The sequence below is a fragment of the Vipera berus genome, assembly GCF_964194415.1.
Source record: "Vipera berus genome assembly, chromosome: 2".
Taxonomy (NCBI): Eukaryota; Metazoa; Chordata; class Lepidosauria; order Squamata; family Viperidae; genus Vipera; species Vipera berus.
In genome coordinates, this window is record NC_138203.1 from 21,408,197 (window position 1) to 21,552,375 (window position 144,179).

The following is a 144,179-nucleotide window of genomic DNA, read 5'->3' on the forward strand; positions in this document are numbered from 1 at the left end:
CTGACCCATAATAACTAATAATAATTCAGTTTAATAACTAAATCAAATATATTTAAATATAATTCAAAAGGGTAAATATGCAGTAAAAGGGAAAAATAGGCCCCTGTCTAATGCTAATGCCATTCTATAGTGTCACTCTAAAGCCACTATCCAATGCTTTCTAATCCTTTTTAGAAATAATCAGTGGCAGACTGTCCACCAAGTGCAAGAAGACAAAGTTAGATTAACAATGTAATGTTCCTTTTTTAAAAATGAAAAAAAATATTCAAAGTGTTCTGAATTTCCAGAAAATGTACCCACAGTAAACAGTGGAACTAAAACAAACTTGTTAAATTGGGATTAGTCTTTAATGTTGATGGCCTATCCTTTCCACTTGAGTTGAAGCAAGCTGATGCCACCAATTAATTCAACATTAATTAATGGAGTGCACTGGCAGATGCTACACCTTGACATGATAGTACACAGTTCTCATCCATTAGCAAAATTCCTAGCAGCAATGGGAACTTATTGCAAATAGGACAGTAAATGGCTGCCAGTTATGAATTAAGCTTAGCAGTGATCATACATATGGCCAAAAGCACATTGGTTGCTGGCAGAATATATATTAATGGCTTTCTGAATTATGATAACTTAAATAATCAATCCTGACTGGGTTTCAAGAAATACAGTTGCATCAATGTCAGGAAATTATTACAACTTATAAAAATGTCTCCTTTTTGCCTATTCTGTCCAATTGCTCGACACTTTCAAAAGAAAATGATAATGTTCAGCACGTGCTTGCAAAATCTGTGGTTACAAGATTACAACCTAACCTAACACAACTGGGGGAAAAAAGTTCAACTGTGGCGCATGTTGGACATATTACGTTACTATCAGGTTGTATCAGCTTCACCTTCATCCAAGCTGTAGTTGAGTTTTATGACTGTGCTGATAAAGTCTCCAAGTTCTACAAAGTCTGCGGTGACAATGTTGATACCACTTTCCCCTGGTGTTTGAGCCTGGACCCACTGCATCATGGCGGGGAGAGCTCTGTAAAGAAAACAAGTAATCATTTTTTATTAAGCAAAGCAAAGTCCTGGATTCTGTAACAAACAAACAAAAACATTAGCTGCTAACCATTTTTATCGCTTCAATCTCATTTTTTAATTCTGGTAAATCATGAATTGGGTATGTCTAGTCTAATGAAAAGAAGGACTAGGGGTGACATGATAGCAGTGTTCCAATATCTCAGGAGTTGCCACAAAGAAGAGGGAGTCAAGCTATTCTCCAAAGCAGCAGAAGGCAAGACAAGAAACAATGGATGGAAACTAATCAAAGAGAGAAACAACCTAGAACAGGGGTGTCAAACTCGCAACGTCACATGGCATGTCACAACATATTGTGACTTTTTTTGCCATTCTGTCAATGGGGTGGGCGTCGTTTCACTATGATGCATCCGGCCCGTGGTCCGGCAGTTTGACACTCCTGACTAAGGAGAAATTTCCTAACAGTGAGAACAACTAAACAGTGGGTTAGTTGCCTTCAAAAGTTGTGGGTGCTCCATCATTGGATGCTTTTAAGACGAGACTGGACAGGCACTTGTCTGGAATGTTGTAGGGTCCCTTGTCTGAGCAGGGGGTATAGTAGAAAAGTTAAAGCAGAAAATCCATCTTTCACTGCATAAAAACGAATTACATCACATGCCTAATATCTTCTTCATTTAACACTGCCCTCAAGAGAAAGTTCACAGAAAAGAATATAATGTAATAAAAAAAATCAGGCTAAAAGCAAGAGTCCATAAATTCTGCTCTTGCCTTAACCAGGAAAGCCAGCTGACCTTGGGCCAATCACTCTCAGTTCAACCTACCTCAGTCCAACCCCACCTCACAGGATTGTTGTTGTGGGGAAAATAGCAGAAGGAAGGTATGTCGGATATGTTCCCAGACTTGAGTTACAGTATTTGTAAAAACAATAAAGATGGGATACAAGCGATAAATAAATATCTTTCTTGAATAGCAGATCATAAGGAAATACTCCCTGTAATGATCTCAGTGATCCTTACAGTCAGATTTGGTATTTTCCCCCCAGGGAGAAGGTGCCTTTTCAGTGGCAAAAGAGCAATTGTTTATCCTTCCTTACAATTTCCAGTCTCTTCATGCCTCAATCCTTGTAATTTATTTAATTTAATTTAATTTAATTTAATTTGTATACCGCCCTTCTTCCAACGGAATCAGGGCAGTGTACAGGGCAATAAATACCAAAAATACAAAATACAAAAGTTAAAAACAAATTAAACAATTGTGCCCGAATACAATAAATTAATTAAAACAGTAATTAAAACCCCGAACCCATCAGGCCAGGCTGGCTTGTTCAAATAAATAAGTTTTTAGATCACGTCGGAAGGAGCGAAGGTCGGGAGCCATCCGGAGCTCAACCGGTAAACGGTTCCAAAGGTCTGGCGCGCCCACAGAGAACGCCCTCCCCCTGGGGGCCATCAATCGGCATTCTCTGACTGGTGGCACCCTGAGGAGGCCCTCTCTGTGGGAGCGCACTGGGCGGAGGGAAGTTGACGCCGGCCGCAGGTGCTCCCTTAGGTACTCCGGACCCATGCCATGTAGGGCTTTATAGGTCATTACCAGCACCTTGAATCTCACCCGGAAGGCAACTAGAAGCCAATGCAGCTCACGGAGCAAAGGTGTAACATGGGAGTATCGGGAGACCCCCAACACAACTCGCGCAGCTGCATTCTGTACCAGTTGGAGCCTCCGAGTGGTCCTCAAGGGCAGCCCCATGTAGAGAGTGTTGCAGTAGTCTAACTGAGAGGTCACGAGCGCATGAGTGACTGTACGCAAGGCATCCTGGTCTAGATAGGGCCGCAATGGCGCACCAGGCGAACCAGTAATGGCCCTTATTAAGTATTTCAATCAGGACAACGGAGACCACGCTTTGTAGCAGCTACCCAGATGGTTGAATGCTCTTGGAAACTTAGAACAGCTATATTCTAAACCCTAAAATTCACAAATATCTTCCGGTTTCCAGATATAAATTAAATAAAGGGGGTGTGAGAAGTTGTTGATATTCTTTTTTTTTTATTGAAAAGTTTTAACACACAGTTTATCTTTAACAGTCCCCCCTCCCCTCCCTTCTCCCTCCCCCCCTACCTCTCCCCCCTCCCCCCCTCCCCCCCCGACTTCCCAGAGCTAAATACAAGGTATATATATAAAAAAGAATCATAAACAACCATATACTAACAACCATAACCTCTAAAATCCATCACTCTCTAGCTTATATAGGATAAGGTAATCCTTAATAATATTAAATATATATAGAAAAACTAAAACAGAAAAAGAAGAAAAAAGAAGGAAGACTTATTCAAATGCTACATGAAACTTCTTAACCTTATACTTATTCTGGATAAACTCAATCCATTTTCTCCATTCCATAATGTAACGTTCTTGCGAGTGATCTTTCAGATAAGCCGAAATCTTCACCATTTCTGCCAGGTCGGAGACCTTTAAAGTCCACTCTTCTATAGTCGGCAGTTCCTCTTTCTTCCAATACTGACCTATCAAAAGTCTTGCTGCCGTAATTAAATTTAACATCAACTTAGTGTCCACAACCGTAGCGTCCATGATTATTCCCAACAAGAAAAGTTGCGGACAAAACTTTATCCTTTGCTTAAAAATCTTCTGCATATTCCACCAAATTTTTATCCAAAAAGCCTTGATTTTTACAAGTCCACCATACATGAAAATATGTTGCATCTTCATCTCCACATCTCCAGCATTTTGGCTGATAGTTCGGATACATACTTGCAAGCTTTTTAGGATCTAGATGCCATCTATAAAACATTTTATAAAAATTCTCTCTTAGGTTTTGAGCTTGTGTAAATTTTACGTTCCTCACCCAAATCTTTTCCCACGTGTCCATTGTAATAACTTCCTGGATATTTTGGGCCCATTTTATCATACAATCCTTAACAAGCTCTGTTTCTGAGTCAATCTCTATCAATGCAAGATATATCCTTTTAATGTGTGCTGGACCCTGATTTCTAATTTGCTTTATCAGATTTTCATCAGTCATTGTAAAACCATTTTTCTGATCTTCTTTCCACCTGGCCCGTAGCTGAGTATATTGAAACCAATTTTGAACAATCTTCTCGTCTCGCAAGAGACTATATGGCTTCAAACACCAAACATTTCTTTCCAAGCTTAGAATCTCCTTGTACGTAGTCACATCATGTTTGAAACCAGCATGTATATTTTCTATTGCGTGTTTTGGAATTGCCCACAATGGTATCTTACAATCTAACTTATGTCTGTACTTCTTCCAAACTCTCAACAATGCCTGTCTTAAAATATGCACTCTAAACACATTATCTACCTTCTTATCATACAACAAATATGCATGCCAGCCAAACAGCAAGTCGTGGCCCTCAAGATTTAATAATCTCTCTTGTGTCAAATTAATCCAATCACTTATACCTGTTAACGCAGCAGCTTCATAATATAATTTAAGATTAGGCATTTTAAGACCACCTCTTTCACGAGTATCCTGCATAATCTTAAGTTTAACTCGTGGCCTTTTCCCTGCCCAGACAAATTTATTGATACCTCTCTGCCATTCCTCCAAATTAGAGTCTTTCTTAAGAACCGGTATCATTTGAAATAAAAATAAAAATTTAGGCAGGACATTCATTTTTACTGCTGCGATTCGCCCCAACAGAGACAATTGCAGTTTTTCCCAACTCTCCATTTCTTTTTGGATTTTTCCCCATAATTTTTCATAGTTATTTTTATATAATTTTGTATTAGAGGGCGACAAAAACACCCCCAAATATTTAACCCTTTTGACAATCTCAAATCCCGTTAATCCTTCTAAAAGGGCCTTTTGGAATACTGTCATGTTTTTAGCCAAAATTTTAGTTTTTTGCACATTAACTTTAAATCCAGAAACCTTCCCATATTGCGTTATTATCTCCATCAGGTCCACAACAGAACTCTCCGGCTGGGTCACTGTAACAACCAGATCGTCTGCGAACGCCCTCAATCTATAATCCTGATCTCTAATCTGTATACCCTTAATTCTTTCCGAATTTCGTATTTTTACCAATAATATCTCCAATGTTAACACAAATAACAAGGGCGATAACGGACACCCTTGCCTTGTGCCCTTCTCAATATTACATACTTCTGTCAGGCTATTGTTAACTATTATTCGGGCCGTTTGTTTTTGATATAATGCCCTAATTGGTTGCAAAAATTTATCCCCAAAATTCATTTTATCTAAAACTTTCATCAAAAATTGCCAATTCAATTGATCAAAAGCTTTTTCAGCGTCTAAAAAAATTAGCGCCGCAGGGATCTGGTTGTTCCTTTCCAAAAATTCCAAAATTATATGCCTCACATTATTTTTCATTTGCCTACCACTAATAAACCCAGTTTGATCCCCATGAATCACCCGTTGCAGAACCCTCATCAATCTGTTAGCCAACACCTTGGCAAATATCTTATAGTCTGTATTTAATAATGATATCGGTCTATAATTTTTTACTTGAGTAGCATCTTGGTCTTCCTTCGGAATCAAAGAGATAAAGGCAGTTCTCCAAGATGGAGGCACCTTTCCCCCTCTCTGGATTGTCTGGAACAATTCCTTTAGCGGTTTAACCATCTCTAATTGTAAATTTTTGTAGTAGGCCACAGTCAATCCATCTGTACCTGGCGCTTTGTCAGCCTTCAACTCCTTAATTACTGTAAATATTTCTTCTTCTGTAATCAGTTGATTAATCTCCTCTTTTTGTAGTTGTGTAAGCACTGGGATGCTAGCATTCTCCAAATATTCATCAATGTCTTTTTCATTAATCTTCTCCTTGGCATATAATTTAGAATAAAAATCCACAAAGGCTTCCTTAATAAAATCCTGTTGAAACACTATTTTTCCCTTGTGTTCAATTTTATCTATATTAGAGGCCCTCTGCTTTTTCTTTAGTCTATAAGCTAGCCATCTACCTGGCTTATTAGCATTGCAAAAAGTATTATGCCTGGCAAACCTCAAATTGGTTGCCACTTGATCAGCCATTAATTTATCAAATTGTCCTCTTAATAGATTAATAGCCTCCTTAGTCTTCACATCCAATGGATTCAGAATCAAAGCATTCTCTTTTTCCTTAATTTCATTCTCCAATTCTTTCCTTCTAGCTTCCAAGGTACGTCTATGTTTATTGTTCATATATATCAACACTCCTCTCATATAGGCCTTGCTAGCATCCCAGACCATATCCATAGAAGTATCCTTATTCATATTAAGTTCAAAAAAATCCTTCATTCGCTGTTTACACTCTTCAACATTTTTCTGGTTTCTAAACAAATTCTCATTTACGCGCCACGAGCGCCTATCTCTGTTGTCCTTATTAATCTCTAACCATACTGGGCTATGGTCAGAAATAGCTCTTGCACAGATCTTCACCTTTTTAATCCTAGAAAAAAATCATTAGTCAGCAAAATAAAATCAATCCTAGAAAAAGATTGATGTCTATCAGAAAAAAAGGTATAATCCTTTTCATGCGGGTGTATGTCACGCCAAATATCTCGCAATTCCAAATCATCCTTCATTTCAAAAAAGACTTAGGCAATCTGGCATGACACGGAATACGCTTAAAAAAACCAGCCTTGTCCATCTGTACGTCCACTACACCATTCCAATCCCCCATAAAAATAAACGATTTGTAATCCAACTGGGTAAGCTTTGTATGAAGTAAACTAAAAAAGTCAGCCTGTTGTTGTTGTTGATTAGGGGCATACAGTCCAACTAAAAGCGTTTTTTTGCCTTCTAGCAACAAGTCTATCATTACGTATCTTCCATGCTTATCTGCTTCAATTAAGTCCGCTGTTATGGCACTTTTAATATAAACAACCACTCCATTTTTCTTATTCATTGCAGAGGCAACAAAGTGCGTACCCAGTCTTGAGTTCAATAAAAGCTTTTGGTCCATAGCCCTAATATGCGTTTCTTGCAAACATATAACATCAGTCTTAAATTGTTTTAAGAAGTTGTTGATATTCTTGGCTAATCATGTTTTTCTGAACAAAGAGACCAGATCATAAAGGTTAGATATTTAGTTACTTAGATACTACTTACTTACAGGTAGTCTTTCACTTGCAACAGGTTGTTTAGTGACCATTCAAAGTTACGACGACACTGAAAAAAATTACTTATCACAGTTTTTCACATTTACAACCACTGCAGCATCGCCATGGTCACATGATCAAAATTTCAGATACTTCGCAACTGACCCACGTTTATGACCTTTGGAGTGTCCCAGAGTCATGTGATTCCCCTTTTGTGAACTTCTGACAAGCAAAGTCAGTGGGGAAGCCAGATTCATTTACCAATCGTGTTGCTAATTTAACAACTGGAGTGATTCACTTTAACAACTATGGCAAGGAACATCATAAAATGGGGCAAAATTTACTTAACAACAGTTTCACTTAGCAACAGAAATGTTGGGCTCAGTTGTGGTCGTAAGTTGAGGACTACCTGTATTACCCCAAAAGTAGAAAGAGTTGTGATAAAGAAGTGGGGATAAAAATCCAAGAGGTTGGACTTGAGTTCGAGTCGCTCTTAATAGTCTGACTGGATCACAGAGAGGGAAGAAGAAGTATAAACATTTGAAAACAGTTGAGAGCTGAAAGGTTTTCTATATCAGATATGATACAAGTCCTAACTCCTAATTCCTAATCAGCTTCTCTGTACTCAATCCTATAGTGGACTTCCAGTTTTAGTTATAATTAAAACATTTATTCCCTCTCAAGAAATTAAACTGCACCATCTGATTGCACGTGCTTCCAAATTTTATCCGGCAATTGTAAACTGTTTTATTATAGATAAGCCCTTCTGGACAATAAATCTCTTAGTTGCAGGGTGCTAATCTGGGGAAAGTGGATTTGCCAACAAGTCCATCCGTTTGTTTATTTCCAATTATGTATGTTGTTCCTAAAAAAAGGTTTCCCTGCTGCCAATGCCAAAACAGGATTTTGTAACCAAGGAGCTGTAGAAAAGTGGAAAGAGGAGAGCCATTCTAGCTGCTCTAGTGTAAGGACAGCTCCTTCTTGCTTCATTAAAGAGTTTCTATTCCACTTGGTACTGGTGAGAACTCCATCCTGTCTCATCCCATCCCATTTACAGCTGAAAGGTCCCAAAGCCTGGAGTAAATTATTCAGCTTGAAGAACTAGTGCCTAAAACAGCCTTTCCCTTCCCTTCCCTTCCCTTCCCTTCCCTTCCCTTCCCTTCCCTTCCCTTCCCTTCCCTTCCCTCTTCATTCATTTTCTTGTCTGATACCTTTTAGTCGGAAGCTAGCAGGCAGGGACTGGCCAGTTTTAATCACTGTATGAAAGCTATTTTGGAACACCTCTAAGACTGAGAAGTAGAGTGAGGTCCATTCCCTCAACACAACCTCGTGGACATTAGCTCTTTTGGTCATAGAAATGATTCATCGCAGCTTTCTTCTGGGACATCTTTTTAACTTCCCAGTGGAGTATATAGCCCTAGATATTCTTGACTTGGTGGTCTCCCATCCTAAAAATGTCTAACCTTGCTTCAATTTTTGAGATTTGTTGGGTCATTTTAAGTGTCACTATGTAGTTAAACAAAAGCCTGAGATTAAAAAGTGCCATTTAGGAAGTATTTATTGGAGTTATATCATGCCTTTTCTTCCCAAGCTTAAGACAGCTTATATGGGCAGGTCAGTTTCGTTTGTTTTAGCCCCATAATAATAGCACAGGGACTAGACTGGGCCAGGCACTCTTCTTTGACCAAAGTCACCACATAACTTTCTGAGCTCATCTGGCAGGACCTAGAAAGTGTGTGTTTTCTGTTGTAGTATCTGCCCTCTGGAGCACCAGGCCCCCTGAGAACTACCTGACCCTGAGCTGCCCTCTTCAATACCAGGCCTCTGGGATCCAGCTCGCAGCTGATTTTGCTTTCTCAAAAAGCCTTAAAAACACACTTCTTTTCCTGGGGTGAGGAGGCTAAAGGGGGCCCTGAGATGGAGATTATGTGTAATAATTGTTGTCCTTGACTGTGTATGTCTGAGTGTGTGTGTGTGTGTGTGTGTGTAGGCTAAGTTTCAATTTTCTGTTAGGCACCCAGAGTTGCTGTTGTGAGATGAATAGCCATATAAACCAGCGTTTCTGAACTTCAGCAACTGAAAAACCTGTCAACTTCAACTCCCAAAAGTTCACAGAACAGAATAACAGAGCTGGGAGGGACCTTGGGGTTCAGAAATGCTGATGGAAACTGATAGAAATAAATAAATAATTATATCTGGCTGCCTCTCTGAATTTTATATTACTTTCGGTGTACAGCTAAGTACAAGTCTAGGAAAATCAAGAAGAAAAATATGATCTTCCTCCTTCCCCAAAAGATAGGCCAATATTGCATGGCTTTTAATGATAACACAAGATTTATAAAAAGTATGCATTTTAAATTTCCTTTTCTACATACAACATACTGAGTTCTTATTATAACATCTTCTCTTGCACCACGATGTAAAAAAGATGTTGAGACTCTAGAAAGAGTACAGAGAAGAGCAACAAAGATGATTAGGGGACTAGAGGCTAAAACATATAAGGAACAGTTGCTGGAATTGGGTATGTGTAGTTTAATGAAGAGAAGGTCGAGGGGTGACATGATAGCAGTGTTCCAATATCTCAGGGGCAGCCCCCAAAGAAGAGGGAGCCAAGCTATTCTCCAAAGTGCCTGAAGGCAGGACAAGAAGCAAAGGATGGAACTAATCAAGGAGAGAACTAAGGAGAAACTTCCTGACAGTTAGAACAATTAACCAGTGGAAAAGCTTGCCCCCAGAAGCGGTGAATGCTCCAACACTGGAAGTTTTTAACAAGAGACTGGACAGCCATTTGTCTGAAATGGTATAGGGTTTCTTCCCTGAGCAGGGGGTTGGACTAGATGACCTCCAAGGTCCCTTCCAACTTTATTATTGTTGTTGTTGTTATGACTCAAGGCCATAAAATGTAATTTAATCAAAAGTTTACCATTGTCTTCTGTACAATGTTACAGCTTGCAATAGTGGCGAAGATCTGTAGTTCAGGTGTAGGATGAGGGTAAGGGTTTATTGTCCGAGCTCGTGGGTTGGTTCCTGAACATTTTGTTAGCAGGCTAGGTAACATCTTCAGTAAAGCTTAGGGGATGTCAGTGTCAGTGTTCTGTTTATAAGGGCTTCAGGTGCAAGTTTGTAAGTGAGGGTCTTGTGATGGGTCAGGTGTGAGTCATCAGTGAGAGGCTTGTGATGGGTCTTATGATGGGGAAGTTACATCCAGTCAGGGTCATTGGGAGGTGAACTGCTGTTGGGGGGAGGGGAAGCTTGTGTGGGTTGGTTGAGGGTCAGTGCTGTCTCTAGTTGGCTGTGTGGTTGATTTGGATTCTAAGTGGTTCATAGGCTGGTTGTAGGTCAATGTGTCTGTTAATGGTAATGAAACATTCGGAAACCAACCCACAAGCTTGGAGAACGAACCTTCACCGTCAATGTTACAGCTCTGTACCCTTTTTTTACACCATGTCATCAGTGCAGAACTATATGGAACTTGGATTTTGGTCCCTTCTTATGTCTGTTTGCATTCATTTTGCCAGTATCTCTCTTTATCTCTCTTTTAAAAAAAACCTGGAATATTTTTTGCTTTTAAAGCAACTTGTTTCATAGAAATTAATTTTCTCTCTTCCTTTATTTCTGAAGCAAACCTTCCCACCTGCTTTTATTTCAGCCCTCCAGAGAGAGATGTGGCAATTATATTCACTGTCAGATCTTTTTTGACTTTTCTTTTAAAAAGCTTGTAGGAAGCTGCCTTTGCACTGCTTAGACAACTGCTGCATCTTGCTCAACACAAGCCACGACGACTGCCAGGAGATCTTTAGAAATTGCAAAGCATTTATTTAGAGCAGAAATTAATCCAAGGGACTTCTACAAAGGTTCTCTGCCACTGCACCACTGTAATTGATAGCTTTACTCCAGATCTATCTTTACTTCCACACCTTTATTCATTTATTCGCAGGTGTGCCTGTAGAGACTGCTTGCTGAGTGTCCCTCCTCCAAGTGAAGTGCTATGAAAAGAGATTCAAAGGCAAGCGTTTTTTTTCTGTAGGAGCTCCCATCCTGAGCAATGCCTTTCAACCAGACCTAAGTTCTACACCCTCCCTCCAAGTATAGGTAGTCCTCAATTAACATGGCAACTGGAACTGGAATTAGCACTGCTAAGCAACACAGTCATAAAGCACAACATCACATGACTCTGCAGCTTAGCAATGGCAATTTCCAGCAGTATGCAAGGACCTGACATGACCTGACATGACTTCCTGCCAGCTTCCCCACTGACTTTGCTTTCACATTGGAAATTGTGATCAAGTGACTACAGGGACACTGCAACAACTGGAATTCTAAAGACTAATTGTAACTACTACTTGTTCAGCACCATCATAAGTCTGAAAGATTGCTGAATAAGTGATTATTAACCTGTATTCAGGAAACTTTTAAAAACATGCATTTGGGGACTAGGAGTGAAAATGGGAGATGTCCCTGAATTCAGATGACTGACTGCTGAGTTTCTCTCACAGTGTGACTGGAGGTTCTTTAATAGTTGGGTGGGATAACCTGTCTTTAAAGACAACAGTTATTTCCCAGAAACATTGATAGTGGAGGCTTTTTCACCTCTTTTACAACGTACAGATGTACAGTTTTACAGGAATTAATAGAGAAAAACCAAAACTATTTAGCAGTGTTTCCAAACTTTCCAATTTGTTTCTTTCTCTACTTATTTCCTAGGGCAGGGGTGTCAAACTGCCGCCCACGGGCTGGTTGCATCGTGCAGAGGCCACGCCCATACCAGCTCCAACAATGCAAAAAAAAGTCACGATACATTGCAACACATCACGTTATGTGGCAAGCTTGACACCCATGCCCTAGGACTATTTACTAGCCACTCCATGCTCCATTACTTAGTCACCAAGTTCCCCTTCTCCTCCTCCTTCCCTTGCAGTGTTTCACTAGTAGAGAAGGCTAGGAAGCGAATTGGCTGGGCTACTTTGAAGTCTCCTCAAAGCTTGTCATCCTAGGATTTTGGACTTTGTCAGCTATGCCTCTATATTGACATTGCCGAGAACTGGATCTTCTTCCGGGTCTTCCAGTATGGGGCTCCTCCAAGATCTTCAGGCAGTGCTTGGCAGGCAGCAACCTCCCTCTGTCTTTGGTTTGCAATTAGATTCAAGAAGATGTTTTCAGAATGGACACTTCAAATGTAGGTTGGTATGCAGCTGCCTTTTTCTCCCAGCCAGGTGACCTTGAAGCAGCATCTTGTGACTGAGTCTTCACTCCTCTTCTTCCAGAGAAGTCTCCAATGAACATCTTCACACTCTTCTCTCTCTGGGGCCAGGAAATGGTAACTGCCCAGGCCAGTGGTCAGATGTCTGTCCCTAAACATCAACTTCCCCTACAGTCTTTTCAAAGGCTCTCCATCTGTTTTGATATCTCAAGCAATGTAGATGTAGGAGATGACCAGGCTGAGCCTGAGGGAGGGATCAAATGCATCATCAGTCACATCATGCCCACAAGAGATCTAAGTCCAGCCCACTTTGTATTCTGTTGACTCTTATTTACTGCCAATTTGCTTTGACCATTAGTAATTCTGATTCTTGTAGAGAGCATTAGCATACAATAAACCTATATTCATTTGAACTGCCTGGACTTCTGCTTTACGGTGCTTGGCTCAAACATGGTAATATGTTTCCCCCCCCCAATATGCTGTCAGACTTAAATCTCTAAATAGAAACAATCCTTGATATAATTTTATTAGAAGGCAAGTGTATTGCAGTAATGTATAGCCAGATCTGACAATTGTGTGCCAAAATCTCTCCCTTAACTGCCTCCCATCGCTGAACCCCCTGCCCTGCCCATGACCAATCAGATGTTTTGAAAATGGACACTTCAAACATAGGTTAGTATGCAGCTGCCTTTTTCTCCCAACCAGGGGACCTTGAGGCAGCATCTTGGGGAGATACAGATATTACTTTTGCTTTCCCACAAGTATTCCCCCTCTCATCCACCCTCTCCAGAGTTCATGGCAGACTGACACTGCATGGTAATGAAGCACACAAGCAAGCATAAGCTGATGGCAGCTATCTCTCTGTCCCTCTCTCTCCCCCTGCAGTATTATCTCCAGCAACCAATAAGTTCCCTCCTCAGGCTCAAGATCCCCAACTAGGTTGGCCAATGAAAGTATTGCCCATCTGTCCCACAAGAGTCCTGGCTAGCAGCCAGGACAGCTTATCTGCCACCAAGAGAGTAGAGGTTGCATCTCAAGGCCATACCTGAGCTTCCCCTCCCCATTTTCTTTTCTCACCTTCTGCTGACACACACCAGTACAACAGCCAGCCTGGCAATAAAATACATACACCATAAGATGTCATATAGGATATTATGAATTCTGACATTATGATGATATTTAAGTTACTTGCATTAATAATTAATGCTGGTTTTGCAATCTTTTTGTTCATTTTGATTATTTGAATTTTTCTAATGTAAAATCAATCTGTGTGGTTGCCAGGAGTCAACAATGACTTGATGGTACACAATCTTCAATCAATGTTTTCTTGCACACTTTCTCAAGTTGCACCATCTAATGGACACAGAAACATTTGTAATAAAATAAAAATATTGAGAAGCTCATAAAGTTCAAAGACTTCTTTGAAAAAAAATATGTAAGAGGGAAAATAATTGAATTGCATCCTTTTTTAAAATTACATTTTCTCAGAGAAATACATATTTGTCTGTTCTCGCTATTCTTGGTTACATTCTCATTTAATGGGACACATCATTTTTCCTCAGTGCCCTCCACAACTGAGCTCCAGCCTTCAAATGAGCTAGAATACAAATCAGTATAATATCTAACATTCAAGCCAACAGCTCTGCTGTTTAGTGATGACGGGAACTGGAGCTTAGCACCCTACTGAAGACAGCTATTCTGCATTTTTGGTATTGGCTTTCTTCCTCTCTTGGAAGGCATGATGATGAATAGCTGAAGGTGCTTGCTTTTGACATTTTTTAAAATTGATTTGATTAACGTTCTGTCACTCCAGCAGACCAGGATGAGTCAAACACAAAGCCTGCTGCTGCTTCAATAATATTCAATATCCCTTCAATGAAAGAAATGCTCATCATTTGCTTTGCTTTGGGTTCTTTTTTTAAAATGTTAATGAGGTTAGTATTCCAATTACTTTAGTCCCAAGAATTGAACGGTACTGGATTCTCTAGAGCCTTTGAACTTGAAATTGCTCAGTATTATTGTTTCAAAAAGGTTCCCCAAGGATGTTGAGACACAGAGTATGTCAGTATTTTTTTTTAATCCCATTTATATCCCGCCCTTCACCGAAGACTCAGGGCGGCTTACAATCTAAGAAGCACAAATCAATGTGGTTAGCAATAGCCTTCATTCTATGTATATGCCTGCTTATTAGGGCTTTCGCCCCCCCCAAGCGGCATTTTTACAAAGTCAGCTTATTGCCCCCAACAATCTGGGTCCTCATTTTACCTACCTCGGAAGGATGGAAGGCTGAGTCAACCTTGAAAGCAATTTTGAAAGGTTGCAGCATAACACTTGGCCTTTAACAGTGCTAACACAGTCTTGATCCTTGACTTTTTCTTATCTATGTCTCACACAGAGATAAGAACTGACAGATGAACTCCTGTCTTATTTAAATATGGCATCTTAACATTTAGTTGACCAATGGGCTGTGGATCAAACTTTCTACAAAAGCAAGAAAGCTTTCCAACTATGGTATCTCTAAGAGCTGAGTCTCATAACCATCTGCTGGGCTTCAAAGTGCCTTATCTAGTTTTCTTCTCCCAGCAGGACTTAACCATGAGAGGATTTTCACTGCTATGTGGGCACTGCACTGCACATCTGGACTTGGCTCCATCTCTAATCTCCGTAGGAACCTTGGATTATTTTGAATTGACATTGTGCATGGAGGTAACTTCCTGGTATCTGAGGAAGAGAAATATTCCATAACGTATATGGGTAAGTATTCCATAACTTATCCAATGGTCAAATTGATCATTGCTGGGTGATAGACAAATTGCACACTACGCCAACAATTTGGAAGAGAACTCTGGATATTTTTTTATGAATGACAATGAAAATCATAGGTAACATTTCACTTTCAAATTTAATGTTAAACAGTATGAGAATTTATTTATTTATGAGTGTTCTATTTGTTTCCTTTTTCAGATCAATTTTAGAAAAAACCTTTGATTACCTTGGAATTCATTGTCCACAGAACTAGGGAAAAGAGTAAGTTTATTTCTTCCAAATAAACAGGATGCCAGTCACCTGCTTTATTTTTCTGTTAAGTAAAGGAGGTAGACAGATGGATACCGGAATGGATGAAAGCTAAATATTCTGAAAAGAAAATTTTTTGAAGGAGTCCGAGCTGTAGATCTTCCCCTTTGGGGTACAGATCTTACAATACTCTGTGTTACACATTAGCACAGAAAAAACATTAGTTTCTGCATGAGGCCCAAAATGTACCAACGATTGAACGAAACATGAAAGCGGCCTAGTCACCAAGAGCTGTTGTATTTCCTGAATATTTGGCTGCAAAGACCTTCCTTATGTGCTGTCAGGCAGCCTCAAAGGACATCAAGTAAGGGTGAGCTTATTGAAATCTTTTCCTCTCTTTGAGACTCATAACCTTCTTAACTGACCAGAAAAATCCTCTGTTCCACCTTTCAAGGATAGAGAAGTAAAGCACTAAAGGCCTTGAAGGACCATTCTGAATTCTGCCAAGTGTGAAAAAACCTATCAGTGGCAGGACCACCAGGCAATCACACACTTGTCAGTGAGGAGTGTAGGTGTCCTAGCACTTGCTCTAATTGGCTGGTTTGAATGAATTAGTCTCTGCTCCAGTAGAAATACCATAAGAAAAGCCTCTTTCCTGCTTCTTTGTATTTAACCTCATAAGAGGAGAGGATTTCATAAGGACCAGCTGGGATCATTTGCTGCTAGAGCCCATCAGGATTGGAAGATGATTTGGAGATGCATTTTTTTTTTTGGATCTTACTCAAGAGGCAACATGGCAGCCATTTTTGAAAACAGATGCAGTTGCTTAAAGGAGCTAAGTTATTAAATTTATTGCAACTGTTAAAGTTGCTGCTCTTTTTTCAGATTTGAGCAGAAGCTTGAAAAAAGATGGGCTGCTTTAAAAAACAGCAGGGAAAAGTTGTACTTAATTTGGACGCGAGATTTTTTTTTTGAAATTATTTTTGAACCTTGCGTAGCCTTACTGATTCCATGAATAAGGCACAGTAATGAGTGGCAAGGATTCTGTTTCTTGTACTTATTTTGACCAAGATTGGTATCGTAGATGGCAATCATCTTGCTGGGATGATGATGATGATGATGATGATGATGGTGATGGTGATGGTGATGGTGATGGTGATGATGATGATGATGAGGAGGAGGAGGAGGAGGAGGATCATTCTGTTGCTTTGCATGTACACTGAGAGCTTCCACACTGGAGACAAATTCCTTGTGTGTCTAATCATACTTGACCAAATAAAGTATTCAATTCTATTCAATCAGACCCTTGGAATAGGACTGTGTTTGCAATGGAATAGTGATTTAGTACCATCTGATCTGTGTTGGGTTCTCTACAGTTGCCTATGGAGACAACTATGGTTATATTAGCAATATTACAAACTTGAACTGCAATCCTAAGGAATTATAGTTGTAGAACATATGCCGTGAAAACTTTTATTATCTCAGGTTATTCCTTAAGGCTCCACATGAGGTGTAGCCACCCATTCTGTTTCTATCACCTCCTTTGTTTTTTGTTACCTTTTTAACACTTTCTTCCCTCTCTCCAAACCTGTTGTGGGAGGGAGGGAGGAACTATTACTGAACTTGAACAGATGACTTGGAAAATATTTTTAAATTGGATGGTGACTGCAAGTTTCTCAGTTTCAGGCTGGAGAAAATGGGGTAATACAAAATATCAGTCCTTAATCAGCGCTGTCCAGGAAGGTTGACTCAGCCTTCCATCCTTCCAAGGTAGGTAAAATGAGGACCCAGATTGTTGGGGGCAATAAGCTGACTTTGTAATAATGCCGCTTGGGGTGTGTGTGAAAGCCCTAATAAGCAGGCATATACATAGAATGAAGGCTACTGCTAAGCTTGTAAGCCTCCCTGAGTCTTCGGAAAAGGGCAGGATATAAATGGAATTAAAAAAAATGTTCTTGCATTTTTTTCCTACTGGTTCATTTCTTTTTTAATTTGTTGAATTAAATTATTTCAAAGGCAAAGAGAATTTTGGACCCGTATGTTGTAGATTGTTGTTGTGCTACTTCAGTGGCAAATTGAACAAGGAGCATGTGTGACTGATTCATCCTTCATTGGCCAATACTCTCTAATTTCCTCTGCTTCCATTAAATCCAAAAAAGTAGATTTTATGAGTGAATGCCTTCCATTAGGTCCTTGAGTCTAAATTCCCATCATTAAATCCTATCATAGTTGCACAATAAAGTATAGGCTTTTAAATCAAGAGCTAAGATCATGGCTGGAGGTAATTCAGCTCTGATCTACCTTTCTATATATAGCATTCATTTTACATATGCTTTACTTACACAATGCCATAATACAAGCATTTTACATATGCTTTACTTACACAATGCTATAATACAAGTAGAGCACTTTCTATACTCTGAGAATTATAATGCATTGAAATATCCCTGTGTGGTTGAATGCATTCCATTTGACAGAATATTTAATGAATAACTGAGCCTAGGAGATAAAGTTAACCATGCGGCAGTGAAATGAAGTGCTCTTGTGAAAATTCAGGAAACCAAAATTCGATAGTTAGCTCAGGGACCAATGCAACATGTGTCACTGAGCAATGGAAAGATTCATAAAAGAGCACTAGAGGAAAAATGAGGAATCATATTTTGCACAATTACATTAGCCTCAGATGGAGTTTTCGTTCCATCACCATTGCAGTAACTGATTCTTAACTATACTTGAACTTGTTGCTACTTCTCTCTCTCTCTCTCTCTCTCTCTCTCTCTCTCTCTCTCTCTCTCTCTCTCTCTCTCTCTCTCTGTGTGTGTGTGTCTATTTCTCATTCTCTCTCTCTTTAGTCTATACAGGGATTATGGTTACTGATGTCTAGCATATTTTTATGAAGAAAAACTAATCCACTTATTCTTGTTATAGAGCTACACATGGACAGGCCACTCTTCCAACCGTATTAATAGGACAAGCAGAAAATAATTCAACCAAACTCTTATAAACATGCACGCATAAGATGAATGCATGCCTCTAGTTTCGCTGACCTGGTTAATTTTCAGGAAGATCTACAATACATTTCAGGTCTTTAATGTCTTGCAGTATACATATTTTTTAATCTATGTCACAATTCAGATTTTACTATGAGTCATGATTTCGCTTATTTATGTTAGGTATCCTATATCACTGCACTTTCATGAAAATTGCCTTTAGAGACACCCTCCATTCATAGCATTTTTTATTTAATATGTTCTCATTCTAAGTTTTCTTTTCCATTAAAATATGAGTAATCTTACATATCAAATCACATGGACTCGGAAACAGATACATTAGCATGACATGCTTCTGACGCCACACAACTAAGTCACATCAAATTAGACAATTGACTTAAACTCTGATAAATTCCAAGCTAATGCCCAACCAAAGAGGTGATGGATCTCAAGCTTGTTGAGACCATCCTCTGATTTCAAGTTGCTCCTTGCAAACCAAGAGGTTTTTGGCCTCTCATATGCCTGCAACATCACAATAAGGGAACTTATTAGACACTTTCAGGTGTTTCACTTGCCACAATGTAAGATCTAGTGTGACTGCTAAATCTTCCATCATATATTGTAGGAATGCTATTGAGAGACTTTGCAATGCAAAACTGCAGACGTTCTCTCTTACTGCCAACCGTCATGTAGTCCTTAAAGGTAGTCTTCAACTTACAACCACAACTGGGACAGAATTTCCATTGCTAAGCAAGGTGGTTGTGAAGTGAGTCACACCAGATTTCCAATCTCTCGTTGATTGGAAATATTTAAGCACCACTGGACAACATATCTCAGCTGCAGACTGCATTGCATCTCCTGTACAGAACCAGGAGTTAGTTTGACCTCCAGTCTCAAATAATTCTATAATTTTATATAATTAAGAAGTGCCCTTTTCTCTAATGCTTGCTCCCTTATTCTGAAGGTATATCCACTCTGAATCTGGACACAAGCAATCATACAACTGGAAATACAGCATTTCCTTGCTGTTCAGAGCAAGTCTGAAAGGTGCACTTGTCTTGATGACTAACTAGCTAGACATGGAAATATTTCCTGGTTCTCAGAACTGGGCCTTGTGCTTCGTATCTTAGTTATCTGTTTGTTTGTTTATGACAGGGACTCTGGCCACCATACAAGGACTAAAATAGGAACCACAAGAAAAGTTGTCTCTTTCATTTAACCCTGCTCTGAGTAAAAAACAATAACAGAGCACTATATGGTCTTTTTAAAAAAGCTGCCTTTGATTTTCAATAAGACAATTGAGTTTCCCACAAAACTATGAAAAAATGAGTCTAGGTACCTGAATAAACAGGATTCTGCAGTTTCCCTATTTAGGGTTTAAAGCTATCAATTATGCAGCTACAACCTGACTTAAAATCTAGAAACTTTCCTTCCTCCCCTCTAAAAAAAAAAATCACGGACAACTGGCAAGCAATGAGGGTATCAACAATCCCTTACTTATTGAACTCCCAAACTGATTTGATCATGCTGAGAACCTCACTGAACTGTGTAACATCCTTTATATTATTCTTAAATACACTTTACAGTTAATAGAAGTTTGTTACATAATTCTTACTTTAATATACAGTGGGGCGCAGGAAAAATTCATTTTTATTTAGTGAAATAATTAAATTGTTATGTTTTATTTTTTAAAATAATCTGTGATCCCAAATAACATATGGGGTTATCATCCAAGAGGAAGCATTCCAATAAGACCATTACGTCTTAGGATCTAAAATTACCTAGCTTCATGGTGGCCATTTCAACTTGTGTTATCGTTTCCGAATGGCAAAAATGAGCTATTTTAAATGTCTCGTGCTTGACAATATGAGGGATTAAAACAGATTTGGGATGCCTTTGTATATGAACCCTGTACACTACAGCTGTCTGCTCAGAACTGCAAAACATCAAATGACCATTAGATGGCAGTAAAAACTAGTTTGACTGTGTCTTTTCTGCTATCTTCTACAAGGGTGGTAACTGTGAAAAATGGTCATAAGTCACTTTTCAGTGCTATTGTAACTTTGAACAGTCACTAAATGAACTGTTGTAAGTCAAGGACTACCTGTATTAAGGTTACACTGTGAACTTATGTTGGTGATTCCCAGTTTATGTTGCTTTGGATAGTTAATGCTTTATACTATACATTACTGAAATTCCTTTGAGGCATGGAAGGCAAGGCTCTGTCTTGGATTAAGCTCTGAGGCTTCATAAACAAAAGAACTGACCTGGCAGGCCTCCAAGGCTCTAAATTGCTCTTCCCAATCAGTTTTGTTTCACTCTTTTAAACCCACTTTATCAAGCAACAGTATATTCTGCATGACAGTTGCTTAGCTACCAGAACTCTTGCTTGGACAACTCTACAATTTTTGAATCTCACCAAGGGTCAAAGTCTATTGAATAACCCTTCCATCATTTTAAACTCATCCATTGGTGTACATATTCATTATTCTACCAGGTCAATCAAGAAGACTGGAAAAGAGCATGTTACAATAGAGGGTCTGTATATTTCAGCCCTTGCAATGTATGGCTGTGAAAGTTGGACCATAAGAAAGGCTGAGCGCCAAAGAATTGAAGCCTTTGAACTATGGTGCTGGAGAAGACTCCTGGGAGTCCCTTGGACTGCAAGGCGATCAAACCGGTCAGTCCTAGAGGAGATCAACCCTGACTGCTCTTTAGAAGGCCAGATCCAGAAATTGAAACTCAAATACTTTGGCCACCTAATGAGAAGGAAGGACTCACTGGAGAAGAGCCTAATGCTTGGAAAGATTGAGGGCAATAGAAGAAGGGGATGACAGAGAATGAGGTGGCTGGATGGAGTTACTGAAGCAGTAGGCGTGAGCTTAAATGGACTCCAGAAGATGGTAGAGGACAGGAAGGCCTGGAGGAACATTGTCCATAGGGTTGCGATGGGTCGGACACGACTTCGCAACTAACAACAACAAATATTTCAGCCCAAGCATCAAGATGTCTGCCTGTCTGTCTGTATTGACAAGATTATCACTGTCATTGTCTGGTCCAATACAATAAAGACAATAAAACACAGGTAGCCCACAACTTACAACAGTTTGTTTAGTGACCGTTCAAAGTTATAATGACACAGAAAAAGTGACTTATGACCATTGTTCACACTTATGACCGTTGCAGCATCCCTGTGGTCACTTAACCAAAATTCAGACGCTTGGCAACTGACTCATATTTATGACTGCTGCAGTCTCCCAGAGTCATGTGGTCACTCTTTCAGATTTTCTGACAATCAAAATCAATGGGGAAGCCAGGTTCACTTGACTTAACAACTGCAGTGATTCACTTAACACTGTGGCAAGAAAAGTCGTAACATGGGACAAAACTCACTTAACCACTTTCTCACTTAGCAACAGAATCTTTGGGCTTAACTGTGGGTTGTAACTAGAGGACTACCTCTAACAAAATTGTCACCTCTTGACAAAAAAACCACAATCAGAACAATAAGGACGTTATTGGATTGCGTGCTGCTGCTTGAAATAAAAAAAGTTTACAGTTTCCTTCCATGAGAAAAAAAAATTAAACAGTGCTCTGGTTTCATTTGAATGGGTTTAGCCTCTCAAAACCTCAATGAGACCTTATCATTTGTTTTCCATTGGAAGAAAAAAAATGAGACCAGAACAGCCAGTTCTGGAGATATCATATCAGCCACTCTGTATGTGAGACACGAATGCAATGAAGCAAAGCTGAAAGATTATTTTAATACTGTAATATGCCTGCTGTATATTTGTGGTTGATATTCTCTCTGCAGTAGCATCGAATCTAGAGTGTGTGTTTGTGTGTGTGTGTGTGTGTAATGGAAAGTCTGCACAGATAAGAGACTTATGATAAATACATGCCTACTGTGCTAGCTTTCTGGCTTTATAAGAATTGGCATTAATTGGCCTGCCTATCCTTTACTATTATTAAAGCAGTATGTAAAATTAAGATGCCCTAAATATATGCAAGTCATTTCCTGAGTATAATATAATTATAGCCAACCAATTCATGAGATATCTTTAAATTAGTCAATTTCTGGCCGTAACCAGAAGCCTGGCTCAAACTGAAGTCCACACACTCTTAAGTGGGCAATGGGTTACAGCACCACCTGGCTACATATCACTATTCTTTTGAATTCCATTCTTCTGCTTATCAATCTCATAGAAATGTGGATTTTTCAAGGTTTTCTTGTAATGTACAGTGCCAGAAATCCCACTGCTGTGATAAACACTCTACATAAGCCAGCAAGATAATGATAAGATTCATATATTTATTTATTTATTTATTTATTGTAGATAGTGTGTGCTCTTTATAGTTTATAGCATCAAAGAATCACGGGACTGAAAGGGACTCTCGAGGTCTTCTAATCCAACCCTACTGCCCATGACAGGATCCCTTGTACCATCCTGGACAAATAGTTGTCCTCCAACAATGGAATGCCCACAATTCTAAGAGGCATTTATTAATCATTCTCACTGTCAAGAAATTCCTCATTTCCAGGTTGAATCTCTGACCAGCTTTTGCCTGTTGGTTCTTGTCCTGCCTTCAGCACCTGTGACAGGACAGCCCTTCAAGTATTGGAATACTGCTATGAATTCTGCCAACTGCATCCTATGCAACAAATTATTCTTAAGCAAGCCATGGTTTAATGCATTGCATTGTTTCAATACAGTTATCTCAAAAGAGACTTAAAGGTCTCTTTTTTTCTTCAAAAGGCAAGTGGACTGTTTTTTTCTTTGAGGAACAAGAAGAAAACGTTTCACTTCTCATTTAAGAAACTTCATCAGTTCTTGATGGCCGGAGGTATGGAAGGATTGATACTGGCAGTTGATTCTACTACATGCTGGGGAGATGGAAGGATAAGTGGGGAGATGGAAAGATAGGATAGGAAGAATAGGAAGCGGGGGGGGGGGAAGCACCTTTGAGACAAGTATGACTTGGATTACTGAGAATCTCCACAGAGTTTCAATACAGTTATTTTTAACACTTTAGATTAAGATCTTTATACAGGCAACTCTCAAGTATTCTGTCTTTGGGTAAGATCATCAATAATGCCCTTGTCTTAGGGCTTCAGTTGCACCTGAATGAAATTGACTATCCAGTTCAAAGTATAAGGATCATATGATGCCTCTACAGAAACTTTTGCACTGGCTAACAACTTTCCAGACACAATTCAGGATGCTAGTGTTGTTCTTTTAAGCCCCAAATGGCCTGACTATGTAAGATAATGTATCTCCCATTGTGAATTTCTTTGGTGATGCAGATCATCATCATCATCAGCATTTAAAACAGGGGTGTCAAACTGCTGGCCCATGGGCTGGATGCGTCACGCCAAAACCACGCCCACCCCATTGCTGGCAATGGGGAAAAAAGTCACACTACATGTCACGTGACGTCACAAGTTTCACACCCGTGATTTAGAAGGTGAGCATCCAGCCAGAAGATTGGGAAAGGATTTTGTCCTGGGTGGCTGTCAGGCCATGAAATGCTTTGCCCAGAAAATTATGCTTGGCTACCATTCTCCAACAATTACAAAAATGGCAAAAGAAAAAAAGAACCTTCAAATGCTTATATTTATTTTTATAAATACTTATATTTATACTTCAGATCATTACTGGATGTTTTTAAGAAGACACTGGACAGCCACTTGTCTGAGATGGTATAGTGCAGACATGTCAAACACAAGGCCCGGGGGCCAGATCTGGCCCGTGAAGTGGTTTCATGCGGCCCGCGAAGCCATCCTGGAAACAGTGAGGGAACGGCCCCCACTGCCTTGGCCCTAGCCCAGAGACCCTCCTTCTGCCAGAGACCCTCAGATCTGTCCCACTCCTGCCCAGGCCCCCATAGGCACCCTTGATGCGAACGATGTAGAGCTGGCCACGCCCACCCAGTAGGCCATACTCACTCTAGCCACGCCCACCCAGTAGGCCACGCCCACCCTGGCCACACCCACCCGGCCCCCTGAGGGCAACTGCAATACTGATGCGGCCCTCAGTGAAATAGAGTTTGACACCTCTGGTATAGTGTCTCCTACTTGAGGAGGGGGTTTGACTAGAAGACCTCCAAGGTCCCTTCTAGCTCTATTCTGATTGACTTAATCCCTCTCGACTTTGCCAAGCGTTTGACTGTTAATTGATTTGAAGTACACTTGGTTTAATTCTGATTTACCTTGCATTGATTTTACTGTTATGCTTTATGTTCTGCATTAATTGTTATAGGTCACCTTGATAGCTTCATAAGCTGAAAGGCAGAGTACACTTTAATGAAATTCCATTCATTTCAGGCAATTAACAGAAGCCTTCCTTAGACCTTCGTTTGTGTCAAATAATTAGTAGATGCCTTTCTTATTATTTTTTCCCTGCTCCACAAATAATTTATTATTTCTTGAAATAATTCTGTACTAGGCTTTTATATAACACTATACAATTCATAATTAGTTCAAGGATTGAAAATCTGCATGTATCAGAACCTCCTAACCAATGGTTTTAGAAATGAATTTTCTTGCCTGAAATGTTTATGTATTTGCTCATATTTAAAAAAAATATTGGACAAGAACACTGAGGTCTTGTGAAATTCTACATGTTGTGAGATTTGGCCTATTCTTTAAGAATTGTATTCTTATTTTTGAATCCTGTCTTCCCCATTGGGAGAGATAGTTTCATGGAAGGCAAAGCACCTTAGAGTATTGTATTACCAAATCAGTTAAGACTCTGATTTCTCCATATTTGTTATGGAAATTAAGAAAGGGAAGGTAAAATGCAGGTATCTGACTCAAACCAGCCAGTCACTTTTTGTCAATTGTGAGGTATATAATACAGGTAGTCCTCAAGGGTCCATGACAATTTGCCACAGCCAATTTGTCACGGCCAGCTTGCCACAGCCAACTTGCTGCAGGACCACTCGCCATGGCCAAGTTGTCACAGGACAGTTTGTTGCAGGACAAAAGTTACACTAATATCAAAGAAATTGTGGAATAGAACCATTAATAAAGGATGCAGAAGGAGGGACAGAATGAAATGTGAAAGACAAAATGTAAAATAATTTTTTATTTATTTTAGATAGTTAAATAGAATTACTAAATTGTCCCTCCATGAGTTGCCCCACGGTCAGTTGGCCGCGGCAAGTTGGCTATGGCGAGTTGTCCCATTCCCGCTCCTTGACTTACAACCATTCATTTAGTAACCATTCAAAGATATATAAATGATTTACGACCAGTTTGCATGTTTACAATTGTTGCAGCATCCCTATGTCACGTGATCAATGTTCGGGCACTTGGCAACGGGCATGCATTTAGAATGGCTGCACTGACCCGGGGGTCATGTGATCACCATTTGCAATCTTCCTTGTTGCGTTCTGACGAGCAAAGTCAATGGGGGAAGCCAAATTCGCTTAACAACCACACAACTACAGTGATTCGCTTAACAACCATCGCAAAAAAGATAACAAATGGGGTGTGACTCCTTAACAATTGCCTTGCTTAGAAACAGAAAGGTTGGTCTCAGTTTTGGTCAAAAGTTGAGGAGTATCTGTATTAATCCAGGTTACCTTTGGGGACTCGGAGAAAGGAAGATTTGGAGGAAACTCCTTCTATTTGTGCATGACAACTGATATTTTTTGATATCACTCTTCCTTCAAATTAGGAGATCCTTGAGATTGGTACCAATAACAGAACCATGAAGTGAACATTATCGGTCCAAAGGACCTACAGTGTATTAGCCATTGAGCTGTATTATAGCTGTATTATGTACGCTAAAAATTCACTACCTTTTATCTTGATTACAGTGATGTTCCTGCATTGTACATTTGCCGTGGTACTCAAAGGGGTGAGGTGGGAGAAGAGCACACCCATTTTTCTTCCAGCAAGAAAAGATGAACTGTGCCCTTCTAATTCCAACTGCATTACAGAAACAGCGTTCTGGCAGGTGGGACCGTGCTTGTGCGTCAACACACAGCAGCAGCACAGGAGGCTTTGTTATGGGCTTACGCTGCCTGACTATGGAGAAAACTATCTGCAAAGATCTCAAGACTGGCTGCCTGTATTTCTGCTCTCCGGTAGAACAGCAGGTTACCTAATTCAAATTAATGCAATATTAATGCATTTACGGACAATGAAAACTACTCAAGACAAATACAGTCCCTATTAGAATAACTGCCCACTTAAAGAAATTGGTGTATTTTTATCACATCTATGGAAATTAATGATGTCCAACATTAAGACTAACCTCCTGTGCCCATTTACCTGCAAGTATCTCCAGTTATTCTATTTATTTATTTATTTGCTTTCTTAAATATATGGCTACTCATAGTAATTGTGTGGGTCTATCAATACATAAAAACATATTAACAATGCTAAAATAAAAAGAGTAACTTGTCTCTACCCAAAAAAGATCAACAATTAAATACACATAATGGAGTATGGAAGATATGGTGCACTACAATGTGATCTTAATGCAATTGTTAAATCTGCATAGATTTGCAAATACAAAAAAGCATCCTTTTAAAATGGGGAGGACATACCACTTACATGTAGTATGTTACATTTTATAAAACTTGTTAGTATTGTAGCAGCTATCAAATAAAAAAGGCATGTTTTTCAATAAGCTGAAGCAGTAAACAAAACAGCAAATAAAGAATGGAAAGAAAGAGAGTCAATTTGGTACATTGATTAAGGTTCTGTCCTAGAAACCAGGAGACTAGGAATTCTAGTTCCATTTTAGGCTTGAAAGGCAGTTGGGTGACCTTGGGCCAGTCACTCTCTCTCCCTCAGCCCAACTCATCTCACGGGGCTTTTGTTGTGGGGAAAATAGGAGGAACATTATGCATGTTCTCTGCCTGGAGTTACTTATAAGTAATAAAGGTAGAATAAAAATCTAATAAATAGACAGTCGGCATAAAACGAATGCTCTAAAAGAGTGACTTTCTTCCACTCCTGTAACTATCCTCCATCCTAATATTTTTCTGTATCTGAAGGCTTAATACAGTAGGAAGAATCTAGAAAGTAGCTACCAGAATTGGGTCCAAACCAGTCTAAAATTGCACTGAACCTTGTTCTGCAGAGACATCCAATTCTAAATTTCATTCAAGAGAAGGTTTCTAGGGAAGTCCTCTGTTGATCAGAATGGGATTTCAAATTTCAAGATTGCCTGGGGTGAGCAGACCTTTTTTCCCCCCTAGTTCATGTGTTTTAGAAACAATTTTAATGTATGAGATTTAGATATACAGGCAAGAGCCTGTTAAGTGTAGTGGTTAAGGCATTAGGTTGGAAACCAGGAGACCTAGTCGTGTCTTAGGCACTAAGCCAGCTGGGTGACCTTCAGCTAGTCATTTTCTCTCAGCAATAGGAAGGAAGCGATGGCAAATTACTTCTGAAAAACTTGCCAAGAAAACTGCAGGGACTTGTCCAGCCTGTCTCTGAGAACTGAGGACACAGTTGAACAGAAGGGGGAGAAAAAGATATAGAAGCAATCTGCCTTCATCCACTTGCATAATGGCAACTTCGGTAGATTATTATTTAGTAAAAGAAAAGAGTTTACTTTTGGACAGTTGATCAGTTTGTTTTATTACTAAGATTTCTATGCTATGAATGTAGCGAATTCTAGGTTCTGGGTTAATTTTTTGTGTTAGTGAGGACTATTAGGCAAGACTTCCAAATCTTTCCAAAGAAACGACACATTGACCTCTGTCTGATTTTAAGCACAATGGCTGTGTTTTAAGAATGAGAACGTGTTAGTTCACCTATGAGGCCAATTTACATATAATGCTAAGCCATATATAATTAATGATTGTGAACTCTTATATTACGACTTAACATTATCTGGGAACCTGACCATTATGGCTTATTCAACAAGGCATGAATAAACAATGGCTTAGTGTTATGTGCTGTCAGCAATAGTTATGAAGTTCACAGTTCCTCATTCAACTTTCCTGTCACGCATCCTTCCTCTTAGTGAACTGCTCCAAATTCCACAAAAACCTAGTATCATTTCAAAAAATAAATGTAAAAAACTAGAGTACATAAAGTAATAAGGACTGAGCGATATTATTAATTGTATTTGGTAAGCAAACATGTACTAAGAAGGCAGACACTTCATATAACAATTACTACTGAACAGATCAAAGGTTTTCTGATGATTCATGTACAACCACAGGACTGCCAAGCTCTATTAAAATGAGTATAAGAACGATTGTTTTCCTCAAGGAATTTTGAAAGCTATATTTCTCTGTCATGGACCAGCATACTAACAGAAATCTTCACTATCTTCACTATTCTAAAGTTTGCAAGACTCCGTATTTCCTCATGTAGAAAGAATCCATGACTGAGGTGATATGACCTTTGCTTCTATTGCAATTGATCCTCCTAATTCTCCTCCGTAATCTTCTTAAGCCTCTGAGAAACAGAAATTATCTACCCAGTTTCTTCTAATCCGACTCTAATCACAACTTTGTAAATGTAAATACATTTTACTCAGTTTACTAAAACTTGATATTGTCTAACTATACAGATGACAGAAAATGTAAATGGTCATAATTAATATTCTGGCAGATTGCAATGGCAAACATGTATAATATTCATACACATTCAGTGTGGTCTGGGGATACGCACACATGGTGTTGTTAGTTATGCAATATCCAATTCAGAACAGAACAGAAAAACAGAGTTGGAAGGGACCAGAGTTGGAAGAGAGGTCTTCTAATCCAACCTCCTGCTCAGGCAGGAACAACTTATACCACTTCAGAGAAACAGTTATCCAGTTTCTTCCTTTCTCTTATTTACTCTGAAGGATCATGGAACTGTTCTGTACCAGCCTGCTACCGGCCCTGCAGAAAAGGCAGGGACAACCCCTTTTACAAGAAGGCAAGAGGCTGGAATTACGCCTGCCAAATTTATTGCTACAAAAACAAACGGAACAAGACAAACCAAGAAACAGGAGCTTTAAGAAACAGGAACTATCCAAGCGGTTGCCTTCAGCAAACCAGCCCTCCCACACATTCCCCTTATATAGAGTTCAGGGCGTGGCTTCTCTCTGCCTCCTTCCGAGGAGCCCCATTGCCTTCCTCTGTTTACTCCTAATTGACTGCCTCCTGCGTCGGGCGTCCTTGAACAGGGCCAGCTGTGGGTCATCTTCATCCACGCTGTCAGGCTCACACAGCTGGGTCTCCGTGGTGACCAAATGGGAGGGGCCTGGCTGAGGGCTCTCATCAGCAAGATCTTCAACCCCCTCAGCAAGGTCTTCAACACCCCCCTCCTCCTCTGAGTCGTCCGACCCAACTGCCGAACCCACAGGCTGACCCTGAATCACAACAGGAACTTGGCTAAAGATAGAGGATCCTTCTCTCATGTTTCATTTCTAAATTTATTTTTCTGTCAAGGAAAAAGAAGGTGAGTCAATTATTTAGTGGAACCATTAAAGGCATCCTTGGAACAAATTAAAGAGGATAGGAAAGAAGAAGGAGAAAATTAAGGGAGACAGAAGGTGAGAATTCCCACCAATGGAAAGCAATTCTCCATACATTTCCAGAAGAAATGTGCAAGGTCTCTTTCCAATGTTTCCTCTGGAACAGAAGTTGAGCCACTAATTAGCTGGTTCAACTTCCCAAGTCCCATAGCATCACAGTCATGTGAGGCCAACTTTCGGTTGGTGGCAGCTTGAATAGGGCATGGTCCTAATACTTCCTTTGAGATATAACATGGGAATGATAAGAACTTGGCAATGTGTTCCTTCTTCTACCCATTGTTAATAGATTCAAAGTTGGAAGGGACTTAAGTATTGTTTTTTTGTTAAGATGAGCGCAGGATTTCTGTGTGAACATTTTAACATTTTTGCAATTATTAATAATAGTTATGGGGAAAGGGTTTTCTGCCTTTACTAATAGGAATTAACAGAAGTAAAAGACAAACTGCCATCAATCTGAGACTATTTCAGTATTTGGGAAAGTACTCACCTTTCTGTGATTGTTTCTCTAAGACCACTAGTGACCCCCTTGACCACAGTGCTAGCCTTTGGAGTCAACACCACCTGAGATATAAAAAAAGAGCCCTTCTTCCTTCGGTCAATGATTGATGCCTGTAGAAACTGGATCAATTTTTCTGGATCCGTGGTGTTTGCCCAAGGAGCTGGCATCATTTGTCCTGGCCATAGAAATGGGACCTCTAAAGCCACCGGACTGTGATAAAACACCAAAACTTGATAATCCTTCTCCCACAGGTACTGGAGACAGACTTCATGGGCAAAGATGGGTGGGCACATTTTACTCCCAAAAGTGTCTTTGAGCATTTGAACCAGTTTTTCATGGTGGCATTTCTGCATCCCGTAGAAGTGGTTGAAGTCCAACAAGACCACTTCTTTAAGATGGTCATTCAGAAAGGCACTGATCTCCTCCAGGCCCTCATTGACTTTGGCACTGAATAAACCATGAGCAAAGTAGAGTTCATTATCAGGGTCTCTAGGCTTTGTGGAAATCCGAAGGTCGAAATACCGTATCCCTGCTCCAAGCTGGCTTGTAAAATTCATTGTCTGTGTTGCAAGCCATTTCCTCATCAGCTTTTTAGCCACAGTTCCAAACACTGAGACAAAATTCTGGACAGTTTCTGGCTGCTCAGGTCCCACTGGAGAGGCCTCATCAATATAGAAGCTAAATGAATCATGAGATCCTAAAGATAATACAAAAGAATAGTTTGAAACAAAATCAGCAAGAATTAAACACCCATAAGTGATATCACGTACTGATCAAGATCGCCTAATTATTCCATGAAAATATGATGAAATTCAAATAGCAGTACAATTTACTTAACTGTTTCATATTCAGGTAGATTGGTGGGAAATTCTGTAATCCGTACAATTAGTAAAAGAAATAAAAACAACATTTGTGATTAAATGAAGATAAATATGAATATTTTAGAAGCAATTTTAATATACGTAAGAGTATTTTCTTTGATTATATCAGACATGAATGGATGTGTAATATACATATAAGATGCTAGTAGAAGAATGTAATATAATAATTTAGGTTATTAAGTTCTGACCTGATTTGGATTCAAAATTTATGTCAGCTATGACACTTACTAAGTCATATCGAACCAATCTCTCTCTCTCTCTCTCTCTCTCTCTCTCTCTCTCTCTCTCTCTCTCCCTCCCTCCCTCCCTCCCTCCCTCCCTCCCTCTCCCTCTCCCTCTCCCTCTCCCTCTCCCTCTCCCTCTCCCTCTCCGCCCCTTCTCTCTCCCTCTCCCTACTTCTAAACCATCTTGAACTCTTAGAAATGCATGCAATGAAGTAAGGAATAAAGCACAAATCATTGAGGTAGATTACTTTGCACCATATGAAAAATTTTCAGAATAAAGAATAATACTAATACAGAAAATTGACTAGATAGAAAAATGTCTGAATTGATTTCTTAACTACAATACAAGTAACGTCTGTGCAGAATTTCTCCTGAGTTCTGGCACGGAATATGACTCAGCACTGATAATTGCTTGGTTTTCATGCGTAAATCTTAGGTGAGATTGACTAGCTGTTGTTTGATCCATTAGTTATACAGGGAGTATAGGGGACTGATATTCCTCAGTGTGAATGAGGAACACAAATGATACACCAAAGTGCATAAACCCAGCACTTTTAAAAGGAATTAGTTTTAAATGTCCAAGGCAACAAGTAGTTGTTCACTGCAACATTTGAGCAGCACATGACTTTACTGAAATCCTAAATTAGTGTTGCAGGTGAACAGAAAGGATATACGGCTGTTACCTCGGTCTCACAGAATGAAATCTATGAATAGTGTATAATGTTGCTACTGTCCTGCAATTTATTATCTATGTTTCTACTCTGTTGTTCAGAATGAAGTAATGATATTGTGCCGCGCACTATATCTTAAGAGCACACAATGACTATAAAGTTGGAGAGGGACATTAACCATCAAGTATGCTGGCTGGAAACATTTAGAATTAGAGCTCAACACATTTAAACATTAGCAGCTTGGCAAAGGCAACTGTATAACTATCATATATGAAAACATGCACCCACAGTGTATTAGCAGTAGATATTTGAATATGGAAAAATAAAATATCTCAATATATTGGTAAAGTTAGATCCTCTCCTGTTTTTGAAGGAAAGTTATGCCAAAGAATGAGGGAGATGCAGAACTATACACCTACTCTGAAGAAGGTCAAAATTGCTCAAACTGAAGATTCAGCCTGTCTTTCCTGGGGACATCATCACGATCTCTTTCCTGCTTCTTTTGTTTCTTTTCCTCCTCTTTGGTTATACAAAAAGAGCATCTGTTTGCTAGTACACCACAAACCGAAGGAAATAAAAGAATGAGCAGCTTTTGGGGACTTAAATAACAAGGAAGGCATATTCTATTTAACTGCAGCATTTTTTTTTCTTGGTGGGGGGAGAGAGAGGAAGGAAGGGGAATCACTGGAACATCATTTCAAGCCTTGCACGGAGCCTGGCCGTTTGAATCTTGTTCCACAGTGGTCCTGAGCCCTTGTGAATCAGTCTTGATTCCAGCCAAGGTTTATCAGAGACCTCTGAGACACAATGATACTGGGCAAACGAAGACCTTAACATCAGGGGAAAATAAATGTGGATCACTGGCAGCAAATGAAATTTTGGTTCTCGTTTCTTCCAAGCCAAAAAAAAGAAGAAGACAGATATATTTATTATGCCAGATTTCCATTTCAGTATCTCTCATCCCTGTGCTCATGGCTCTATGCTTCATTTACTTCTATGTCAGGGAAACTTCCATCCTTACTTCAATGTAAGCGCCCTGAGAGCTGAGAATAAGATCAAGAATAGACACTGCACTTCTAACAATAAAAAAGATTATGTGTTTTCCTCCTAAAGATTGCATTAAGAATAGAGATGTGAACTTTATAACTCATTCTAGGCTGGGGGGACATTATCTAAATTAGGTAACCACTGAGCAGATAGGAAGCAAGACAAGCAGCATTCCTGAGCAGTGGGGGGCAGGATCAGTAGGACCCCCATATCTGGGTTTAGCTTCCTATAGTTTCTTGGGGGAAGGCATTTCCCTTCCTCTTGCTTAGATGTCCAGGCGGTAAGAGTCAGTATTCCAGCATGTGCTCAGCCCACACTTGTGGAGTGCATTATTAAGTGTTTTTGTGAAGCCCAGGTTGCCATTCCTTTCTGTTTCTATGTACCCATCTTGCCACATCACACTAAAGGCCAAGCATGGAGGGAATCATTCTTTACAGAATGCCGGGGTGAATGTGAAAGATCCTAAATGGCTACTCTCATCTATTTAGATCTTGGAGAACAAATAACAACTGGTTAGCAAAGACTAGACCAAACCAGACAAACATCCATGCTATGTCACCAAACCTGAACTCCCAGCACCCTTCATCACTGGGCTTACTGACTAAGGCTGCTAGGAGTTGCCTTCTTTCTCCGTGAAAGCAACCTTCCTTGGTAGAAAGGTCTAAATACCTTTCCTCTGTTGAAGGTATCTAGCAGCAAATGCTATCCTTGGACTGAAGAAAAGGTTGAATGACATTCTCTTAGAACTGGCCTTATCTGGGATTCTGAACATACACACACACACACACACACACACACACACACATGCACACACATACAAACAAACATTGCTTTCCACATCAAAAGCCTATTTTCTAATCCATGCTAGTCTGAAAACCACTTGAAATGATTTATGTCATCCAATTGTTTTCAACAAATAACAGCAAAAGAAAATAAAACAGAGAACAGGGTATCTCTTTCCAACTATTACTGTAGTTCATTTTATCCAGTTATATGCAACCCATTCAACCTGGTTATATTTTATTTTACTCCACAAGAGCAAGCATTCAAAATATTGGGTATTGACAATATTTATAGGCCATATCAATTCTAAGGGCCTTTGGGCTAGAACAACAAAGCAAACTGTACATACAAAAGTCAGTAGAAAAGAATTAAAAAACTATAATCATAGGTGACTAAATCAAGCAGAGGCTGAAAACATACTGCAATAATTGTGCTTTAACCCTGTGAAGGACAATCCATGTAATGGAGGCTATTATTGAGAAGCCTTGTTGTCTCATCTACTTCCCATGAACCACACAAGAGGGGCCACCCAGCAGACTTTTGTTAGATGACACTAGACAAGCAGATTCAATTCTGGCAAGTCATTGCCTGATTTATTCTGGTGCTGTACTGTATTCTGGTGCTGTATAGAGTAGGGGTCTTCAAACTTGGCCCTTCCTTTTATGACTTATGGACTTCAACTCCCAGAATTCCTCAGCCAGCCTGGCTGAGGAATTCTGGGAGTTGAAGTCCACAAGTCATAAAAGGGCCAAGTTTGAAGACCCCTGGTATAGAGTATTAAAAGTAATGACCAGGTCTCAGATTAAATGAGAAAAGGCACACAAAATAATACATGCAATTAATAGAAATTTGATATTCAAATTTCTTAATAATCTAGTTCAAGCAATTGGAAAATACCCATGGTGTCATTATGTGTTGGCTGTGCAATCCACAACTCCTTCACTCCCAGATCTTTCCATATGGGGGGGTCTGGATGGGGTTCTATTCATATTCTTTTGATCCTAATAAGAATATCGAGTTTGTTTCATACTCTCCATAATGCGTGAGTAGATTAACACAAATATCTATACAAAATAGAGAACTGCTACCCGAACAACAACTGATGGATAATTGTTATCACAGGACAATGGATCCATAAAGCAGAGGTTTCCAAACTTGACAACTTTAAGAGTTGTGGACTTCAACTCCCAGAATTCCTCAGTCAGTCATACTGACTAGGGAATTCTGGGAGTCAAAGGCCATAAGTCCTAAAGTTGCCAAGTTTGGTGAGCCCTGCCATAAAGAAAGTAAAAGAACTCTTAAAGTTAAAAGAAATCAGAAAGTAAGATAATAAGGAATAAAGTGGCTAGGACTAAGAAACGGAACTTCATTTCTAGAGAGGAATAAGCAATTTGTAGTATTTCAAATGTTGTTGCATTATAGCTCCCAGCATCCCTCACCACTCCCCATAATCCTTATGAGTGCTGGGAGGTATACAGTAGATCAGCAACAGCTAATGTTAAAACTCCTTAAAGAATCTGGGATATATACCACTGAGCCTAAGGAGAAAATAGTCACAGAGGATGAGAAGGAAAGGAAAGAGATAGAAAGTGCAAAGTCAAGGAAGCAAAGAATTGTAAGGACAAGGGTGTTGTGTATGGGTTTGGGGGTCAACATAGCAACAGCGCTACTTATACCACCAGGTGGCGCTGTACCGGGACTGATGCAGATTGGGCTATGTCTCGGCGTGAATACCAGGTTCAAATGGATTGGCCAGGTGGATACCTGGCCAGGTAATATATAAGGACTCAGGTAACCCCAAATCCTCAGTACAGTTTCTACCACCAATAAAGAGCTGTATGCTGTACCCCTCTGCCTGGCGTCGTTCCTGTGTTCCAGAACCCACTACACAATCAAGACCACAAATTTCTGAAGATTATTGGAGGAACCAGAGTAACAAGACAGAGGCTAGGCTGGAAACAGTCCATAATGGGAATATCCCAATATAAAGTATCAGAAGAAAAATACACTGTAAAGTATTTTTCTCTCCTAAACATCTTGCATTTAGGTAAGATTTCTCTAAATCAGTGTCCTTCAAACTTGGCAACTTTAAGATGTATGGACTTTAACTCCCAGAATTCCCCAGCTTGAAAAACACTGTTTTAAATGAATGCTCTGCTGATTCTTCCAAGCATAAACTATGGGAAGAAGATAAAAAGAAGAAACAACAATGGTGTCTAATCTTGTTTCTGTGAAAGTAATGACGTTATTCAACAAATCAAGTAGTCTAGTCTCTCTTGAAGAAAGTGATAAATATTGAATCCTATCATGTAGAACTCCTTGATCACACTGATCCAGAAGATTTCACGTTCATGTCTGACATGTAGGACCAAATGTACCTTTGCAATAAATTCATTAACAAAACAGGTAGGGCTGTTATAAATGGGGACTAATCCCATTTACTGCAACTTATTTTTATTTTATTTTTCAGTTGCTTTGTCCTCTTTTAAGTGATTCATAAGGATATATTCAAGACAAGGCTTTTAATGGTGCAAATGGCATTTAAACTGAATCAGCTATCAGTCAAATGGAAGCATTTATTTAGATGTGTCTATTTGCTCAGCATAAAATGTTTGCACTGCATCATCAAAACAAAAATAAATCAATGGTTAAAAGCTCATTATTTCTCCCAAATCACATATAAGAAAGAGCAGTGATCTACAGCTAAGCAGTTAATCTGTTTGGAGCTGCCACTGTTGAACTGTGGGGGTTTTTAAAACTCGTTCTTCAAATAAAGAATGGAAGATCTTGAAAAAATATCTTTGATGAAAGTCATCCTTCCAAGACACATTAATTTGCACTTCCAGGTAGAGATGAGAGATAAATTTATAACCATCTATTCTCCAATGTGTTGGAAAGAAGGTTAAACCAGAATTTCATTTCACTTTGGCAAAATTTGTTGTAGCCTTTGATCCATTGTTCTCACTGGAATCCTGGATGTCTCCAATAGCTAAAACTGGCTACTCCAACTTATTTTCCAAGCAATCATGTTATTTATATCTTGCATCTAAACTTGTCCAGTGTGTTCTATGGTTTGGGGTCTTCAGCTGGTGCAGAATGTCACAGTTAACATGCTGGCTAAACTCAATGATCCTAAATCTGGATTAGCAAAACATATTGTTGTTTTCCATTGGACAAGACCATGGCTAGATTCCCACAACATGTTTAAACTCTAAGTAACCAGCCCTATTTTAGCCAAGATTGAGGATTTGTACAGACACAAGTTTCTTTACTACTTTCCTAGAGTTGATAGTAAGTATAAACTATACTCAAGGTTAGGAAAAAATATCCAAATCCAGGGCTCCAAAGAGATTTGTAGCCTTTCCCTGGAACTTGTCTCATTAGACTTTGAAAATGTTGTAAGTATTCCAGTAGAAGAAATTATATGTAGGTCAAGTTCGAACTGTTGGGTTCTTGGTGTTCTCTGGACCTGGTTATTTTCTTGCAGATGTTTCAATAAAATGTTACTTAGCCTGGTAATAAAATGCTTGCAAGAAACAACCAAGCTCAGACAGCATCAAGAGGCCAGCTGTAAAATGTTATTAAGGAATGAATTTAGGAATGGATTTCTAAAAGGTTATGAGTCTGGTCCTTCAAAATAACTTTTCCATGTCCATTAATTACTCAAACATTATAATACTGATGCATCACAGACTTTTATATCAGCCTAGTTCAGTGCTTTGCCTTTGAGTACTGTTTTCATATAGCCATCAAAACGTTCCTGACTCATATATTTGTTCAACCATGTCTTTCTCCATTGCTCCTTTTATAGGAATTGTTATGCTTTACTTGTACTACCCATTCTACAAGTTAATTCAAGGAGAAAGCTAACTTCTTCATCATACTTTGACTGCTGATGGAAGATTATATGAAATGTTAAAGAGCATGGCTAGATATATTAGTTCTTAATATAAAAATGTGACTGTGTATGCACACACACATACGTTTGGCAGTATATATGTATAGATATTTTATGCTGGTCAACTAACGGTCATACATTTTTATTTGCTATATATGAAAAGTAACTGCAGAATAAATTATTCTACTAATTATTTTTAAGTTTCTCCAATAAAGCATTCTTCCTGTTTTATAATGTAGAATGATATACAAACAAAACTGAATTATGCTCGTGCTATATCAGCTTAGACAGACGTGGATGCTAATGGATATGGGAAGGTGTTTTTTTTTCTTTTTTAAAACTTGAAATCCCCTATCTTCCAATAACATGGAGTAACAGGACACTCAAAATAAGTAGAGCAAAGAAGTGTAGTGAGAAGACAAGTGTCTTCCTCAAGGAAAAAACAGTCCAGTTGCCATTTGAAAAAGCACCTTTGAGACTACAGCCAAGATTTGGGGAAAGACAAGTTGTGCACAAAACTGAACAAATATACTATTTTATATAATCCAAAATTCATTGTATAGTATGTACTATCAAGCCCAAGCTCAGAGATGACACTGCAAAATCTAATCAAGTCCAATCCTTTACTTGCTTACACCTAATAAACAGAATCTTATCCACACTTGTCCTTCCAACCTACTAGATATATCCTGAGAGAGTCTAAGATATGGCTACTGTGAACCTCTGCTTGGGACTATTCAGTCTCTTAATCTGGATTCTCTTTGGGAAAGCTCCATGTCACCAAAAGCGTCCCCCCTCTGCTCCTAAACTTGAACCTTATTCTTCAAAGAACCAATTACTTTGGCAATGGTTTGACACACTAATTTAAAAGACCAGCCCAATCATTTCGTGTCTTTTTAAAACTACTGCTGAAAGTATGATCTTTGGCTTGAGGATATTTGCTAAAGGGAATCTTGCCTGAATAAAATGACAGGCTCTTTGCTCACATTCTAGCCTGCCAGAGATTGCCCATGCCTTTCTAGACTTTTTAACACCCACCCTGAAGACACTGCTAGGCCTAGGGACATTAACAGAACTCGAGTGACCTGCAACTTGCTCTTACTAACTTTCAATTTTCTTTTTGTGATAATATTGAGTCTTTCTAGCCTCTTTGACAAAAAAAATGAAAATTCTATATAGTTCTACCAATCTTAATAGCATTTAATTAAGTTAATAAATGTTACATTTTCTAATTAAAAAATGACAAATGTATGAGGTATTATTTATCTGTAAATATAATTATATAATAATAAATTTTGGCAGTGGTGATAGAAGGAAAAAAATCTTTGCAGAACAGTGCTCATGTTACACAACTAATTTTAAAAAATGGTCTTTATGATAATTAGCAGAGCTCATCCCTAAAGGAAGCCTTCTGGTTCTCTGGCTTCTTTCTTTTTCCTTTTCCTATTTTCTTCCGTACAATCTGTACTGTTCTTCCACAAAATAAGGCAGATTTAGATGTATATTTTTAGACTGTCTGCAGAATTTAGACTGTCTGCAGAATTTGTATGTCACTTTCCTCTGACTTTTGTGTGATAGATTGTGTTAAAATTGGAAAACATTTCATAGCCAGTACGGATGTTCTAAATTGAGAAGAATCTGAATCCCTTTCCTGAGAACTTTTGTCTAAAGCATTTGTTTTGTTATAATAGTGTCTCAAGATGTTAATGCCAGTTTTGGTCTTTCTTCTGACATTCCTAGGCCAGGAAGCAAACCTGCCTTGCAAATGTGAAGGAAGGGGAGGATTTATGGAGATTAAAGAAGATGTACTTGATGGAAATATGTAGGAACCATTACCTAGGCTAGGGGTAGGCAACCTCAGCTCTTTTATGACTCATGGACTTCAACTCCCAGAATTCCTGAGTCAGCATAGCTGACTCAGGAATTCTGGGAGTTGAAGTCCATGAGTCATAAAAGAGCCGAGGTTGCCTACCCCTGACCTAGGCGAAGGTAGGTAGCAATGAGCTGTAAGGAGGAGGAGGAGGAGGAGGAGGAGGAGGAGGAGGAGGAGGAGGAGGAGGAGAGGAAAAGGAGGAGGAGTTACAGCAGGCAAGATTTATTTCAGTCCCGCTAGGTAGACCAGACCAGGAAATCAATTCCCCACGAAAGCTAAAACTACCTTTTTTATGAATGGCTATAATAACAGAATTTGATTATGTTGCATCTTCTCCCTCTTAATGTTCAGTGAGTTAGGGAAGCATCGGCCTAAGCTGCTTTCAAACATAATCTTGTTTTGTTTCAGCCCTTTTGCCTAGGCAGCAATTTCTCTATGTCTCTGTCAAGAGTATCGTCTTTTCTCTCTATGGGCATTCCTATTACAGAAATGGGTTATATGAGGTACTCAGGCTTATACAAATTTTGCTTGGCTTCAACTCAATCTTCCCCAAGAAAATAAGCATTACATGTTCTGTAATGTTTATTTGTAATGTTTTGTTCCAATATGAAACTGGAACAATAGGGAAAGTAAGCATCCCATAAGGATGTAGGGACTTTCTTTAAATTCTGAGCAGTTTTTTTTTCATTATGGAAATAAATCAGGACCTGAAACAAACATTAAGAAATAAAGACTTCCCAGCATGATCATTTGCCAGATATCTTCCATAACCTCACTCTTCCTATATAAACAGGCCTATTCTTATTTGGATAAATGGACAATGAAAACCTTGCTTCAATAAATTGGGAAGTTATACTTGATGCCCAAACTCTATACAATATATTGAAGCAATTAAAACTGTGATAACAAAAATCAGTGGCTTTACCCCACTCCCATTCCCAATTGCAAAAGGCTCTATTGTTTGTTCACCAAATGCTGCAATAATCTGTGCTTCACCTGATCTAAAAAAACTTCTCCTCCTCCTCCTCCTCCTCCTCCTCCTCCTCCTCCTCCTCCTCCTCCTCCTCCTCCTCCTCCTCCTCCTCCTGATATCTTTGAAAAATATAAATGGCTAATAGAATCCCATCTATAGCTGCAGTAGATCAACTATTCAGTGGTGTCCTGCAGGAAACCTTAACATTGATGCACAGGCATTTATAACATGCATTGTTACTAGAGAGACAAGATGCATTAATGCACTGCTCTGCGATCTATATTCCAACCCAAAGCCTACCAGATAAGATAAATGGTGAAGAATGACAATTGCCCAGGGATCTCACACCAAAATGTATCCCCACAAAATCATAAAAACGGACACACTAGGGATAGGTAAAGGTAAAGGTTCCCCCGCACATGCGTGCTAGTCGTTTCCGACTCTAGGGGCCGGTGCTCATCTCCGTTTCAAAGCCGAAGAGCCAGCGCTTGTCCGAGGACGTCTCCGTGGTCATGTGGCCGGCATGACTAGACGCCAAAGGCGCACGGAACGCTGTTACCTTCCCACCGGAGTGGTCCCTATTTTTCTACTTGCATTTTTACGTGCTTTCGAACTGCTAGGTTGGCAGAAGCTGGGATGAGTAACAGGCGCTCACTCTGTTACGCGGCACTCGGGATTCGACCCGCCAAACTGCTGACCTTCTGATCGACAAGCTCAGCGTCCTAACCTACTGAGCCACCGCGTCCCTTACACTAGGGATATAAGTACACTAATAAATGTTGATAATAACTTCAGCATGTAGAGCTAGAATGGAGAATTTTCATTCAAACACTATATTCTCTCAGGGCTGAAATATGAGAGATGGTTTGCTATAGGAGGAAAGAATATTCTTTTCCCCCGCTACTATTCAATCTCCATTCAATCTCTGTCATATTCCTTGAATATTTCCCCTTCCTTCTTAGCATTCTTTCTGAGAATTGTTGAGGGTGTGAACTTTCAGGAGTTCCAAAAAGATTCCACACCATTTGCACTACCCAGGTGACCCTGAATGCACAGATAAATTCCAATGGCCTCAATGACTCTCAGAAAGAGTACTAATGACCAGATGACTGCACCCACACCATTCAGTCAGAACTGAAGAAGCTTCTTGGATGAGAAGTGAAAAGTCTTCAAAGAAAAAACAAAGAAAGTCCAATTGTCTCTTGAAAAAATACCTTTGGGTCAACCATGACCTGGATGACTGAGATTCTCCATAGATGATACTAAGCTAGTTCAAGTACAGCTAAAATACCATCACACTATCAGATGAAGTTTTGCTGCACCGCTAGGAAAAACTAGTTGCTTTCTTCATCTCTTCATGAAGAAATGTATCTGTTCAGGAATTACATACTAAAAGTTAAATTTATGGTCTCAGTTGTTTACCTTATGTTCAAATTATCCCCTCTGGTACATTAGCAGCTTCTTTGTTCTCCCATGTACATATGATGATGAAAATCATAAATTCCTGTCACGACAAGTGCATCAGAATTTTGCTCGGCAGTTATTCTCAAGTAGTGTGAATTAGGGGTAATTAAAGCATGCCAATAACACAATGTACAAAATGGCTCCTTGCCAAGAGGGAAGGAAGAAGAAAGAAAAAGACCTTGTACAGATTTTAATTTCTTATGGCTGCACTGGGATTCTTCCCACCCCATCATCTCCCATCAAATCTCATTTTAGAGTTGAAAGATAATAAGAAAAACAAGAACTGCTTTGGGTTTGTTTGTTTGTTTTTTGTTGTTGTTTATATCCCTTTAGGTTCATTTTGAATGAAAGCTTTTGAAGCTTCAAAGAAGGAAAGTTGAATAATTATTTTTCAATATTTCCAACTAAATACTTTGTCCTAAGACTTTCCAATTAAATGCTTTGTCCTAAGATGGATAGAATATCACACACCCATTGTATCTGCTGGAATAAGCCAATATTATAGAACAACTGTGTTTAGATGTGGGGCTTTCAAAGTGGCCACAATGAGCCCTCTGAAGAACTTCTAGGCACAAAAACTCACACAAGCAACTGTTTGAGATGCCCCTAAATACCCAAAATCCTATACGAACAATTTAAAAAATGAAAAAAGCAAGTATTGAAGCTTTCCCCAGACTCTAGGCTGTAGATATGGCAACTCTGTGCTTTAATGTTCTTTCTGTGTGAATGTATATATCTGCACACAGACTGTTTTCCTGACCACAGAAGTAAAATGAGCAAAATACTTGGGTGAATCCCTTACCCTAATATCTTGACTTTCTACATTTCTAGAAAGTTACTTTCTACTCAGAAGATGAGGTGGTGTGCACAATATCTCCCATTCGCTAAACAGACAAAATTCAGGCTTTGAAAACATTTGATTGCACTGATTTTATAAAGGCAAAGAGCCAGCAGAAGTTTTATTCCCCTGTATTCAATGTAATCATCAGCAAAGACCTGCAGAAGTGAAATAGATCATCATGCTTCCATGTAAAAGGAATTACTATTTTCTCTGAAAGTATATTCATTGTCTGGAATAGCGTCATTCACTTTGCATGCAGAATTTGATTTGCTGATAAATAATCATAATTTTTTATGCTGTGACTGACTTCCATAGTCACTAAGATTACTATGCTATAATTATGTAACTGCAGTGTTCTATTTAACTCAGTTTGTATATGCTCTTTACATTTATTAGGAAAGATGGGTGAATATTTGCACAATGCAGTCTGCTTTTGTGCTATGTGAAATATGTTTATATCCCATAAATTCTTTATCTCCAGGTACCCAGTAATGAGCCCTATGTCCAAGGATGTTCTCCCAGGCATTTTCAGTATCTGAAGACAACATTAACCATTAAAATTGGCTTACAAATTATCAAACGAAAGAAGGAAACAAACAGTAAGTAAAGAAACCAATCGGTTAGAAATTCTAAAGATTTCTAAAAATTAAAGCCTCTTCTATTTGCATCACTAGATAACTGCTTGACCACTGTAGTCTTCTGTTATTATAAAAAGATGTCTCCCTGACTCAGAAGACAAACATATTAACAGTTTGGAAGAACCCTACAGCTTGCAAAAGCAAAACATGAAACCAAAAAACAAACTTGTAATATCTCAGGTGGGGCTAGTAAGAATACAAGTTCAGAAGCCATGGAATGCTGATATACCATTGAAAGTGAATAAAGGGAAAAAGAAATGGATTGTGAAGAGCTTCAGTCCATATCGTAACATTTGCAGGTTCTACATGTCTTAGTATGAGCATGTATATCCTCTGCCATATGTCTAAGCTCTTTTTCTAGGGAAAAAAGAGAAAAGGCCAAGATTCTGCACTATAAGAACAGTACAGTATTGTACAGTACGGCTCTAACTTCTATTCATCTCAAAACTATGACCTTACTCAACACAATATTTAAATTGCTTTGCTGTTCATCATAAAAATGACCATCAGAACATTGACTACACATGCTGCTAGACTGAATGCTGCACCAAGTACATGACACATGAATTGATGTGTTGGCTAGAAGATGTTATTAACTTAGCAATCTCTGTTTACTAAACCAAAGTACTAGCAGATTTGGCTGGATAAACTGGTGTCTCTCCTTCTGTTTGAAAGTGGAGCAAAAGATACAAGGATTCTTGCAGAATGTGGCCTGTTAGTATAAAATACAACATTAGTCGGGTGTTTAAATTCCCTGTTTTGGAAGCAAAGAAAGTTTTTGTTACATAATCAAAAAGCCAGGAAAATATGCTGCTTTCATGATCTACATAAGCCTGGATATTTCAGGCACAGGTATGTACAACTGGCTGAAAAATGTACACAGTAGGCCTTACTGCACAATAGTTAGTCCCATTCTCAAGAATTTTTGATTTGGCATAAAAATGTACAGTGTATTAGCCATCCTTTGTCTAATTTTAGGAGCATTTCAAGGATATCTCTTCCTTATAACTGCTAGCCTTAAGTGCTGATAGAGATACCTATTATTAGCATCCGGATATGTGCCCTAGTAATCCCAACCCCATATCTATAGCATACCATTACTTATTTCAGAACTTGAAGTTTCTATTCTGCAACTCTGGCCCATTCATCTATCAAGTCTGGATTTCTAGGAAGATCTACCATTATCCATTCATTCCTAAGTGAAGCAGAATTTAACTTTTCATACACAATAACAGAGTTGGAAGTGAGGACTTCTAGTCCAACCCCCTGCTCAGGCAGGAAACCCTACACCATTTGACACAAATGGTTGTTCAAATCTCTTCTTAAAAACTTCCAGTGTTGTTGGAGCATTGCTTCTTGTCCTGCCTTCAGGTGCTTTGGAAAATAGCTTGACTCCCTCTTCTTTGTGGCAATCCCTTCAAGTCCAGTACATGTATGGAAACTTCCAAAATGAGATTCCAACACAGAAACTTACAGCCAAAATAGGCAGAAACAATTCCACCAGAACATGATGAAATATACGGAAAGTGGATGTTGTGTACCCTTATCCTCCCCTCTAAAGTAGAGTCACCCAGACTCCATTCTTCTTAGGGATCTGAATCTTTGAACTGTGAGTATGCAGTCCGGACGAGTTAGGATGAATAGAAAAAGATAATCATATTTGCCTTGCAGATGAAGAACGGAAGCAAGAACCACTTGTAAATTACTTGATAGCTGAATTTGGCCAGGCAGAATAGAGAAAAACAATGCTCTAATCAAATCACTCTCGCCTAGCCATATAAAATGCTGAGATGCTAAGTCCAGGCAAGGGAACAGGCAGTTTCCACACTAACTGTTTGAAAACAGATAAAGCAGCAACCCAGGACTGGCATTTTTTTTAAATCATCTTTCCTCAATGCTCTTTGCCCAGCAAGAGCTTTCAACCTGCCATGATATGCAGTCTGTTCCTCCTGTGAGTCTCAGAAGTGCCTGGATGTCAGCCCTGTGCATAAATTTGCCCTTTATGATCCTAGTGATTGCCTAGTGGCTGTTGCCATTTCCCTCCTGTTGTTTTTCATGATTGCAGGACAAATCCTTAGGAGGTTATTTTGCTTTTCCAGTCTCAGTATATTTAGCACTTTGTTCTTAATTCTTTCCACATTTCAACTGAGTTCACACTTAGCACTAAACCATGATCTGCTGACCCAACAGCTAAACCAAAAGACCAGAAGAATCAGCCTTAATTTTACTGATCAACCAACCCTACAAACTCTGAAGATCTACAATAAAACAGTGACTAAAAGCATTAATAATACCCTCTCAAAGTTTAGCCCAGATAAGCCTGGGAAAATATACCTATATTCTAGGTATGGAAGTTAATTGATCTGGCACATTTCTTTCAACTGTGAGAAAAATCTTATCACATAGGCTGTTCTGCCCTCTCCACAGCAAAAGAGTTCACAGGGAAAAACCAAGGCGGCTGGGTTTTGTAGTCCTATTGCAGCATCTGACATCTGAAGGATTGTCTAACCATATTTCATGATGGGATTGACATGAAGATTTTGTAAAAAAAAAGCCAGGAATGACTGAGACAGCTTGAGACTAAGGTCTTAAACCATCCCGTTTTTACCTTGCAAAAATTCTGTCTGTAACTACTGTTTTTGTAACTACCACATAGATTTGGAGGGAAGAAGACTGAGTGACATTTTGAAATCCCAGGGGATGATGCAATTTAAAATAACATGCTGGGTCCTCATAGAATAGAATAGAATAGAATAGAATAGAATAGAATAGAATAGAATAGAATAGAATAGAATAGAATAGAATAGAATAGAATAGAATAGAATAGAATAGAATAGAATAGAATAGGGCTTTTCAACTGGTGGTACGCGTACCACTGGTGGTATGCGAGCACCTGGCTGGTGGTACGCGAGCACCTGGCTGGTGGTACGCAGCATCGCCTTTCTCCCCCCCTGCCTCCCCACGCCTCCTCCTCCCCCCCCATGCTCCGCTCCTTCCCAGCTCACTTGCTGCCAGAAAGCATGCTGTTTGGCAGTGGCCTGCAGGAACCCTACAGAGGGCGTGCCCAGGCGCAGAGCGAGGCCCTGCCTTCCCCAGGGATTCGTTGTGCAGCAACCAGATTGACTTCTGATTGGCGCTTCTTCAGGGCACACATGGCCGGGAAGGTGCATCAGAGTCCCAAGTACCGGTAAGGCGATCTGCCTGCTCCTCCCCCATCGCCTGCCAGCCCCGGGAGAGCCCCGCGCGAGCGCCTCACTGGCTGCCGAACCCTGCCTTTCGAGCAGGAGTGGCCTTCCCCTGCTTGCCCTTGGCCACCTCCACAGGTGCTGCTGTAATGCGGAGAGGGGGAGGCCGGTCCCCATTCGGCCTGCCAGCCCCAGGAGTGCCCCACGTGACTGCCTCACTGGCTGCCGAACCCTGCAGCTGTCAAGTCCTGGGCTCGACAATCAACCGACGGGGGGGATCCGCGCAGCAACCCAGCTACCTGGCCTGCCAGTTGCTCGTTGCTCCACCGATCAGCTGTGAGGCTGAGACTCCAGATTTGAGCCGCTGACCAGAGGAGAGCACTGCTGATCAGCTGTGAGGCTGGGACTCTGGATCCGATGCTGCCGGCCAGCTGGAACTCCCGGCAGGCAGCCCCGATGCCGCCAAACAGCCGGGAGTGTCAACCTTCTCTCGGGGCCGCCAGTCACCTGGGGGTGCCGGTGCTTTTGAGCAGGAGTGGCTGTCAAGCCCCAGGCTCCCAGCTGACTGGCAGCCCCAAGAGAAGGTTGCCAATGCTCCTGGCTGTTTGGCAGCATCGGGGCCACCCACCGGAACTTACAGCTGGCCAGCGGTGTCAGATCCGGCATCCCAGCCTCCCAGCTGATCAGCAGTGCTCTCTGGTTGGTGGCTCAAATTTGGAATCTCAGCCTCCTAGCTGATCGGTGGAGCAATGAACAGCTGGCAGGCCTGATAGCATAGCTGGCTCAGGAATTCTGGGAGTTGAAATCCACAAGTAATAAAGGAGCCAAGGTTGCCTGCCCCTGGCCTAGACACACACACAGGGATGCACTATAAATCCATGGTGTTGTGCAACCACCTGAATACAGCTCACCTCTCTTCTTCAGCTGCTAAAAATGACTTCCTATCGTGAAGTTCAAAGAAAGCCCATTAAAACTAATGCTTTTGGCAGGCTGGGGGGGAAGGGTGTTGCATAACACAGCATATATTTTTTGGTGACAGAATTTATTTTCAAACACATCGATGTATTTATATCCATTCCCAAAGTTTGCCTCATTTAAGTGGCTTAGCAAGTGTACTAAAATTTATGCTTCTTGGCCTCGAGCCCCAAATTAGAATAAACAGCTCGTTTTAAAAGACTGTGGGCATAAAATCAACTACCTTGGATAGAATGAGTTCCAGAGTTGGTTGCCCTTCTCTTTTCCAGGAAAAACTGTAGGTTCATCTTATGCAGCTGCCTGTATCGCCCTCCTCACCCTAATCGATTTTGCGTTGCTCTGTGATGCCAGCATGTGTCCCCTCCTTGAACTGACCCAGGCTCCCTCCAGCCAGCCATTACTGCGGGAGAAACAAAACTGGAGGCAACCTTTGGCTTCTCCCACTCTACCTTGCCATCTTAAGCTTTCATAACCAAAGAAAAAGAGAGAAAGGACAAGCCAGCCAGGGAAGAGAAAACATCTTTGTGGCAAGGAAGGTGGGAAGGTAAGTAAGCCAAGGTATCGTCACACCTGGACAACTGGAGGAAAAGAGAATTACAGAAGTGGGATGACATCAATGGAAAGTTCCTTTTGCATCAGCAAAACAAATGGTGCAATACGGTCTCTGTTTCCTCTGGAGCAGAAGACAAGCTGATCAACTTGTAAAATTGGGGCAACCAGAATTTACAGAATGTCATGCATGTGCAATGGTCAAGAGTTCTCAAACTTTGCAATATCACAACCTCCTAAAATAGGAAATCTCCTCTTGTGAATAAGACTAATTTATATAGCCCCCGTTGATAGGGCTCACAACTTGGGCGTCCTCCTGGATTAGTGGCTCAGTTTTGAAGATCATATAGGAGCCGTGACCAGGGGGGCCTTTGCCCAGGTTCGCCTGGTGCACCAGTTGCGGCCCTACCTGGACCGAGATGCCCTACGCACAGTCACTCATGCACTCGTGACCTCCCGGTTAGACTACTGCACCGCTCTCTACATGGGGCTGCCCTTGAGGACCACTCAGAGGCTTCAGCTGGTGCAGAATGCAGCCGCGTGAGTTGTGATGGGGGTTTCCCGATACTCCCATGTAACACCTGTGCTCCGCGAGCTGCATTGGCTTCTGGTTGCCCTCCGGGTGAAATTCAAGGTGCTGGTGATGACCTATAAAGCCCTAAATGGCTTGGGTCCGGGATATTTGAGGGAACACCTGCTGCCGGCATCAAGCTTCCTTCGTCCTGTGCGCTCCCACAGGGAGGGCCTTCTCAGGGTACCGCCGGCAAAAGATTGCCGGCAGGTAACACCCAGGGGGAGGGCCTTCTCTGTGGGTGCGCCTGCCCTTTGGAACCAGCTGCCCGTAGAGCTCAGGACTGCCCCTGACCTTCGTTCATTCCGCCAGGACCTGAAGACCTGGCTCTTTGAGCTTTCCAGCCAGGACTGAGAATTTTAATTGTAATTTTATTTTAATTGGGTTTTAATTGGAGTTTAACAGGGGTTTTATTTTATTCAAGGACTAAATTTAATTATTTTAATTGTTCTTAACTTTTGTAATTTATATTGTTATTTTAAATTCCTTGTGAACCGCCCTGAGTCCAATAAACATAAACATAAACTAATGGTTGTACAGGTAGTCCTCGACTTGCAATAGTTTATTTAGTGACCATTTGAAGTTAGAAAGGCACTGAAAAAGTGGCTTATGTCATTTTTCACACTTATAACCATTGCAGCAACCCCATGGTGATGTGATCAAAATTTAGATGCTTGGCAACTAGCTCATATTTATGATGGTTGCGGTGTCCCTTTTGCCACCTTGTGACAAGCAAAGTCAATGGGGAAGCCAGATTCGCTTTACAACTGAGTAACTAACTTAACAACTTCAGTAATTCACTTAACAATTGCAGCAAAAAAAGTCGTAAAAATGAGTCAAAACTCATTTAACAACTGTTTTGCTTAGCAACAGGAATTTGGGGCTCAATTCTGGTTGTGTATCGAGGACTACCTGTATTTGATGATGGTTCTTCAAGAAATACATATACCACAAATGAAGGCAAATATAACATGTTCCAGGATAATATTGCAGGATCCCATCTGGGCCAGTCACTGGGACCAGAGGCTTAGTATTCCAATCTTTTTGACTCATGCTAAAGCCCATCCTCAGGGAATTTCTCTCTATCAGAATGTGTGCTTTGGGCTATTCTATGTGTAGTTGGTTGGGTGTGGCTTTTTATTCGTTGATTGGGATGTTGATGACCGGCTATTAAGTCATTGGCTGTTTTTTCCTTGTGCTGCCAAGTCCTCAGTTCCTAAGTACCTGGTAAATCAGCATTCATGTTGACTGACAAGGAGGCAGTTTCCCAGGCTTCAGTCATTTCCCTGGCTATCTTTGTACCTGCTCAGCCAACAATCTTAGAAGTTGCAAAATTGAATATATGTCCTTTTTCATTGCAATTGCAGACTAAACCTCTGGTCCTGATGACAGACCCGGATTGGATCCTGTAATACATATACATTTTATTAAAAGATAAGTAGCTTTCAACATAACTTTCTTGAATTGATCATACTTTTATCAGTGGAAGAATACATTGGTGGGGGGGGGTTGTACCATCTAGTAAAACCATTTCTATTTGAAATATTTTAACAGATAAAAGAACTTCTTTTACACATATGCTTTATCCATTCCAAACAGTATAGACAGATTACTACATGCTATATCAAAAGTCACCAGCCACCATAATGCCACTTTAATAACTTAGCCATTTCTCAAAGCTCACTTCAGGTTTTGCTTCCCACTTTGTCAGAATAAGCCCAATGCAGGCCATAGGTTGGGCATCTTGGTAGGTTGCAAGCAAGAGAAGGGCTTGCAAATTTTTCTAAAGTTAATTAGTCTTATGGAGGGAAAGCAGGATGGGTACTAAAATTTACAACTGTACTTTTCCCAGGCAAACCTGCAGTGGGTTTGTTCTGGTTTTAACCCATTCTACAAATTTAATACACTGCAGTTCTCTAAGATGTCATATATATCTACAAAGTATTCATAATGCATTAAATGGAGATCTAATCTAAGATTGATAGACAGGCATTTATATAGTTCTGGATCAGAGTGGGGTTTTTTCCTGCTGATCTTCTTGTGGGACAAAATAGTGGCGCTATCTGGATAACCTTTCTTCTCTAGCCAGTTGAGGGGAGCAGAACAAACTTCCTTCATTTTTTTCCATTGCATCATAAGTAAACTAAACTTACAGCCCTGTGACCTACTTGTGAGCTTCGATGTCGTATCCCTCTTCACCCAAGTGCCAATCAAAGAAGCCTTGACAGCTATCCTAAATAAATACAACCCCCCAAAACACATCCTAGATCTGACCAACCACTGCCTATCTAACACATACTTCATCTACAATGGACAAAGATACAAACAAATGGAAGGAGCACCCATGGGATCACCCCTTTCACCTGTCATCGCAAACCTCTACATGGAACACTTTGAAACCCTCGCTCTAGAAAAATCCAACCACAAACCCAAGCTCTGGCTCAGATACGTAGATGACACCTTCGTAATCTGGCCACACGGCAAAGAAAAACTGGATGACTTCCTCATACACCTCAATAGCCTACACCCCAAAATACAATTCACCATGGAAACAGAAGCTAACAATCAACTTCCCTTCCTTGATGTCTTAGTCTACAAGAAATCCAACAGCTCCCTAGGACACACTATCTACCATAAAAAACACACACAAACCGCTATCTGAACGCACTCTCACACCACCACCCAGCACAGATCAACTCCGTAGCCAAGACACTCATCTCCAGAACAAAACACCTAGCTGACGAACAACACCTAAAAACCGAACTACACACTCTCACTAATGTACTAACAGCCAATGGATTCCAAAGAAACACAATTACCAACTTAATCCGAAGAGAGACACCCACAAAAACCCAAGACAGAGAACAAGAAAATGGCAAAGCCCTCCTCCCATACTTAAAAGGGACCACAGACAGAATCAGCAAGGTCCTCCAAAAACACAACATCAAAACAGCATTCTACACAGACAGAAAAATATCCACCATCCTAAGAAACCCCAAGGACATAATTGGGTTAGAAAACCAAGGAGTATACGAAATCCCATGCACCACCTGCCCCACCACATACATCGGACAGACCAACAGAAGAATAAGTGCACGCATTGAAGAGCACAAAAACTCACTCAGAAAGGGAGAACAAACTTCATCCCTGGTCCAACACTTTGAAGCCATGGGACATGAAATTGATTTTAAAAAAACCAAAACTATCGCCAAAATTGAACATTTTAACAACAGAATAATCAGAGAAGCCATTGAGATAGAAAAACGCCCCCACAGCATGAATATACGAGATGATACCTCTCGCCTACCAGCCATTTGGAAACCCGCCTTGATTGACAGACGAGGCCCAACCACCAAGAATGATACCAGACCCAAACTCATGATAGCATCACATGACATCACCACCACACAACCATTCAAAAAGCAAATCCGAACCCACAATGATAACGAGGCACAACCACAAAACAGAAACCTAACTACAGCTGCAACATCAGCCACTTTAAACCCCTCCAAACCACACAATAAGCAAACTGACACCCACTATAAAAACATGGCACCACCACAAACACGAAGCCGAACAAAAGCAGCACAACTCACCAGCTCAGGTCTGGAGCTGGCAGCTGAGACCAGCCCATCCACTCAGAACACACCCCCACCCAATCAGAACACACCCACCATTCAAAACACACTCCCACCCAATCAGAACACACTTGGTCCCCCACCCAATCAGAGCACACCTCCACCCACAGAACACACCCCCTCTGGCAGTTTAAAAAAGAGGAACAAACAGCCACATGCTTCTCCCAGAAGAAGGAAGCTAAAGCCACCAGCCTGATGATGACGGATGGGATTCCGTCGAAACGTTGCTCTTACACCTTCAACTCTACGTGGGGAAAAAACCCGAATGACTAAAGATCCATATATATATATATATATATATATATATATATATATATATATATATATATATATACACACACACATATACATAGCCAGCCATACCAACAGGCTGAAAAATAAATGGGACATAATCTTATGCAGAATTGACTTGGGAGGCCGGTGTGTGGTGTAGTTGGTTCACATGGTGTGGTGGGATGGAGGGTTTGTTGTCACTGTGTGTTGTGGGGAGAGAGCACGGGGGGAGGCTCAGCTAATCTCAATGTACACATGTTGTACTTTGACAATAAAGGTTTATTATTATACATATACATATACGTATGCATATACATATACATATACATATACGTATACATATACATATACATATACATATACATATACATATACATATACATATACATATACATATACATATACATATACATATACATATACATATATATATATACACACACATGAGAAATCAATGACCCTCACTTGAAATTATTTCCATTAATCTTTTCTCTAGTACATACCCACCTGAACACATCACTACTATCCTGCTACTTCGATAAAATATATGATTGCCTTTCAAAGCTCATGTTCCACAAAATCGTCTTCAATGAGTAAATAAAACTGTTCTCGTTTAAATACACCGTGTTATTTCTTCACCACCACCACCACCACTAAATCCATTGCTGAGACGAGGGTAACAACTTCCCTGGGCTTGAAGAAATTTCTATTTTAAGAAGTAGACTATTGACTTAAGTCATCTCTAACATTGGTCCTTTAAACTGTTCTGATTACCCCAAGCAACACAATCCATTCCCTACTCCAAGGGCTATAAAAATGGGGTGTGCAGGTTGTGTGTTGTCATAGGCTCTTCTTTCTGTACTAAGAATTTTAGAATTACTTTCAGAATATTTAGGTCTATTTGCTCTCAAAAAATCTACTGATTCATTATTTCTCAAACATGCCATTTCATGATATCTATTCCATATTCCAAAATTACCCAAGAGCATCGGCATTCTAATGCAAAGTCAGTGAAGTTTGACTTATGAGCAGACTGTGAAATAAGCAAATTAGTTTGGGGTTTGTGAATTACTAAGCGTCTTTTATCTTTGAATCATTGCACAGTATGAAGAATTTTCCTTGCCTCTAGAACTTTGCTGAATCAGCGCACAAATTACTGGGAAAGGATGTGTGAAGAGAGCCATCTCGCTAAAGTGTCACATAAGGCAAGGCTTATGATGTGGCACCTCTCCATGGAAAAAAAATAATCAACTTTGCAGAAATGCATAGCGATATTAAAATGACTCCAATTGCTCCTCTTACTAGCTTCCCATTAAAAAAAAAAACAAATTAGCATGCCAGTTATAAGCAAATACAGATTTTTAGCAAACACCTGTAGTGTGCTTCATTTCTGTCTTCCCTAAGGTTGATAAATAAAAAAGGACAGAGAACTAAAACTTTGAGGGTGGATAGGGGATCAAGAAGGGATGCGGTGGCTCAGTGGGTTAGGACGCTGAGCTTGTCGATCAGAAGGTCGGCAGTTTGGCGGGTCGAATCCCGAGTGCCACGTAACAGAGTGAGCACCTGTTACTCGTCCCAGCTTCTGCCAACCTAGCAGTTCGAAAGCACGTAAAAATGCAAGTAGAAAAATGGGGACCACTACGGTGGGAAGGTAACAGCGTTCTGTGTGCCTTTGGCATCTAGTCATGCCAGCCACATGACCACGGAGACGTCCTTGGACAAGCGCTGGCTCTTTGGCTTTGAAATGGAGATGAGCACCGGCCCCTAGAGTTGGAAACGACTAGCACACATGTGTGGGGGAACCTTTACCTTTACCTTTAGGTGGTCAAGAAAGAGACACTTAACTAATTAAAATAGGGAAACAAAACTCATTTTCCCTGCCTGCTGTGCTCTGAATAAATTAAAAGGCAAAACTGTTGCTGGATGTACAATCAAAACAGAAGTAAACTATTTTTACTGTGGAAGAAATGTCTTCTGTTTGCAAAACCTGCATAGGAACAAGAGCTACTTGTTTTGACCCATTATATGCAAGAAGACTTTCAAGCTTTTTACCCTGTAGACCAGAACTTCATAGCTGTTTAATAATTATGTCTTATTGACGAATCAATCCAAATGTTCTTATAATGAGGATTTCTCATATATTTTTCTTTGATGTAAATCCCTCTGTGCATCATATGCATAAAATATGAAAGATGGTATCTGCAGTAAGCCAAAGTTCCCAATTAAATTCCTATTAAATCCATTTTAAGCTTGATAGTGCAATTTATGCTTCAGTGCAATGTCTCTAAGGTGATGTGATGAAAATGCAACAATTAGCACCTTCTTGTCTTCACTGGTGCATCAACATCAAAATGGGATTAGATCCCAAGATCCATAAACAAAGTAGTTTTCATGAAACAACACTTTCATTTCCTATGAATGCAGAGGAAGAATAGATATCCAGGCATTCTTTACCTACTGCCTTTCTCTGGACCCTAAGTTGATAAAGAAGAAGAAAAAAAAGTGCACAAAATTTCTTCAAAGAAGGAAGCTTATATTCCACGACAAAAGGGGGATTTTTTTTTCCAGAGCAGATACATGACTATTTGTATTACTTTTTAATCTGTTCAAGAACAGATTTTTGCTGAGATTATATAAAAGGAATAAATTCAATAAAATCTTGTGGTTTTCTTTTTTCAATGCAATAAACTTCAGTAATTAGCACAGGAAACATAATGTGAAAATAGCTGCTACACAAAGATGTTAAAAGTTCTCTCTGTTCAGAGAAGAGGGACAACTTCCTTTGGCATGGGAAACATAACACTTAGGAGCACTTAAAATATTGTGGATTTGGAAATGCCCCAGTACATTGGTCATGTGGCATTTTTGTCTTTTCCAGGGTTTCTACCTGCTCCCAATGCCCATAGGACAGACCTTTAAGTTAACATATGCACACACAGAGAGTTTGAAATGGAAATTGAAACAGCACAGGACAATTTAGTCTTTAATTGCCAAAAAAACCCCTAATGGGTATATGAGGATGCATTGGTTGGGAGAAATTTGCAGGATTAATAAGAACAAATAATTAGAAGAGAACTTTAAACCTATAAATTATTATTGTACATCCCCATAAAGTCCTTTAGAACCATTGCCATTATCAGGAACAATGTATATGTGTATATATTCTGCAGTTTCTGAAAAGAAAGAAAAAGAATAATATTAAAATAACAAACGGTTTCAGACCGATGCTAAAAACAGATGCTATAAAGGTTTCTATTGCTAGATCATTTTAAACAAGTTAGCTTATTCCCAATGGGACCCTTAGCTGTTCTCTACAGGTTTTTGGAAGTCACGTGAAAAGGACTTCCCTGAATTATTATCAACTGCTTCTCATCCTTTGAATTTCAAAGGATCCATTGTAATAAAATGAGCTGTTTATCCCTTTCTCTCTCCCTTTCTTTCTTTGCAAGCAACAGAGACAATCTATTATAAGTCCTGGATATCATCCATTATCATCCATTATAGTGGAAAGAGGATAAAGAAAGGTCCCTAATGGTGGACATCTTCCTGATTGAGTTAATGCACAGACTCAGGTGACCTCCCTATGTTCACTTGAAAACTGGTACCATCAAAGATAAGATGTGGGGGCTTCACTCCATTAAAATCCCACACCACCATCACCCCCGTCCACAGGGCATGTTCACCACCTGTTGAATTAAATAGATTAATTTAACTTTAACATCCGATCAAGGCATGCAAGCATAACAAATATTAAGTTCCAGGTGTAAAGCAAGGATGAACAACTCTGGGGTGCTCAAAACTGCAAAGGCATACAGAAGTCTCCCAGTCTCGTAACCAAACTGTAAATTTTAATCTGAAAACAAAAATGGAGGTTACTAAATACACCACTGGAGATCGATGTTATTGGCCAAATTTCATTTCAATTAAATATAAATTAAATTAAATTTATTGTTGTGCCACCCATAGTTTTTAAGATATGGCCCTTGGCTGGCCCCATAGAGACCCTGGAGGTGGAATGCTGAAAGCTGCAACTTAAAAATTAAGCAGGGTCGTAACAAAATGCTAAATTTAATCGCAATGAAGTCTCTTGTCTTGCTTGTATTTGAAAAAAAAATTGCATCACTTAAAAAAGAAAAAAAAATGTTGAGTGTAGAATCCCAGGCTGTGCACATTGTGGTTGTACACATACGTATAAAAGTGCAATATCTTGGAGAAGGAGAGAAGGAAGAAAGAAAGCAGACAATAAAAAATGTTACCAAAATGGGGAAGAAGAGTACTTTAATAGCAATGCAGAAGAGCCTTGTTATTTCATAGAGTTTAGTGACATGTTTTTATTTTTCCTTCATATTAAGAAGAAGCTATAGGTTTAGAAATCATTCTGAGTTACCCTGCTTGGATTTTTTTACTCCTGTATAAAGAAGGGGGGGGAAACATCTTCACACAGTTTCAAAGCTTTTCTCGCTGTGAAATTCTCAGATTTTCAATTCCCATCTCAGAGTCATGTGCCTGCCAGTGAGTCAAAATCAGGTTTTGTGGGGTCATGAAGTCATAGTGCCAGGTTTTGATAAAAAAAAGAAAAACCTTGTGGCTGATGTTGCTTGTTGGGAGGTTCTGCATGGCACCTAGCCCTGAGTACTGTGGAAATTGGCTATCCTGGAAGTATCTCTGTTGTTATTATTAAGGAGTTCTTGAGATTTGGGTATCATCCTGCTTGGAATATATGCTTTTTATTTCATGCTTTAATTTGCTTGCTTGATCTAATAATAAAGCTTAAAATTTCCTTCATTGTCTCTGGATCCAAAAGATCCAGTTGCCTGGGCACCTGATCACTGCCCTGACATTTGGCAAAATAGGGCCAGTATGTCCCATTTTATCCTTTTAAAAAGTTGATCTGCCCATTGAGGTTCTGCTACATTATCTGGCCCATTTAATATTAATCTATTTATTGCAAATCAATGGCTGGTAAGAAGAGGAGCTGAGAGACAAACCTTTAGAAACCACATTTAGTCTCTGGGCCACAGGCTGGGCACCCTGACAGATAAGAGTTCACAAGAAAAAAGTGATGTCTATAAATCCTTGCTTTTGCTATGAGCATCCTAAATAAACTTGCCACCTTTATTCATATCATTTGAAGTCCCTAGGCATGCATTCTTTCCAAGGAAAAAGAAGAAACTCAGACAAAGAAACATGGCCAGCCAAGTCCTAATAATTGCTGGGAAACTGCCAGTCAACTAACTTAATGGGTGCCTGTAGGACAACTTTGGGATGCTTGCTCCCCCTCAAGTGTGTCTTGCATTCGTATGAATAGCAAATGGGATTAAAAATGTATGCCTGTACATTAATTTCAGCTTGATTAGCACCAGAAGGTGTGTTTCCTGAAAGCATCCTGGAACTAGGATGGTGTAGGTAAATGGAAATAATTCACATGCATTTTAGAAAAGCAGACCACAAAATGGCCTGCTCGATTAACTTGCCTCAATGCATGACTCAACTAATAAACCGAATCCTATGCTGGTACAATCCTTGTGTGTTTGTTACTATTTCACTCTACTTTATGGATATCTTGTGAAGATTATTCAGCGTGCCAGATAACACAAAGAAGAAATCCTTGCACACATAAAAATTTCAAATTCCCACTGCAATGCATAATGTGTTTTAAATTAGCAAAGAATTGAGGAGAATAGTAAGGATGATAAATCCAGGTAGGCAACCTGATGAAAGAAACCATTTATGGCATTAGTGGTTGAGATGAGTCTTTTTCATTCCCCACAAAAGCTGAAATTACCACATGGAACTGCCAAAAGCAGAGGTATGAGGTAAAATAAACCAATAAAATAATAACTCCCTACTACACAATAGTTGCTGAAGAAGACTCCTGTGACTCCCTTGGACTGCAAGGCGATCAAATCGGTCAGTCCTAGAGGAGATCAACCCTGACTGCTCTTTAGAAGGCCAGATCCTGAAGTTGAAACTCAAATACTTTGGCCACCTAATGAGAGGCAAGGACTCACTGGAGAAGAGCCTAATGCTGGGAAAGATTGAGGGCAATAGAAGAAGGGGATGACAGAGAATGAGGTGGCTGGATGGAGTCACTGAAGCAGAAGGCGTGAGCTTAAATGGACTCCAGAAGATGGTAGAGGACAGGAAGGCCTGGAGGAACGTTGTCCATGGGGTCGCGATGAGTTGGACATGACTTCGCAGCTAACAACAACACAATAGTATATTTAATACAAGAATCAGGTTTAAAAACGAAAAGAAAACTTTCAGCAATGGAGAAATTACCTCATTAATTGCTATTTAAATGAGAGCAGCACCCCATCCAACCTCTGTTTTCTACATTAAAGCACAATGCATTTGTGTTGTCACTCTCAGTTAAACAATGGTCTCTAACTAAAAAGAAAATTACACATGAAGAACTCTTGCTTTGGAAGGATTTTGGAGGAGGAAAAAAAACCCAGTCCCTGAAGAATAGTTTCTTTAAAGATTGTCTCCCTATCCCCCACTTCCTCCTTCCTCCCGAATTTCATTCAGCACTAACAAAATCGTCAGCTTCAGGACAGGGTCTGGATTTTCAGAAGTGCCTTGCTTCAAATCAGACAATGGAAGAACTGAAGCTCAGTAGTCAGGCACACGTTTTGCATGCAGAAGAGGCTGAATTCAGTCTGATTCCTCTCTTAAAATTGTCTGACAGCAGGGAACTCAAGGACTCGACTAGACATGACCAGGGAGGTAGAAGGAAAAAAAATAGTTATGATTCTCTCAGCCTCCCCAATCTCTCTCCCTCTCCCTCTTCCTCTCTCTCTCTCTCCCTCCCTCCAACACATTTCTGCAATAGTGTTGCTCAAAACAATACTTCCAAGAAGGACAAAACAACTTCATGGATGCCTATTCTTTACAATGCCTCCCCCACTGAAGGGAAAAAAATGAGACAGTATCTAATGAACTGAATACACTTTCCAACTTTTCATTAAGGGAGCTTTAAAAATTCCAGATGTCATCTTGATATTAAGAGCATAGTGCATACACATCTCCCATATTATTTCTTTCTAGCTTCATCCATTTTGTAGTCTGAACGGTTATTATGGTTTGTTGCACAATCAGCCAGATGTTTAGACTGGTTTTGGCATCTTTAATTATTATTATTGCTTCAAATCAAAGTTATGGGTGCTTTTTAACAAAATGGCAAATTTGTTCTTACACTGATGTTACTCTTTTGTCTATTAGTTGTTTGATAGTTGCAGCTGCTTGAAATGCTAGAATTGGTTTATGCAGGATAAATGTTGTTCCATATAAATATATTGATGCTAGAGACCCAATTATGATCATACTTTTTATTTATTTATTTATTTTATTTAGTTATATTTATATACCGCCCTATTCCCTGAGGACTCAGGGCGGTTTACAGGGAATTAAAAATCCAAAATACAAAAATTAAGAACCAAATTAAAAAATATTAAATTAACCCTGTAGTCAGTTAAAAAGAACCCCAAATTAAAAATTCCTCCTCAGTCTGGGCCCGAGAGCTCAAAGAGCCAGGTCTTCAGGCCCCGGCGGAATGATCGAAGGTCGGGGGCAGTTCTCAGCTCCACCGGCAGCTGGTTCCAGAGGGCAGGCGCTCCCACCGAGAAGGCCCTATCCCTGGGTGTCAGTTTTCTTCTAACAACTACTTGTATGTGTAACTAATTCAAGAGCTGATTCTGCTGCAGTTCTTAAGAAATGAACATCCTTCATCCCTGCCAGTTCGCAAAATAATTTCAGTTTTGTTATTTATTGATTTTGATTTTTTTTGTCAGCCATTTCAGATTACAGTTGTTCAGCAGAAGGAAAGAATAATGAAGTAACAGATTGGAAGGGACCAACCTCCTGCTCAAGCAGGAAACCCTATACCAATTCAGACAAATGATTGTCAAAAATGGAAGTCCTAGTGGACAATCACTTAAATAAGAGCCAGCAGTGCACTGCAGCTGCCAAAAAAGACAACACAGTTCTAGACTGCATTAACAGAGGGATAGAATCAAGATCACATGAAATGTTAATACCACTTTACAATGCCTTGGTAAGGCCACACTTGAAATACTGCATTCAGTTTTGGTCACCATGATGTAAAAAGATGTTGAGACTCTGGAAAGAGTACAGAGAAGAGCAGCAAAGATGATCATATAGGGAACGGTTGCTGGAATTGGGTATGTCTAGTTTAATGAAGAGAAGGACTAGGGGTGACATGATAGCAGTGTTCCAGTATCTCAGGGGCTGCCACAAAGAAGAGGGAGTCAAGCTATTCTCCAAAGCACCTGAAAGCAGGACAAGAAGCAACAGATGGAAACTAACCAAGGAGAGAAGCAACCTAAAACTAAGAAGAAATTTCCTGACAGTTTGAACAATTAACCAGTGGAACAACTTGCCTCCAGAAGTTGTGAATGCTCCAGCACTGGAAGTTTTAAGAACAGACTGGACAACCATTTTTCTGAAATGGTATAGGATTTCCTTGAGGAGCAGGGGGTTGGACTAGAAGACCTCCAAGGTCCCTTCCAGCTCTATTCTATTCTATTCTATTCTATTCTATTCTATTCTATTCTATTCTATTCTATTCTATTCTATTCTATTCTATTCTATTCTATTCTATTCTTAAAAACCTCCAGTATTGGAGCACCCAAAACTTTTGGAGGTAAGTCATTCCACTGATTAATTGTTCTCACTGTCAGGAAGTTTCTCCTTAGTTCTAGGTTGCTTCTCTCCTTGATTAGTTTCCATCCTTTGCTTCTTGTCCTGCCCTCAGGTGCTTTGGAGAATAGGTTGACCTCCTCTTCTTTGTGGCAGCCCCTTAGATATTTAAATACTGCTATCATATCACCCCTAGTCATTCTTTTCATTAAACTAGACATACCCAAATCCTGCAACTGTTCTTCATATGTTTTAGCCTCCCTAATCATCTTTGTTGCTCTTCTCTGCACTCTTTTTAGAATCTTCACAAGTGAACTATATTCTCCCATAGTTGAATTTATTCTTTTTATTTAGCTTTATGAAGAAATGTTTAATTGACCATCTTAAACATGGAATGAAAATACAAAAACATTTTTTCCTCAGAGGATATATTTTTGTGCTAATTTTCCCCTGATATTCATTATTTTGGCAAACACGTTTCTCTTAAATAAGCAATCTGTTGTACTTTTTTTTCCTAATTTATGCCATTTGCTATAACATGCACTTTTTATTCATTAGCAGATCCACTACAAATTCAGATAAGAGCTGAAAGAGCTCTGTGATTTAGCTTGTATATGGATGTCAGTTTGGAGCATTTTTATTTTTAAAACAGATTTTTTTATTTCTCACGAGAGAAATCATTTCAGAAAATAAGGTGTTCAAAATAAATTCCTTATGCACTTTTGATATACCTCTGAGGGAGCATCAAAGTCTTTGATACAAATGAATAACTCTACAGTGGATAGCCATGCACCAAAGAATAATATTTTCTGCTTAATAATGGACTAATAGAATGCACAGTAATTTACCAATTCTATTATTTAGTGGTCTACACTAAAGCGTACTAAAGTAGAATCTCTATTATTATGATAATAGTAAATAATTATAATGATTAAGCTTGATTCTCATAATTTGTTTTTATAATGGTTGGGTTTAGAGGACACTAGGCTCATTCTCATATACTGCATGTGATTCGCTTTTACCTACTTTTTGTATTATGGGATAATATATGGAAAGCATCAATTCTTGTTTACCTATCATGACTGCTGGACATGATAGTGCTTTATTAAAACCTAACACGTTTAAAGAAAGATTTAATTAAAAGCACATCCACCCTTCAGCATGTTGCGAACAATCCCTTATTTTTCCCCATAACTGACTTTTCTCTCCATCTGTTTCAGCAGTAATATTGATTGAGAAATGTCAAAAGCATCATGTAGCCAAGTATAATTTTAATGTCATTTTATTTATGCACTAAATTGGTGGGCAATTTACTAATTGTCTTAACTTTTGGTAGAAAAATATTACAGATAGTCCTTGACTTACTGTTTGAAGTTACAATGGTGATTGAAAAAAAGAGACATGACTGTTTTTCACACTTATGACCGCTACAGCATCCCCAGGGTCACTTGATCAAAATTCAGATGCTTGGCAACTGACTCATATTTATGACGATTGCAGTGCCCCGAGATCATGAGATCTCCATTTGTGACCTTCTGACAAGCAAAGTCAATGGGAAAGCCAGGTTCACTTAATAACCGTGGCAAGAAAGGTCGTAAAATGGGGCAAAACTCACTTAACAACTGTCTTCCTTAGCAACAGAAATTTTGGCCTCAATTGTGGTCATAAGTCAAACACTATCCCTGCTTCAGGCAGTAAAGAAACCCTTTGCACGCTAGCTTATGTCTTCCACCAATCCTTCTTCCAGCGAGTACCACTCATTAATTTGTTTTACTGCACTTGCCTTTAAAGGATACACTGTTGCATTCACATTTTAAAGTGTAGTCCCATTAAAAGCTTCAAATCTCTTGTTCATTTTTTAAGAAATAAGCACCGGATTTATATAGTGCCCAAGGCAAAAAATAAAAAATGAAAATCAGCCCTTGATTTTCATCAAGATGCCAAGAGCAGTTAATGGCAACCCAGTAATTCTCAATCATGATGTCCCATTTCTTATTCTAGCTGTACGTTGTTTCAGAAAATCATATTACGTGAATTATTCCAATGGCAGAAGAGCTCCAGTTCCTCTCTATCTCATTTTTAAGAGCAGATTTTGTAATCCAATCAACCTCTTCAAAGCCTCCCTAGCAACAGCAGCCTTTGTCATGCATCTCGGCTAATCTACAGAGGAACTGGCTCAACACTGCCACATATTCAGGGCATCTTAGTCTGAAATTGACAGAGTGGAAAGCATTTTACTCTTTCCTAAATGCCCAACATTAATGGAGGGGGAAGGGTTAGGTTAGATAAAACAGTCTTACAAAACCAAATGGATAATTTGGAAAAATGCATAGCAGGGTAGCGATCTTGAAAATATTTAAAGGATGAGTTTCCTGAAGTTAAGTCAATGTGATGCCGGGTTTTGCATGGATGAGAAGCAGGAATTATCTACAAACTCATGTCCCAAAGGTGCTTTTTCAAGAGGCAACTGAGCTTTCTTGTTTTTCTTTGAAGACATTTTGCTTCTCAATCAAGAAGCTTCTTCAGCTCTGATTGGATGTTGGGGAATGGAAAGATTTATATTCCTTGTAGACATTTATATATAAATATAAATCCTTCCATTCCCCACCATCCAGTTCCAGCTGAAGAAGCTTCTTGAATGAAAAGAGAAACATCTTCAAAGAAAAACAAGAAAGTCCAGTTGCCTCTTGAAAAAGCGTCTTTGGGACAACCATGACCTGGATGACCGAGAATCTCCATACACCTACAAACTCATGTGCAAACCTTTGACTTCGGTGAACTGCATGAAAACAATCAGTGTGTACATTTTATCACTTAATAATTTATGTGAAAATTTAGGACACTTCTGGGTTTCTCTACAGAGTAAAGAAAGACAATGGAGGCACTTTTAAAACTTGATCTCAAGCATATTATGAAAACCTTAAGAAATCCATATTTGCTTCTATGAGAAAGTTAGGATTCTAAAGGAATTATGTGGTATATAAGGAATTGAAAGACCGGCTAATCTTTAAATCTTAGATCCTTTCTGTCAGCAAAGAAAACCATCTTCTGATTGTTCATTCCCAGATTGCAGGATTTGTGTATTTAAAAAAAATTGTCTGTCAGAAATATATATTAAATTGGGGGAAAATGAATATAAAGAAATGACCATTTCAGATGGGAAAAATCTTTTACTTTACAGCAAACTTTTCAGTAACAGTGATATTTCATTATTTTTCCCTGGCAAGAAAAAACTGTTTTTGTAACTGTTTTTGTTTTCCCTCCAAAAAAAATATATATCATAATTTCAAATTCTTCTAGCACTCCAGTAATAAATGTATTTCCTGTATCTCTGTGTTTTAAGCTTCTCTGAATTTGGAACTCTGTTGCAACATTTGAAGAAGTATGCGATCAAATGGATAACCATCTAGCCTTGAACTCTCAAACATCTCAATGGAAAGGTTAGGCATGCATACACATAAAATGAACTTATCTCATGTATTTTTAAAAAATGGCAGAGCAGAACAGGATGGCCATACCATTAACTTCTTGTTCATAGAAAATAATATGGATTTACAGCACCATCAAGGAACTCCAATAAAGTTGTCAGCTATCAGTTGGGAGGAAAGACTATAAATAAAGTTTATACAGCCAACCAGCAGAGGTGTTGGCAGGCTGCATTGTAAATGTGAGAAGAATCATTATCAGTCCAAGGTTGAGTCGCCAAGGTTAAAAGGACTAAAATCAAACTGCCTTTGCAGTTGAGATCTGCTTCCTTGAAAACAGAAAGATATTGTGAACAAGACTAGAAGCAAACAACAGCTTTTAAGAGACTGTGGCACTTTCTGTGTCAGGGACAACATAACCCAAGATCTAAGCGGGAGCATTTTGAGGCCAAATTTAGTTGACCTTTGAATGGCATGCTGGGCACTGCCTTGAAGAATGTTGTCAAAGCTGTAGTTTACTTAGTTTAATTTTCACTTGCATTTATTTAGAATCACACTGAATTAACTAAATGCAGCAAACAGTAACATTTCCTTTGCTCAGTGAATCACCCAACACTCAATTTTTGAACCTCCAGAATCCTGAGACAATACATTGAAGACAATACAGGGTACCAAATATCCATATTGTAGCAATACATTTTATCAAGTGACAGCAGACCAGAGGTAACTATTGACTGCCTCCGTGAAATATAGGAACAGCAACTCCTGATGGAAGATCAATTTGGAATTGGGCTGTAAGAGTAATATCGGTGGATTTATTTCCTAATAATTGTATACTACTACCATCCAACTCAGTGATTACAAGATTTATCGCATTGTTGATAGTCTATGATTCTGTCATTTGTCAGAGTGTTCCCATGGTTTGTTCCCTGTTGATTCCTTCTTATAAGGCAATTTGTCTGGGGAAGGAAAAGTGTTGAAGAAAAAAAGATACTTGAAAAAATGTCTTGACAAATCTATTTTTTTCTGAAAGGTCAGGGAAGGAATATTAACACAGAAATTATAAGCAAAACTCATCCAACATTGATAGCCCACATTTGCTGAGATTCAGTGGCCCTGACTATCCCTCATTCTTTTATCAGATGCCAGCAAACCAGAAGCCTCTTTTTTAAAAAAGGAGAAACAATGTCATATTAAAGGTAAAGGTAAAGGTTCCCCCGCACATGCGTGCTAGTTATTTCCAACTCTAGGGGCCGGTGCTCATCTCCGTTTCAAAGCCGAAGAGCCAGCGCTTGTCCGAGGACGTCTCCGTGGTCATGTGGCCGGCATGACTAGACCCACCGTAGTGGTCCCTATTTTTCTCCTTGCATTTTTCGAACTGCTAGGTTGGCAGAGGCTGGGATGAGTAACAGGCGCTCACACTGTTATGTGGCACTTGGGATTCGACCTGCCAAACTGCCGACCTGATTGATTGACAAGCTCAGCATCCTAACCCACTGAGCCACCACGTCCCTTCAATCTCATATTACTTGGTCATAATAAGGGCCAATGAAAAAGTCTGTAGTCTTTAAGTTTCCGATTAATTCCCAAGCCTTCCATTCATTGGAAATTCTCAGAAAGCTCTGGGTCCAACTGAAGCAATTGCTAGCCAAGAAAAATGCCACCCATACATTTCCAAAGCCCTGGACAATCCTAGCCTGAGTCTAGCCAGCTCTCATTTACTGTGCCCAATTTTGTCACTTCATGCATCGGCCTTGATTAATGTAATTCCAGTGTATTGCTGCTACCTCTTCAAGCTACAAAGTACCACAACAGCTCCCTTTTCTGAAATCTCAGGGCTTATTTTGAGAAAAGCAAAAAAATGCATACAGAAGTTCTACCTAAGGGTGTTTTTTCACCTAGATTTCACCTCACTGTTCCTCTTTTACAGCTGAATATAAGAAAAGACAAATCAGTTCAGACCAAGCTCTATTTAATTTGACATTTTGTTCATCAGAGGGAGACCAAATGTTTTAGAAAGGCCACAATAAAAAAGGTCTAGCAGTACATTCATATATTTCAAATTCTGGATATCATTTTCATTTTTAATAATCACTTATTAGGGAGTCCTTAATGTTCTCTGAGCTTGATTGCTTTCTTGCAAATGTTTCATTAACCAACTTCAGAACTTAATCTAGTGGATTAATGAAACGTTTGCAGCCAAGCTCAGAGAGCACCAAGGATTCTACAGTTCAACCTTGTTCTACAAATAGTATCTTCTATTAATGATATTTTTGGTTTAATAATGATTGTATATATATATTTGTTGTTTTATGTGATTGTTGTACGCTGCCAGATTAAACTAATGATATATGTGGTTCCCAGCAATTGACATTTAGAGTAGGATAGTGGAGATAATATACAAAGAACAAGGAAGCAGAGATCAAGAAATACATTTTTCTTCTATGGATTTGCACAAAACCTTTTGTGATGAAATGAAATGGAGGGGGTACATTCCAGAGAAGTCAGAAGTAGCACATCTCAGAGATCATGTGGGAGAAAAAGAGGGTGACAAAAGCCTCTCTCTAATAATTCACAGAGTATGTTGCAGATGTGTATAGTAGAGTCTTCAGTCTGGCAAGATTCTGTCTATAGGTATGAAACAATAAAGAACTCAGCTCGGAAGAATTGCCACATGCTATTCTTCATTTTGGGTCTGACTGCGGTATTGTCAAATGCAAATCTGTGCATTTTCTAGTCTATGAAGATGCACATATTTTATTCATTCCAGATCTCTTACCGCATGACTGTGGGCTCTAATATTATGAGCAAAAAACAAAATGTTTGCCTCAATCTTTATATTGACTCCAGTTATTTCCTGAGCATGTTTTAAAAAAAGATTTCTAGTATTAGCTGAGGAAAAAAAGTTCACAACTTATATTTTTTTAACCTGGGAAGTATATTTCTCTGAGGAAATCAGATATCATGAATATACTGTAAGATGCATGGTATTTCCTTGAGTAAGATTTTCTAGAAAATATGGAAAGGAAGACCACTTTATTTATTTGTTGAATTTCTCAGTTATTGAACTCTAAAACAATTCTGGGCAATTCTGAGGGAAAACAGGATTTCCAAATTTATCACTCTCAACTCAAAAGAGGTCTATCCAGCCACTGAACCTAAGCCTGGGAAAGGCGGTAAAGTACAGGTTTTTAAAGGTTGATTAAAGGTAAACAAGCAAATCATGCACTTTCTGGGGCCTGCTATTGTATAGGCCAGTGCTGTGACAGAAAAGAGACATTAAATCATGTTTAGATTATGTGGTATAAGCCCATTGGTCTCTGAGGATTGATTCTGAAATGTAATGAAATCAAAGTTCTTATGAAGCTTGATAGACTAAGGTATGAGACCTGCCAAGCATGACAGGTGGAGGGTGGAAGGCATCAGAAAAAGTGTTGAGCCTACAAACAAAAGTTAGACCAATTAGGATCTTACAAGCATGACTGTACACTTACTCAGTGCAGTCTGTACTGTTACATAGTCCTTTTATCATTTTGAAGCTTATGATAAAGTGATCAGGACCAACGCCAGGCCCAATGTTTTAAAAATATTCTTGTTTAATTTGACAACAAACAAAAATTTTGCTTTTATTTTCCAAAAGGGAAAACAGTTTGCATAAAATGTCCTTTGGCTTTCTCATAGCTGTGAGGTGGGAAAGTGCCATGCCTTTTATTATGTCATTGTCTCACCTTCATGGCTTCTCTCACCTTGGTTGAATTATAATTCCATGATAAGACATCATGGAAATATTTCTTCCCCCAGGACAGCCAGGAGAACTGCAGACTGATGGAAAGAGATGCTGTGGGGTGGGGACAGCAGGAGTACAACAAAAATTCAGAAGTATCACTGAAAGAAATGTGAAAGAAATGCTAAAGCACACTGAGAAAGAGAGATCCCTTTCCAGATTTTCTGGAAATTGAAAAAGAGATTAAAGTATGTCATTTATCAAAGTCAGAAAAACAACATTGTCCAATCATATTAGAACCAGCTGAACCATACAGTAAGTATGCTGTTACAAGATGAATTCTCCATTACCCATAATATTCCTTGGAACATAATCTGGAAAAGGTGGAAAATTGCCCCATGGTGTATTTTTTTACTAGATTCATACCATGTTTATCCTAACTTGACAGAGATTGTTTCGATCATAATAATGAACTGTGCATTCACATTATGAGCGAAAACCATGAAAATACATGCATCCCATTTCCTTTTTGTTGTGCCAGGGAGGCTGAAAGTTTGGAAGTTCTTTTTTCAATTTTCAGCTAACAGCAGTTTAGACAAACTGTGTTGACACCATTAGCTATATTTTACCAAAGCAAACCATGTTTGTGAAACTGACTTTGTTTCAAAAAGCCACTGTTGAGAATAATCAGAATAAAGTTATTTTTGAATATTCCTAACCATCATTAAGAAGAATCTGTTGTAAGATGCCTAGAGTTGTCTCTAGGTGAGATGGGCAGCAAACAAATAAATAAAATCAAAATGTCAAAGTCCAGTTAAATGCTAAATTGTGGCTTGTAGGATGACTGCGCCAAAGAACTCTGGGAGAATACATAAACCTAAGAGTCATTAAGGTAACAGTAAAAACATTTATTACAATCACTTCCAAAGCAAGCAATATTGACTTGGCCAACATCACACAGCAACAAATGTCATATCTGCTTACGAATTTCAGACCAGATCTTCTTAATCCAACATTGGTTCATTTTAACAATAGCAATTACAGAAAAGACAATGGAATAATCTATGTTTAGGATGAGCTAAAATATACCCCACAAGAATCCTAGAGGAAAATCTATGTGCAAACCAGTTTTGAAATCTTCAGTTATTGAAAATGAAAACTCTTCCCTGCATGCCCTAAAATAGGAAGCAATATTTAAATAGTGAAATGATAGAATTTCCACATGCTTCACTGGCCTCTGACCCAGGAAAAAAAATTATCTTGGCCAAATATAAGCTTATATTATATCATTATATTATATCATTATATTATATCATTATGTATTATATTATATTATATCATTATGTTTGCCTACCTTACTCTGTACACCGCCCCGAGTCCCTCGGGAGAAGGGCGGTTTATAAAAACAAATAAATAAATAAAAATAAATTATAAAATAATCAGCCTAAGAAGTAATATACAACAGAAATTTGAAGATGTCAAAAGGAGTGCTAGAATTAAAATGTAACTAAAGAGAAAGAGAACAAGTAAGAACACCCCCAGTGTGATTTATAAGAAGAAGAAAAGAATCCATTGTAAATTAATTCCATAGAAGGATGAAACAATAAATAAAAGAAATCAAAATATAGAACATGGATAGTATTTACAAGACAATCCTACTGAATGCTGGACTTACTCCTGGATAAGAAGATGACCTCCTTATGGATGGATTCATTCAAAATGGAATGAATATAAAGAAGACTCTGCAGCTGTGCATTTAATAATGTTTTCCTGCCGCATTAAAAATTCCAATTTGATAATGACCTTTAGCACAGAGACATTCACAGAGGTTCACAAAAGTTAAAATGGCAGCCTCAACTCTGCCATTCCAACCCAACTTCTTTTGTATTTGTGTATAGTCATGGCCACCATTTTGACTTATGAACACCTCTGCTTTTGCTATCTCTAGGTGACCTGTGTGAGAGAGTGATCATGGGAGCCCAGGATGTTCAACTTTGAAAACCAATAGTGCCAAAATATACCTGGATGTGATGCATTGTGCTAAGCTCAAAACAAACAAGTTGAGTTACACCTTAGTACAGGGGTCTTCAAACTTGGCCCTTTTATGACCCTGTGGACTTCAACTCCCAGAATTCCTCAGCCAGGCATGCTGAGTACAAGGTGAGAAGCCATGGCCTACATGAAATTAGTCTAATTAGAAATTAGCCTAGTGAAATTACTAGTAATTGCTCTCATAGTTGCTCAACCTACTACAATGTTTTTTCTTTCTTTCTTTCTGGGCAACAGCTAGCAACTGCTTCATTTATCTGCCTCTCTCTTCTTTATTGTATTGACTTTTTCACATCCTGCCACCTGTCTCTTTTTGCCATTTTTCTTTATCCAGCTTCTTGCAGACTGTAGAATGGAAAGCTAAGCTCTGACTTTAGGAACAACTGGTTCTTGTATTGTGTTAACTTTCAGTGAGGATGTTATAATCACTGGTCTGATTAGTTCCAGATGAAAGAAGGTTATTATTCAAAGGTCTGGTGTCAGGCTGGTGTTGGGTTTATTAATTTTAATACCTAAATCTCTAGCAGATGATTAACAAGGCCCAGCCAGATTATTGTTACCACAAAAACTCCCTATTAGCAACAAAGCTGCTCTGTTCTTGCTAAGTCCTTGAAATGTGCATCAGTGGAGCAGATAATTAAGAGACTGAACATCATTGAAATGAATTAATTAGCAAACAATGGAAGCAGAAGGAAAATATTTGTTGGGGTCATCAATTGTCTTCAATGAGAAATGGACACATTTTATTTCTTATTGGGCAAACCAAGGTAATCCCACAAATGTCTTTTTGTAAACGTTAAACTCAAAATCAGTGTGGTATTTATAATAATTGTGCCTGGTTACCTAAGTTGGAGAGCTCTGGATGTGTTAAGTTACATCCATATAATTTTGAGCCATAATTCCTAGAAAACACCAGGTTTGATTAAAGGGCTACTTGTCCCTCTCAACCATATCGCTCACTCTAGTCATATTCTCTTCCCTATTCTACTTCACTGAATAATTTGATGACTGATTAGGGCTAGAGGGAAGCAACAATTTCACTAATTTTTGCTTCCTGGAAGAAAACAAGAAGAAAAACAAATCTGCTTCAAAATCTTACCCTGTATGTGTAATTCCTTGGCAGTCATTCTTCATCTTCTTAGCATTTCATCTCCCCAAATTCAAATCCATATCTGATGTAGAGTGAAGCATATACAAAATGACTTGGAAAAAAATGTGTAACATTTCATTCCAAACAAATATGTGTGGGTTTACTTCTGCTATAAATTGGGTTAAATGAATTTATTCCTAAATAAGTGAGCTTAATGTTTCAATCAAGAAGCTCAAAGCTTGTTTGTATGGATATAAATTCTGAGTTACATATCAAACTACACAATGTAGTAATGTGATGGCAACGTTCTAAGGAAGCAGGCTGGACTCAGTGTTTTCATATTATGAAAATGGGTCATATTTCTCAAGGCTTTTAAAAGTCTTTGCAATTAGATGCTAAGGATAGCAGAGAATCAGCTGGAAAGCCTCTTTTTCTTGAATAGTTAAGTGCCAATCACACTTATCTAGAAATAGATACCCCTGAACTTCTTTATCTCCTTTGTAATGAAGGACTCTTGTTGGATCAGCTGACTGCCTAGCATTACATAGAACTGCAGCTAGTGTTCTGAACTAAATGTGTCCAAACTTTGCATGGATATGATTCGTAAGCTGATCTGTGGATACCACTCAGACAAGCTTGCTATATTCCAAGTTTCTGAAACATGTTAAACTTTAACCACCCATATTAAACTGCAGAACCAGTGAGTGTAGCATGTTCAGCATAGTATTTCTTTCCTAGTCACCTCCATCCATTCTAAGAAGAGAAACAGATGGCAGCAGCTCTTGTTATTTATTTATTTCATTTATAGCCTGCTTTTTCTCTGCGGTTCATGGACTGGGTCACCTTTCCTTTCATCTCCACAGAAACAACCCTTAGAGGTAAATAGGACTGAGAGACAGAGAGAGGGACTGATACAACTCTATGAGCCCTGTGATTCGGTCAAGACTTGAATCTTGATCTCACTATTGTAGTCTCATACTTAAATCCCCTATACTGCCCTGAATGGTGAACTGGACATCCTGCAAACAATCCTCTACTCTCACTTCATATTCTTTGAATGTACAAACTTGTAAAGAATACTAACTTTGCAGGATCCTGCATCATTCTGTTTGTTTACTGTCTTGTCTATTTTGTTCAGCAATGTGGAAAGATTTGGAGCAAATTCTGAGCATGTAGGAGAGAAGTTATGTTATTGGGACAAGGTTGATTTTTGTCTTGCTTTGTTTATTTATTTACATTAAGTTTATATCTTTATATTAAGGGTGGGCATCAGAGTAGAAGGAGGATTCCTAATCATATTTCCATTCTTAACCAACATACCAAAAAAGCCCCCCCCAAATCACACACACCCCAATATATGAAGCTATCTTTGGAAGATTCGGAATGGAGTTGAAGTGCTTTTTTCTCGGAAGCTACCTCTCCCATAGACATCTAACTCTCCCATTCTTCAGGGTGATGCCTGCTTACAATGGGGTGCCATCACCTCCCGTAGAGGAAGCCCAATTTCAGCTACCTAGTCAACATGTGTCACTCATACAGGCACAGAAGTGCAACCCTGAGTTTTATGTAAGACAATTAAAGCCAGTTCTAATGAAAAATTGCCTACTCCCAATGTGTAAAATTTGATTTCCCAGACAGCACAGCCATGTAAAAAAATTCTTTAGGTCAGAATTCTCTCATCTGGAAGTCTGAAATAAATGGTCACTTATCTGACACCAAAACCAGCAAGTCCTCAACTTACGAACACAATTGAGCCCAAACTTTCTGTTGCTAATCTAGACAGTTGTTAGGTGAGTTTTGCCCCATTTTACAGCCTTTCTTGCCACAATTGTAAAGTGAACCACTGCAGTTGTTAAGTTAGAAACACGGTTGTTAAGTGAATTTGGCTTCCCTATTGACTTTGCTCATCAGAAGGTCATCAAAGTGGATCACATTACCCTGGAAAGAGTTGCCAAGTGTCCAAATTTTGATCACATGACCATGGGGATGCTGCAATGGTCATAAGTGTGGAACATGGTCATACGTCACTTGTTTCAGTCCCGTTGTAACTTTGAATGATCACTAAATGAATGGTAGTAAGTTGAGAACTATCTGTATTCAAAAACCAAATTTTAATCTTCCAGGACCTTAAGGTGGCTGCCCTTGGATCAAGTTGTCAAATGTTTCAGCTCTTTCTCTTGGGACTTGATCAAAAACTGGATTTTTCATGTAATATTTGTGTTCATCAGCTTCCTATAAGTGCAGGAATAATAACAGCACACACAACAACTGTTTGTATGCGTACATTATCAGTGGATAACAATCATTGTCCATGTTCTCAGCATTTCATTTCCCTCTATAATTTTGCCACCCCATTATTCAGTCAGGACACCATCTCAAAATATCCCTTTGTATATTCAGTGAAGCAGTTCCATTTTATAAAGCAGTTGCAATAAGTTTCATGATTACAGGGAAGGGGGGATGGTGCAAAATAAAGAAAAAATTCACTAATAATACATCTTATGTTTTAGTATTACATATATTACAATTTTGAGATATCCAGATTGCCCCTTGCTAGGCACAATCTACCTTTAGAGAGTAGATTGGATAAATATAGGCTCTGGTGCACTGTTAATCTCTGATGCTAAAAGCCATGTTCTTCTTTTTAATTCCAAAACCAAAGAACAAGCAGTATTCATAACTGCAGTGAATTATCAGGAACCAACAGTATTTTATTACCCTGAAACATCTTAAATATTGAATCAGTCAAGAGAAATCCATCAGTGCTATAAAGATAACTTGTTCTATGTACATTATTCTTGTAACAACAGATGCAGATAATGTTCAGGGTTAGAATTCAATTCTTGCTACGTAAATCTTGAGACCAACATACTTCCTGATGGAACAACAAATTTAACATCTGCCCCAGGAATATATTAATTTTGGTGAAGATGAATAAGAACATGATATAAAAGAATTTATCCACAATTGGGCTGAACCGGTCTGGCATATCTGGATTCCCATCTATTAATGCTAGATTTACCATCAGAGTTATTATTACACTGGAGCTGCATAAAATGCTGCTAAACTGCTGATAACCACAACCAAATAAAATAAAAAATGGTGTATGTGCAGCCATATACTAGGCAGAGAAGACTATCTAAAAAATACTTAATTTTGTTGGGTTTCCACTATGACTGGACTACAATTGTGCCCTTTGTAAATATAGTCTGATCGGTCTTGGTCTGATTTCATCTCTAAGATGTAGATCAGACCAAGAAATCTATTTTATTTTAAGATTAAAGCTACTTTTATTGAGATTGACTGTAGTAATAGAATCTTTTGAGCCTGATTATGTTTCACCTCTTCCCTCTCATACTTAGGTGAATTAGGGAGTGAGGAGGGTTTATACATACCTTCATTGTTTGAGCTTAAGTGATGTTTTCCTCCTCATTGCTATGGCAACAGATCTCCCTCTCTCCCTCAAGGCCATCCTCTTTGCTCTCTACACTCTATGAATGATCACTATATTAAATGTGTTAACAGAAAAAAAAGTATAACAGGAAAGAATTAGCAAGATTATATAACACAACGGATCACAGAGGTTCCCAGATGCCTCACAATATGAGCAGACTACAATTCCTATCATCCCCAGCCAAGGTGGACCCTGAAACCCATGTAACAATGAGCAATGAGACTGATGTATTGGCCATGCTAAGCAGGTATGATAAGAAATCTAAAGCAATACATGTGGAAGTTCCTAAACAAGCAGAGATCTTTCTATATATTGTAAGTGGACTGGCACAGATACACTTAACTGCAGTTATCGTCTACCTAAATACAAATATAGAAGATACAATTTAAAAATGAAGAAAATAAAATCAAAGCCTAACTCTCACAACAATCCCATGAAGTGTGTTGTGCAGAAAGAATCTAAGTGATCCAGATGAGGAATAGGGTATATTTCTCAGGTTGCACGCTGACTTACAAGGATCCATCAAACTGAGAGAGAGTGCCAGGTTGGAATAGTGTTTAAGATTCTGGGCTAGAAATCAGGACACTGTGATCAGCTAATGATCTTGGATCAGTTCATCTCTCTCAGCCCTAGAAAGCAGGCAAAGGCAGAAAATCTGAAAATCTTGTCAGGGAAACTGCAGGGACTTGTCTCAAAGGTGCTTTTTCAAAAGGCAACTGGACTGGGGGGGTTTTTTCCCTGAGGAAGAAGGAGAAGATGTGTTCGCTTCTCATTCAAGAAACTGGAACATCCAAGAAGACATTTTGCTTCTCCAAAATCAGAAGCAAAATGTCATCTTCTTCTTCATCAGGGGAAAGCAGTTCAACTGCCTTTTGAAAAAGCACCTTTAAGACAACTATGACTTGGATGATTGAGAATCTCCACAGACATGCAGGAACTTGTCTCAACAGTGTTCAGAAATCAATACCAACTCAAAGGCTCACACACAAAAAATAATAATAATCAAACAATAGGTCAGATTTTATGTCCATAAAGATGTGTACTCTTGGTCTGCAACAAGAAGTAAACCACTAAAGCAATTTTCCAGTCATTATAGAACATACCTGCCTTCCCTAATTCAACACTTTCTAGATGTTATGGGACATTAACTTCAAGAATTTTCAGCATGGCCAAAGACTGGGAATTTCAGAAGTTAGACGGTTGGCATTACAATTACAGATGAAAACTTAGTAAAACAAATTAGAGATTTAAATCGTGCACATATAAAGAGGATATATAATGTTTTAATTGAATTGGACTCGGAAACGGAATTAGTTAAAGATTGTATGATAAAGTGGGTACAAAACATACAGGAACCAATTCTGTTGGATACTTGGGAGGTAATCTGGGTCAGAAATGTTAAATTTACTCAGGCTCAAAATTTAAGAGAAAATTTTTATAAAATGTTTTATAGATGGCATTTAGATCCCAAAAAGTTGTCTAACATGTATCCTAACCTACAGTCTAAATGCTGGAGATGTGGTAGTTTAGATGCTACTTATTTTCATATGTGGTGGACTTGCAGAAATATAAAAGCTTTTTGGATTAAAATTTGGTGGAACATTCAAAAGATTTTTAAGAGAAAGATAAAGTTTTCTCCACAATTGTTTTTATTGGGTATTGTTGTAGATTGTGATACTAAAGAAATCAATTTGATGTTCAACTTGATAACAGCAGCACGGTTACTGGTGGGACAATATTGGAAGAAGGATAGTTTGCCTACTATAGAAGAATGGGTACTTAAGGTATCGAATCTTGCAGAAATGTCTAAGATTTCTGCTTATTTGAAGGATCATTCGCAAGAAAGATATATTTCAGTTTGGAGGAGATGGATAGATTATATTCAGAATAAATATGGGACTAAAAAGTCACATTTAGCTTATGAGTAGATTTTAGATTTTTATTAACTTTAGTATTAGCATTGATTGTATTTTTGTTTAAGTTATTATTATTATGTTTTTAATAATTTGAATGTATCAATGTTAAAGGGGAGTTAAAGCACATTATGAATTTGGTTAATTTTATAATGGATAATTTTAGTTAGAATATGATTATTATATTTATGACCCTGTATTCAGCTCTGGGAAGTGGGGGGGAGGGGGTGGTTTGGGGCGGGTGGGTTTTGGGGATATGTTTTGTAAAAAAAAATGTGTAAAACTCTTTAATAAAAAAATGATTTGATATACTTTCTTGTAGAGAATATTCTCTCTAAATTTAAAGTTAAAAGTGATCAGTATATTAATTGATCAATTGAAAAAACACAGGGGAAAGTTATGGTCATAAGTTGTAATGGTCATAAAAAGGATAAACCACGGGAACTGACCTGATTTTACAATCATTGTGGTAAGGTCATTAAGTGAACGCAGTGGTCATTAAGTGAACCCATGGACCATTTTTACCAGAAACCAGAAGTAAATGTTGATTTTTAGCAAAAATGTCATAAATTGCAGTCCCATGACAGCAGGATGCTGCAAAAGGCCATAAGTATGTGCCAGTTGAGTGCTCAAAATGCAATCATGTGTCTGCAGAGGGTGGCCATCAGAACTGGATCAGAATTGGATCATAAGTACCTTTGGGGAGATTGAATAATAAGTTAACTGGTATACTGTATACAGTATACTGGTTACATAATGGAGTCAGAATGGTTGAGATCCAGACTCTACTCCACCCTCAAACATGGAAGTTTACTTTCACAGGGTTATTCTTGCTGACAAAAGCAGGAAAGGGTTTTGCAAAGCAGTTGGAAAAACCATGGGATCTATTTTAATAGTCAAACATAAACATTAGTAACACAGATTTTTAAAAGATGTCCTCTGGGTGCTCTTCAAATATGTTGTGACTATAAGATGATTAGGGGACTGGAGGCTAAAACGTACAAGGAAAGGTTGCTGGAATTGGGTATGTCTAGTTTAATGAAGAGAAGGACGGGGGGGGGGCATAATAGCAGTGTTCCAATATCTCAGGGGCTGCCACAAAGAAGAGGGAGTCAAGCTATTCTCCAATGCACCTGAAGGCAGGACAAGAAGCAACAGATGGAAACTAATCAAGAAGAGAAGCAACCTAGAACTAAGGAGAAACTTATTGACAGAACAATTAACCAATGGAACAACCTGCCTCCAAAAGCTGTTAATGCTCCAACACTGGAAGTCTTTAAGAAGAGATTGGACAGCCATTTGTCTGAAATGGTATAGGGTTTCCTGCCTAAGCAGGGGATTGAACTAGATGACCTCCAGCTCCCTTCCAACATCATCATCATCATCATCATCATCATCATCATTATTATTATTATTATTATTATTATTATTATTATTATTATTATTATTATTATTTCCCAAATTCATAAATAATTAACTATGCAATCATTGTGGCAAGTCTAGTTATCATGATTCCATTCAAAAGATTTAAGATTTAAGTCAACCCAAAATTGTGTATGTTTGTCTTGGTCTGGCAGAAGAAGACACTTTCAATATAGTTCCATAAATGTTTAGTAGGAGTATTCCACTCATATTCATAAGGACCTACTCCCAGGTAAATATAGGTACAGTGCATTGATACATCAAGCTCTTTTTCTCCTGCTTATAATAACCTCAGTTATTAAGAAAAAGGGAATTAACTTTTGTTACCCTCCATGAAAGAGAACCAAAAGCTGTTACTGATATTGCCAAGGTCAATTCAGATAAGTGTTTAGGAATGAAATCCCAAGAGTGGCTTTGGAACAAAGTTGCTTTTCTCAACTCCACTTTCAGATCACTTCCACAGTCCAAGAGGCTTTCTGATAAGAAGTGTACTATGATCCAATATATTTAGAGGATAAAGTCAGAGAAAACTGAAGGAAAGAAGTAAATACACGCAACCAGTTCAGACAATGGCACAATCAGCATTGGGGAGGAGGGGGGAGGGTTTTCAAACTAACACTTCTTGTCTTGCACAGAGGACTCACCCCAAAGGCAGCAGAGTTATAAAAATATTCACCAGTATATCCAATCTCTTCCAGTTACGATACTTCCCCTGAGCATACATACACCTTATAGCTAGGAGCCCAAAGCCCAGTAGAACCATCAAAGGAAACAACATGAGTCTTTCTCAGATTTAAGGTATATTTTTCAGTTAAAAATTAAAAAATAAGAGTAATCTCATGTATTATTTCCATCTATTTCTTGTCCAGGGCTCACTCAATCTACTCTGAAAGGGCTCTCAATGGGCTCCCAATCTGATGGGTTATCTCTTGTTTACTGAAAGCTACAGATTTTCCCAGCCATACCTAGAGACATCAAGGAACAAAACTGGGATATTTAGAATGCAAAGCAGGTGCATTACAACTGAGCTATGACATGTCTGGAATGTGTTCAACAGCAAGATTAAATGTCAACCACCCGCAGACGGCTTCATCGTCCATTGTTAAATGCTGTTCATGCTTTACCATAAACCTAGTCCTCATTGTAGTCCTGGCACCTGAATTACTCAGTAATCAAGAAAGGTTATCCAACTATAGTGCTTAAGATGTTTTTTTTTCTAAAAAAAACTTATGTGATGGGAGGGGGCATAGAAGAGAGAGGAATAATTGTGTTTTGTTTTTAAATTTAAGTAGCCAAATAAACATATCTTCAATCAGCAAGCTATCCACTTTCTATGTCAGAGCAATTAACCTATTTGCATGCACTAGATTTCAATTAGCATATATTAGATTTCAATTAGCAATTAACAGATAATTCCTTTGTACTACAGAATACAAAAGGTTTCTCTGTCACCCTCCCTCTTTTTGTCAAAATGCTTTTTTGCAAACAAATTCCTTTCAAATTAGGTAATTATTAAGAGAATATATTAGAATATATCCTTCCCACAGAAGCCATCTAATTTTTACCTCTGTTTTGTCTTCTTTTTGCCTTTACTAAATACAAGTAGTTAAAATTCATGGAAATATTTGAAGTATCATCTGTTTTCATAATTCTAGCTGTTCTGTATTGTTTGATTGATTACACCAAATAAGTAAGCATTGTTTTTATCCTAAAGTCTTCTAAATTTTAAAAACACATCCTTTTTCCAGATCGTATAGAAGACAAAGCTGAAACTTACTTAAGCCCCCCTCACACACATGCATTCTTTAAATACCTTTTTCATCCTCCTGTATTGTTACAAGTGTTGTGTGCTGTGTGCATTTCGATCTAAAATGCACTTAGCGTGTAGAGATTTTCATAAAGGCAGCTTAAAAGGCATACCACAGTGATTTATTATTTATGCAGCTATAAAGCTGAAATGGTTGGGATCCAGAGCTGTATAAGTATCTATATATTAACAAAAAAAGCTCAAGGTGACATAAACCAGGAGATTTTATGAGCAATAACAATGAAACAAACTCAAAAACAACAACAAAGTCTCAATTATTCAGTTGAATAACCCCTATGTACATGTCTGTGTGTGTTAAGAAAATTCACTATTTTTGGAAGCTGACATTTTTGTGAAGAAAAATGTTCACAGCCCAATCATGGCAACAATTCTCCATGAACATGTAAAATTTATAATAATCTATCTCCATCACAATCCTTCCAGGTAAGACAAAAATTAGACAAAACGTCCTGCAAGACCTTAAAAGGAGAAATAGGATTTTGCTATTCAAAGCTCCCTGTCCCACCATGGTTATCTCTGACAGGCTTTGTGGAGGTAGGTAATTTTGAAATGACAGCAGTGCCTAGCCATCTATGTTGAATATTGTACTAGCAGATTTTCCATGTCTTATGCTATGCCAGAAGTAGCAATCTCAAAAGCTTTTGCCAACCAGTTGTATTTTGGCACCTAGTATCTATCAAATTGAACTGCTTGTCCCCCCTATGCGGTAAATACATATACATCTACCTTTTTAACATGCACTGCAGCATCAAGAAAATATGCGAACCCACCAACTTCATAAGAGAATGGTTAGATTTTCGTCTTAACTTCACGTGACAGGAGCATAGCATTAACTGTGTCCTGGTTCAAATATTGAACTTCCCCAGTGTGGTAAACAGAGGGATGGGGTAGGATGTAGTGTGTGCATAGTTATGTGTCCGGTTCAGGGCAAAAAAAAAAACCAAAAACCCAAACGGTGAGGTTTTGGATATCTAATCTGAATTACACTTGCTACTCTCACAAAACAGTAGACAAGTGTAATGAATCAGAAAGAAAACATGCAATGTGTGGACAAACCAAAGTGATTGCTTTGTGGGACCCTTCCAGAGTGTTATGGAGATATCGATCTATGCAGTCCTAAAAGTCCGGAAAAGACGGCTATAATTATTATGGTTCCATGAGCCGTAACTTTCTTCTCTTGTTCTCGGAATACAAGCTGCATCTGGGAGATCGGAGAATATTTCAGCACCACGGATAGCGATATGACTTCTATTTAGATCTCGTGGCCATCTAAACGGAAACCGAAGATCGGGGAATGTATCCCTACAGACAGGCTGTCATTATGAAACGGAGCGGTATGTCATGATCCCCAGTCCGCCATCACATTCGTTTATCAATCCCCATCAAATAGCAGGCGCTGCATGGAGAGAGCGCCCAATGTCACCTTTCCGAGAAGGCAAAGGAGCTATTTATTCCAGGCGCGAAAAAGACTCAGCCGTCTCGTAGCTTCCCACCAATGAAACCAAGCAAACATCCAACAACAAAAAAAAACAATGCCACCACCCTCCCCACCCCCCCAACGACCTCGGTTCCTACCTGGGATGGCCAGATTTGCCAGCGGCACTCTTTGGATGCTTTGGGGCAAACTTGCCATCCAGTCGGCGAATTTCAACTCAATCTTGCCTTGCGACGAAGCCATACTTGGTGCCTGCCAAGGAAACCGCTCGCTCGCTCTCTCGCCTCGCTCAGCCGGTTAGTAGCACCGCGGCAGCCCCTCCTCCTTCTGTCGGCCTCTGAAAGCTCAGCCGCTTTGCTCGTCTCCAGCCCTCTCTTTGCTAGAGAGAGTTTTACGCGCCACGCTGCGCCACGCCCACGGGTGGATGGCGCAGGCACGTGCGGAGTCGACTTAATATGCCAAATCCTCTCGGCTGGAAAAGCGCCAGTCCGGGAAGCGCAGCTGCCGCCCCGCCGCCTTCCCTGGCATTTCCCAGCGCATCTTCCGTCTACCTAAAACTCCGCCAAAGGCTGAACGCGCGCCTGGGGCGCAACGGGGGCCTGGAGACGCCGCTCCTGGATCGCCTCCTGGGGAAGGTCAGGCCAGCCGAGAATCAACAGCAGGCTCTTCTCCCCTGTGGTGCCACGGTGGTGGGGGGGAAGGTGAAACAAACAAGAAGGGGGCCTTTTTTTCTCGGGGGGAATGAAAATGTGCGCGATCTAGAGAAAACAACAGTCTCCTTTATCTTGCGCCATCTTTTTAGCGCCTTGGCTGGGAGGATTGTTAGGCTTAGGTGCAAAAAAGGAGTGTAGCCATTCTACTCACATTCTTTCCCCCACCCCAACTCAAGCCTACCCTATCGTTCAAGTGGTTTATTGGGATCGGGTTCATGCTGGGTGAACGCAGCCCTCAAGATTCAACCACACCATTGGGAGTGCCATCTTGTCACACCCTGCCTGGGAGATAGGCCATTGTAATTAATGCAAACTGCCCCTTAGGTATTTGCCTGCAACAAGTATAAAAGGTATGAAATTGCATTGTGGCCTCATTATAGACATTTTGTTATTATAGGTAGCTGCAAACAGTGGTCATTCTCTTTCTTTGTTTCACAGAGATAACTTAGCTACTGTCCTCCAAGCTTCAGTTTTGACAACTGCCATGTGTCCTATGGAGATTTGCTTTGAAGACAACTGGGAAGTTGCTGGTAATGCTCAACATGGCTGCAAATCTTATTATTATTATTGTTATTAATTTAATTTGTATACCGCCCTTCTCCCGAAGGACTCAGGGCAGTGAACAGGGCAATACATAATAAAAACAAGATAAAGAGCACTTGTCACTGTCTACAACTGTATGGGCTACCTGGAGCTTAGCAGGTGAATTTGAAAGGTCTAGTGCCGTAATAATGTTTAAACAGCTTTCATGTTTAGTTTGTCCAAGAGCATATCCACAGATCCTTCAGATTTGCAGAGATTGATCTTCACAGTGCTACACATCTAAAATAAATTTAGGGAGAAATGAGGGTCTTCTCTGTTGTGATACTCATTCTTTGAAATGGTCTTCTTTTACTTCTGAGACTTCACACTCATTATGTTTTAAGGGATGTCTAGTATGTCTTCTTCATTATTATGAAGTGTACTAGTTTGTTATTATAATTGTACTATTTACTATTAATATGCCAGTTTGGTGAACTGATTAAAGCACCAGGCTAGAAACTCCAACCTTAGACATGGCTGGGTGACTTTGAGCCAATCACTCTCTTTCAGTACAACTCACCTCACAGGATTGTTTTGGGGAAAATAGGAGGAGAAAGGGGTATTAAGTATGTTAGCTGCCTTGAGTGTTATCAAAATAATAAAGGTGGAAAAATAAATTAAAACAAGTTTTACAGTATCTTTTCTGACAAATATATTAATTACAGTATTTTATTTGGTTTTATTATTGTTTTTGTGGATTGTAATCTTACCCAAATAACAAAAATCTGTTCTATGATCTCCCAGATTCTATGCCAATCTCTTAACCACTAGACCAAACTGGCTGTTCCTGTCAATATCTCCTTAAAGACAAGTACAGTGGGGTCTCTATGCTGGACTGGATCACAATTGTGCACAACTCTAGTAGAAGGCAAAGGGATCCTTACCATCTTTACTTTCCCAGATTGCTGTTCTCAACTTTCAAAGTTCAACTTTCTTTTGTCTTTTTTGTAGACAAGTGGGATCTCTTCCAAAGTCTTGTGCCACTTCATTTTCCAAGAATTCTCTGCAAATTGGCATGTATGTGGGACCCAGAAGTATCCTTGGAATACAGATTATATCACAGCCTGGTGCTTTAATTTGCAGCCTGCTGGTCTCCCATTTTTGTTCCTTTCCTTTTTGTTTTCTAATTCAAAACAATATTTTAAAATTAAATAAGGTGGAGTCTTACAGTTTCTGAGATAAGTATCTGTAAACATATGGATGCCATGCTGGAAATGAAGGGGCAGATGAGCAGAGAAAATGACAAGCATTATTTGCCTACAGAGAAGACTGGAGCCAATGATGCCATCTCTTCTTTTTTTGAAGACAAAAATGCAAATGAAAAAGAACTGATCTTCCAACTTCTATTGCTTGCTTACCCTTCCCAGGCAATGTGGCTAAATAGATAATAATAATAATAATAATAATAATAATAATAATAATAATAATAATAATAATAATAATAATAATAATAATAATAATAATAATAATAATAATAATAATTTTATTTGTATACCGCCCTTCTCCCGAAGGACTCAGGGCGGTGAACAGGGCAAACATATAAAAGTACAGGAATACAAAAACTAAAAAAGAATTAAACAAGATGCCCAAGTTAAAACAGTAGATTAAAATACATTTAAAATAGCAATAAAACCTAAACCCATCCCCCATCAGGCCAGGCCGGCTTGTTCGAACAAATAAGTCTTCAGATCGCGTCGGAAGGAGCGAAGGTTGGGCGCCATCCGGAGCTCAACCGGCAAATGATTCCATAAATCCGGGGCGCCCACAGAGAAGGAGCTCCCCCTGGGGGCCACCAGACGACATTCTCTGACCGTATTTGATTTGTGTACTGTCCCAACATGCTTGCCAGCCTTCTCTGCAACATCTCAGCTGGCCATGGAAGAAACAGACTTCTAACTGTCTTACTCATCTGATTCTGCTTAGAGGAACATTTCTTCTATGTTAAAACGGTAAAAGAAAAGAACAATGGGTCCTATCCAACAACATTTATTTATTTTATTTTATTTATTTTTATTAGATTTATATACCGCCCTTTCCCGAAGGACTCAGGGCGGTTTACAGGGTATTTAAAATCAAGCAATACAAAATACAAAAGTTAAAGAACAATTAAAAAAGATTAAAATATCCCTTAAAATAAAAACCCCAGTTAAAAATTCTCAGCCTGGGCCAGAGAGCTCAAAGAGCCAGGTCTTCAGGTCCCGGAGGAATGAACGAAGGTCGGGGGCAGTCCTGAGCTCCACGGGAAGCTGGTTCCAGAGGGCAGGCGCACCCACAGAGAAGGCCCTCCCCCTGGGTGTTATGTGCCGGCAATCTTTTACCGGCGGCACCCTGAGAAGACCCTCACACTAACATGAAAGTTAGTGTGAAGCAATGCAAGGTTTTACACTTAGGCAGGAAAAACCAAAAGTAAAAGTACAGATTAGGCGAAACCTGGCTCAAAAACAGTAACTGTGAGGGGGAACTTGGAGTCCTAGACGATCACTTAAATGTGAGTCTGCAGTGTGCAGCAGCAGCCAAAAAAGCTAATTTAAGATTTAAGGTGCTGGTACTTACCTTTAAAGCCCTACATGGCTTAGGCCCGGGATATCTGCAGGACCGTCTGCTGCCGGGGACGACTTCCCATCGCCCTGTGCGCTCACACAGAGAGGGCCTCCTCAGGGTGCCGTCGGCCAGACAATGTCGGCTGGCGACCCCCAGGGGGAGGGCCTTCTCTGTGGGAGCGCCAGCCCTTTGGAATCAACTCCCCCTTGAGCTTCGGATGGCCCCGGACCTCCGGTCCTTTCGCCGCGACCTCAAAACGTTCCTTTTCCATCAGGCTGACCTGGATTGAAGATGGGTTTTTAAAAGTTTTAATTTTTAACTGTGTAATTAATATTTGGGGCTGTTATTTAATTTTTTCTCTTAACTTTTGTACTGTTGTTTTTTATTGCTGTTAGCCGCCCTGAGTCCTCTGGGAGATAGGGCGGCATATAAATCCCATAATAAATAAATAAAAATAAAAATAATACAGTCCTTGGTTGTATAAACAGAGGTATAGAACCAAAATCAAATGAAATATTAGTACCGCTTTATAAAGCCTTGGTAAGACCACACTTGGAATACTGTATCCAGTTTTGGTCACCACATTACAAAAGAGATGTTGAGACTTTGGTAAAAGTGCAAAGAAGAGCAACTAAGATGATTAAGAGCCTGGAGACAAAAATATATGAAGAATAGTTGCAGGAATTGGGTATGGCCAATCTAGACAAAAAATGGTCTAGGGGTGACATGATAGCAGTATTCCAGTATTTGAAGGGCTGCCACAAAGAAGAGGGGTCACCTTATTTTCCAAAGCTCCAGAAGGCAAGACAAGAAACAATGGACGGAAACTAATCAAGGAGAGAAGCAATCTGGAACTAAGGAGAACCTTCCTAACAGTGAGGACAATTAACCAGTGGAACAGCTTGCCTTCAGAAATTGTAGATGCTTCATCACTGCAAGTTTTTAAGAAGAGACTGAACAGCCACTTGTCTGAAATGGTATACGATCTCCTGCTTGATGACTAGATGACCTCCAAGGTCCCTTCTAGCTCTATTCTGTTTGATAGAGAAATCTTTATTCATTAGTTCCCCAGACAGCAAGATGGGAAAGTGATGCTGCTGTTTCCAATTGTTCCCCTTGACAGGTAGTTCTTGACTTAATGTTTAAAGACCAAAGTTACAAAAAAGTTACAACCCATCCTTGAAGCCACCTAATTCTCATGGTCACATGATCACATTTCAGGCACTTGCCAGCTGGCTCACATTTATGTGATCACATTTTATGACTTTCGTGCTGTTTTCCAGCAAAAAAATATCCATTGAATAAGGTGCAGTCAGACTTACAAACCTGGTTTTATTAACAACTGCAATGACTGTTGTTAATGACTTACAACCAAAATTCCAGGCTCAATTGTGGTTTAAAGTCAAGGCTGTAACTTTTTTACAGCCTGGAATCTTCTAGTTGGATCAAGACTGCCATTGAGCAGTTTAGCTCCAATCCATTTGGAAGGCTGATCTAGTAGTTTGCACATTTATCCCTCTCTACAATTCAAAGAGACAGAAACTTAACAAGAGCATGTAGCAAGAAAAACTGACAGGAACCAGTGTCCTGCTTATCCGCCGTTTGCAAGAACAGGGTTCACTTTTTATCTTCTTTCCTTGACTAAAACATTTATTTTCCGTGTCTTTTTATAATATGCCTCTTATTAATTTGATGGTTTTCTTATAGTTGTCAGCATTTTCTTCCCCTCTCAGTTTAATTCTCTCTTTTTTTTGTCTCTAACCTAATTCTGTTCAGACCCTCTTAGCTGAATAGCTGTAAATACAGTTAAGTAATTCAGGATTTCTTATTACTTTTGCATCCTAAGCAAAGCTTAATTTTGTTTCATGCAAATCACCTATCTCAAAATATTTTCTCCTAGAAGCTACAATAATTCTCTCTACACACATTCTTGTTTGAGCAAAAGTGTCTACAATACTAACAGTATCAAACACACACACACACACACACACACACACACAAACACTGACAACCAGATGATGACACAAGTGTAATGATGTCATCACACATGTGTCATTTCTCCAATCCCACCACTGACACCACTGTACCCCCTCAGATAAAGGATCCTTGGATACAAACTCTAGTGCAGAACAAAATCTAGTTAATAAATGGTAGCCTATCAAATGTGTCAACACAGAACTCCAAGTTCCCTGTTGGTTTGTTTACTGATTGATTAGATATTATTTTAAAAACAATACCTAGTTTTTGGATAACAATAAGCAAGGAATCTTCTCAAAAGGGTTGAATGCTGGTTTTGCTTCTCCCAATCATTCAGAAAGAGGGCAGGAATTAAGAAATGCATGACATCCAGGCTTCATATATATGCTATTTTCTGATACTAATAATATAAAATGTCTTTCATTTACTCATTGGGTTCATTTTTTTTTCAGGAGCTTATGACAGCATAATACTCTCCTCTGCTTGTATCCATACAGTAACCTACAATAGTGATATAGGCTAAGAAATTCTGTCTGAATTCAAGCATACTACTAGGTCAGGATTTTTTACCCATGGTATTTGAGAGAAGCCATATTGGCTGTTTCACATTAGTTTATAATGAGCAATTCTTCCTATTACTAAGTCAAAAGCAAACACATCAGTAGTGCACTTCTGACTCATGCATAGACTCAGTGGTACGGTACCAGACGGTCTAAGTCAGGGGTATCAAACTGCCGCCCCGTGAGCTGGTTGCATCATGTGGAGGCCATGCCCACCCCAGCTCTGGCAATATGAAAATAGTCGCGATACATTGCAACACATCACATGACGCGATGAGTTTGACACCCGTGGTCTAAGTGGAGAAAATGAAAATAATACTCAGTGAAGGGCCAAGCCTCAAAATTCTAGGAGCTATTTTTTCCTCTTATCATATGCAAAATCAGGGACACAAATTTTATTCTCTGTTATTCACATCACATAGATAAATTCTCTCACTGTAACAGTACAATCAGAAAGCTTAAAAACCCAGGAGTATACATTGCACTTCAGAGTTAATAAACAATAGCATCTGCAATAGTAGTGAATACAATAACATATTGGTATATTGGCTATTGCATAAAATAAGCATAAAATGTAAACACAATGATACACCATGCTGGTGGAATCAATCTTGTGACAGACAGTGTTGCAATTGTTCAATATTTTACAACAATCCTAGAAGTCATTGTTGACTTTTCTCTGAGCAGAAAGAGAACAGAATTTTTAGGTTTCTGTGGTATTTAAAGAAATGTGGCATAACTGAATCATTTTGCAAAGGAAAGTAAAGAGGGCTGTGAGGAAAAAGAATGTGCCCAGCAGATTCAATTTCTCCTGTACAGCACATACAAAATGCTTTTACAAAAGGATGCCATTGCACATCATAGCTTGCCAAAGAAAATCTCAACTATGTTTTGGTCACAATATGTTGGTGAGATGAGGAGCTGAATTTCCCAAATGTGTGATTTAAGGAGGAAGGACTGAAATCTAGCTCGTAGAGACTGGCAGAAGACTGCCTGCCTATTCTCCACTGACCAGATATGGCCATTGGAAAAGGGTGACTGTTTTTCTTAGGATATGAATTCTCCTGGATCATACTCTGAACCAGTCATTGCTTAGGGAAGCAAGCCATTCTGGGACAAGAACATGGCTCACATCTAAAAGAGGCAGACTCTACATGGCACACCCGGTTGCCCCTTTTGGTCCCCGAACAACCACAGAATGAGGCTTGTATTGGAGGAGAGTTCATGTCACTCAACCTCTGGCATTTTTTTTTAATTCCCTGAGACTGAGGCTTACAATGGAAGACACTCCATATAAATTTATCCAATTCTTGCACCATTTGAATTAGAGCAGAATATCATTCTTACCATGGCTTTTCTCCATCACCACTATGACCTACCTATGTTCAGGCATGAATGTGATGTTAATGCTGGACACAAACCCTGATCAATCTGGGTTATAAAAGGATGCAATGCCTCTGAGAAGCACCAACATGTGCAGCATGGAGATGGTCTTCTGTTCTTCCCCAAGTATCATGACATTAACTGATTGTTTAGAAGATGATCTTTATGTAAAATTCCCAACTAGACATCATGTGGATTGGCTGTGTTTGTACATGGGCATGCAGTAATACAATCAGACATCAGTGATTTACAAACAAAGTACTGGAAAAAAAATTAGTTTGGTTGGTCTACTGCTTAGAATCAGTGTGTGCATTGTTTGTGTGCACATAGTACTTCTTCTTGATCCCTGTTGATGTTGAAATTGAGCATTGAAATTGAGGATTCCTTTATATTAAAGTGCTTCTGCCAACCTAGCAGTTCGAAAGCATGTAAAAATGCAAGTAGAAAAATAGGGACCACTACAGTGGGAAGGTAACAGCGTTCTGTGCGCCTTTGGCGTCTAGTCATGCCAGCCACATGACCACGGAGATGTCCTCAGACAAGCGCTGGCTCTTCGGCTTTGAAACGGAGATGAGCACCGGCCCCTAGAGTCAGAAACGACTAGCACGCATGTGCGGGGGAACCTTTACCTTTACCTTTACCTTATATTAAAGTAGCAAGTATTTTCATCTTCAAAGGCACTTTGACAGTTCCACAATCAATAGGTTAAAAAAATGTTCTGAATGCACATCACACCTAAAGTTAGCAAACTGTCATCAATGTAGCTGTTATCTTTTCTGAAAGTTGTGTAATAATAGCTTCCTTTGTTTCAGAATTTTTGACTTAGGCATCCATTCATCATTTTGCTCCAGGCAATGCATTTACTTGTGCTTTTTGATTTATGGAGACTTCAAAATATATTTCAATTGTATATATAAAAAAATCTATACTAGTTCTCTCTCTCTCTCTCTCTCTCTCTCTCTCTCTCTCTCTCTCTCTCTCTCTCTCTCTCTCTCTCTCTCTGTGTGTGTGTGTGTGTGTGTGTGTGTGCAAAGCTTGAACATGCCTTTTGGTTCCTGTTGATGCATATCCAGTTGATGTACCATCTTCATAATCATATGCCACATTGTACTTCAAAGACACCATAAGCAGAACATAGAACAGATCTCAGCTACCAAAGTCCTAACCAACGCCAGCTTGCAAAGAGTCAGAGTTTTCTATGTATCTTCACTATCACCTAATGATTGTCCACGTTTTTGCAATCCAAGCAGTTTCTTCTGAACCCCACTGTTTCCTCTAGTCAAAATACCTAAAACCATTTTGGATTTTCCTTCTGCCAAATCACAGCTTTTCTGAATCATTTTGGCAGAATCTGAAAATCACAAGGTCTCCATTTGGTATACTGTATGTCTCCATATTTTAATAGCACAAAAGCAGGAAAGAAGGAAAACATTCAAAGAAGTTTTAACCTACACATGAAAGTCATTTCGTATGCACTTTGAATGCTCTTTATTTAGACTGAGATTTTGTCCATGGCCAAAACTTCTGCATTTCATCAATAGAGGGCAACATATACCCACCCTGTTTTGCTCACATTGGCCTTCCTCTGAGACCAAACCAGGCCTCTTATGCCAGAAAGAACCAGATTCTTGCAGATGTCCTGCATCCCCCATAATTATGAGTAATACGTCTTTCAGGAAAGCTTGGTTACTCTTAGTGATGTTTTGGGGGGAAAAATGTTTATGCAATAGAATATTTGGGGGAGGGAGCAGACCCAGGAACATGAATTGAAAGTTAACTAAATTAAGTTCTCAACAGATAGCAGCCCAGAATCTAAACTAGGCTTAGTTACTGTTTGAATGGGAAACCACTTGAGAACACCAGAATTGAAAGCTGGACTGTGAAATCGAAAAAGTAAATCACAGAAGAAGGCAATCTCAACCTTTCTCTGTTGTTGAGTGTTTTTGCCAAGTCACCTACAGGGATATGTGCAAAGTAGTTGTATCCCCATAATTATAAGTAACACATCTTTCAGGAAAGCTTGGTTACTCTTAGCAATGTTTTGGGGGGGAAATGATGCAATAGAATATTTGAGGGAGCTGAAACTCAGCTCGTATCTGGTGTTTGCTAAAAGGTTTAGGATAGACAGCATATTGGGAAAGGTATGGGAAGATGAGAAAGTCATCTAAGGTATCTTTGCAAGTCATGTATAGCAAAACCAACCTGCTGTGCTCCTTCCTAGCAGTCTGCAGTGAGCAGTGGCAGAGTGGGGTAATGGCTCAAATCAGAAGGATGGCAAATGGAGCATAAGAATGCAAGCCTTCGGAACATGAATGCAAGTTTGGAGCAGTATTTGCTTCACAATGTTCTGCCTGCCATTTTGGCACACACATACACACACACACACCTCATAGATGCTGCTGCAACCTGCTTTGTGGGAAGAAAAGAGTATAGGAGGAATTTTTAAAAACTCACTTTTCACACTGGTCCTGCACATCATTTGTACATGAGGCTACTGTGCTTATGTCATATAAAGGAATCCCTGCGGGTTTTACTCCACTAATAGTTGCCGACTATAGGGGGTGCTCATCTCAAGGCCATTGAGCCAGGGCTGTCCAAAGACATTTCCATGGTCATATGGCCAGCATGATGTCACGGAGTGCTATTATCTTCCTGCCAAAGTGGTACCTATTTATATACTTGCATTTGCATGCTTTTGAACTGCTAGGTTGGCAGGAGCTGCAGGGAGGATGGGAGGATGGAAGCTCACCCCATCACGTGGCACTCGGGTTTTGAACATGGGCTGCTGGCTTTTCAGCTGACAAGCCCAGCATCTTAACTGCTGATCCAGTGCATTGCCCCTCTTTATGTCATGTAACACATGTAACAAAGCCAGATCTTCAGCTGTATGCTAACAGCCACTCTCTTGACTTTCTTGACCTCCCTCACAATGTCCTTACCTGTAACAGAGTACTTCAGAGGAAATTCAAAACGTTGTGAGAAAAAAATGTCTAAATTGCTATGTTTTCAACAATATCAGTGATAGAATTACTTCAAAAGAATTATTATGAAAAGTTTCAATTCAGGAAATCTCTTTATGAAGAAAAAGGAAATTGTTAAACATATACAATAGATGTAAATTGTATATTTGACTTTTTATACTTTCTTGGAAAGCCAAAGGAATTATCTGAAAAACACAGAACTTTTCACCCAATAAGAACAATATACAATGTTTTGAAACAAGCTATCTTCCCATTATTGTTTTTTCCCTCCCACTCTTTTTTATTTCTATAATATCTATAAATCAGCAACAGAAAAGTTGTAGTTCACTACATACTACTAATTACATTGTAGGCATCTGTTACCATCATCCATGCTTGCTGAATTGAGTGGGAGTCATAATGAGCAGTTCTTCATATTATAGGCCATTATTTATTTGTTGGATGGTTGGTTGGTTTATTATACTTAGAGACTTAGAGACTTTCATCTCTAAATGTCCATGTCCACCATTGTCCATCAGTGAAGAAGATCTAACTCCATTCAAGTGTAAGTGAGCCAGCAGGTGACAGTTCCAGGTAGAACACCCATCAACAATATTCTAATGGACTCTACCACAGACTTATGTTCTGTGCAAGTTCTACAAAGGGATTATTGAGTTTATAACTGTCTGGTTTGGCACTGCAATAAAACAAGACAGGTATAGACTTCAATGGATAGTTAGAACTGCAGAAAAAACAATTGCTACCAACTTGCCTTCCACTGAGCAAGAAAGAGGGCTGTGAAAATATCTACAGACCTCTCGCATTCTGGACATAAACTATTTCAACTCCTCCCCTCAGGATACCGCTACAGGGCTTTTGCCTGCCAAAACAACTAGACACAAAGACAGCTTCTTTCCCCCATGCCATCACTCTCCTAAACAACTAATTCCCACAACGCTATCAAACCTACCTAATAGGGCTGTATTACTATTATCTTTCTCATCTTTCCTATTGCCTGTTTCCTTATCTTCTTATGACTATAACTATGTTGCTTGTATCTTATGAATGTTGATTGCCTATTTAGTATCCTATGACTATCATTGAGTGTTGTATCTTATGATTTATGATGAATGTATTTCATGTTTATAATAATGATTTATCACTTGTTGCTTGTATGTACACTGAGAGCTTATGCACTGGAGACAAATTTGTTGTGTGTCCAATCACACTTGGCCAATAAAGAATTATAATTCTAATATAGCAATATTGCACATGACTTTCTCTGTCCAAGATAACAATAGGTTTTAACTCTAAGTAGAGTACTCAGGGGTTGAACAGTCTAGTTTGGGCAATTGTATAAACAGGACTTAAGTACTCTTGCTATAATTTAATCTGGAAAAGCCACTGTTCTTCCTTGTGATTTGGGCAGGTAAATTCTTGCTTTGAAATTACTAAGGAATGGGCTGGATTCTTTCTCTCAGCACATCATTTTAGCTCTGTTGCTAATAATGTATTTTTAACTCTGAATTGGCCTCATGAAGGTGTTGTATACACAACCTGTGTAAGGTTGTGGGATGGAACACATTGGGTTTACTCCCCCCGTTTCATATTTAACTGTGATACCTATAAAGAAGTTGGTCGCAACCAAAGCAATTTTTTAAAATAGTTCACTTGCTTGGAGTAAAGTTCAAGGTATTATAGCTTCATGCAAATATGGAGAATTAGACAAAACAAGACATGGCATCATTTTGGTGAAACAAAAAAAGGCAGAGAAAATTGAGATCACAGCCCATATGGAAGTGAGGTTCACCTTTTCTCATCAATGAAAAGTGTTCCCTTCTCAAGCTGTTTTAAATAAAAGAAATCAGGCAGTTTATTTTTAAAAAGTAGCAAAGAATCCAAAACTGGCAATAATTAATATATTCTATTTTTTAAAAAACAACATTAAATTAAATTATGGCAACACGATTACACAATTTCTCTACATTCATTTTTATCACGATCTTAAGCATTTTTTTTATAAATACAACCCATTTTTTGTATTTTTTTATAAATACAACCCATTTTCTAGTAGTATGCTTCAATAATACAATATTTCTCTGTGACTGCATGCAAGAAATTTTCTTGGCAATATTACAGTCGTGGTTTGCAAATGCCTTCTTCCTGGATATTTGTTCAATTTCTCAGCCTACTGAATATACCTGAAAGCCCCTTGAAGTCTCCTATCCAAATATTAACCAAGGTCACACCTGCTTAGCTTCTGAGACCAGCCAGATGTTGCCATTTCCTGAGGCTTCTCATTGGAAAAGTTATACACAGAGTAAAAATTGACTGCACTTGTAACTATAATTTTCTAGAGTCACCTGAAGCCCTTGAGCCAATGTCAAAACTGCACACAAAACATCAGTTCAGATCTCTGTTGAGAGTTCACTGTCCTTCTGTGCAGTTGTGTCACTTGGAAAAGAAAGGATATATTTAGAGACAAGAGGGGAAATAAAAGCAAATGAAGGGGGGGAAACTACCTTTAAGAATGAATTGATACTTCCACTTCCCAATCAGTACTGTCTTTTACCCTTCTCACTACAATAAACATTTTCTTTTTTAAATGCACCACACAAAAAGATTATCACCAAATGGAATTACATTTTGATTGGAAGCTGATTAGTTAGTTTCAATGTGATAGAGATCTATATCCTTCCGTTAGGTTCATGAATTGTCAGAGCTGGACACCACTTCTGTTAAGCCAACACAATATATACATACTCCCAACTTTTCTCCGTGTTACACTCCTCCAGTTCTCAAATATATTTTAATAAAAACTTTCAAAAAATGCTATTATAAAAATTAGTTCCACTGTAGCTAACATATGACCCATGTTTTTCAAAATATTGGTCCTTGGCTGAAATATGTCAATACTTTGCATTATAGAGCCGAGCTCACAAATCTTTGATAGTTACTTTTGCTTCACCAAAGTTTCAAGGAAAGTCCTCCTTCGAAGCAACTCATTGAAGCACCACTGGACCCAGCTTCTTTCATTGGCTACAGTGTTTCCTTTATTTAGCTGACAGTTAAAGCAATTAATCAGTGGAATGACTTGCCTCCAGAAATTGTGCGTGCTCCAACACTGGAGGTTTTTAAGAAGAGATTAGACAACCATTTTTCTGAAATGTTGTAGAGTTTCCTCCTTGAGCAGGGGATTGGACTAGAAGCCTTCAAGGTCTCTTCCAATTCTGTTGTTCTGTTAGTCTGATTAAGTTAAAATGATTTTTGTTCAGCACATGTGGTGAAACATTTCATTTAAAATGAAACTGGATTAGCTCAGCTCTAGAAGGTTTCCTCAAGACCAACAGCTCATGCTTCATCCCATCTGGGCAGAAAGACATGTCTCAGTCACCCAAGGCATCACACCAGAATGGCTGCATTGCGGTCTCTACAAGCCTACAGCTAGTCCCCAACTTAAGACCATTTGCAGTTATGATGGTACTGAATAAAAGGGAATTATAATTGATCCTCAAAATTCCACCTGTCTTAGCACCCCATGTTTGTACTTCTACTGGTTGCCTAGCACCCTGTGAACAGGTGATCATCATTTGCAACCTTGTCTGCCGACTTCCCCATAAAATTAATGGGGAAACATGTAGGTATATTGCATGTTGCTGGCAAATCTATCCTATGAACTCACATTCTCCCAATGGGCGTGGTGCCTCTCACATACCCCCATGCTCCATCTTCCACCCAGCAGCTTTTGGACTTGCAAATTCATTCTGGGGTGTGTGTTTTTTTATTGACTGTGATTGTGGGGAGCTGGCAGGAAGTTGCCTTGCCTAATGACCATGGGATTCAGTTAAAAATAGCAATCAGGATTGCAGGTATTGCTGTCACTAAGTAATGTGATCATGATTTATTATTACATCACTTAGCAACAGAAATTCCAGCCCCAGTTGCCTTTTTAAGTTGAAGACTACCTACATTACATGCTGCAAGAGATTCCCATTGCTTAGCATTCAGTATGAAATGTTCCTGCTTATTGGAGTTGTGGGATTTAATCTAGATCACATTTCAATTTATAGGCAGACGTGGCTGGTTTTCAAGAGACCGTGAAATTCAAAGGCAAAAAGATTTGATCCAAATCAATTGATCAAAGAGTCCATGCAGGATTTACCTGTGGAGTCCTTGGTGTTCTCTGAGCCTGTTTGTTTGCTTGTAAGCATTTCATTACCTGACTAGTAATATCCTCAATGCTAATGAGTATGGAGTTTGCTCCCTGCTTACATACAGTAACTTGCCCTGCCAGTTTAGGCCAGAGTATGGGTTTTCTCCTTGATTGTTCCTTGATTAGGGTATTGTTTTCTGCTTCATTAGGGAAAAATACCTATAAAATCAGCAGGATGGAATATAGTAGGCAAAAGATAACAGATAAACGGCAACTGAGAATGGCTTAAAAGGCTGGAGGGAAAAGGAAAGATAATGTTTGATGTGAATGTAAAGCTACAGAACATCAATGGGGAAGCTATGGGCCTCCAGAGAGTCACTTGTTCTCATTATAGCTGAAGTTCATAATCTCTGAAAGCTTTTCACAGGGTTCTTGGGGCCTCTGAAAGTAATCTGAGCTGTACTTTTTAATGCACGTGAGGGGAGAATGATTGATAATTGGGCTAATCATGTCAATTGTATTTAATTAAATGTAAATGGAACAACCCCCTTGCTTAACTCTTGTTTAGCTTTTGTAATGTAGGGTTTTCTGGCATGCCACTCAAAAGCCTGATGTTTCTCTTGTAAAGGGTGCTAAATTCAGGGAGATTTTTCTCAGAATCTTGGGCATGCAGGACTTTCATCTTTGATCAGATTGTGAAGGTCACATCTTGAGCTACAGATGTTGTTTTAAACTGTTGAAATAGATGTTGAGGATGGGTTGGGTTGTCTTATACTGTAGAGCAGGGATCTTCAAACTTGGCCCTTTTATGACTTGTGGACTTCAACTCCTAGAATTCCTTAGCCAGCCATGCTGGCTGAGGAATTCTGGGAGTTGAAGTCCACAAGTCATAAAAGGGCCAAGTTTGAAGACCCCTGCTGTAGAACATCCTCTGTGGGTCATCTGCAGGGTTAGCGATGCTCCAGGTAGGGATATAGCTGTCACTTCATTGAATGAAGTTCATTGAGCACAATATATAATAATATAATAATAATAAGTTGGAAGGGACCTTGGAGGTCATCTAGTCCAACCCCCTGCTAAGGCAGGAAACCCTATACCATTTCAGACAAATGGCTGTCCAGTCTCTTCTTAAAAACTTCCAGTGTTGGAGCATTCACCACTTCTGGAGGCAGGTTGTTCCACTGGTTAGTTGTTCTAACTGTCAGGAAGTTTCTCCTTAGTTCTAGGTTGCTTCTCTCCTTGACTAGTTTCCATCCGTTGCTTCTTGTCCTGCTTTCAGGTGCTTTGGAGAATAGCTTGACTCCCTCTTCTTTGTGGCAACCCCTGAGATATTGGAACACTGCTATCATGTCACCCCTCGTCCTTCTCTTCATTAAACTACACATACCCAATTCCAGCAACCGTTCCCTATATGTTTTATCCTCCACTTGTTGCTGTTGGTTCTGACTTTTACCAAATTTAGCCAGAATGGTCTATGATCTGTGGTGAAGGATGGTGAAAGTTGTAATCCAACTATAAATGGAGATTATACCCTTCGGAAGAGCGTATATGCACTGACGATGTTACCTAGTTTGGCAATGAGTTGTTTGCAAGAAAACAACCAAGCTCAGAGAAACCAAGGACCCTTCAATCAGAGCCTTTAAACGACGTCTCCCATTATGTCTAGGTATTAAGCTTTCCATGTAATGAACATGAATTTGGGCAAACTCTGGGAGACAGTAGAAGATAGGGGACTTGGCATGCCTTGGTGGAGCAGTGGGCTAATGCCTCCTTAAGTAACACCAGCTGCCTGCAATTAGTGCAGGTTCGCATCCCACCAGGCTCAAGGTTGACTCAGCCTTCCATCCTTCCGAGGTAGGTAAAATGAGGACCCATATTGTTGGGGGCAATAAGCTGACTTTGTAATAATGCCGCTTGGGGTGTGTGAAAGCCCTAATAAGCAAGCATATACATAGAATGAAGGCTACTGCTAAGCTTGTAAGCCGCCCTGAGTCTTCGGAGAAGGGCGGGATATAAATGGAATTAAAATAAATAAATAAATAAATAAATGTTCCATGGACTCATGAAGAGCCAGACATGACTTTGCGACTGAATAACAACAACAACAAAACAACAACAACAAAACAACAGTTAAGCTTTCCAAAATATGCTCTACTGAAGGTGCCTTTAGTATCAGAGGCCTATCTTTCTGGCATATTCTACCCCTTTGAGAGTTGCATTTTGCCCATCATTCACTCAGCATTTAGAAAACCCATAAAAACAGGTTCTTCTTTTACCAGGCTATTAGCGGTAGTTGCTAATTTCTCTTAGCATGAACTTTAGGTAATTTATATTAAAACCACTTTACCATATTTTAACTTTATGTATCCTGTATATTCCGGGTGTTTTCTATTTTATATAAGCTGCTTTGAGTATGCAATGTTTGGAAGACATAGTATCAGTTGAATTAACCCATGATTAAACAAGTCTTTGGGGGAAAGGCTTCTTTATTAACAGATAAATTTCTTACTTTTTTTTCTTCTTCTGATGAATCTAAGTTAGACTACAAGATATTCTTCACTTTTTATAGAACAGACCATTTCATATATTAAAATACTTGGGGACTTTCCTAGAAGATATGCACTGCCATTCTTTGTAATTAACCTTAATTACAATTGAATACCATTCAGGCTGCAATTATTTATGCATTTCTGATTTCTGAACTGTGGGATCATTAGAATTGTGATCCCAAACCTCCAAAGAGATCCTTCTTTTATTATTCTGTGAAATTGGATGGGCGGTTTAACAAGATGGAATTTAATTCTGCTTTAATTCTGCTAATAAAGGACTCCTGACATGGGATTCACATCTACATCTACATCCTAAATTAAGCAGGCTTAAAGACTACTTAATTAAAAACAAAATGGATTATTGCTTCTATTTGGTCTTTGGAGGAAAGACTTTGGAGGAAAGATGCAAAGTCCATTTATGAAAAAGCAACTGCAGAACTCTCTATATAGTACCAGAATTTGCTAAAAATAAGTTCTATGTATAGAAACGACTAGCACGCATGTGCGGGGGAACCTTTACCTTTACCTTTATAGAAATTATAGAGGCAGCTGCATCCTGAATTATAACTGGTAAGGTTTAGGTGCCATTAGCAATTGAACTGGAGAAGTATATACTTGTTGGGACTTATAGATGAAAATAGATCAAACCATATCAGCCAGTTTTATAGGATGAATTTCTGGTGCTAGGAAGACCTCCTTCAGTTGCTGCCTCCAGGGAATCACTGCAGTCAGAAGTGCCAACTTCCAGCTCAAGTATCCAAATAAAAGTCCAGGATTATTTTCATTTCTGAAAAGCTTACTGTTTATTGAACATGGTCTGGTAAAGGCAAGGTAAAATTAACTCTAAAATCCCAAGGCATCAGACTATACCATATAACAATGACTTTCCCAGCCAAATTCCCCAGATAGCTCATGTAAACATGCTCTCTTTGTTATGGGATCCATCTGCTATCTTCTGCACACCTACTAGAATGTCCTTGAAAGGTTTCCATACCGCTGACTTTCAGCAAGCTCTAACTCAAAGATCCCCAGCCTTTTGGGCACCATGGACCAGTTATGTGGGGAGAAGTTTTCAATGGACTGGAGGGGCTGTGGTTTTGCGTGCTGACTGCATCCCGTGGATGGGGTTTTGGTTGTTTGAGCAGACCAGTTGCTGGCATGCCACGGCCCGGTACCAGTCCATGGACCAGGGTTTGGGGACCCCCGGAGTCTAACTAACCCATTCAAAAGCAACACCTCCCCACCTCCTTATTCTAGTGACAAGATGAAAACAGAGGGGCACGTAGCTGCCAAAGTTTCATTCTTGACAACTGGATACACCTATCATCTTAAATTACAATTCCTTAAACATGGCTTGCTACATACGGTAAATCATAAGTAAATGGGGTCAGGATTGTATTAAGCCATAAACTGGGATGCATATATTTCAATAAGATATAATTGTAATTGTTTTTGACTTAGTATGACTTAGGTAAATACAATCATTTAATCAATGTATATGGTCTCCCAACTTGCAAATTGCAAATGTTGGTGTATTAAACATAGTTTATTAGTGTATTACATGAAGTTGACCACATATGACTTGCTCTGCAAATATAGCTAACTATACCATAGCTTAAGGGACGCGGTGGCTCAGTGGGTTAGGACGCTGAGCTTGTCGATCAGAAGGTCGGCAGTTTGGCGGGTCGAATCCCGAGTGCCGCGTCACAGAGTGAGCGCCTGTTACTCGTCCCAGCTTCTGCCAACCTAGCAGTTCGAAAGCACGTAAATATGCAAGTAGAAAAATAGGGACCACTACGGTGGGAAGGTAACAGCGTTCCGTGTGCCTTTGGCGTCCAGTCATGCCGGCCACATGACCACAGAGACGTCCTCGGACAAGCGCTGGCTCTTCGGCTTTGAAACGGAGATGAGCACCGGCCCCTAGAGTCGGAAACGACTAGCACGCACGTGCGGGGGAACCTTTACCTTTACCTTTTTACCATAGCTTACTGTGATGTTGGTATATTACCATAAAGCAGCAAAAGGAAATCTACTGCCTTCCAAATATTGCTGTCAGAAAAACTCTCAGCATTTTTCACTAGTCAACAACCTTTGTGACGCTGCACAGCAACATTTGGAAAGCCAACAAAATCATAAGGGCTAACCAGTTATGAGCTAAAATGCCTATAATCTTACTTGGTCTAGTTTGTTCATATTTATATATGTCCTCTAGAAGCCTTTACGTATCTTTATCAATCTGCATATTCTGAAGATCAGCAAACCACAAACACATTTTTTAAAGAGTTTGGGGAATTCAAAGGGTAATATTGTACAAATGTTAAAGAGTAATATTGATATTTACAAGGTAGTGCAATAAAACCTCTTTAAACTGCTGTACTGTAGTTCTCTAAGGCTTTGCTCATATCCAATGAGCTCCTGTTGTTTGGATGTTGAAAGGAGGCATCCTCTTTTAAATAGTAACACAGCAGTTTCCAAAGGTGTGAAGAACCATCGAAGAAACTAGTGACACTCTGTAAATACCAATCATTATGCTGGATTTGATCCAAAGACTTGAGAAGGTTTTGATGCTTTCTTCATAAACACTCTGCAGTCACAAAGGCCTGATTGAGTTATTGCTACATGATTATGATTTTCTGCACATCCCTGGGATTTTACTGTGTTCTTCCTGTACACTTATTTATTTAGAAAATATTATATGTTGCCATGAGGGATGTGAGAGCGATCTGGCTGTGACAACTGTCACCCCATTCATCGCCAGGGTTGATTTGGCTGATCTGGCTGTCTAGGCGGGTGTCCCCTTCCTCCCTCACCACTTCATGTGCATCCCTCCCGAAGCTGCACGCTCAGTGGAAGAGGATGGCCATTCCAGATAGAAGGAGTGTATCGATCTTCGGTCAAGGGTATACGATATGTTGCCATGAGCAGCATGGTGGCTTAGATACTTGCCTCCCAATTGGAAGATTGAGAGTTCAGTCCTAGGCAGCTACAGGTGTTTGTCTACAGGGTACAAAGAGAAAATAGCTGCTGCAAACTCAGCATAAGCATCAGGAAGGGCATCCGGCCAGTAAATGCTCACTTGCATTTAGTCACCCCAACTCCATCCCAGATCAAGGGATTAGAGGGTCATATATATATATATCTTTGGTCATTCGGGTTTTTTCCCACGTAGAATTGGAGCTATCAGGGCAACGTTTTGACGAAATCTCATCCGTCATCCTCAGGCTGGTGACTTCAGCTTTGTTCTTCTGGGAGAAGTGTTCGTCGAAACGTTGCCCTGATACCTCCAATTCTATGTGGGGAAAAACCTGAATGACCAAAGATCTACATACAAACACCCGCGAAAACCTCAGAAAATCATATATATAATTGTGTAATTTTTTTTGGCTTGCTAACAAAGAATAAAGGGAGACCGATATGATCATTTCAAACTTATTTGTTCTCATCAGTCAGCCATACCCTTCTGAGATTTGAACCTCGGCCGACTGCGTCTTAAGCAGTTGTTTTAACCCCTAGGCCACAGGCTCTCTCTCTCTCTCTCTGTTAGCTGAGAAGCAAGGAAGATATGTGTTAAATGGTTTTTAAGCATTCAGAATACACTTGCTTAGTCCCAGACACGGGACAAATCTTATTTCCTGTTTCAGCCTAGCCCAAGGCCATCTACAGGCAGTAGCCACAGCAGTGGCAGCTCATATTTGTGTAAAAAAATTTTTTTTGGCTTGCTAACAAAGAATAAAGGGAGACCAATATGATCATTTCAAACTTATTTGTTTCATCAGTCAGCCATACCCTTCTGAGATTTGAACCTGGGCCGACTGCGTCTTAAGCAGTTGTTTTAACCCTGTCCTAGGGGTTAAAACAACTGCTTAAGACGCAGTCAGCCCAGGTTCAAATCTCAGAAGAGTATGGCTGAATGATCATATCGGTCTCATATATATATATATATATATATATATATATATATATATATATATATATATATATATATATATATATATATATATATATATATATATATATATATATATATATATATATATATATATATATATATATATATATATATATATATATATATATATATATATGTGACTAACACATATTACACAGAGAACCTTTTACCAGGCAAAGTAAAAGAAAACAAAATACAATTAAAATGATAATAATTAAGGCCAGAAAGCAGGAGACCATGAATGGGGGGTCTTGGGCCAGTCACTCTCTTTCAGCCCAACTCACCTCACAGGGTTGTTGCTATGGGGAAAATAGGACAAGGGAGATTTGTTGCATATGTTTGCTGCCCTGAGTTATTTGAAAAAAATAATAAAGGCAGGATACAAATAAATAAATTAACCAAAGGATCTCATGATCAATTCACAACACCAAACACACATATTTGGCTCTACTAATATCCTGGCTCTAATGCCTGGCAGAGGAATCAGATCTTCATGATCTTCCAGAAAGCCAACAGGGACATCCAGCTCTCAGGGGGAAAGGGGGTTGAAGTTGTTGCTTAGTTGTTCCATAGTCGTCCCACAACGTAGAAGGCGGATTCAGTATTGGTTAGCATTTATCTCTCTTATGATTATTGTTCACTGGAGTTATTCAATAGAATTATATTCCATCATCAAGAAGATTTATATTTATTTATAATGCATATTTATATGGCCACCCATTTCATGTATATGGGTGGCTAACTATTTAAAACAAAATAAAAACAGAATAAAGCTACCCACATAGCTACCCATAACATAGAATAATTGCAAAGAACATTCAGCATCTCACATTCAAATTGACCAAAAAAAACAGGCTCAGCCATACTGCCAGAGCCCCAGGGTCAATGCCAAAAGCACATATTTAATGTCTTACAAAAGACCAGCAGGGGCAGGACAAGTCTTAAAGGAAATGATTTTCCAGAGTGCAGGCACCACAGAAGGACAGATGGAAATCTCTAGCAAATGGGACCAGGAGCAACTTTTCCATCAGCATCTCAAAGCAACATACTTACTACGTCTGTACAGATCTTCGCATTTGAAAGGAAGCAGGTTTAAACCATGCAAGAATCCAAATGGTGCATCTAGTGCACAGGTCTGCAACCCGCGGCTCCGGAGCCGCATGCGGCTCTTTCAGCCGTCTCCTGCGGCTCCCAGTCCTCTGACATGTGCAGTCCAAAAAAAAAAGTGGGACTAAAAAAGTTCAACCAATCAAATATGCAGGGTAGGTGCATATCTCGCCTTGGCTCCACTCTTCAGTCAAACCCTGTTCTGCGCATGCGCGCATGTACGCACATGTGCACACATTTTTTGCGGCTCCCAGTTTTTCCTTTTGTGAGGGAACCGGTTCCGAGTGGCTCTTTCACTGTTTCAGGTTGCTGATCCCTGATCTAGTGCATGTTGAACTCCTCAAATCAGTTGGGTTTTTTCCAGGCTCAGGCATCTGCTCTCCAAGCTGCCATTTTGAAATCTCTTTTTCAAAGATTTAAAAAAAAATAAAAAAAAGTTTAAAATGAAATTTAAGAAGTTGCAGACGGGCTGCATTCCTATTTCCATATGCTCTGAAGCACTTTTTTGTCTTCAAAACCAAAATGCTACACAGCTCTAATGCATGTTTTCCATCCTCTATAGCAGGGGTGTCAAATTCGCAATGTCACGTGACGTGTCACGACGTATCATGACTTTTTTGCCCTTGCCGGCAATGGAGTGGGCGCAGTTTCGCTATGATGCATCCGGCCCGCAGTTTGACACCTTGCTCTATAGAGAGATAGGGACAGACCACATTTCCAAATGAATTTCCTTAGCTAAAGATCCTGGGTTTGGCTGGTTCTAATCCCGTATCTTTATAACAACATTTGATAGTTATATATAATAGGACAGTTCATGCTGCATTTAGATGGAAGCCTACAAGAGCCTGGATCAGCCCTTGGCCAAACTTGGCCAATCAGCTGATATTTCTGATAAAACTTTGATTCTAGAAAGAGCAATCAAGGATTAAAGGGGCCAGAACACATGATCCTGCAGAGCACTATAGCCAACCAGGTTGCAACAATCTGTACTGAACTGTCCATGGTCCTGATAGTGTTTAATTCTATGAAGGTTTAAACCACAGGTCTGCAACCCACGGCTCTGGAGCCGCATGCGGCTCTTTCAGCCATCTCCTGCGGCTCCCAGTCCTCTGCCATGTGCAGTCCCCCCTAAAAAAAAGTGGGACTAAAAAATTTCTACCAATCAATTCAAATATGCAGGGTAGGTGCATATCTCGCCTTGGCTCCACTCTTCAGTGAAACCCTGTTCCGCGCATGTGCGCATGTACACGCATGCGCACACATTTTTTGCGGCTCCCAGTTTTTCCTTTTGTGAGGGAACCGGTTCCGAGTGGCTCTTTCACTGTTTCAGGTTGCTGACCCCTGGTTTAAACCAAACTTTTCTATTTACAGCAGCGGCCCCCAACCTTTGGGGCACCAGGGACCAGTTCCGTAGAGAAAGCTTTTTCCCACAGACCAAAGGGTTAGGATTAGGGTTTTGTGTGCTGTCTGCATCCTGTGGATGAGGCTTTGTTTGTTTGTGCGTCCCAGTTTGTGGCATGCCACGAAGCGGTTCACGGACCGGGGATTGGGGACCCCTGATTATCCACAACTTATCACAACAAACAGGACCAGAATTTCCACTGCTAAGCAAGGCAGCCAGGCCTAATTTAATGGCCTTTTTGTCATTTGTTAAGTGAATCATGCAGTCATTGAGCAAATCTGGCCTCCCCCATTGACTTTGCTTGTCTGAAACCAACTGGCAAGGTTGCAAATAGCAATCTTGTGATCCTGGGAGACTGCAGCCATATTAAATACATGTCAGTTGCCAAGCACCTGAATTTTGATCATGCCACTCTGGGAATGCTGCAATGGTTGTAAGTGTAAGCCGATCATAAGTCACTTTTTCCAGTGCTGTTGTAACTTTGAACAGTGGCTAAATGAATGGTTGTAAATTGAGGTCTATATCTTTGTGGATATTTAGCCTTGCTACATTCCTTGAGAGTCTTAGTAAGTTGTAACTTACTAAGATGCCCTACCTTTCCACCAAACTTTCTGCAGCTGACCTATAGAATTTGCATAATGACTTCAGCAATAAGCACAGGACTTTGGTTTTCAGTCTGCATCTGCAGATGTGTGTGCCTGTCTAAGAGCCATGGTGGCACAGTGGTTAGAATGCAATATTGCAGGCTAATTCTGCTGACTGCCAGCAGTTTGATCCTCACAGGCTCATCCTTCTGAGGTCGGTAAAATGAGAACAAAGATTGTTTGGAGGGGGGGTTGATATGCTGACTCTGTAAATTGCTTACAGAGGACTGTAAAGCACTGTGAAGCGGTATATAAGTCTAAGTGCCATGTGTTTCTGTTTATCAAAAACTGCCCAATGTCATGATGCAAACCTCACCCCTTTAGAGGGTTTGGATTTAATATCTGACTGTCTGGTCTAGACCAGTGTTTCTCAACCTTGGCACACTTAGGGTGTCTGGACTTCATAATTACCTAGTGAGTATGCTAATATACTATGCCTAGGACTTACAAGTATTTTATTAAACATATATAAGAAGCTCATTTTCTAATTTGGATGGATCAGGAGCAGCATTTTGTATATAAGCATAAAATCTGCAGACATTTTAATGCCTTTCATCTCCAAGGAAGGAATGTAGGAATAAAAAAATTAAGAAAGGAAATTGGGCGTCTAAGTTTTTTGCACAAGAGAGCACACTGGAAGAGTTTGTATAAGAGAAAGCAGAGATTATGTCTACATTGAAATTAATACTAGAAAATACATTGTTTATAGATGAACAAAATGTATTTTGAACTCACCGCAAGTATGAACTGAATCAATCAATTAAATGGATATCCGGTCAGTTTCATGGTTGTGGCTGCCTCTTTAATTTTTATCACACACACACACACACACACACACACACACTCCTGCATTCAAGGAAGAATCCTACTTATCAGAAAAACTGGAAAGGAAGACTGGGATGGAGAAAGTGCAATGACTAGCAGCAAAAATGGATCTAGATGAAGTCACAGTGCTGAAGCTTTGCTTTGTTCCTTGAAGACATCTGAAGGGCACAGTCAGAAGTGTGTGCTGAAAACAAAGAGTAGGACATGTCATGAGAGTTTTTCTATTTAACCCAGATAAATAAAATTAGGCAGGATTGAATCCCTCTCCCCTCTCATGATGCATGATAAAAAGGGGCAGAGCTTGCACTGGACCAGCTGTACCCACCACCTTGAAGACAGAATCCATTTCTGTAAATGCCTTTGCCCTCAGGGATTGAAGATGACTGAAGAATGCCAAGAGACTGAACACCTGGGCCAGGATGCCAACCAGTATATATGTAGTCCTTTTTTGCCCTTAAAGTACAGTAGAATGAAATTAGAGTAATTAGAACTAACCATGTGTATGTACATGTTAGATTAACATCACAGTTTGCAAACACATAGAATCACCAAAAACCTAGGCTGTAATCTTGAGTGCAGAGGGGAAAAAATACCTCTGCAAGGCAGCTTCAAAAGCCAGCTGGCCTTTTTTTAATCAAGCAACTGGGAGAATGAAGTGGCCAAGCCTTGAAATGCAATTAGCTAGTAACAATTGTTGCTTGTTTTACTGTGCTTCCTAATAAATGAAAAACAAAACAGGAAAGTTGTTGTTGTGCTGTGTCTTTCATCAAATCCTAAATTCTGTTTTTTTTGTCTTATATTAGCTGATTATATAGAATAGAGCTGGAAGGGACCTTTGAGGTCTTCTAGTCCAGCCCCCCCCCCCTTAAGCAGGAGAACCTACACCATCTCAGACAGGTGATTGTCTAGTCTTTTCTTAAAGATCTCCACTGCTGGGGCACCCACAATTTCTGGGGGTAGGCTGTTCCACTGGTTGATTGTCCTCCGTCAGGAAGTTTCTCTGTAAATCTAGGTTGCTTTTCTCCTTGATCAGTATGACTGGTTTTCCACATCACACTAAGCCAAACTGTTTTTTATGTAAAATGAGACACTGTGATTTCAAAACTATATGTTCAATAAACTGCAAATCATGATTTTGCAAAGAGTGAAAATCCAGCCAGTGAGTTGGTTTCCTCATCTAGTTTCCTTCTATTATAAGAAGAAGGAATTGTTTATTTTATAACAGAGTTAAGGAGCCACTTTTCTGTCAAAATCCAACATTACCTTAATTGAAACCTGTCAGCAATGTAATTTGAATCCAAAGTGGATGAGCCCAGAATCAAAACTAAGCAAAATTGAGGATAGGACTTTTTCCTGTATTCACTATATAACATACAGCTTCCATATCTGAGTTACATTTGTTGGCTATCATAGTGTGGTCATCTGGAGTTCGCCACCCAAATATGGTAACTATAATAAAATAAATCAGTGATGGTAGCATCTTCCCTAACCTGAACAGGTTTTCCTTCATCAACTTCCTAGTGGGCAACCAAATGCATATTAATAACCTAGAGTAAGTCCATTATCAGGAAGAAATGATACTGATCCTCAAAATACTGCAGAAAGATGGATTGAGGAGGGAGAAAGGCTTCATTTGACTGGTGGTCCAAAAATCCTAGCCCTTTACAACAGTAACTCTGTTTATTGATCTTGCTTGTTTACTGTTACCCAGCTTTTTAAATTGTTTTATGAGCAAAGGTTTCAAAATAAAGTATTTATTTTGAGAGAGTTTCCATCTGTCATTTCCCTGGATGGTACTAAAGTATTATGAATCTCCCCTTGTCCTATAGCTCTATCTATGCAATTAACAGGCATCATAAATGCAATAAATTGGGCAAGTTATCAGTACTGCTTCTTATGTTAAAAGGTAGAGAGTCGTGCGCAGCTGCTTCTCTTTTGCCTTAGAGTCAATAAAACTGTCTTTTACCAAGCTGATATTATGCCTTCTTAGTTAAATGCATCCCCATTTAGCAGATCAAATCAATAGATGTCTGTAACTGATTAGTGTCATTGCTGTATTTGAGATGTTTTAATGACAACTGACTGCATAATAACATCTTGTTTTATTAAGGGTAAAATTGAAAGTCAGTTCAGTTTGTTCACAGATGCTGTTCGATCTACATCCATGAGCTTTTTTTTGTTTTTGTTTTCGTCTTGCTCTATGGTTACTGAATGGCAGCATGGATCTATGCTTAATTTGCTGCAAATGGAACACACATTGTTTTCAATCTTTTTTTAAACCCAGTGAGTCATTAAGAGCAAATTATTTTCTCTTGGCCTTATCTTGAAAAAAGGCAGCACAATCTACTTGCAGAATTGTAGTATTAAGAACTTCTTGGGGAAAATCACAAATGTACTGGCTTTCTGTTCCCATGTGTTTTGGTGGCTTCTTTCAAAGTATCTACAGGATGTGGTTTGTAGAAGGTAAACTAAGGTTTCTCAACCTTGGCCACTCTAAGATATATGGACTTTACCTCCCAAAGGTCCATAGAAAGCATAGTGGCTGGGGAATCATCTTAAAGTTGCCAAGACTGAGAGACCCTGGTCTGTTATTCTAAAGAAATAAAATATGTGTCAACATCCAGCTCGAGAATCCAAATCAAATTCCAGGTTCATTCCATCTCTGAAAATCTTACTGTTTATTGAATACACTGCATGGTAATGTTGAAGCAAAACTAACTCTGAGGTTCCAACACCAATTCATAGACTTAAACAATAATTTTACCAGCCAAACCCCCAACATCTTACGTAGTCCATATAAACAAGTTCACTTTGTTATGGGAACCATCTGCTTCAAATCCACACCTGTTTTGGTGTCCTTGAAAAGGTTTCAGGCTCTCACGGTCTTCAGCTGAATCGTAGAAGTTTCGTTTCTCCATCTAACCCACTTGAATATAACACATCCCCCACTAATCTAATGGCAAGTTGAAACACAGAGGGACATACCTGCCAAAGTTTTGTAACATAGCTGTACATGATTCAAATTAGGTGCTTACAAAAGTACAACACCTTAAAAGCAGCCACATCTGCATCTTTTATACATAATCTTGAAAAAATATACACAAATGCTTTGAAGAGGTGCTGGATTTGTACTGCCACAGGTTCCAAAGTTCCTCTTCTAAATCACTATTAAAATGCATAATTAATATTTCTTACACAGAGAGATCTAAAAAAAGGCTTGTCTGTTGGGCAGAGGGAACTGCTACCCTACTCACATACACATGCACACATTCTGGATTCTGGATTCTGTTTGTAATTTTATCATGAACCTGGGAATGAGTGAATGAATAAGCAGAAGTGAGGCTTTCTGCAGGTAAAGGTTATCCAATTCAAGTAATTTATTTCTTAAATTTCTATGCCACCCATCTTCCCTGCAAATGACTCTGGGTGAGTTATAATAAAGGAATCCTTTGAAATTATTACTGTAGCCCATTTGTCTCTTGCCATTCTCTCAAGCTTTGGGCTTAAAATGAAATAAAAAAAGAATCAAAGTAAGCTTGTCCTCTGCTACTTGAAAGAGGTTCAGGGGCAAAAAATCAGATATTTGCCATTCTTTTGACTCATTTCAGAATTTCTCCCCAAACATTTCCCTGAATCTTGTTGGCAATGATAAATAACTGGAGGCTATCCATTTTAGTCAAATGTTTCACAGAGCATTTTGCATTAAGAAAGAATGGAATAGAGGGCTCTTTTCATATACTGCCTAAAAGACATGATCTTTTATATTTCTAAATAATGAGATAGGAGAGAAATATCACCTAGTTGGCTAAAGAGACCTGCAGAATTATGGAAAGAAGAAGAGGGAAAGGAAAAAAAAGAAATCAGACAATTTAGAGTTGTAAATGTGACTGGCCCAAATCCAGTCAAGGGTTCAAATTCAGAGATAAAGCACTATATTAGGAGGGTAAGGCAAAAAGTATGCAGACAAGGATTTGGAATTCTGAATGCTTGCGCCAAAGTCATGATTTCTATGTTCAATAAGATGGTTGATTGTGAATATGGTTTCCAGTTGTCTTTAACACAGTCTGGGTCTTTTTATGCACTGGGTGTTCAAATCCTTTCTGGATTCAGTTGGTGCTAATTAGCCCTTGGCTGGTTCTCATTTACTCTCAAGGAACCTGGCTTTGTCCCTTTCTATTCCATGATCCTGCCTCTTGCCTGTCATAGGGGGAGGATGTTGATGATTTGACTAGGGATGCTTCTGAAATTCACACAACCACTTCTGTATTGTCATAATTTCCAGGACTCATATTTGTCTTCTTTCTATTCCCTAGTTTCTTTCCCAACTTTCAAAATTCGCATGTCAAAAGACAAATGGTAGTATTTTTGTAAAATAATCAGCAAATGTCTTGTAGCTGAGCAAGGAATAATTTTAAAGAATTCCTCAAGAATTCCAGCTTTTAAACTAAACCTTTACCCAAAGTATTTTTTAAAAAAAACAACAACCTTTTTTTTAGCAGCCTTTGGCTTTTATTTCATTTGCATACGAGTGTCTTAGTCTTTGTTGGTTCATTTGTTTCACTTGTGTGCTTCTAGGTTGCTAATGCCAGAAGTCAAGTAATAATTTTCTATAGTCTTGCAATTTCAATGCAAGATTTACAACACTTTACTCAGTTGTGTAAAGTACTCTGATGAATAGGAATATGTAGATCCCTCTGGCACACTCAGCTTAGTCTTGATTTCACTTATATGACAAATAGAGTAATTACTTTATCAGATGATTAATCTATCCTTCCCCAAGCTATCTACTGAGGGAATCTGTTGAGACAGCAACTTCTGGCAACTTGCAAATTCCCTGTCAACAATTCCAACACATCTGGTGGACTTCAAGTTAGAGAATCTGGTATTAATCTATAATGGTATATGGGAATGACCTTGGGAGATGGGGGAAGAGCTGCAGACTAAACTATCATTGTACAAAAGTCTGGGGAAGCAGAGAGGGCATGAGAAGCATTTCAGAAAGCACCTTCCCTACTTTTCTGGAGAGTAAAAAGAAAGGAGGGGAGGAATACTTTCAGACTGGCAAAATTCTGCTGATATAATCTTACAATAAGGATAGCACTAATATTCATTGTTGTGATTTTTGTCCGGATTACCTCCATCCATTATAGACCAGTCTTTCTCTGCAAATTCTTTAGCTTCCCTTCCCAAATGAGAGCAGTGGACTAGGGTCAGGAAGGCTTCAGTTCAAGTTCACCTGAGTGACTACGAGCCATTCTTTCAGTCTAGACTACTTCATAATCTAGCCTTCTAGGGGATACCACACTCAGCTCCTAAAGGAAGTCTGTGACATAAATCTAACAAATATATCGACATATGCTGTTGCTTGCAGTGTTTCTGTTTGTGAGTCAATAAACTTTTTGCAAGACCCAATGAAATTCCCAATTTAATCCAGTCTGTGAATTTCAGCATTTGGTTTATTTGGCTTCTATTCAGCTGATGCACAGCAACACCGTTTCTTTCTCATAAAATTATTTATACATGCTATTCTTTCCCTATTTATATTTCCTTCATACAATAAATGAATGCCAAAGAACCCCATATCTGATTTTCTCTCTGGGAACAGGAATAAATTAATTTACCAGCAATCTAAACATCATATGTGCACACAAACAAAAAATCACAAACAAACACAAACCTGCACCCTTTGTTCATTGTTTGTTTATATGAAATAGCAACATAGGAAGTTTGCAAAATATGCACCAGACTCCCTAAATGGACATTTTATGTTAAATAACTTCAAGAAAAAATAGCATTAAAAACATTAGAATTTAGAACAGGTTCAAAACCTTGACATTGATAATAAAGGAGTAGGTCCAGCTCTGGAACAGGAAGATTTCATTGTGAAAGTTGTGAAAAAGTACCATTTTTTTCTTTTTAGATATCATTCTTTTGTGGGGGTTTTGTTGTTGTTATTTATTTATAGAAAAATGTGCTCCATAGCTTTTCTCTTCCAAAAAGAAGCCAGTCAAAGTAGTTTACATAATATGGTCAAAACACAGTCAGAAACCTGTTTCAAATGCACTGCTATTAGAGCACCAGTGGAGAATAATGCAGGGAATTGCCATTTATTTATTTCCCTGTGCCATAGTGTCATATGGACAGGTGTCCAATAAACAGCACAGGTAGCCCTCAACTTACAGCAGTTCATTTAATGACTGTTTGAAGTTACAAGGGCACTGAAAAAAGTGACTTATGATCATTTTTCACACTTATGACTGTTGCAGCATCTCCATGGTCACATGATCAAAATTCAAATACTTAGCAACTGGTTCATATTTATGACAGTTGCGGTGTCCTGGGGTCATGTGATCCCCTTCTGACAAGCAAAGTCAATAGGAAAGACAGATTCACTTAACAACCGTGTTACTCACTGAAAATTGCAATGATTCACTTAACAACAGTATTAAAAAGTTGTAAAATGGGGCTAAACAAATATTTCACTTAGCAACATAAATTTTGGGCTCAACTGTGGTCATGTGACAGCGGAAGACTCTCCTGCTAAATTAACATGGCTCCCTTTATAAGAGGAACACTGGCATGTTTCTTTAAGGTGGTACTTTTATATTTGCCAAATCCAAAATCCAGAGAGGCGCATTTCTAAGAGGGAAACCCCTCCCTCTTCACCCAACCAGGATGCACAAACACATGCCAAGTCTGCTCTCTCATCCAAGATTGAATCTTCTTGGGTGAATGATTTATCCAAGAGTGAATCAGATTTGTTATAGGTGGACTTGGCATTCATTAACAAAAATCAGAAACTAAGGATTTCATATACCTGATGACCTAGTTCCTGGGGTGACAGCAGATACAAGAAGTGGGAATTAATCTGAAATAACCAATCCCCTTTTCCCAAGAATGACCCTCTCTTGCCTCCCACCGTATTTTCATGACCACCTTGTTCTGCATCTTTTCTGTATCTCAGATTTCAGCATCTGCAATCTCTGCTCCTGCCTTTAGTAGGTATCATCCATCTTATATTCATGTCCTTACTTCCTCTATCCTCAGTCATCCTCACAACCTCGAGCACTTCCCACTGGTCACCTCTGGGTGTACTTGATAAGGTCACTAGTTGTCCCTTGTTCCATTAAAACAGAATGAGTAAGGTTAAGGTTTTATTTAGGCAGCTAAATCCCATGTCTTCAATAGCTTTAGATCTCAGCCAAAACCTCACCATTTTCCCTCTCTGTATAGACAGGGCAGCTCTTGTCCATGCCAAATGAAAAAGAAAAACTGGAACACAATCTTATTAGACCTTATCTATAGCATGCTCAACAAATTTACATGATTCCACTAGAAGACTCTCTTTCTTTCTTTCTTTCTTTCTTTCTTTCTTTCTTTCTTTCTTTCTTTCTTTCTTTCTTTCTCTCTCTCTCTCTCTCTTATCTATCTATCTATCTATCTATCTATCTATCTATCTATCTATCTATCTATCTATCTATCTCAGGGTTGATCTGTGAAGTTCCTGGTGTTCTTTGAGCCTGGTTGTTTTCCTGAAGAAATTACATTACTCAACTAGGAAGCATCACTAGTGCTAATGAATGTAAAGTCTGCACTGTCATCACTAATACAGATGATGTTGCCTACTTGGATAATGAAATGTCTGCAAGTTCAGAGAGCACCAAGGACTCCAAAGTTTACATGAAATGAAGCTAATTGACTAAAGAACTTTCATGCATTCTAAATTCTCTTGTTGGAGGGTCTATAAACACCAATGTACTAAGTCCATAGACTAAATCAAGGTCATCTTCTGAGAAATGGGTGATTCTGAGGTAAGGAGTATAAAATCCCAAAATCTAGAATATACAGTATGCTGAAAGGGAAGTAACATGTACTGCATATTTTATTTATTTATATTTCATATTTCCCTAGGAGAGGGGCTCTGGGCGATATATATTTGCATCTTACTTTTTTTTCAGGAATCAAAGGTTATTTAATCATGCATGCATTCCCTCCCCTTTCTCAGCTCCCCCACCTCAATTTTCCAGTCCCTACCTGTTCCTCTTTCTCACATCTACTTTGGTTCCAAAACCTACCTCTCCTTACTGTTTATTAGCACTCTTAAGTGTGAAGAGGAGAGAATCAAACTTGGATTATAAATACAAATCTTGTTATTTCTGCAAATAGAGAAGATAAGGGGGAGGGGGGAAGGATGTGGTAACAAAATAAGCAGTTCTCTCATCTCAGAGATGGGATGACACATCCAGTAAACAAAATGACTAATATTTTTCTTTTGTACCAAGACGAGTTTCACTTTGTATAAGAGCAATCTTTTAAAAAAGGGGCTACATGTGTGTGATACATGGGCAGGAGAAGATACCGTGTTTTCCCCAAAATAAGACCTGTCCTGAAAATAAGACCTAGCTTGATTTTTTGGGGTGGGCCTAATATAAGCCGTACTCCCAAAATAAGCCCTAGTTAAGACTCCTGCCTCTTCCCTTTCACTCCCCTGCCAAGCCAGACTGCCATGCTATGGAGGATGGGGGGAGGAGGCTTGGTTCCCTTACCCGGTCCCCCTCCACTGTTTCAGAGCCAGGGAAGAGTGATGGCGAAAGGCCTCCACCACTGCTGCACATCAGCTGCATCTGCCACTCGGTGGGCTTTCTTCGGTCCCCATCACCTCTACCCCAGCCTGCAGATCACCTGCCCAGTGGCGACTTCTGCCTCTTCCTCCTCCACCTGCCGTTTCGGTCCTGTGGTGCTGCCTCATGCTGTCTGGTCCCCCTTTGCCATTTCAATGGTGAGAGCGGTGAAGACCTGCAGCTCTGCATCATCCCTGGGCTGGCGCAAAACTGCAAAATGCTTCCCAAGACTTATTTGGTCCGGTGACAGTTTATTCCTTCCAGCTGATACATTTTAATGGCAGTGCAAAAATTACAGCTGACCCCTGTCACCAAGTCTTGGGGGGAGCTCAAATGGCACTTCATCCAACTTTCCATTTCATGAGAAAGGACCAGAAAGAAAACAAAGAATACTTCAAGTGAATAATTGGCTATGTTCCAGTTACTCCACAGGTAAATCATTAATGCACAGAGGAGTATGGCTGTGCCTGCCTTTCCTGAAATCCACAATGATCTCTTTGGTTTTTCCAATGTTTAAAACTAGGTTGTTCTCCTTGCACCAGTTCACCAAGCCCTCAACCTCCTTGCGGTAAGAGCATGGAAAATAAAGAAGATGAGCTTCATCTCAGATGGGCCTGTTACAGAGTGGCAACTATAATTAATGAAGGCTTGGCAGGATGATTCCCATGCCTGAAATAGAGCAGCTGAAGGATAACACCTGCTATAGGGAGACAGAGTTTGAGTGAAATGTTAGAAGAGACTTCCTAACAGTAAGAATACTTCAATGGTGGAGCCAATTACCCAAAGAGATAAGCTCCCCTTCATCAAATCGTGTTAAAGTAGAAATTAAACAACCATCAGCCAGAGATTATTAAATCTGGCTTCCTGCACTGAGTAGGATAATTGGACTCAGTGGAGTGATTGGCCATTTTGAACTCTGCAGTTCTTTGAGTCTATGAAACTGATATGTTTTTAATAAATAAAATAAGCTCCAGCTGCAAAGAGGTAAAAGAGAGAGAGAGAGTAGAAGCAATAGCTTATAGGAAAAATTGCAGAGCAAGATAAAGGCCAACATCTAAATTCAGAATCCTGGTTATCTTCCACATCATGGGCAATTTGCCCCTTGAAGATTTTAAATGCTGATCTAATACTGTTCCATTCTCTTGTTCCCTGGAGTGAATCCATTAACGACAGTAGAACCCTTTTAAGCCAATAGATCTATTGCAGACGTTGTGCAATGAGAAACCCTGCATATTTAAACCCTACCCCCTCCCAAAATCTATACCACAGTTGAATAATCCAAAGTGTCTTCATTTTGCTGAACAATCTGAGTATTCCCTAAGGCAGCTGGATTTCAGTCCATTAAGAACCAAGACCAAGCTTAGGCTTGTCAGTAGACATCCTAGATGGCTAAAGGCCTCTTTATCCCTCCTCTCTCTCGTATGGAAAAGGTTTGAGATTGAAGCACAGTCTTATTAAGCACTGATGGCAGATTGGTGTGATTTTCAGAAATGTATTTTTTCTTTAAAAGAAATGCGGACCAAACCTCTCTCTATGGTTTGGTACATAATGCATTGTTTGCAAACAAAATGTCCCAGGCAGTTTAATCAAATTATTGTTATTTCAAATAGGAGAGTTCAGAAAGGTTTAGATACTCAAGCTTGAGTAGTCTCATATGTTGAAAAAGTCTTAACTGCTTAAGGCACAATGATAAATCCTCCTTATTCCGCTGCACCGTATCCACAATTATCCAAATTATTTTAACATTTAATGTGGTAAAAATCCCCTTGGTCTCTTTCTTTGAGATAAAATTTTAATACCCATACATGAAAAAGTATGTTTATCCTTTTATAATAGTCAAGGGGCACTCAGCTTACTTTGCCAGTTCGTTAACTGTGTTTTGGTTGGACCCTATTTTGGCTGGTAACTTCTTTATGTTCTCAGGCACCACTGTATCCTTTTGTCTGATGCTTTTGGGTCCCTCCCTCCAAGGATTGATTTGCTGGCTGTCTTGTGCAAAGTCTTGTGAGAGCACCACGCAAATTCATAGAAATTCATAGAAAACCTCATGAGCTGTTAGACAAGAAATTCAGTATTTGGCAAGATTTCCTCGCGAGATACTGAATTTCTCAGGACTCATGTGAGTTTGAGGGGTTTTTTTCCCTTCAAGAACTCTTATAAAATGAGAGATTGAAGTGGAAAATATTGGGAGAGGGGGAGAGGCATTTTCCCAAGAGTTCCTCCAGCCTATTATTGATAGTGTGAAGAACATCCAAACCCATCAGAGGAAAACACAGATTTCCCTCACTTCATGAGAATTCACTTCATGCTAATAAACTATTTTTTTTTGTCCAAGAATTTACTTCATGCAAATCAAACAAACAAAAACAACCCACTGTTATGCAATTTGTGCCAGCATTATCAGTTTTTTGCCAAAAGTCTGGATACTAATGCCAAGATGTCTTCCAACCCAGACCACTTGAACATTTCCCCCCCAAGACCCCTTTCTGTCCTCATTCACCACTTATCATTTACCACTTATTATTTATTTATTTGTTTAACATTTATATAACCGCCCATCTTTGAACCAATTATGGGAGGCTCCCAACCAAACATTAAAAGACATATAAAAATTGTTTTGTGTGATTGTTCTAATAGTGTGTTTCCCACTTATTTCCACAGGTGTAATACCTAATCCTTTTACTATAAGGAGGAGATCTACTCCAACACTGGAAGAAAACTAGACATATTAAGTCAGGCTGTAGCTGATGATGGAACTTCAACCCTAGATTGAGCTTTCAACCTAGCGATTCTACTGTGCATAATATAATAAGTAATGCTGAAAAAAATATATTTCTGCGAAACTTTCTGTTTTTTTGTCCACCATCTACATTAGAAATCCAGTTGTAGAAGATATGTAAAAATGTTTTCACTGTACATTGAAATGAGACAAGGAAGAAAACATATTAAAGTAATGTAGTGTTCATGAATAAGATTTTAAAAATCTATGTGCACATTTATTGGTGCATTTGGGTTACAGAATTTGACATCACACCCTGCAACTCATTTTTTTCCACTGATTCAATGTCTCATTTTATGAGAACTTCTTTATATGAACATTTGGGAGAACATAATCTTAACATAAAATATTACAAATTTTCCTGTATATTTCCCACTAGTTCTCATTCAATCTGATAACAATACATGGAGAATTTTTTTAGAATAATTCTTGAAGGTGGAGTATGAGGTTCTTGCATTTATTGAGGAGGCTGAGTGCCCTATCATTCAAAGGCATTATGAAGGAAGCAGTGTTACTGTTACCCCTAAGGAGAGTCCTGATTGATTGATTGATTGATTGATTGATTGATTGATTGATTGATTGATTGATCAGTTGATTATGTATGGGGTCACTGACTAGATGGCACATAAATTTTCTCTATTGCAATATGTCCCTAACCTGGCCTTGAAGTCTTGCAAAGGTGCATCCATCGCCTCTGTAACTGAGTTCATCTACCTTTCAGCCAGTTTTTTATTTATTTATTTTAATTCCATTTATATCCCGCCCTTCTCCGAAGACTCAGGGCGGCTTACAAGCTTAGCAGTTGCCTTCTTCCTCTTTCCTTCCATCTTTTCCAGAATTAGAGCATCTTCTAGACTAGCAGTCTCCAACCTTTCTGGCTCAGTGGTCCTACAGAAGTGGTGATGGGGAGGGGGGAGAGGGGATGGTTTCATGTGTGCACCACTTTCACAAATGCAGCTTTGTACACGTGGCCACTTCCATGGCCTGGTTCCAAACGGGCTGTGGCCTGACACCAGGTCACATACTGAGGGTTGGGCACACCTGTTCTAGACAGTTATGTGTCAAAAGTAGAATTATTTGAGCCTGGTCATTTGTGACATCCATAAATGAGAATTCTGGGTTGATTTGTTTGATGATCCATTCGTTAGTTCTCTTGACTGCCTACAATATTCTCAAGTGTCACCTCCAATACCAACATTCAAAAGCATCAATACTCTTCCTATACATGCCTGGCTGAGGAATTCTGGGAGTTGAAGTCCACAAGTCATAAAAGTGCCAATTTTGAAGACCCCTGGTATAGACCCAAAGTAGTACCTGAATATCTTTTCCAATGCATTCATGACTACTAATGCTTTCAAGTGCTAGTCTGTAGTGTATTGCTTGATAGCTTGTTCCTTTTTGTTGATCCTAAAAGGCAGAAACTACTCTACCACTTAAATGCCTTTATTGTCAGTTCTTAGGGCGGCTGTTGTACCTATACTCATTAGTTTGATCTTTATATTTTACTTCCATTCTTTGTGCTCTTTGACTAGAACTTGCAGATCCTTTGCATTTTGGGCTATCACAGTAGTGTCATCAGCATAGTGCAAGTTATCAGTGTTTCTCCCTCCAGTTTTAAAATGATGCTCATATTCTTCCAAACCTTTAATATATATTCCTTTAATGCACATTCAGCATGTAGGTTGAATAAATATACAGTCTTGCTGCACTCCTTTGCCAATGTGGAGGCAGTCTATTTCACCAAGTTCTGTCCATACTGTGGCTTCCTGACATGTATATAAGTTTTTCATGAGAACAATGAAATGGGCTAGGAGTCCTATTTTTCTGAGCACATTCCCCAGCTTGACATGATCAATATAATTAACAGCCTTTCTATAATCAATGAAGCACATAGTGACTTCTTTTTTAGTATTCTTTGGCTTTCTCAATTGGCATGTATCAGTAGAAATGTTTCATATTCCTCAGTCAAAGCCAACGTGAACATCTGGCATCTCTTTTTCCACGTAGGGCTCCAATCTGTGTTGGATGATCCTAAGCATTATTTTTCTAGCATGTGAAATTATGCATATTCCTTCCATCCTCCTTCGATCTCCTTCGAATTGCTTACTATCTATCCATTGGCATCATTTAGTATACCAATTTGAGAGTGGAATCTCCGTCTGAGTTCAGAGAAACAAGACTTTCCTTGTTTTTCTATGTCTGTTTCCATCTTCCATGTCTTTACAGTTACTGCTGAAATTTCATTTTTGTTCTCTTCCCGCAGCTCTTTGGATCTCCTTGTTACGTTCCTTTCTGACAGTTTTGTCTTTCTTGGCTTTTCTTTTCTCCTTGGCAGTTTCCACAATTTGTTCTAATATCCAGTTTATTTTCTTCTCTTCTCTTCCTTAGGGCAGTCTCATTTCACACAATATCTTCTTTAAGTTCATTCTATAATTCCTCTGGTTCTCAATCAATGGTGTTCAGTACTTCAAAGCAATTCCTAGTGTTTTTCTTCTTTCTTCTTCCTTCAAAATAGTGGCTATATGCTCAATAATATAGTGTGGATAATGGTTGGTTTTCTTTTTTTGATTTAGCTTGGAACTCCGCACATCAGCAGTTATGATCTGTTCTGCAGTCAGCACCTGCCTATGTCTTTTATGCTATTACTGTTAGCTATGAACACATAATTTGAGTGGCAGAAACCGGTAATTCTCCCTCCCCACCTTCATTTCAATTTTTTTATGCCATATAATCCAACTATGATTTCCTCCTTAACATTTTCAGCTTTGGCATTCCAGTCTCCAATTTCATCTATCCAGCAAATTCTATCAGTTTCAAATTAAACTCGATTATAAAACTTTGTAGCCTTCTCTTATTCTGCATCATTGCTTGGGGCATTGATTTGAATGATCAGCATGTTAAAGAACGGTCCTTGAGGTCTAATTTATATTGTTTTGTCACTGAAAGCATTATAGTCAAGTACCCACCACTAACTATAAGAGCAATGCTTTCTTGCTTTGCATTTTAGGCCTTGGATAATAAACAGGACGATCTTCTGACTGGGATGGACTTGACTGATCATGATAGTAACATATATTCTTGGTGTGCACTCCTGGTATTCTTCACTCATCCCTGCTTCCCTCCCTGGAACACCCCACTCCCCAACCACAAAGAGGCAGCACAGCAGAAGCTGTGGGGGAAGAAAAGTCCTTCCCTTTAAAAAAAATTGTTGAAGATTTTTTTTTCTTCTTCACTGAAGAAATTTCACTACCAGTTTGTGCACCCATGAATTTGATGCAGAATCTGAAAAGTTCTTTTATGTCCAACTCCGAGGGTAACTAATTTAACTCTTGGGTGATCTTATGGCAAGTTAAAAATTAATCATTTATTTTTCTTGGCATAGTGAAAGCTTTTCTTTACTGAGAAAAAGACAGTCTTTTCTGATTTTAATAAGGGGGATGCTCAGCAGCTCTCTTGAACTCTTCCGAGACAGGAGCAATATGCTGACGAGTATCAAATGATGACACATCCCAAATTCTGCTCTTCTTAGGTTCGCTGTGTGGCTGTCAGCCAGGCACCTGCTTCTTAATGTCTGATGGAGCTGGCATTTCAAAAAAGGTTTCTCAAGCAGCCAAACAGTCTTGGTTTCGAATTGCTACTGCAAATTAGTTCAGCTTAATGATTTTGATTTAACACTATGAAAAGGAGCCAAATAATGACCTCAGCACCCCAGCTGTCAATGAGGAAAGAATTGCATTGTTAATGGACCAGAATACTGCAAGCAACACTCCTAGTCTTGGCCATTCTCTTTCCATCCCATCCCACTTTTGTCTTATATGTGATGCTACTTTGGCTTACTTCCACTTAGTCTTCCTGTCTGTCTGTGTCTTTAACTGAGCTGTCTGAGTGGTGAATATCAAGGCAACAAGAGAACCAAGTCAGCTTTTTCCAAGAAAATCCCACTCTGATACCTTTGGGGGGGGGGAGTTTAAAAAAGTATTCCTTAAGCAGTTCTTTCAGACTTGCGCCAAACACTGTCCTTCAACTCCCCTCACATTTTCTTCTCCTTCAAGTGTAGCTTCTGTTTTTGTACTTCAGTCTCTGGGTGCTTTAGAGTTTCATTTGAATTTCTTTTTGTAGTGTTTAAGAGTAAAGAAACAATTTCAAGGTGACCAAGGATGAAATTGCTGCAGGGTTGTTGTTTTTATTTCTCTCTGTCTATATGTGGGTTACACATGTTCCTGTCACTCTCCAGCCTTCATATTTAATAGAAACATGGAAAGTCTGGGAGACAGTAGATCCCAGAATGATTATCACACTAACTGTTTAGTCTTTTTTTTACTAAAACATCTTACCCATCTTATGGCTGCACCTAAATCTTACCCATCTTATGGCTGCACCTAAATGACATTAGCTGATCTCAAAAAATTCAGCAGGACATGCCAGGGAAAACCAGACCATACATCAAGCTCGAGGCATGTGTGTGATGTTGCCACCATTATTGCTTCTCAGCTTGACAACCCATTAGAAGGGAGGGGAGGAAAGAATGGAATGCAGGCTCCAGACAACATGAACCTGTGTGAACCAAGGACGTTTCAGTAGATATTTGCAAACATACAGAGACACTTTCTCATAACGATATCTTGATACTCAATAAGTATCATTAAGGGGAAGGAGAATTCTATATTTTAATTATATGGGATTACACAGGAAATAGCCAGAGCTGGTTTTGCTACATTCATGCTGAAACGATGTACTCAATAAAGTTTTGCATTAAGAGATTGGATTGTCTCAATGGTGCTTACTCGGTTGGGTTCGTTAGTCGAAACCTTGATACCATAATACAGTTGGAAAATTCTCTCACTTTCTTGGAAAAAGGCAATATATTGTTGCCAAGAAAATTACACGACAATTTCCATCTAGTCCCCAAGAGTTGAGCTTATTAAGCAAGAGTAGCAGTAAGAGATTAGTACTGTTTTTGTAGGCTATCTGCATCACTGCTAAAATCCAAATCCTTGGGGGGGAAAGGTCCAGAATAATTTTAAAATTAAAGCAATAAAAAAGATGTTCTCAGAGGAGTAATCTGCTCTGGATCTACCTAGGGTATATTTTAGAAAACCCTAATTACATAATATGCTAAATATATTAATTATTTTTCTTCCATATTCTTCTCCTATGTTTTAAACACATTAAGAGGAACTGTTTGCATTTCTTTCATAACTTATTAGTCATGTCTAGTCTGTCCTTTCTCTGTAATATAACTTTGCTGATATTTTGGTTTATGCATCAAATTATATAGACCATTTCAAAGCACTGCTTATCAAAGTGTCATTTAATAGCTTTCAGCCACTGTTACAGGAAGGCTGGATTTTCAGAACATGCAGCTAGACAAAGCTGGGGTTGTGTTGATTAGTTGGTGGTTCAGGGTGCTGTCAGCCCCTACCTGGCAGGGTTGGCAGTAAGAGACCTTTGGCTGCCCTTGAAGATCAACCTGTGTCTGCAACTGATACAGAATGCAGTGAGTGTCTATGGAGATTCTCAGTCGTCCAGGTCATGGCTGTCCCAAAAGTGTTTTGTTTTTTTGTTTTTTCCCAAGAGGCAACCAGATTTTCTTGTGTGTTAGTTGTGACTGCTTTGTAAATTCTGTGACCTGTTCCAAAACTTCTGTTGGTAATAGTGATTTCAGCTCTTGGAGTTTGTGTTCTGCTCTCTCTTTCAAAAACTCAATTGTAAAATTAGTCTGTCTTATTCTTTCGTTGAGAAGATGGAGCTGTGCTTTCTGCAGGATGTTTTCTGCCCTATATGCCTTCACTGTTGAAGACAGGCGCAGGCTGTTGGGGATGAGTCTGCATTGTCTGCCTCTCAAACTGAGGTGCAAATGGTTTCTGAAGTCTGCAATTTTTCTGGAAATCCGTTCATACTCCTGCACCATTCAGAGGGTGTTCATCCAGCTGCCTCTTGATGACAATGAAGGGAAAGCATTTAATGGGCAGCCTCCCTGCTGACATGTAAAACTACTGCTGTGGAAGCTGTATATTTCTGAAAGCAGATTTAAGGTACTTGATCCTCGACTTACACCCATTCCTTCAGCAACTGTTCAAAGTCACAAAGGCACTGAAAAAAGTGACTGATGACTGATCCTCATATACTTATGACTTATTGTCACTTATTCCCATGGTCACCTGATCAAATTTTGAGTGCTTGGCAACTGGCATATGTTTATGATGGTTGCACCGCCTTTTTCTTCTGACCAGCAAAAGAAATTCACACCCCACAGAGACCATTTTTGCCATGATTGTTAAATGAATCACTGCAGTTGTTAAGTGAATCTCATGAGTTGCTTAACAACTGCAGTGATTCGCTTAACAGTCGTGGCAAAAAAGGTGTGGATGTGACTCAGTTAACAACTGCCCTGCTTAGTAATGGAAATCCTGGTCCCACTTGTACTGTAATAACCTATAATGCCCTATATGGCTACAGATTGCTTATCCCACCAAAATTCTACCCAGATGGTCCAAGTGAAGAGAAAATGCCTCCTGGTAGTTCCCATCTACCACAGCTGTGATGGCTGTGGGCTCAAAAGCTGGCAATCTCTGTCAGTGGGTGTTTCCTCTGGTTCGGAACAGCTTGCCCCCAGAGCCAAGATGGCCTCCACTTTCAGGGCCTTCTGGAACCTTGTAAAATGCTGATTGTTCTAAAAGGCCTTTGCAGGCCTCATGCTGTAGAACAGGGGTGTCAAACTCAATTTCATTGAAGGCCGCATCAGCATTGCGGTTGCCCTCAGGGGGCCAGGTGGGTATGGCCAGGGTGGGCGTGGCCTACTGGGTGGGCACGGCCAGCTCTACATCGTTCGCATCAAGGGTGCCTATGGGGTCCTGGGCAGGAGTGGGACAGATCTGAGGGTCTCTGGTAGAAGGAGGGTTTCTGGGCCAAGGCAGTGGGGGCCGTTCCCTCACTGTTTCCAGGATGGCTTCACGGGCCACATGAAACCACTTCGCAGGCCGGATCCGGCCCCCGGGCCTTGTGTTTGACATGTCTGCTGTAGAATGACTGACACCAGAAGTGATTACTAGAACACTTTGTATGAGGGTTTATTGCATTTTATCATATTGTTTTGATGTGCTACCACTAATGAGAACATACCAAATGTGCCTTCTTATCCAGTTCAACTTTTAGTGTTTTGTGAGAATGCAGCTGAGGAGTGGACAGCACTTTCTCATTATATGAACTGCTTTCAGCCCTAGTTACTAGCGTCCTTTACAGCTCGACTGAGAATTTAGAGACAAAATGCAAGGTGGAAGAAAGAGAGGCATTAAAAAAAACACATTTGGCATGCTGCACTATGTGCAGCACATTGAATTTAAACAACCATCTCTCAAGAGGGTCTTTTTTAAAAGAAAGGCCTGATATATTAATACATGGGTGTCAAACTCACTGAGACACATGACATGTCATGACATATCATGCCTTTTTTCGCATTGCCGGAGCTGGGGTGGAAGTGGTCTTTGCATGATGCAACCGGCCCGTGGACCGGCAGTTTGACACCCCTGTACTAATAGCAATAGCACTTAGAATTATATACCGCTTCACAGTGCTTTACAGCCCTCTCTGAGCAGTTTACAGAGTCAGCATATTGCCCCCAACAATCTGGGTCCTCATTTTACCAACCATGGAAGGATGGAAGGCTGAGTCAATCTTGAGCCGGTGAAAATTGAACTACCAAACTGCAGGCAGCTGGTAGTTGGCAGAATTAGCCTGCAGTACTGCATTCTAACCACTGCACCACCATGGCTTAACGTTAGTCTTTGCATCTCACTACACAAAACATTTTTTTCTGTCTTTTTAAAATGGCCCATTGTTATTATGCCCAACAGGGATGATCTAATAGTTGGTTCCAGACTGGTAAACACTGAGAAGACTCTTTTATAAACAACCAGCTGCAAACTCCTCTGTGTTTTTAATGATTTCTTGGTTATATTGTATTTCAATTTTATTCTTTACATTGATCATTGTAAAATTAATTTTAGTAGAAGAGGGACTATAAACAGGGGCACCTGTAGAACCCATTACTTTAATCAAAACAACAAAAGTAATGTGCCACCAGGGTTCAAGATCTGCCACTTTTGTAAATCTATGTGACATCCCAACATACATGAAAAGTGGGTAGAACTTGCATTTTGTCCGCACAGTGTTGTGGGCCAACATTTGTCCCCCTTGACCCCCTCCTGCAGATGACTCTGACTGTAAATTAAGGAAATAAAGATATCATCTGACTGACAATGGCCAAAAGAAACAGCACAATCAAGAGGATCCTGTCATACAGCATCACAGTCTGGTTTAGAAGCATCACTGCTTCAGACAGGAAGGTGGTGCAGAGAGTGGTGAGGATGGCTGAAAAGATCATTGGCGGTTCCCTCCCTTCCATTTAGGACATAGCACATAAGTGTTGCTTGAGCAGGATTCACAAGATTGTCTGGGACACTACACATTCTCTTCACAACCTGTTTTCCTTGTTACCTTCTGGGAGGAGGGGGCTCCGTGGTATCCGAAGGAGAACATCCACATTCAGTCACAGCTTTGTTCCATACAGTATTAACCTTGTGAACTCTAAAGCTTCCTCTTTCTGTTATGTATTCAAGATGGACAGTGATTAATATTTATGTGTTACTTATATGTAAAGGTGTAGGTCTATACTTATGTTGTATATAGTATGTTTCTCCCTATTGCTTGTCACCTTCTTGCCACTTTCCCCCACTAATGGACCAATCATTTCCTTAACTTTTTTCTTGTTTTTTATATGTTGAAAGAAGCTTTTTTTGTTATTTTTGACTTTGGTCGCAAGCCTTAGTTCATTTTGAGCCTTAGCTTTCCTCACTTCATCTTTGCAGGCACGGGCTATTTGCTGATATTCTGACTTAGTTATGTGCCCCTCTTTCCAATTCTTATACTTGTCCTTTTTATCTTTCAATTTATCAGAGAGTTCTTTATGCAGCCATGCTGGTTTCTTTTGAGAGCTGTTATTTTTCTTCTTTGTTGGTATTGTACTAGACTGGGCCTTTATTATCTCACTTTTCAAAATTTCCCAAGCTTCTTGAGTTGTTTTCCCCTTTAGGATTCTCATCCATGGAATTCTTCCCATGGTCTCTCTAAGTTTATTGAAATTAGCTCTTTTAAAGTCCAAGACTCTAGTTTGGCTGTGTTCTATTGCTTGTGCCTCCAGAATGTTGAATTCCAATATTGCATGATCACTTCCCCCCAAGGTTCCTGTGGCTTCGACACCTTCTATCATTTCATCTCTGTTAGTGAGAATTAAATCCAATATGGCTAATCCCCTAGTTCCCTTCTCTACTTTTTGGGAGAGAAAGTTGCCTGCTAGGTTTGACAGGAATTTGTTTGATCTTCCACTTGGTGCAGAGTTTGTCTCCCAGTTGATATCAGGGTAATTAAAGTCCCCCATTACTATTGTGATGTGCTTCTTACATACCTTAGTTAGCTGACTAGCAAAAACTTCATCTATTTCCTCTGCTTGGTTGGGCGGCCTATAGTATACACCTATGGCAATGTCATTTTTTCCCCCTTTTATATTGACCCAAATGCTTTCAGGTTTACAGTTTTCGTCATTGTTGTGCTCTATTTCTGTAGAGATAAAGTTATTTCTTATATAGAGAGCAACTCCTCCTCCTCTTTTGTTTAGTCTGTTTCTTTTAAATAGTTTAAATCCCTCTAGCTGTGTGTTCCATTTGTAGGTTTCGTCCCACCATGTTTCCGTAATGGCAACAATATCATATCTGCCCTCATTTACCTGAATTTCTAGTTCACCCTGCTTACTGTTCATACTCTGTGCATTAGTGTATAGACATTTGAGTCCTTTATGACTGACCCTGTGTTTACTTGCTGCATAACTTGTGTGGTGCCTGGCTTCCCCTATTTTCTTAGATTGCCGGGGACAGTGATGTACTATATCAATTAACTCACTATCCCCATTATTTAGTTTAAATGTTCCTCCAAAAAATCTGTGATTTTATTGCCAAGAATCTGTGATTTTATTGCCAAGAATCTGTGATTTTATTGCCAAGAATCTGTGATTTTATTGCCGTACTCAGCATGTGGTCCTCAATGGAACCGCATCTACATGGAAGGAAGTGTGTAGTGGGGTGCCCCAGGGCTCTGTTCTGGGCCCAGTGCTCTTCAATATCTTCATTAATGATTTGGATGAGGGGATAGATGGGGAACTCATCAAATTTGCAGACGACACCAAGCTGGCAGGAATAGCCAATACTCCAGAAGATAGGCTTAAGATACAGAAGGATCTGGACAGACTCGAACACTGGGCACTATCTAACAAAATGAAATTCAATGGTGAAAAAAGTAAGGTTCTACATTTAGGCAGGAAAAATCAAATGCATAGGTATAGTATAGGTGGTACCTTGCTCAATAGTAGTAACTGTGAGAGGGATCTCGGAGTCTTAGTAGACAATCACTTCAATATGAGCCAGCAGTGTGCTGCAGCTGCCAAAAAAGCCAACACAGTGCTAGGCTGCATTAACAGAGGGATACAATCAAGATCAAGTGAAGTACTAATACCACTTTACAATGCTTTGGTAAGGCCACACCTAGAATACTGCATCCAGTTTTGGTCACCACGATGTAAAAAAGATGTCGAGACTCTAGAAAGGGTACAGAGAAGAGCAACCAAGATGATTAGGGGGCTGGAGGCTAAAACATATAGGGAACGGTTGCTGGAATTGGGTATGTGTAGTTTAATGAAGAGAAGGACGAGGGGTGACATGATAGCAGTGTTCCAATATCTCAGGGGCTGCCACAAAGAAGAGGGAGTCAAGCTATTCTCCAAAGCACCTGAAAGCAGGACAAGAAGCAACGGATGGAAGCTAGTCAAGGAGAGAAGCAATCTAGAACTAAGGAGAAACTTCCTGACAGTTAGAACAATTAACCAGTGGAACAACCTGCCTCCAGAGGTGGTGAATGCTCCAACACTGGAGGTTTTTAAGAAGAGACTGGACAGCCATTTGCCTGAAATGGTATAGGGTTTCCTGCCTGAGCAGGGGGTTGGACTAGATGACCTCCAAGGTCCCTTCCAACTTTATATTATTATTATTATTATTATTATTATTATTATTATTATTATTATTATTATTATTATTATTATTATTATTATTATTATTATTATTATGTGTGTTATGAATGTGTACACTTTGAAAGGAAGCAATTAAATTTCATTTTTAGTGTGTGCCATTGTGCCCACAGGAAAAAATGACAAGAAAGGTTATCTAAGCTAATCTTGATCCCAGCACTCAAAAGTAAACAGCAAAAGAGCAATAATCTATGTAAGTTGAACTTCAAAGAATTCAATTCTCATTAATTCTGCACAAGGTAGTACAGTAAGCAGTCTTAAAAATGGAAGTGATGACACATTACAACTGCGGTTCTGAAACTGATATGAAATTGATTTCTGGGTTCATTATAATCTAATCTAGGTTTTCCAGTTTGGTACCCAGTAGAAATGCTGAAAGTTAGAACTCCCAGAATTTTAATCCTGGAAATTGCCACTTCAACATAGTAGAGGATATTTAATTACATAGCAGTTATCAGTTAAGACAGTTTCAAATACAGCTTTCTGATCTCAGTAATTCCTTAACTTAAGTGTCTTTATGAATCTCCTCTTGGAGGTGACTTTCTTTTCTAAATACTGCAGAAACATATTGCCAATTTTTTTAAAAAAAGAAACAGGTGCTGTGTGCATTTACTTACATGACTGTCAGAAAACGTGCTGTGAAGCAGGAAGATTATTTGACACATTAGTACTAAATTTATTTTGCACTGACACATAATGACAAACTCCACTGGCTACATTTTCAATCATTCTATTTTTAAAAAATGGGGGGGGGCATCTGTTTTTCTTTCTGTGTGCTTAAGTTTTCAACTTAGATAATTTGATGTCATTTATCAAAAATGAAAGCTTCTTCACCAGGTGATACTGTACTACATGAGTTACTGAACTATGGCCGATCCTTGGAAAGTAATACAGTAATCCAATTACAGATAGTCCTCATTTAATATAGATTGCTTCTTGATTGTTCAAAGTTACAACCGACCCCTGAAAAGGTACTTATAACCTGGTTCTGGAGTTCTGATGGTGGAATATATACACCCATAGTCACAGGAATATTTTTTCAGATACTTGGCAACTGGCTCACCTTTACAACCCATTGCAGTTCATTTCAGTCAGTTTCCCGCAAAAAACAAAAAGGAATGCATTTGCTCACTTAATGAACATGATATTCTCTTAACAACTGCCATGTTTGCTTTACTACTGCCATATTTGCTTTATGTAAAAAAGGTCAATAACTCAGGTTGGTCACATGGGTGGCTTGACATAGGATCATCATGATTTACAATAGAAATTCCGGGCAGCATTAACAATTATAAATTGAGGACTCCCTGTATTTCTCTAGTTATTTTGGGCTGGATTTGGAATTTCCAATTCCAACAACTGAAGCTTGAGGAAGGCTGCAGTATCTAATGTCACTAAAGCAGTACAATCCCATACTCCATGTCTACTCTGCAATAACCATGCCTACCTTGGAATAAGGGAAATTGTTTTCAAAGTACAAAGGAATACTATTGTAATCATCTCATCTTTCAATCATTTTCTCATCTACCTATTATCATGAAAGAAATCAAGCTACTGTAGGTTAAGTTACCTACTCCCAAATCTTTAGCCAGCTATGCTAAACTTTACAGTCATGATAAAGAACTGTTGGACTTTTAAAAGGGAATATTTCTGAGTTAAACTCAATTCCTGTAAGCTCCATAGACACATCCACAGAGTTTTGTTCACAACAGTATGATATGTTTTACTGTTGCCTTCTATGGGATGTTTTCAAACTTCTCAGTCTAACCTGTAGCCCTGGGATCTTCTGGTAGAATCACACAAGACACAACTAAGTCTGACACACTAGAGCAGACATGTCAAACTCAAGGCCCGCAGGCCAAATCCAGCCCATGATGAGCCCAGATCCAGCCCAGCCCCTGCTATCCTGGCATACTCCAGCTTGGCCAGGTGCCCCCCTGGCTGTGCGCAAAAGGCAGTGAGTGCACAGGAGTCAGTGCTGCCCAACAGCAGCTGCAGCCTGCCAGCCCCTCAACCACCCCTCATCCAGCACACCTCAGGGTCCCACAGCCCACACAGCGGAGGTGGGTCTGAGCACCACAGCTGCTGGGCTGGCCTCCAAGTGGCAGGTGGAGGCAGAGGCACAGGGGAGAAGCATGCAATCTGGCCTGCCAGATGTGCCAGGCAGCCACCCACCCATCCACCCACCCATCTATCCTGCTCCATCCCAGCTGCAGCGGCCAGAGGTAAGCAAAGAGAGATGGTGGGGCGACACCCATATGGCCATCTGGCCATGGTCACCCAGCCACGCCCCTGAGGGCAAACACAATGCTTATGCAGCCCTCAATGAAATTGAGTTTGACACCCCTGCTCTACAGCTTCTGAGCCCAGACAAACTCAACCAGATGCTGGTATCTGCTGAGGCAGCTGGCCTTTTGCAAACAAAATGCTGATTTGATCCATTTCTTGACCAACCTCATCTGGGAAATGAACATTCTGAATGCTATAAAAATTATTCATGCTTTCACCTGAAAGTCCTCAACTCCATTTGTTGGGTTGCAAGCTGGTAGATCAATGGTATGAAGCCACACTGACATGTGCTAAGAATCCTTCAGCCTGAAGCTAACCATGTGCAACTTGATCCAGCAGAAGTATTTTGGGATGGCCTACATCTCATCAGTCTGTCTTCAGTGATATGAATAACCTTGACCTTCCATCCAATGATCTGTCTTCCTTTTCTCTCTGCTTGAATATCTTCCATTAGATAAATCCATGTAGATGTGGATAACATACTAGCTCTACGTTAGGCTAGGCTGCTCTATTCAGGAACTGCCCAATTCCAAACTCTTCCTTGCCTTATTTTGAAATATAAACAGGTCAACCAAGTGCAGGCTAGGAATCTGAGCCTCCTAAGACAGCAAGCAAGAAATGCCAAAGCATGTAAAAGGACTCAGGGATTATTATTGTGTCCTTATCTGCTCCAGTGGACATTCCACCTTTTGTTGGACCCTTTTTCAGATTGGTTGCCATCTAAGAATGGTAAGGGTGTCTGAATGCTATAAAAAGTACAGTGCAGCAATTTTCTCTTCTGCAGGTGAGGTACCACTGCCTGTTTTAGTTTCATCTTGGGCTGAACACAAAATTGTTCCAGTCAATTTACTTTCAGATGTTTTTGTTTGATTTGTGGATGGATACACTGCCTTTATTTCATACAGCTTAAGGCTGTGTGTACAAAACATTCCTTCCTCCTGTTTCCCCCATAACAGGAGGGAGTCTTAACAAACATAGGCAACATATCCACTACTTTTCACTACTTTTTGTTATCATTGCATCTGCAGATTTCTGTTCATTGGCCGCACTTGAGTTGACTAGTCCCTCTTACACTGTAAAGGGAAGGAGTGAGAGAATATCTGAAAGGTTATTGGGAGGATTGCTTGAGGCATCTGACAGATAAAATTGCCTTGATCTGCTCTAAGCTGGTCTCTGGTTGTGTAGGTCCTGCTGGGTTGACTGAGGTATGGCCGAGCTTAATTATCTGGTAGGAATTTGAGCATGATAGCCTCAAGCAAATGGACAGAGTCTTCAGGCTTTGAGCATAGTTATCACTTTATTAGATCCATGTTGGTTAAAGTTTCTCGTAGACAACATGTTATTGAGTCCAAGTAGTAATTATTTTTTTCTTAAGTGAAGGGATAAGTTCTTCCTGCAATGATCCGTCTTTGTTCAAGGTCATTGCTGAACCTATTAGCTGATCTCTACTAGCCTCCAAACTTCCTTTGATGATTATTGAGCTGCAGAGGAAGTAAATTATTTAGATTTCTTGTAGTTGAATTTCAGGCATGAACAATTTCAGGCATTGAGGCCTCACTGATCTTGCTGAAGGTTGACTTTAGACAGGATGGGTATGGTCTGTCTGTCCTGGCTCTCTCTGACCTCCCTGAACAGTGACCTTTAAGTCTATCAATCTTGGTATGCTTCTGGACTGGCTCAGGGGGTTAGGAGTAGAGGCCATGTGGTTGCATGGTTTTCCATTCAATGAAGGAAAAGATCTACCCTTAGGCCATTGCTTTGTGGAAGTCATCAAGAATAATGTTGTCTCCTTATTCTTACTTAACATCTATATAAAGCCATTGTGTGCGGCCATCTCTCAGCAGATGATTAGGCACTAAAACATTATTAGGTTCTAGCAACCTATAGCAATATAAATATATATACAATATAAATAGAGCAAAACCTTGTGAGAAGTTTTATATCAACATATATATTATACTTCATACTGTTTCCATCTTCCCTTAAAACATTAAGAGAATCAGTGTCTCCATTAGATAATTGACTCTCTCTCTCTCTCTCTCTCTCTCTCTCTCTCTCTCTCTCTCTCTCTCTCTCTCTCTCTCTCTCTCTGTGTGTGTGTGTGTGTGTGTGTGTGTGTGTGTGTGTGTGAATTTGAAACTAAATTAATCAAGTAAAAATAGCAAACGGGGGGGGGGGGAAATCCTTTACCCAAGCTTCCTCAAACCCCCAAATAAATTACCCAGACCTAATCCACATAACAAAGGTTAAAGTCTGCAAACACAAATAGAGTTAATTAAATTAGGCCTCCCAGCAGAACTGCATATTCAGAAGAATAAACATCATAGACATACCTACACACAGACACACAGACACACACACACACACACAGACACACACACACACACACACACACCTCAAGTGTTGTGCTAGAATCAGCACATAGACATTTCTACACTCTGGACAAGCTCCCCCTATAAAAATCTGCTGCTGTGCCCCATTTCTCTGCAGCTGGCCCTAAAGGCAAACTGTTTGCTTTTAGGAATAAACATTTCTTCTGTCTGGATCTCATTTTTATTTATTCTTGCACAACCCCGGCTCTAGTTGGAACCTCAAATTATTCTCCTGACAACCTTCAGCAACTTATTAGCAATTCTATAAACCAGGCCTGCACAATGTATGGCCCATGGGCCATAATGTGGCCCACCAAGCAGCCTTGTGCATTGTTGTGTTGTTGTTATTTTGTTTTTTAAACTCAATAAGTTGACTGCTGTTAAAAGTTGCTACTACCAGGCAGGATCTGCTATTGCCACGATACACTGTCAAATGGCTCCAACACCTCCAGGCCTCACCAACCCCATCAGATCCAGGATTGCTGATGTTCTGGTACAGTAGCTGCCAAAGAGCTGATCTATGTTCTTTCATTAAGATTTGAAGTTAGACTCACCCAGGGTTTTTCAGACTTGTTATCCAAAGGTTTCCGAAGTAGTTAATAAGCAATTTTTTACCTGTCATTAGAAAAGAATGTATACACCTTAAAGGTAAAGGTAAAGGTTCCCCCGCACATGCGTGCTAGTCGTTTCTAACTCTAGGGGCCGGTGCTCATCTCTGTTTCAAAGCTGAAGAGCCAGCGTTTGTCTGAGGATGTCTCCATGGTCATGTGGCCGGCATGACTAAATGCCAAAGGCACACGGAACGCTGTTACCTTCCCACCGTAGTGGTCCCTATTTTTCTACTTGCCTTTTTACGTGCTTTCGAACTGCTAGGTTGGCAGAAGCTGGGACGAGTAACAGGCGCTCACTCTGTTACGCTGCACTTGGGATTCGATCCGCCAAACTGCCAACCTTCTGATGGACAAGCTCAGTGTCCTAACCCACTGAGCCACCGCGTCCCTTAGTGTCCTTTTAAAGATCCCTTAGTGTCCTTTTAAAGATCCCAACTGTGATTTGAGCAAGATGGTTATTCCCTCATCTCTCCCTGTTCTCAAAACCCACTGAATACCACTGTCTTGCAGTCTCCTTGTGACGAGCTACTGTTTAGAGCTAGGTAATTTCCTCTCTTTATCTGGATAGGTTCAAAGAGCTACTCATGGTCTACTCGTCAGCTTTTTGCTCTTTGACACATTCATTGGCTCTGCTTTTCACCGAACTGTCTTCTGTAGTAGAAAATAATAATAAGGAAATTTGGTCTTAAAAATACATTGAGATGCTACCAATATGTTAATCACCCAGGACACAATTAAAGCATCCACCTGTGGATCTATTATCACTTTTGTCTCAGAAAAAGAGAGAGAGAGATTCAGAGATGCTAATTATATACAGCTGGAAAAAAATAGATTCATTTTTATTATAAACCAGAAACTCCATAGATGAATCATATCAAGTATTTATAGCATCTGAGGTTAAATTGGGTCTACCAAATTCAGAACAATTTGAATATTCCTTGAGATGTATTAATCTGAACTCCAGGGAATAAGGAGAGAAAACTGGAAAGTTTATAAGCTTATGATTTGAAACAAAAACAACATTTTATATTTAGAATTCTGGCCAGCATTGGTTACTTACTAACTAAGATGAAATCTATTAAGGATCAATTTTATATTTTTCTACAGAGTTATATAAATTAGGGGCATTTCTAACTGCACAGCAAATTATTAATTTCTTGAGAAGTATTGAAATGTAAGTGATCTTTCAGTAACATAAAAATCAACTGTCTCAGCCACCAACATGAGAAATTGCAGAAGCAATTCAAACTATAAAATGGAGAAAGCCTCTTGCCCCTATGAATTTCCATTAGTATAGCGTAGAAGTTTCATAGACCTATTGGAACCTATATTGTCAAAGGTACATGATCAATCATTTAATGTGTCTATATTTCCCCATCACTTTATGAGGCTTACAGTACAGTAATAATAGTTCTGTAACATAATACTACTAGTAGTACTATATTAGAGAAAAACATTCTACTAATTGTGGAAATTATTTGCTTAATGTAAATGCTGAAATATCAATTGCAACACTAGCCAAGGAGTTACAAAAAATAATAGCATCATTGATCTATCCAAGTCTATCCAGGACTGGATGCATAAAAAGTAAACAAGCATCTGACAATATCCATCTGGCAACTGCTATTTTGAATATTACCACTGATACTTTGAAATTGGCTGAATTATGTTGAATGCTGGAAACGCCTTTGGCATGGTTCAGTGTAAATTAATCAAATCTATTCTAAAAAGATAGCTTTCCACCATTTTTCATTTACTAGATTACTATTTCATACTTTCCCCTTGAGGCTGGAATTATTACAAACAAATTTGTTACTCTATCCATCAAGGACCCGTTATGGCGCAGTGATTAGAATGCAGTTTTGCAGGCTAACTCTGCCCATTGCTAGGAGTTTGATCCTGACTGGCTCAACGTTCATTCAGCCTTCCATCCTTCTGAGGTCAATAAAATGAGGATCCAGAATATGCTGACTCTGTAAACTGCTTAGAGAGGGCTGTAAAGCACTATGAAGTAGTATATAAGTCTAAGTACTACTGCTGTTGTGGCCCCCATTAACAATGCTTTTGTCTCCTTAAAATTGTTTGATTAGCTTCTTAAGCCTTTGAGTTCTTCTTTTACAGGTAGTCCTCACTTAGCAACCACTCATTCAGTCACCATTTGAAGTTATAACACCACCGAATGAGGAGACTTGATCGGCATTTGCAACCTTTGCTGCTGACTTCTGACAAGCAAAGTCAGTGGGGTAGCCCCTGGTTGGTCACAAGTCACAGTCACAAGTCATATTTGATGCTGTGTGATTTGCTTAATGATCACAACTGGAACTGCTGGGAGTGCCATCATAAATTGGCATGGTGACATGATGTTTTTGATTTACAAATGTGTCACTTAGTGATGGAGTTCCCAGTCCTAATTACAGTTGTTAACTGTGGACTTCTTATAGTGAATCTTATAGTGCTACTGAATATAATTTTTTATATACTGATGATATCATGGCTACTTTATTTTCAATAATAATCTACTGTCATTAGCAAAACTGTTTGAAATTTTATAGCACTATAGTTTATACTCTGGTTATACCCTCTGGTTATACTATTAATTAACACCAGCTGCCTGCAATTAGTGCAGGTTCGCATCCCACCAGGCTCAAGGTTGACTCAGCCTTCCATCCTTCCGAGGTAGGTAAAATGAGGACCCAGAATGAAGGCTACTGCTAAGCTTGTAAGCCACCCTGAGTCTTCGGAGAAGGGCGGGATATAAATGTAATAATAAAATTGGGGATTTACAGTATCCATAGACTACGAGGACTCACATTTTGTACAGACTCTGTTAAAACACTTGGGTTTATATTTGTATTGAAATATATCATAATACTTTGAATTAAAAGTACTTAATGGCATAGATGCAATTTCATTAGATATAATTTAATGACTAAAATTTCCATTATTTTAAGTCTTTGGAGCAAGGATGATGCAATTAAAATGAAGATTACATGAAGATTAGGGTACATTTTAATGATTCCTATGATAATACCTCTTAGATCCTTTACACAAATAACTACTTTAATAATATTTTTATGGCAAGCTAAACTCCTTGAACATCTTTGGCCAAAATGGAGGGTGCCTTTACCCAGAGGTTAGCTTTGATCTACCAGATTTCTAACAATATTATTGGGCTTTCATTTTAATATTTTTAAAATGAAATATTTATGAAATTCCCCCCCCCTTTGCCCTACTAGAGCAAGTATATATTCCTCTGTATTCCTGGCAAGTTGAAGGTCCAAGTATATTAAAAGGGGATTTTTGTTTGAACCTTGAAAGCTGCCAGGCACATTTGGCTATTACTTGCAAGCAGGTACATTTTGATGCCAAATCCCATGAGAAATTAACATTGTGGACGAGTCCAAATTTAAAAACAGCAGCATGATGTGGCTTAAGGATTTTGGTTGTATTTCCGTTTGATTTTTTAACCCTCTAAAGGGTTAAAATTTGTAGCTCAGGGTTGAAATGAGGGGTCCCTGGTGCTCTCTGAGCTTGGTTCAGCACTGGCACGGATGATATAATCTAGTTTGGCTAATGAATCATCTGCAAAAAAGCAACCAAGCTGAGGGCCCCTCCTTTTTAACTCTATGCTAACCACCCAAAGACTCATGACAAATGGGCAGTTTGAATAAATAAAATCATATGCTTACTTACACACCTACAAACAAAAATAGCTGAAAAGTGAATGCAAGAGAATAGCACCATTTTAAAAGAGCAACAAACAGCAGGCAGTGAACAGTGGTGGACAGGACAAATAAAAACCTGAATGGCAACATCGGAGAAAAATGAAATGAAAAAGGCTTGAGAGAATAAAAAGGCTGGTTTTAACCTTGAACAGAGAACAGACTTGGAAGCTTGTGTGCTTCTCTGTGGAGGCTGGTCCAAAAACTGAATCTAGTACTGATGTTAAAGAAGCCATCTGCTGTTTCTTTAACATGGAAGACCAAATGAGAATATATAAGAATATGCTAATGCCTAAATCCTATTTTTTGTTTCCTTTCCAATCTCCCTTATTACTTTTTCTCATCTGCAATCACATTCCCATTTTTAAAAACCATTTTCACACAAACTGAGCTGTAATCTGAATGGATTCAGGGCTAATATGTGTGCCAAGAACAGGAGCTTGGGAAGTGTGATACAGTAGCCTTCTAGTCATATGAACTTTGAAACTACCAGACACAAATTTATTTAATTTTCAAACTTTATGATTTCTATATAAGTATTTATGACGTCAATTTGTTAATTTGACTTCATAAAATTATTGACTTATCCAAATCACATTGACTATTGACCAGGGATTTGTTTTCCCTTCAAAACACAGCATAGGATAGGATAGGATAGGATAGGATAGGATAGGATAGGATAGGATAGGATAGGATAGAATAGAATAGAATAGAATAGAATAGAATAGAATAGAATAGAATAGAATAGAATAGAATAGAATAGAATAGAATAGAATAGAATAGAATAGAATAGAATAGAATAGAATAGAATAAGAAATGGGAATAGAATAGAATAGAATAGAATAGAATAGAATAGAATAGAATAGAATAGAATAGAATAGAATAGAATAGAATAGAATAGAATAGAATAGAATAGAATAGAATAGGATAGGATAGGATAGGATAGGATAGGATAGGATAGGATAGGATAGGATAGGATAGGATAGGATAGGATAGGATAGGATAGAATAAGAAATGGGAACAGAATAGAATAGAATAGAATAGAATAGAATAGAATAGAATAGAATAGAATAGAATAGAATAGAATAGAATAGAATAGAATAGAATAGGATAGGATAGGATAGGATAGGATAGGATAGGATAGGATAGGATAGGATAGGATAGGATAGGATAGGATAGGATAGGATAGGATAGAATGGACCTTGGAGGTCTTCTAGTCCGGCCCCTTACTCAAGCAGGAGAACCTATACCAGGGGTAGGCAACCTTGGCTCTTTTATGACTCATGGACTTCAACATACTGTAGCATAGCTGACTCAGGAATTCTGGGAGTTGAAGTCCATGAGTCATAAAAGAGCCGAAGTTGCCTACCCCTGATCTATACCATTTCAGACAAGTGACTGTCTAGTCTCTTCTTAAAAACCTCCAGTGATGGAACGCCCATGATTTCTGAAGGAAAGCTATTCCACTGGTTAATTGTCCTCACTGTTAGGAAGTTTCTCCTTAATTCCAGGTTGCTTCTCTCTTTGGTCAGTTTCCAACCATTGTTTCTTGTTTTGCCCTCTGGTGCTTTGGAGAATAGTTTGATGCCCTCTTCTTTGTGGCAGCCCCTCAAATAGTGGAATACTGCTATCGTGTCACCCCTGTTTCTTCTCTTCTTTAGACTAGCTGAACCCAAGTCCTGCAGCTGTTCTTCATATGTTTTAGTCTCCAGGCCTTTGATCATTTTAATTACTCTTCTCTGAACTTTTCCAAAGTCTCAACATCTTTTTCGTAGTATGGTGACCAAAATTGCCTGCAGTACTTTGTGTGATCTTGATTCTATGCATCTGTTTATACAACCCAAGATTGCAATAATTGCTATTCAACTGTCAGACTGCTTACAGTACTGCACCGACCAATTCTCTAACCCTATTTGTAGAGAAATTATAGCGGCTCTGCAGATGTCAAAATATTTTCCATACTCATATTACTCAGGATAATCATCTTTATTTCTACAAGTATAAAAGTAGCTGGCTGACAGGCCATACTCAGCGTGTGGTCCTCAATGAAACTGCATCTACATGGAAGGAAGTGTGTAGTGGGGTGCCCCAGGGCTCTGTTCTGGGCCCAGTGCTCTTCAACATCTTCATCAACGATTTGGATGAGGGGATAGATGGGGAACTCATCAAATTTGCAGATGACACCAAGCTGGCAGGAATAGCCAATACTCCAGAAGATAGGCTTAAAATACAGGAGGATCTGGACAGACTCGAACACTGGGCACTATCTAACAAAATGAAATTCAATGGTGAAAAAAGTAAGGTTCTACATTTAGGCAGGGAAAATCAAATGCACAGGTATAGTATAGGTGGTACCTTGCTCGATAGTAGTAACTGTGAGAGAGATCTTGGAGTCCAAGTGGACAATCACTTCAATATGAGCCAGCAGTGTGCTGCAGCTGCCAAAAAAGCCAACACAGTGCTAGGCTGCATTAACAGACGGATAGAATCAAGATCACGTGAAGTACTAATACCACTTTACAATGCTTTGGTAAGGCCACACCTGGAATACTGCATCCAGTTTTGGTCACCACGATGTAAAAAAGATGTCGAGACTCTAGAAAGAGTACAGAGAAGAGCAACAAAGATGATTGGGGGACTGGAGGCTAAAACATATAGGGAACGGTTGCTGGAATTGGGTATGTGTAGTTTAATGAAGAGAAGGGTGAGGGGTGACATGATAGCAGTGTTCCAATATCTCAGGGGCTGCCACAAAGAAGAGGGAGTCAAGCTATTCTCCAAAGCACCTGAAAGCAGGACAAGAAGCAACAGATGGAAACTAGTCAAGGAGAGAAGCAACCTAGAACTAAGGAGAAACTTCCTGACAGTTAGAACATCTAACCAGTGGAACAACCTGCCTCCAGAAGTGGTGAATGCTCCAACACTGGAAGTTTTTAAGAAGAGACTGGACAGCCATTTGTCTGAAATGGTATAGGGTTTCCTGCCTTAGCAGGGGGTTGGACTAGATGACCTCCAAGGTCCCTTCCAACTTATTATTATTAAATGAACCATAAGAGCAGCTTCTCATTCCTTCTCTTCAACTAGGACACTGATTTTTATGCAACTCTATAACTTCACTTCTTCTTTCTTTGATGACTGTACAGAAGTGATTTGCCATTGACTTCTTCCTGGATGCTTTCTGACTTTCCATAACAACATTTGTTCAGGAAAGATAAGAGGATATGAATTACGGAGTTTTTAAAAAATGACAAAGCTTTGGTACTTTTTCACAGAAGTGAAAAATGGATGGCCTAGTGAAATATGTTCCCTTGTGTGCTCTAAGACTCATTTCATTAATTCTGGTTCTCTCTTTTATTTCAAGCATACAGAATCATTTTGGGATGAAGGAAAATTGGGTGAGGAACAAGGGAAGTTAATTTATGCTGTTTCCTTAATATTAAATTTGAAAATCAGATAAGCCAATACGATTATTATTTCCCATGAATTTTAGAATCTTCCCCTAACTTCTACTTTAAAAAAAATAGTTTACTGATATTTAGGGATTACACAAGGGGATTCATGTTGTTCTATTGTCACAGATTTATGGATAGATTTTATTAACTTGCAGAAAATAAAGAAACTAAAGTTAATATCACAACAGAGCTTATTTTTATTTTGCATTTGTTGCCACACTTTTGCATATTTTTATTGTGTGTGTGTGTACACAAGTATTTACACACAAACATACTTATAAATTTACCAGTTTAAAAGAGGGGATCTATTTTATTATCATATGTTTATGAACAAAAAATGATGAAGAACTTCAAGCTTCAGTGACAAAGTTAAAAGAAGCAAATGTGTATGAGACAATTTACAACACCTGATGTAGATTAAATTAGAACATGACAATTATAAATAACAGTGTGGTTAATATATTCCAGAGGTAATATAGCAAAGATGAAATAATTAATAAACAAGATGCTTGTCGATGGAAAAACCCTGTAGCTATTATTCCTGGCGAGATCATGCTCTCTGAAGTAGAACTGCTCTAATTGTATTCTTGTATTCTAGAAATCTGATAGAAGACTGTTGACAAGCTGTTCTCAAATGTGGAAGTCTACATTTCTTGCAATATGCATCCACCAAAGGTCACATGAAATTTTAATTTGAAATAAATAATACACTTTTTGGAAAATGGCTCAAGTGAAGCATGACTGAAAGAGCAGACATCAAAACATAAAGATGTACTGAGCATCAACTAAGGAAACATATTCAGATATGTGTTCCGAGGTGTGCCAAAAAGAGAAGCAGATTCAATGTTCCATAAAAGACACGATTTGGAAAAGAAACCTGCAGGGACATGATTATACAGAACCACATAGTCCAAATGAATTTTAGAAATTTTTTTACTGAGAGTAAAAACAGAGTGGTAGCTTTAAAATCCAGTCGGTTCTCTTCTGGATGTCTTTGAGAGGAAATTAGGATGCTTTAATTTGAGCTCTTGCACTAAAAATTGGAGTCAGTGCACTGAATGATCCCTCCCAATCTATGGTTCTATGAAATCAGTAAATGAATCATTTCTTGGAGAAGCTCCTAGTCAACTATATGGCTCTCATTACAAGCCATTGATGGCACACAAAGAACTCTTAATTGCTCTATAGATTTTCAATGGCATGTTTTTTTTAAAAAAAATCTACATTAACTTTATCATACCATTAAAACTATGCCACCCAAATCTCAGGTTGTGTTCTTCTACTTGTAATAGTCTCTTTATTTTTTAGCAACAGCTATTTTTTTATCCATACCAAAGAGCAGGCTGAAAAATACAATTTGAAATCTAGCAGTTTCAGCCTTCTTTTATCTTTGTAACCTGGGGAATTTTATATTTAATTCTTGGTTTCTTGCCTGCCATCTAAAATGTCTCTTATCTGACCATTGCATAATTTGCTGCTGTTCCTCCTGTCTCTCAAGGACATTCTTATATAGACCATAATTTCCAGGGAGATCTAGATTGAAGTCCCCCCTCAGACACAGAAGCTGATTTAGCCCAGAGCCCCTCTCAATTTCCTTTGCAGGATTGTTAGTGAAAGAAAACTTGGGAGAAAAGAATGTTATATACATCACCATGAACTATAGAATATCAATTTAACTCTAACAAATAAATAACATGAAATTTTGCAACATGGTACTACAGGTAACGGACGCGGTGGCTCAGTGGGTTAGGACGCTGAGCTTGTCGATCGGAAGGTCGGCAGTTTGGCGGGTCGAATCCCGAGTGCCGCGTAACAGAGTGAGCGCCTGTTACTCGTCCCAGCTTCTGCCAACCTAGCAGTTCAAAAGCACGTAAAAATGCAAGTAGAAAAATAGGGACCGCTACGGTGGGAAGGTAACAGCGTTCCGTGCGCCTTTGGCGTCTAGTCATGCCGGCCACATGACCACGGAGACGTCCTCGGACAAGCGCTGGCTCTTCGGCCTTGAAACGGAGATGAGCACCGGCCCCTAGAGTCGGAAACGACTAGCACGCATGTGCGGGGGAA

At 39.3% G+C, this 144,179-nt stretch overlaps 1 protein-coding gene across 1 annotated transcript; it reads right to left on the reverse strand.

Annotated features, from left to right (window-relative positions):
• Window positions 1-872: 872 nt before the first annotated feature.
• Window positions 873-82,036, reverse strand: PLCXD3 (phosphatidylinositol specific phospholipase C X domain containing 3; the record flags this gene model as incomplete). The annotated part of the gene is made up of 3 exons (XM_081316545.1): window positions 873-1,029; window positions 30,297-31,005; window positions 81,934-82,036. The coding sequence occupies 3 exons, from the start codon at window positions 82,034-82,036 to the stop codon at window positions 873-875; spliced, it is 969 nt and encodes a 322-aa protein (XP_081172671.1).
• Between the last annotated feature and the right edge of the window lie 62,143 nt (window positions 82,037-144,179).